General features: G+C 41.7%; 2 protein-coding genes across 2 annotated transcripts in view; one reads left to right on the forward strand and one right to left on the reverse strand.

Moving 5' to 3' along the window:
• Window positions 1-1,058: 1,058 nt before the first annotated feature.
• SLC2A13 (solute carrier family 2 member 13) lies at window positions 1,059-78,526 on the reverse strand. Its single transcript, XM_070755155.1, has 10 exons — window positions 77,871-78,526; window positions 61,843-62,002; window positions 60,430-60,638; window positions 46,770-46,878; window positions 35,515-35,678; window positions 33,568-33,688; window positions 27,769-27,894; window positions 15,561-15,682; window positions 13,957-14,109; window positions 1,059-12,191 (listed from the first exon to the last, which is right to left on the reverse strand). Exons 1-10 carry the CDS (start codon window positions 78,421-78,423, stop codon window positions 11,965-11,967), a joined length of 1,944 nt encoding a protein of 647 aa, XP_070611256.1. The 5' UTR covers window positions 78,424-78,526; the 3' UTR covers window positions 1,059-11,964.
• Window positions 78,527-98,151: 19,625 nt separating this feature from the next.
• LRRK2 (leucine rich repeat kinase 2) overlaps window positions 98,152-144,179 on the forward strand; it is a 102,441-nt gene continuing 56,413 nt past the window's right edge. The window contains exons 1-21 of the mRNA XM_070755149.1: window positions 98,152-98,392; window positions 98,487-98,572; window positions 100,055-100,164; window positions 105,288-105,376; window positions 107,061-107,195; window positions 111,536-111,670; window positions 113,247-113,378; window positions 115,264-115,383; window positions 120,130-120,257; window positions 120,461-120,540; window positions 122,333-122,442; window positions 123,926-124,055; window positions 125,312-125,436; window positions 127,023-127,147; window positions 129,221-129,365; window positions 129,511-129,650; window positions 133,650-133,778; window positions 138,151-138,321; window positions 139,551-139,809; window positions 140,392-140,574; window positions 143,234-143,346. Of these exons, the coding sequence (XP_070611250.1) occupies window positions 98,221-98,392; window positions 98,487-98,572; window positions 100,055-100,164; window positions 105,288-105,376; window positions 107,061-107,195; window positions 111,536-111,670; window positions 113,247-113,378; window positions 115,264-115,383; window positions 120,130-120,257; window positions 120,461-120,540; window positions 122,333-122,442; window positions 123,926-124,055; window positions 125,312-125,436; window positions 127,023-127,147; window positions 129,221-129,365; window positions 129,511-129,650; window positions 133,650-133,778; window positions 138,151-138,321; window positions 139,551-139,809; window positions 140,392-140,574; window positions 143,234-143,346 (2,817 nt within the window). The 5' untranslated portion in view covers window positions 98,152-98,220. The remainder of the gene's footprint in view (window positions 98,393-98,486; window positions 98,573-100,054; window positions 100,165-105,287; window positions 105,377-107,060; window positions 107,196-111,535; window positions 111,671-113,246; window positions 113,379-115,263; window positions 115,384-120,129; window positions 120,258-120,460; window positions 120,541-122,332; window positions 122,443-123,925; window positions 124,056-125,311; window positions 125,437-127,022; window positions 127,148-129,220; window positions 129,366-129,510; window positions 129,651-133,649; window positions 133,779-138,150; window positions 138,322-139,550; window positions 139,810-140,391; window positions 140,575-143,233; window positions 143,347-144,179) is intronic.

A 144,179-nucleotide genomic window follows, 5' to 3' on the forward strand; every position in this document is an offset into this window, starting at 1 on the left:
CTAACGTTCGGGAAATAATGGGAAGATCAAAATCTACGGCAGACGAGGAATGCACAAGATGGGGCAGTTTTAAAAGAAAAAGAAATCCGATCAGATTTGGAATCAAAAATCATTTACGCGGTTGGTCCTGCTTTCCACCTGCAATTTCACCTCAGTTCTTCCAATAGCAGGTCTTTGTAATAGACAAATGTGACGTTAGACTTAACAATGTTCAAAGTTACAATGGCATTGAAAAAAAGGGATTGACGACCATTTTTCACACTTACAATCGTTGCAGCAATTTAACAACTGCAGCAATTCACTTAATGATGGTAAAACATGAGAAAAAAAACTCATTATTTAATCAGTGTCTTGCTTAGCAACATAATTTTTTGGCTTGATCGTGGTCGAAAGTTGAGGACGACCCACAGCCCTCGAGTTACGATCAATCGCTTAACAGCCTTAGGAAGTTATGGCGTGATTTTTCAGATAATGGCAATGCCCGGGCGGGTGTCCGGAGTCTCGTGCTGCAGCCGCTGCAGGTTCTTCGAACTACCAGTGGCTGCCACTATAGGTATGCCAGAACCGGGCCGAATCGGTAGCATTTTACCCAGACCAGTAGTGGGTTCTTATCGGAATGGTAAAGGACACCACACCAGTAGCAAAAATTGAATTGCGCACACAGCTTTGCCTGCGTGCACGTCCCAGCGCGTTTTTGCTCCTGCGCATGAACAGGAAGCAAAATTTTACGAGGGGACTCGCGCAAAAGAGATTTCGGTGAGTTTTTGCTTCTGCGCATGCATGGAAGGGGAAAAAAAGCTGAAATCTCTCAACACATCCCCACACAAGATGTTGCTTCCTGCGCATACGCAAAAGCAAAAACACACTGGCAAAACACTCGAAGCTGATGTGCAGCACAACGGTAGCACGGGTAGGAGCAATCTGCCCCTGCCCCAGACTACTCATATTAATATTTATGAAAGGTATTTACACTTTACAGTTCGTAGACTACAACTTGAACAAGCAGTTCAAAAATCAAACTTGCCCTGACATACAAACACAAACGCCACCAAAGATTCTGTAATCAATGTATCTTTTATTTTGTTCGTTTTACTATTGTCAGACCGTTTTTAAAAGATATTTATCTTTACATACAGAGAGAGAGAGAGAGAGAGAGACCCAATGGTCCCAAAAGCAGTTTGAACATAAAAAACAGTCACTTACATTTTTCCAAATTAAAAAAAAAATACACCACTTTTTAAAATACATTATAGGCTTGGTTGCTGGAAAAACAAAACGGCGTGTGTAAAATGTCGAAAAAGGAAACCCATGGCAACGCAGAAACCTGAAATGGCAAGTAACAAGTTCTTTCGCCATCTTCGTCTCATCGGTCAAGGTTTCTGTCTAAAATTAACATCTATGTGAAAATAGGATTTCATGACGTGATAAAACGGCTTGCAGACACTATAATTTCAGAATGTAAGGAAATGTACTTTTAAGTCAGTGGCTCTCAACCTGTGGAGGGCATATTGTCATATCATGAGGATTTGTGCGGACTTGGAATGTTATGGGTATAATTATTTTTCCTCCACCTTAAGATAAATTCAATTCAATTCAATTTATTATATTTCTATGCCGCCCCTCTCCGAAGACTCGGGGCGGCTCAAAATATATGTAAATAAAAACACAATACCAATATCCAACCATACACATATGCCAAATTTCATTTATGTACTCTAAGGAGTATATTTTATTTTTTATTTTCCCTTTCCTCTCCCACAACTTCATCCCTTCAACATTTAAATTAGTTAACAGATACTGAAATTTAGTTAAACAAAAAACCCAAATATATGCTTCAGTATCTAACATTCCATAAATCCCATATTCTTCATTATTTAGGGAGAGAGAAGAAATTCTCCTCGCTCCAACATTTAAGCTAATTACCTAATGAAAATAGTTTTCCTATATCATTTAAAATAAACTATAAGCTATCTTAGATTTGTGTTACATTAGTATCTAGTGCTGCCACCATTTCTTTTTCCTTCATCATCTGGGTGTCTACCCTCTATTTTCTCATTCTTTTACTTCACTTCAAAAAATATATATTCATGTGCTTTAATTATTTTTAAGTTCCATCGATTCATAAATTCCCCCCAGATTTTGTAATATTCCAAATCTTTAAGTCTTAAAGTAAGTCTATGCATTTCAGCACAATCCATAATCTTGCTTATCAATTCTCTTTCTGTCGGTATCCTATTCAATTTCCAATTTTGTGCATAAACAATTCTAGCCGCCGTTACTATATGGACAATTAAATGAAATGTCACGATTTAAATCTTAAGTCTTTATTATTATTATTATTTATTAGATTTGTATGCCGCCCCTCTCCGAAGACTTGTGGCCCCATGGCCATGTTCCTTGGCCACAAAAGTTATTTAAAGTGGATCATGGTTGAGAATCACTGCTTTAAAAGGATTCCCGTGAGAAAAACCTCTGAAATGTCTTGGTACCTATTCGCCTACACAAAATGAAAACTTGAAAGCGTTGTGCTCACATCTTGAACAGTCATACGCAGCCTTCTAATCTTCCGCTGTGTACGTTACGGGAAATTAACCCTCCCCCCAAAATGTCTATACAGTGGTACCTCGACATACGAGTTTAAGTCGTGCCAGACCCAAGCTCGTATGTCGATCAATTCGCATCTCAAACGAATGCCTTTAGACTTTGCTTTTCGCACCGAGATAACTGGAAACATGGGATTCTTGCGCCATCTAGTGGACGCTCGGCTCATATCCCGAATTTGAGCTCGGGTGTTGAACAGAAATTTTGCTCGTGTCTCGGCTCGTAACTTGGAATACTCGCATGTGGAGCAGCTCGTATCTAGAGGTACTACTGTATACTCATTTTTTTTAATTTTTGGAGGGAAGGAATAAAAAAAGAACGTATGCTCAGCACACCTGCCCAGTTCTTGATAATTCAATATTCAGTACATACAAAAAAAAGGTTCAATATAAACTAGTTTCTTACACAGAGTTTTACTGCCTTTGATAGAAGTCAAGATTAGGAAATATATACTAACAAATTTGGTGGCTAAAATAGTAATATACAGTACTTTTTGAACAATAGCACTTGGTTACAAAAACACCACGGTAAGGATTATTGGCACATTTAAAAAATAAAAATCATTTTGTGGATGTGAAAATAACCGAAACAAATAACTGCCTAATAGAGTCCTAATGTTAAATCTACACCATTTTACAGAAACAAACCGTTTGCCCCAAATGTCACAATTTGTCCATTTTCGACAAGAGTTGCGATTCAAAGCCATTCCCGAAAACCAAGCCACACAAAAACTGTACACAAGGCGGCGAATAGTGTGTTAGGAAATCACATTTTTTAAACGCCAAAATGCGACTTGTTTAAATCCGAAGACCCTTCCGAATCTTCTTATAATCTGTAGCTACATTTAAGCTGTAAAGTTACCCGCAATACCACACTTAAAAAAATAAAACTCATAAAGCACATATGCCTATGGAGAATTACAGGTCATGGTTGTCCGAAAAGTGGGGGTTTTGTTCAAAAGGCAACCGGGCTTTTCGTTTTTCCCTGAAGGCATTTTGCTTCTCATCCCAGAAGCTTCTTCGGTTCTGACTCATTTCTGACTTCAGTCAGAACTTGTCCTGTCTGGGTTCCCCCAGATGCCAACACCAACTAAAAAGAGTAGCCAGACACGCTGGTAAAAAGCAAAGTCCTTTTATATCTTTGAAAACAAACACAGATAACAAAAACTGTTCTTACAAACTGGAATGCTATGAAGCTTCACAGAAGAGTCACGACGGCCAGACAATACAACAGGCTTCTTGCTGGCACACACACCACTGTAGATAATAAAACCCACGCCTCCCCCAAGTTTTCAGCCTTCGAGGCCACAAGCCAGAATCAGAGACGCCAAGGATCGAAGCAAAGTCACAGGACTCCCAAAAGATAACTCTCCACAATACAGGAAGGGCGGGCCTGCCTTTTCAACCTTTCTGAGGAGAACCACACCCAAACCCAGCTGTTGCCTATTAGGGATGGAAATACCTGGCTAATTGTCCCCTTCGTTGTGCTGCCCTTCTCTACCTCATATCTATGATGGCTTGTGCGTTCTCATCCAATGACTCCAGGCTACTCGCTGGGGAGAGCTCCCCCCCGGGGGTCTCAGGCTGCTCCCCCTCCTCCTCGTCCTGACATTCCTCTTCCCCGTCTGCCTGGTCCTCCTCCTCCTCCTGTTCCTCGTCCTCCCCCTCTAAGCATGGAGCCGGCAGAGTTCCAGCCGTTCCCTGAGGAGCCTCAGACTGAATCACAACAGAACTGAAGAAGCTTCTGGGATGAGAAGCGAAATGACTTTAAGAAAAAATGAAAAGTCCAGTTGCCGTTTGAAAAAAACCCACCTTTTTGTGCCTACCTATTTCTGTCCAAAGACACATCCAGAGAAGAGACGAAAGAAAGAAAATAAAAGAAAACTCCACAGATCAAAATGATGATTAAAGTGCTTCTCAGGTCTGTAATCTTCATATCAAAATAAAAACTTCAATACATTCTTTCCGACGTTTTAAAACACTGATTTTATTATCTCTCTCGGTTTCCTGAACATAAGCTTGGGATCAGGCGAGAGTTGCCCTTCCTGACACTACCGGAGCACTGCACATCTCCGGCATGCATGCGCGCAGGTCCGATAGCGAGACTTTGTCTCTGCGCATGCGTAGGAGGCAAAATCTTGTGAGGGGACACGTGTGCGAGAGAGATTTCGGCAATTTTTTTGCTTCCGTGCATGCACAGAAGTAAAATATCACCGAAATCTCTCTCGTGCGCATTCCCGCGTGAGATTTTGCTTCCTGTACATGAGTGGAAGCGAAATCTCCGCACGACCAGCTCAATTTTTGCTATCGCTGCGGCGTCCTGATTCATTCCGGTAGCAACCCGCTACTGCTAGGGGTCTTCCGGTTATAGGCAGACCCTGGAATTTGCTGATCAGCCCGTGGGAATTAACACCACACAGCAAGGGGAAAAAATTAGATTTTCAAAAGAAGGGTGCAATAGAAGGATGATCAGGAACAGTAGTAGCAAATTGGCACTTTTAGCAGCTCCACTGAAAGTCACAGAAGCTGTAAGGGGAGGAGGGAATGATCTAATGGCATCTGCCAAAGTTCATTTACATTCAAATATACCGTGGTTACGATTTGATCTTTAAACTCTCGGCTGCCCAGAATTAAGAACGGAACCTAGTCTATCAGTTTTTTCTTACAAGTCCAACTTAACTTTTGGAAGGAAAGGGTAGAAGATGGAAAAATTAAAGGCTCAGGAGTGACGGATAACCTCTTTTTTTAAGTTTACCCATTAATAATAATGTTAAAATGAAAGTTAAAATGAAAAATTAATGTTCTACAATTGGGTTTTGAAGATGGAAATAGGCCTGTCGGAACTTCAGTGTCTCCACCTTCAAAAGGAACAATAATGAATAATCCGGGCCAAATAAGAAATCAGATTAAATGCATGCTTGCAAGAGGGCAGGAATTGCTTTGGCGTTCTTTGCAAAACAATGTGGATTTTTGCAAAAGTTGGGTGGGATTTTTTCCGGGGGGCGGGGGGGGGGCAAGGTTTCAGGTTTGAATCTTTCCAATCCTAAAACATGGCGGTGGTTGTTTGTTTAATGACCCCCCGTAATCCTTTGCGAGGTAGAATCAGGGCAACTGAATGGATCTGAGTTTTTACTGGCCCGATGCCTGCCCTGTTGCCAATAAGAAGTTTTGTTCAGCAGATATATTCTCATGGTTCCGAGATAGAGAGAGAAATATCTGCCTCTACCTAGGCTCAAACTCACAGCCTCCTGATTGTGAGGCCATCGCACCACTCAATCCTAAATGTGCTAATTGTAATATGAACTAAAATTTCTCCCAGAAGGCAACACTGTCCAACCTTGGCAGCTTTTAAGACTTGTGAACTTCAAGTCCCAGAATATCTCTAACCAACATGGCTTCTGGGATTGAAGTCCACAAGTCTAAAAATTGCTAAGTTTTATAACAAGTCTGGTAAACTTTATTGTTGCTGCCCTACCAAATTAGGCTGAAATCCATCAATTTTAGTAATCATGTCCTGTGATGTTGAACCTTTCCTGCAACCCAACAACAACTGTATACTAACCTGGGATTTAAATCCTAGATGTTCTATGCTATCTCAAACATGAACTGCTTGTTAATCTTTGCTTATTTAAAGTCAGCAAATATCTGGGTCTAAAAATCTCAATTTTTTCTAGTCCAACATCCATTCTCTATGTGGGAGAAATTCTCTCTCTCATGTAGACGTGCTTCTAAAAAAAACCCCTTGCTTAAGAAAATAAGATTTCATCTGACATGGTTATTAAATATATTCAAAAGAGATTATTTTCCCGAGTTTATTGAATGGATTTCCAAATTTAGCACTCTTTGTTTTTAAAATAGCTCAGAACATCTTCGCCATGATCACTGATGTCAGCTATAAGCATTTAACCCAACTGGTTTTAAGGATTTCCAGATATTTTTTTTCTGTAAATTTATTTTTAATCACATTTTACAGTCAGGAAAATACTCAAAAAAATGCACAAAAAGAAAAAAAAAAGCATAATGATTAAAGTATTGAAGCGGAGAAGAGATGATGGATAGAGGATATTTTGCTTTGCTTTTCCTTTATGTTTCATTTTTTGCAGGTAGGTGACATGATTAGAAATTAGGTAGGATAGAAAGAAAATGTTTTTTTAAAAAAAATAAAGGATGACATGATTAAAAGATAATTAAATTAAATAAGAGAAAGGGGGGAATATTAGTGTGCACACTTTATATAATAAAATAAGAGCAATAATAAGAGAAAACGGAATAATTGAATAATGATAAATTTCAACATTATATAAATATGCATTACTATTAGAAATATATACGTTGATTGTAAGTAATAATTATTATGGTACTAATGCTATTAGTTTATTTGTATTAGAATGTATGACACCGAGGTTCACACATTGATATGTTTGTAAAAAATGAAACACACACGCACACACATATATGTGTATGTCTGTAAAATAGTGCATACGGACACTCAAAAAGCTGTTGGAACATTGAAACAAATTGAAGGATTTTGATAGATGGAAGAGTAAAATTCAACTAGCTAACCTGGAGTTGGTTTAACTTCTGTCACGTTCTGGCTATAACAATATCCAGTCTTGAAGAGATAATGGTCAAACATGATGCCTGCAGGTAATTTAAGAACCTGATTCTTCAAGCAGTGGATTGTTTTTGACAGATCAAGACAACCAATAAATAGAAACAGCAACAGAAACATTTAAATATTTTGCCCTCTTCTAGTTCAACACTTGAAGCTATCGTGTCTTTTTAAAACCAGGCTTCTAAATCCAACAGACTTCTAAAAATAATTAAACATTAGAATGTGTTGTGCTTCAGTTTTGTTGTTCATAACATTATTAAAAATAGACATTTTCGTTCGACAAAATTAATTCAATATCCTCTAAGTCTATTTAGATTCTAATTTAGATAGAATCTGAGATCTCTAATGTAGCTTTCTTGAACTTAAAAGTATCGCTTGCAAAATATAAATAAATAAAAGTATTTTACCCTTTATTCATTTGTGTATAAACATAGATTCCAAAAATAAAAGACCCAATTTGTAGAGGGCTTATTTCAAGTATTCATTTAATTCAGCAGCAGTATAAATAAACTCTTTTCAGGAAGGATAGTTCTTAGCGCTGATGACTAAGGCAGGGCTAAACGATAAAGCGACATCCAAAGGAAGACATAAACCAGTAATTCTGGTTAGAATAAGGGGCAATGGGCCTTGTGCTCTTGTAAATGAGTTGAAATACACTTGCTTTCAACTTCTAATGGGGGAAGGATAAGGGAGGGATGAACCAGGTTCAAATCCCAGTAAGGGTATAGATAGCTGATGTGAGCAAAATAGCTTGAAATAGATCTATACTAGCAGAGGACTAACGAAAGCTTAGTAATTTTAGTAGTTTTTAATACTATCACACACACACACACACATATATATATATATATATATATATATATATATATATATATATATATATATACACACACATTCGACTTCTATGCCTCCCAATCCCAATACACACATGCGTATTCGTAGATTTATTTATTTATTAATCAGATTTGTATGCCGCCCCTCTCTGCAGACTCGGGGCGGCTCACAGCAATAATAATACAATGTAAACAAATTTAATATTTAAGTTAAGTTAAAACCCCAATTTAAAAACCAATCATACATACTAGCATACCATGCATAAATTTTATAAGCCTAGGGGGAGAGAAAGTCTCAATTCCCCCATGCCTGACGACAGAGGTGGGTTTTAAGGAGCTTGCAAAAGGCTAGGAGGGTGGGGGCAACTCTGATATCCGGGGGGAGTTGGTTCCAAAGGGTCGGGGCTGCCACAGAGAAGGCTCTTCCCCTGGGTCCCGCTAAATGACATTGTTTAGTTGACGGGACCCGGAGAAGGCCAACTCTGTGGGACCTAACTGGTCGCTGGGATTCGTGTGGCAGAAGGCAGTCTGATGTGCATGTGTCTGGTAACACATTTTTTGCTGATAATGAAAAGGAAGGGAGACTAGTATTTCAAGCTATTTCGCTCTCATCAGCTAGCCATACCCTTACCGGGATTTGAACCTGGGCAGGATGCTTGACTAGAGGTAAAGGCCAGGAAAATTAAAAAACAACCATTAATACTTTTCGACGGACAGAAGCTTCAGCTCAGCCTGGGAAAAAACAGGATGGTTAATCTAAACGGGAACGTAATTTGCGAAGAGCAGCATGCGGCTTTCTGACAATATTTAATAATTTCAATAAATCAAGGAAGCCAGGCACAACTCCCGATGCCCCAAATTAAAGTAAGTGAAGCGGAGGAGAACAATACTGATTTATCCCACCCTAGTTTTACACCCAAATCTTTCGAAGGGGCCGATTTCCACCGATCCGTTTCCCGCGTACTGGATGTCCTATTTCTTTCCCCCCAGTTTAAGGCTTTAGGCAGGGAAACCAGTAAAAGGCATATATTTAAGGGCAGCATTTTGTAACTGGACTCAAGTTAGTTGTAACGCCGGGCTTGCAAATTCCGTGTCGATTCCGTGAAAGGTAAGAGCATGACCGTCGCAAAGGCAGAAACCAGTTTCATCCTAAAAGCAAACCTGGTGTCGTTTAGGTAGGAGGAAGGGGGTTGGCGAGTGGGATTCAAGGGGCATCGGGATGCAAGCCCCGCCCCTTTTCTCACACCCAAAGGAGGCGGAGCTTGGGATTTTGTCCTTTCACTTCATAGCAGCAGATTTATGGGGAGGTTAATTACTTTAAGGCAACAACACTGTCTCTTTATTTGAACTGGAACGGAAAAAGCTTTCTGAAATAATCAAAGTTAGCTTTGACACAAGGAGAGCTGTGAATCGCGTGTCGGCGTGTCAGTGCGCCTTCATTTTTCGTCCAGTAAAAGAAAATCCAAAACGAAAAATGAAGTCCAGCCAATAACTCCTTGGCTGAACTTGCGGAAGGCTCAAAAAAAAAGAATAAAATTGTCTGGCACTTGAAAATAGAATAAGAGAGTCAGAAGGGACTTTGGAGGTCTTCTAGTCTAACCCTCCTGCTCAAGATGGTGACCCTGCGCCAGTGAGGGTGAAACGTTTAGACATCGAGTGACAAAGCTGTGCGTGTATGCCCAAACTGAAAGGTGGCGGGGCGGATTCCCATTACCGCCGCTATTGGTGCACTGCGCCCGCGCAGCTTTGGGTCTCTTGCGTGAACGCATCCCAGCATGTTTTTGCTTCTTGTGTATGCACAGGAAGCAAAATCTCACAAGGCGATGCGCGCCAGAGATATTTCAGTGATTTTTTGCTTCCGCGCATGCGCAGAAGCAAAAAAATCGCCGAAATCTCGCTCACGGGTGTGTCCTCTCGTGAGATTTTGCTTCCTATGCAGGTGCCGTAGCAAAAACGTTCCGGGACATGCACGCAAACAAGCTAAAACTGTGTGTATAGCGCAGCGATAGCTACCGGTGTGTCGTCCTTTACCATACCGGTACTGGTATAGACATGTGTAGCTATGTGCCCACATGTGCAGCAGAAACCCGAAAACCAGCTGGCCGGCAGGAGGGGGGGCATCCCAACACCAGCCACGGGGCAAGAGGTAAGATCTTTTTTATTTCGCCAGCTTCCGTTTCGGCGTTTGCAGGGGGCCCAAAGCTCACGGATGAAACACCACGGAGGGATCTGTGTGCCACCTATGGCCGCGTGCCATATGTTCGCCATCCCGACCCTACCCAATTCCAGATCAACGGCTGTCCAATCTCTTCTTCAAAGTCTCCAGTGATGGAGCACTTACAACTCCTGAAGGCAAACCAGGCCCTACAGCATTTTAAAGAGGCAACTACGGTAAATGAAAAGCAACTGCCCAACTCCTTCTTGCTAAGAACTTAATTATTGTAACAAATCCCTCATTTTATATTTCTCCCCTAGGCATATTCAACCTTCCTCATCGCAGGCCACGAGGGAAATCATGTTTATCATCTACAACCTAGCTAAAATTGAATGGGGTGTCAGGCCCACCGAATCTAGGAACGCAATGTCGTATACGAAGGGGAGGAAAAATGACTGATTTATTCCACGTTAATTCCAGGGATTCTATAAATTGGCTAATTTATACCTATTTACATATTTTTGGAGTATAAGATGTACTTTTTTACCCGCCGAAGAGGGTGAAAATTTGGTCGCGTCTTATACACCGCGTGCCCTCCGATATGGCTTCCCATGCCCCCTGTGGCACGCGCGCTATAGGTTTGCCATCGCGGCTATAGGGTTTCCTACCTGAGCAGGAGGTTGGACTAGAAGACCTCTAAGGTCCCTTCCAACTTTGTTATTCTGTATTTTGTTTAACAAATGCCTTTATATTCTGCGCACACAAAAAATTCACTGCAAGTAAAATCTGAAAACTCAGACGGACGGCAAAGTTGAAACGCAAAAATCTGACGACAAGAATTCCCTTGGGGGGGGGCTCTCCGTGGAAGGGGGCCAATCTCTTCCTTCTCTGTTCCCTCCCTTTGCTTTCGCTCTAAATGGAATCAATTGGGTTAATTCCAAGCCAAATTGTTTGTGTAGAAGTAATTCTGATCGGGTTCTCAACATTGGCTTTTCAGATTTGTAAAAAAAAGAAGTGAATTTCAAGATGAAGCCAAAATTGTCTCCACGGGCCTTGTAAAACCACAGAGCCTTGAAGCGCCACAGACCACAAATCATTTAAAATGTCAATAATCCTAAAATCTCAGCTTTCCTTGTGCAAAGCAATGTCGGGCAGGACAGAATGACTTCTAAAGAGGAGTCTTTCTCTCTGCACACAACTGTCAGTTGTATTTTTAGGAGGAGTATTAACGTTACAATCAGTTTACAATTTCTCCTGATTCGTTCCCCTCTTCTGTTTTTTTTTTTAACTCCTAAAGAAGTGGGGGTTACGTTTCTTCCCAAGTCTCGGGGTTCCAGGTTAAACTGCTTTTATGAAATCGCCTGGTTTCTGACTTCGTTTTTGAGCCTTTTAATTTTTTTCGAGCTGGTCAACTAAGACGCCACCACATCCCTCGACTCTCGTCCTCAAGTTCCCAGGACCTCAGCAAGCGTCCAGAAAACCGTTAAAGAGACTTTCCGAGAGTCACTTCCACTCTGCAAGCTCTTTCCTTCTTGCCAATTCTTCTCGGCGGTGGTGAAGAGGATGCGGGATTTTATTTCTATTTTCCCCCCTCACCCACCCACCGCCAAGGATATGGTTTTAAAAATAGGGAAGTGTTTCCGCAGAGGCAGTAGGAAGGAGAAGCGGGCCAGAAACAGGCCAGCGAGGTCATTCCGAGCATCTCCTTCAGCATCCCCCAACCAAGGCTTTCGAAAAATCGAACCGATCAGTGGCTGAGATTTATTCCACGTCAGAGGCGTCGTTGTCGGAGAGGTGGTAGTTACTCCCCTTCACCCGGATGTACTCGATATACCTCCCGTCTTCCGATTCGGGAATGCCACATGTACATAGCGAAGTCTCAAACAAGCATTCAATTTCCTCTAGTTTTTTGCCTTTGGTTTCTGGGAGGCAGCCGTAGAGAAAAAGGAGTCCCACGAACGCAAAGCCGGCATAAAGGAAGAACGCTCCTGGAGTTAAAAGAAAACAAAACACGTCAACCCACAGAGTTAATGCAGCAATGAGGGTTAGTTATTTTAGTACAGTGGTACCTCGACATACGAGTTTAATTCGTGCCAGAGCCGAGCTTGTATGTCGATCAATTCGCATCTCGAACGAATGCAATTAGATTTTGCTTCTCGCGCCGAGATAACTGGAAACATGGAATTCTTGCGCCACCTAGTGGACGCTCGGCTCGTATCCCGAATTTGAGCTCGGGTGTCGAACAGAAATTTTTCTCGCGTCTTGGCTCGTAACTTGGAATACTCGCATGTAGAGCAGCTCGTATCTAGAGGTACCACTGTATTGGATTGGATTGTTACATGCTGTTTTTATCATTGTTGTTAGCCGTCCCGAATCTACAGAGAGGGGCGGCATACAAATCCAATAAATAAATAAATAAATGAATGCATAAATGAATGAATGAATTAAATAAATAAATAAATAAATAAATAGTCAGCCAATGAATCAGACTTAGTACAAAATAGAACAATATTATTATTTACAGATAGGCAAAAGAATACTAGTTACACAGTCCAATATCGTACACATATAATCGTAATAATAGTTTACAAACCAGGTTATCGCACACAGCAAAGTACACACAGTAAATATATCTCTCTCTAGCAAAGAACTCCCCCAAGAGGAGCATCGTTGGCTCCCTCTTATGGCCAACCAGCAAATTACTCTTAAAGGTACAGTCTTTACTTACATTGTTAACTTCTGTATTGCAACACCCAACATAGTTACATAAAGTATACCAAGAGTTAATATATAGGTTGTGATTGTTATTGTTTTTAAAGAAAGTTTTTAAGACAGTGGGTTTCAAACTTGTGGTCTGTGGATCTCTGGAAGGGGGAGGGCGCTTCACGGAGGAGTCTGCAAAGACTTTAAAAAATGTTAGGATTAGTTATTAAATCCTGTTGGGGTCCACGGCCATGGTGCTTGGCCATAAAAAGGTATTTAGAGGGAATCCGTGGTGAAAAAAATGTTGAGAAACACTGTTCTAAGACTTCTCTTAAGATCCGTATTTCAAAAATACTATGTAGGTCGTTAGGTTCAAAGCATTATATAAAGTCAAGGACACCCATACAAACCTAATATTCATTCATTCATTCATTCATTCATTCATTCATTCATTCATTCAGTCAGTCAGTCAGTCAGTCAGTCAGTCAGTCAGTCAGTCAGTCAGTCAGTCACTTTCTTCACCCATCCATCTCAGTCAATGATTCTGGATTCCTTCCTTCTTTCCTTCTTTCCTTCCTTCCTTCCTCATTCCTCCCTCCTCCCTCCTTCCTCCCTCCCTCCTTCCTTCCTCCCTCCCTCCTTCCTCCCTCCCTCCTCCCTCCCTCATTCCTTCCTCCCTCCCTCCCTCATTCCTCCCTCCCTCCCTCCTTCCTTCCTTCCTCCCTCCCTCATTCCTTCCTCCCTCCCTCCCTCATTCCTTCCTTCCTCCCTCCTCCCTCCCTCCCTCCTTCCCCCTCCCTCCCTCATTCCTTCCTTCCTTCCTCCCTCATTCCTCCCTCCCTCCTCCCTCCCTCATTCCTCCCTCCCTCCCCCTCCCTCTCTCATTCCTTCCTTCCTCCCTCCCCCTCCCTCCTTCCTCCCTCCCTCCCTCATTCCTTCCTCCCTCCCTCCCCCTCCCTCATTCCTTCCTCCCTCCCTCTATACATTAATAATAATAATAACAATAATAATAATAATAACAACAACAATAATAACAATAACAATTCTTACCATAATAGGTCAGATATTCAGCTGTGTGCAGGAATGTCAGTGATACCAGAACGTTGAAAATCCAGTTGATGCCAGAGGAACAGGCATTTCCTGTACTTCTCGCCCAAAGGGGATAAATTTCGGAATTGACCGTCCACGGCATTGGCCCCATTCCTTTTGAAAAAGAACCGGTTAAGTAATTTACCTTTAAGTATTCTTAAATGACTGTGATTGACCAATAACGGAAAGTGAGAAATGGTTAGCATGGGTCTCAAAATGGGTGATCAGTGCGGTCAGGTGGTAGAGAAAGCAAGTAGAATGCTTGGCTGCATAGCTAGGGGTATAACAAGCAGGAAGAGGGAGATTGTGATCCTGCTATATAGAGCGCTGGGGAGACCCCATTTGGAATGCTGTGTTCACTTCTGGAGACCTCAGCTACAAAAAGAGATGGATCAAATTGAACGGGTCCAAAGAGGGGTTACAAGAATGGTGGAAGGTCTTAAGCATAAAACGTATCAGGAAAGACTTCGTGGACTCAATCTATATAGTCTGGAGGACAGAAGGAAAAGGGGGGACATGATCGAAACATTTAAATATGTTAAAGGGTTAAATAAGGTTCAGGAGGGAAGTGTTTTTAATAGGAAAGTGAACCCAAGGACAAGGGGACACAATCTGAAGTTAGTTGGGGGAAAGATCAAAAGCAATGTGAGAAAATATTTTACTGAAAGGCTGGAAAAGGCCTATTTCCCAATTTCTGGTAGGCCCAGCAGGCTCGTGTTTTATTTTATTTATTTTATTTATTTATTAGATTTGTATGCCGCCCCTCTCTGAAGGCTCGGGGTGGCTAACAACAATAAAAAGACAATGTAAACAAATCTAATATTAAAAACAATCTAAAAAACCCCAATTTAAAGAACCAATCATACATACAAGCATACCATGTATAAATTCTATAAGCCTAGGAGGAAGTGAAATTTCAATTCCCCCATGCCTGACGACAGACGTGGGTTTTAAGGAGCTTGCGAAAGGCAAGGAGGGTGGGGGCAACTCTGATATCTGGGGGGAGCTGGTTCCAGAGGGTCGGGGCGCCACAGAGAAGGCTCTTCTCCTGGGTCCTGCCAAACGACATTGCTTAGTCGATGGGACCCGGAGAAGGCCAACTCTGTGGGACCTAACCGGTCGCTGGGATTCGTGTGGCTGCCCTCCCCAGGCTCCAAAGGCTTCCCTGGAGCTGTGGCAAGGTAAAAATGCCCTCTCCCACCCCCTCGGAGGCTCTCTAGAAGCCAAAAACGCCCTCCCAGAGCCTCTGTGTGAGCCAAAAGTCAGCTGGCTGGCACACAGATGCATGTTGGAGCTGAGCAAGGGCAACGGCTCACGTGCCAGCAGATATGGCTCCACGTGCCACCTGTGGCATCCATGCCATAGGTTCGCCATCACTGCCCTATAACATAACAAGGCTAGATGGTTCAAGGAGATGATGGGGGGATCTACACAAAGGCCGGGCAACCACAGCTTCCAGTTTTATTTTCATAGAAGAGTTAAAAAAACGCAGACATCTAAGATTTTTGGCCTGGGTCATTGAGTTTTTTCCCAGTGGAAAGTCAAGTCTGTCCAATTTGGCTTACCTGGTGCGAAGAAAACCAGGTACAATATGAGTCCCAGCAGTGCAGTCCATGAATAGGGCGTTGGACAAAAGTTGTAAGCCCACAACAGGTCTTCAGTTTTGAGTTTGGTTTCATTGGAGCATCTGCAAGTTGGATGGAAGGAAGGAAGGAAGGAGGGGAGGGAGGGAGGTAAATGTAATGCTTATTTGCAAGAATACAAAATTAGAACAGACGTAACCCATGATTAAGCCTACTATAACTCTTGTCCCAGACCCGAACGAATCGGCTGCAGAAGCAGAGGGTGAGGGGAACAGACAGACCGCCCCTCCAGCGAGTGACATCCTCCCTCCGACACTTCTGCACAAGTAAGACCACTTCTGCCCACACCCTTCCTTCGTTCTGTTCCGGACCAGTGCAGAAGTGGGCAAGGAGGAGGGAGGATCTCGCTCGGCAGAGAGGCGCTCTCTCTGCTCACTTCGCCCTATGAGCAACAGCCGATTCATCCGGGCCGAAGCTCAGCGGAGAACGGCGCAGTGCTGTGCTCCCAAAGGCCATGACTTGCTCAGGGCAGCTGCCATTGCCGCTCCAAGAAATGCCTATGACTGAGGCGGTGAGATTTGGCTGCTACACATGCACAGAAGTCGAATCTTGCATGAATGTCCCTCGCGCAGCGAGATTTCGGCACATGACCTTTAAAGCCCTACATGGCATTGGACCAGAGTACCTCCGGAACCGCCTGCTACCGCACAAATCCCAGCGGCCGATAAGGTCCCACAGAGTTGGCCTTCTCCGGGTCCCGTTGACTAAACAATGTCGTCTGGCGGGCCCCAGGGGAAGAGCCTTCTCTGTGGCGGCCCCGGCCCTCTGGAATCAACTCCCCTCAGAGATTAGAATTGCTCCCACCCTCCTTGTCTTCCGTAAACTACTTAAGACCCACCTATACCGCCAGGCATGGGGGATTTGAGGCATCTTTCCCCCAGGCTCCTTATAATTTATGTTTGGTATGTATGTGCTGTTTGATTTTTAATTATGATAGGGTTTTTAGTTATTTTTAATATTAGATTTGTGCCATTGTAATATTGTTTTTATCGTTGTTGTGAGCTTTCAGAGACGGGCGGCATACAAATCTAATAAACAAACAAACAAACAAACAAACAAACAAACATGCACGTCTGGTGGTGATGGTGCTGTACGCACAGCCCCATTTCCGACGGTGGAACGGTGCTGCCTGCTGCCCACCACTGCTACCACACCCACACCTTTTGGCACGCGGACCAAAAAAAGTTCGCCACCACTTTCCTACAGCCATTGTTGTAAACTGCCACCAGTAATAGCGCATTTAAAAAGGCCCAGTTCCTTCCCTGATCAGCCACATTTTCACTTCCAGTTTATAAAGTACGGACAATGGGACCCGCAATTTCGCGGCACAGGAGTGAAATTCAGGATTGCTTTTTAAGAATTACTTCCCCCCCCCCTCCTCACAGGTGCTCTGCGATGAATGCGGTCTGATTATTCCCCGCTCAAGTGTCTTTTGAAGGGAGCAAAACAGAATACTATAATTGGCACAGTGCATTTGGGAAAGTGCCTTCAGCTGCCCCCTCGTTTAACGTTTTCTTGGGAAACGCAGCGGAATCAAAGCCGCTGCTCTTCGGTTGATCGTCTTGCTTTTCCCATTAGGGATCAATGCACCGAACAGCTGACAATCGGAAGTGAAGCAAAGATGCCTCATTAAAACCGACGCGGTGCGCAAAAACGCAATCAAAGCTCAAAACTTGTAAAGATGCCGGGCTGTCACAGAGAAGGGGTGTGTGTGTCAACTTACCGTATTTTTCGGAGTATAAGATGCACCCTTTTCCTCCCTAAAAGAGGCTGAAAATTCAGGTATTATACTCTGAAGATCTTCCCAGCTCTTACAGAATAGAATAGAATAGAATAGAATAGAATAGAATTTTATTGGCCAAGTGTGATTGGACACACAAGGAATTTGTCTTTGGTGCAAATGCTATCAGCGTACATAAGAAGACCTCATGGTCCATCTAGTCTGCCCTTATACTATTTTCTGTATTTTATCTTAGGATGGATATATGTTTATCCCAGGCATGTTTAAATTCAGTTCCTGTGGATTTATCTACCACGTCTGCTGGAAGTTTGTTCCAAGGATCTACTACTCTTTCAGTAAAATAATATTTTCTCATGTTGCTTTTGATCTTTCCCCCAACTAAGGGGACACAATCTGAAGTTAGTTGGGGGAAAGATCAAAAGCAACATGAGAAAATATTATTTTACTGAAAGAGTAGTAGATCCTTGGAACAAACTTCCAGCAGACGTGGTAGATAAATCCACAGGAACTGAATTTAAACATGCCTGGGATAAACATATATCCATCCTAAGATAAAATACAGAAAATACTATAAGGGCAGACTAGATGGACCATGAGGTCTTTTTCTGCCGTCAGACTTCTATGTTTCTATGTTTCTAAAATAAAATATACATTTGTCAAGAATCATGTGGTACGACACTTAATGATTGTCATAGGGGTCAAATAAACAAGAAGCAATATTAATAAAAATCTTAGGATATAAGCAACAAGTTACAGTCATACAGTCAACATGGGAGGAAATGGGTGATAGGAATGATGAGAAAAACTAGTAGAATAGAGGTGCAGATTTAGTAGAAAGTCTGACACTGTTGAGGGAATTATTTGTTTACTAGAGTGATGGCATTCGGGAAAAAACTGTTCTTGTGTCTAGTTGTCTTGGTGTGCAGTGCTCTGTAGCGACGTTTTGAGGGTAGGAGTTGAAACAGTTTGTGTCCAGGATGCGAGGGGGTCAGTAAATATTTTCCCCGCCCTCTTTTTAACTCGTGCAGTCTACAGGTCCTCAATGGAAGGCAGGTTGGCAGCAATTGCTTTTTCTGCAGTTCTGATTGTCCTCTGAAGTCTGTGTCGGTCCTGTTGGGTTGCAGCACCAAACCAGACAGTGATAGAGGTGCAGATGACAGACTCAATGATTCCTCTGTAGGACTGTATCAGCAGATCCTTGGGCAGTTTGAGCTTCCTGAGCTGGCGCAGAAAGAACATTCTTTGTTGTGCTTTTTTGATGATGTTTTTGATGTTAGGTGACCATTTTAGGTCTTGAGATATGATAGAACCTAGAAATTTGAAGGTCTCTACTGTTGATACTGTGTTGTCTAGTATTGTGAGAGGTGGAAGGGTTTCTCCTAAAGTCTACCACCATTTCTACAGTTTTGAGTGTGTTCAGTTCTAGATTGTTCTGGTCACACCACAAGGATAGTTGTTCAACTTCCCGTCTGTATCTTGCAGGTTCTTTCATTGTTAGTGTCTGCAAAGAATGTTTTCCAAACCCTAAGTCTTCACAGTTTTTTTTCATTGCTCTATTTGCTCAGAATGTTTCTTTCCAGCCCTAACCAGGTTTTAACAACGTTCCCAGTTCTTACTGGCTTGCAAGCTCTTTCATTGTTACTCTCTCTGAATAAGGGTTTTTTACAGCCCTAACCGGGGGATAAAATAATGTGCTGAAACTGGGAGTTAAGTCCACAAGTCATAGAAGAGCCAACTTTTCCTACCCCTGGTCTAGACCAAAGCAATCCACCTTAATTTAAAAAAAATACAAAATACATTCCTATCTCTTACTCCTTGTCAAAAAAACCACCCCTGTGTAAGTGAATGAAAGATGGTCTAAAGCAGGGGTCTCCGACCTTGGAGATGGCGAACCCTGGTCTAAGGGATTGCAATTCTTTCCTTCAACCATTTCCCCTAAAGCAGTGCTGCCTACAAAAAGATATTGACAAAATTGAACGGGTCCAAAGACGGGCTACAAGAATGGTGGAAGGTCTTAAGCATAAAACGTATCAGGAAAGACTTCATGAACTCAATCTGTATAGTCTGGAGGACAGAAGGAAAAGGAGGGACATGATCGAAACATTTAAATATATTAAAGGGTTAAATAAGGTCCAGGAGGGAAGTGTTTTTAATAGGAAAGTGAACACAAGAACAAGGGGACACAATCTAAAGTTAGTTGGGGGAAAGATCAAAAGCAATGTGAGAAAATATTATTTTACTGAAAGAGTAGTAGATCCTTGGAACAAACTTCCAGCAGACGTGGTAGATAAATCCATAGTAACTGAATTTAAACACGCCTGGGATAAACATAAGATAAAATACAGAAAATAGTATAAGGGCAGACTAGATGGACCATGAGGTCTTTTTCTGCCGTTAGACTTCTATGTTTCTATGTTTCTATTCTCTGTTACGTCCTCTCCCAGGAAGAAGGAAACATTTCACGTGCCCCCAACTCTCCGATCTGGGTCCCAATGCAATTTTAGTATTAATATTTATCATTTTACTTATGGAAAACTATTGGCTGGGAAAGGCTGCTCTATAGGGAGTAAGTCACACTGAACTCAATGGAGCCTGTTTTCGGTTAAGCAGGCGTAGGCTACCATGGTTAGGACCCTCTTTTGACACGGGGCTAGCCCATTTTAATCAAGCCGATGTTTTGGGGTCAGCAGCCTGGCCCATAAGCACTTTGGCATGCGCAGCGAATGGTGTGGAAGGAGGCTCTAGGGTGCCACTCGAAGCTTTCCCCCAGCTGCAGAGGATGCTCCCTCTTATCCGGCGGCAGGTTCGCCACACCGTTCGTGGCTACCACGGCGCCCGCCGAGAATAACATAGAAACATAGAAGTCTGACGGCAGAAAAAGACCTCCTGGTCCATCTAGTCTGCCCTTATACTATTTTCTGCATTTTATCTTAGGATGGATCTATGTTTATCCCAGGCATGTTTAAATTCAGTGACTGTGGATTTATCAACCACGTCTGCTGGAAGTTTGTTCCAAGGATCTACGACTCTTTCAGTCAAATAATATTTTCTCATGTTGCTTTGGATCTTTCCCCCAACTAACTTCAGATTGTGTCCCCTTGTTCTTGTGTTCACTTTCCTATTCAGAACACTTCCCTCCTGGACCTTATTTAATCCTTTAACAAGAACCCACGCAGCCGCCCTGCCCCGCTTGCTACTTTGTCCTCCAGGCTCAGAGCAGCGTGCAACTGGGAAATCGCTCCCCATCTGGGGAAATCAATCAAGGGGGACCACGTATGTTCCCCGGGATCAAACGGGCCTCCCCTGGCATCGTTCCCCCCCCCCACTATTTGAGAAGCATTGCCCTAAGGGATGCCCCCCTTTCAATCGACCCTACAGCAAGATGCTTTTAACAGGGAGAAGAAGGAAAACAACACGTCGAGCGATGTTCTCTAACTTTAAACCGGTGCCTCGATCCTTCTCGGTTTTTAATTGCTGTGCTGATCTTGCTTCCGAGATCAATTCCCAGCTTCCTGTCTCCCAGGATCGAAAAGTCAAAATAGCAGGGAGTTGTTTTCCAAACTTGTCACATTTAATTAGCGTCTCCCGCTAACGTCACCCCCAGAGCTGCTGCAATCTCTCCCGAAGAGGTTCAGAGATTCAAGGTTTGTTCAGAGCTGACAGAAAACTGACAGGTCAGAATTTAGCAATTTCCCTCCCCAACCTATATTTAAAAACAACAACAACAACAACAAAAACCAACAACCCCAAACTCTGGAGATATATCAATGAGATGCTGTTTCAATTTTAAATCAGGGCATTTGTTGAAAAACCTGACCCAAATCTCCCTCTCTCGAATAATTATTAATTTGGAATAACGAATTATAAATCTTTCGACGGGAGCAGGTATTAAGTTTGCAGAAAATAGGAAGCCGGCAGACACACCAGAGGTGGGATTCTGCCGCTTCGGACCAGTTCTATAGAACCAGTAGCGGGAATTTCCGTCCACCCGATGGCCGACTGGCCACGCCTCTGAATGGACCCTCTTGGTGCCGCCATTTTGTTTTTTGCTTCTGCAAAGGTGCAGCAGTTGTTTTTTGCTTCTGTGCAACATCATCTACTGTATTATTATTATTATTATTATTATTATTATTATTATTATTATTATTATTGGATTTATATGCCATCCCTCTCCAAAGACTAATAATAATAATTATTATTATTATTGTTGTTGTTGTTGTTAGCATAGTGATCTCGTTTGCTGTGTTGTATTGATGATGATAATAAACATCCATCCATCCTAGGATAAAATACAGGAAATAGTATAAGGGCAGACTAGATGGACCAGGAGGTCTTTTTCTGCCGTCAATCTTCTATGTTTCTAAGATGAGGACCGCCTGTATCAATGCAGCCCAGAGGACGGCATCGTTGAACGAACAGAAATTCAGCAAGGAATAAAAATCTCTGGCTCGCGCACAATTTATGACACTGAAAGAAACTTGCTAAGGCAGCTGGGGTGGGATTGCGGCCCCGAGAGTGTCGTTTTCATTAGCTTTGCTTTAACCGATGTGATAAACACGATAAAAAGCAGGACTTTTTCGCCTTTCAGAACGTTTATCTCAAATTGATCTGACAGCCCAGCGGAAAGTGTTGATAGACACACACACACACCCAAAATAAAAATAACATCCTAGATAACTGGCAAAAAACTCTGGGGAAGAAACTAGAAATTGACCGTGGCAATCGCTGATCAAGAAAATTTGTATAAAATGTTCTTGCTCTGTCTTAGTCCCGAACCAGATGCGCACAAGAAATAACAAATAAAAGGATTTAATATGTACGAGTCTCCCAGAAAGTAATGCACCACATTTTTTCTTCAACAATTATGTATTGAACACAATGAAACTTACACACAAGAAAGAATGGTGTTTCTTCTACACTCCCTGTTTTTCCAAGTAATCTCCATCCCGTTCTAGGGCCTTCCTACAGGGCATGTAGGCCCTGTAAGCCACTCCCACCCGGTCACATGGCCAGCAAGCCATTCCTACCTGGTCACATGACCATCAAGCCATGCGCCCACAGTGTGGCAGTAAATTTTTTTGCAGCCCTTCACTGCCTGAAAATAGACCTCAGGAGGGCCACGTGGGTTGGTCCTTTGCTTTTTCCAGGGCGGCCCCGAGGGCCAGATTTAAGCATCCCGAGGGCCGCAATCAGCCCTTGGCCCTCGAGTTTGACACCCCTGCACTAAATGAACTGGTGTGACTCGTGTTTGCCTTTATTCGTTGGGCAACAGCCATTTTGTGTGTGTGTGTGTGTGTGTGTCGCAACAAACCGTTTTTTTTAGCCTCAAAGCTCCTTGCTACATTAGCTTTTAAGGAAACGGCTCTTTGCTATAAAGAAAATTATAGTGCAGCCCAACGGTTTATTATTAAGGAAGCGAAGGGGGGGGGCTTGTTGAGCTGGTGGTAAATTGCCAGGGATTTTAATGAAACGGAGAGTGGCTTTTCACATTCATGAGCAGAACAAGCGTTTGGAAAAGATTATTACTATTCTCTTTTTAAAGGTCATAGTTTGCCTGGACATAGCCACGCAACGCTTTTCGGAATATTCATTTGAGGTTCGGTGATGCGAGTCGAGAGAGGAAATTTAATCTCAGGTCAATAACGTGGAGAACGCAGGGAGTTCTCAACTTGGAAACATTCATTCAGCAACCGTTCAAAATGACAACAGTTACGAAGTTACTCCAAACTTTTTCCCCACTTTTTCAAGGTATAGTGTTTTCCTAATTCTATCTTTACCTCTTATCAATCTGTACTCGGTATTTTACCCCCTCCTTTTTTAAATTGTTTCTTCCAGTACCCACCGTATTTTTTGGAGTATAAGATGCACCTTTCTCCCCCCCAAAAGACGCTGATAATTTGGCTGCATCTTATACTCTGAATGTAGCTCTTTTTCCGGCCCTAACTAGCTGCTAACGATCTTCCCAGCTCTTACCTTGCAGGCTCTTTCATTGTTTCTCTCTGCGAAGAATGTTTTCCAAGCCCTAAGTCTTTGCAGAGTTTTTTTCATAGCTCTAACTTGCTCCAAAATAAGTTTTTTTCCAGCCCTAACCAGGTGCTAACAATGTTCCCAGCTCTTACGGCTTGCAAGCTCTTTCATTGTTACTCTCTGCGAAGAATGTTTTCCAAGCCCCAAGTTTTTGCAGGGTTTTTTTCATTGCTCTACTTGCTCCAAAATAAGTTTCTTTCCAGCCCTAACCAGGTGCTAACAATGTTCCCAGCTCTTACGGCTGGCAAGCTCTTTCATTGTTACACACTGCAAAGAATGTTTTCCAAGCCCTAAGTCTTTCCAGGGTTTTTTTCATTGCTCTAACTTGCTCTGAATAAGTTTTTTTTCCAGCCTAACCAGGTGCTAACAATATTCACAGCTCTTACCAGCTTGCAAGTTCTTTCATTGTTACTGCCTGCAAAGAATGTTTTCCAAGCCCTAAGTCTTTCCAGGGTTTCTTCCACTTACTCCAAATGTTTCTTTTCAGGTAAAATTGATGTTCCCAGCTCTCGCTGGCTTGCAAGCTCTTTCATTGTTACTCTCTCAGAATAAAGTAGATAAAATAATGTGCTGGCTAAGGATGCTAGCCAGACCTGGTAAGCAGATTCTTTTCCCTATTTTCCTCCCCAAAAACTAAGGTGTGTCTTATACTACAATGTGTCTTAAAAATATGGTATATTTTTCCCCTGATCTCTTTTTGTCATTGCAAAAACCAATGTAATCATCATAGGTTTCATTATTATCATCAATTTGTCATTTCACAATGTGTTTCTTTTTAATCCACGTATATTCATCAGTCTGATTTCTCTTTTCCAATCTTTTCTTCCTTGTCTTTTTGTTCATTGATTTCATCTTTATTGTCATTATTATTCTCTAATTCATCATTATCATCGTTATCCTCTATTTCTTTTTCCTTTTCTTTACCTACTCCAAATCCCCCAAAACCTTTCAAATCATCTTAGATGCCTTTTATAAATTCCCCCCAGAACAACGGAGCAGGGGGTTCTACTCTGTGGTATTCCTTGTCCCCAAGTCGTCCGGAGGAGTCAGACTGATCTTAAACCTTCGGCAACTGAACCGCTACATCAAGTACCGAAGGTTCAAGATGCACTCGCTCAGGTCTATCCTCGCTTCTGTTCGGCACAGGGATGTATTGACTTCCATCGACCTCAAGGAGGCTTATCTCCATATCCCCATATGTCCATCACACAGACAGTTTCTACGATTCAGTCTGGGGGACAATCACTTTCAATACCGGGCAATGCCCTTCGGACTTTCTTCGGCGCCGAGAACGTTCACGAAGTTGTTGGACGTCCTCACGGCCTGTCTAAGAGACAACGATCGGTACGCCTGATGGCGTATCTCGACGACATCGTCATTCTGGCAAGGACAACGGAGCAGGCGTACAGAGATCTCCGCCTGACCATCCGGACGCTCCAGGCTCACGGGTTCACAGTAAATTGGGAAAAGAGCCATCTAACACCTACGACACGTCTGGCCCATCTTGGGACTACCATAGACTCAACCCTGGGGATGGTTTTTCTGTCCCAAGAGAGACAATCTTCCATCAGGAAACTAATACGAGACCTGGACAAACAACGATGTCCTCGCCTTTCTTTCTTGTCGAAAGTCTTAGGAACTCTGGTGCCACAAATTCTTCATAATCACTTATCTCCATACCCTCAGTAACAAAATTTACTATTTTTTCAACAAGTCCAACTGCTAACAATTGTTGTTTCACAGTCTTCTTTTAAAAGAGGTGCTGTCTGTTACGGCGCTTAGAATGTTCAAACCCCAAATCCCTCTAATCTTTCAATATTGAAGTTCAAGTATACCCAAGCTGCCTTTTAGTACAATAACAAGTTAGTCACAATTCTGTTATTTTGCAAATATAAAAGTTATTTTTCTTATTCAAGGACGGCAGCTGTCAAGAAATCGATTAAAATATTCCACGTTGTAATAGGTCCTCCGACCAATAGATGGCACTCAGTGCCTGCCAAATCTATTTCCCTCTTCCAGTATTCGTCCGTATTTTAAACCAATTCTATCCAAATAATATTCTTATTCCAATTTCTTTGCCAGGCTTTTAAACTATCACAACAAATTTAATAAAGTCCCCAAAAGTTGAGCGATTTCCATTCCACTTTTTTCAAAAAAAAATCTCTATGGTTCCCAGTTGGCTAGATAGCCACTTTCCAGATTTCCTGTTCTTCTTTGTTGTTGTGAGCCGCCCCGAGTCTTTGGAGACGGGCGGCATACAAATCTAATAAATTGAATTGAATTGAATTTTGTTCCCCTTTAAGTTTTCTCAAACAGTCTGTTTTGGCTTCTTTTGGCAAACAAACACCAGCTTCTCTTTTTTCTATCTTCTCCAGTACATAATATTCTATTCTATTCTAGTCTATGGAGTCTCCTCCTAGCGTGGCATCCTTTTTCATCTACCTGTGCTAACCGAAAGCCCTATCAATTGTGAAGCCGACAAGTGACAGGGAGCTGCAGCAGAGAGATAAAAGAGCCGCATGCAGCTCCCGAGCTGTGGGTTGCTGACCCCTGACCTAGATGATTGAAAATTTCCATAGACATTTTCTTTGATATGTTTTTTTTAAAATTTATCTTAAAATTGTATCCAGCCCAGAAAAGGAAAATTATTATTATTATTTATTGGATTTGTATGTCGCCCCTCTCCGTAGACTCAATTAATTTATTAATTTGTATTCAATGTTATTGTCATATTGTTCTATGCTTGAGCTTTAGTTTCTATGCTTGAGCTTTAGTTTCTTCCTTGGGTGCAAAGAATTCTACCATTAACCATTACAGAACAAAATTTCTACCTCCAGAATTTGAAAAATGCTTTTAGATTCCACAATGAATTATTCACCATCTTCTGACCCAACAATAAAACTCTCGGTTGTCTCATGGAAAAAAGGAAATACCATCCTTAACCCCTGAAAAAAAATCTCTTCGCATGGCTGGACCAATGACAAGTTTTCAGTGCGAATTCTATTATACCCTCTCTTTTTTGTAAAAAAAAATGAGAATTTCAATTGCTTGCACTATAGTTCCTTGGCAGGGTGAAGGCCCTTGTTTCTCCTTCCCAATCAGCTGAAAATGTTATGGACTTTTAATAGCACTATGTGAAAAAAAGAAAAGGGGAAAAAGAACCGATCGCAAATTGCAAGGCTTTCTATAACATATAATCAAAATTATCCTGCATTCAGTAAACGCTTCCTGTGCATCTAATTAAAACTCCTGCACTGCAACATCAAAGACATTCTACTACTTCTTCTTCGGTGTGGCTGTAACAATGACTGACTGAGGAAAAATTCACCCGAAAGGTTATCTGCACCTTTATAACTGTCTGGTTCGGTTCTGCAACCCAACAAGACTTCAGAGGAGAATCAGAACTGCAGAAAAAACAATTGCTGCCAACCTGCCTTTCATTGAGGACCTGTAGACTGCACGAGTCAAAAAGAGGGCGGGGAAAATATTGACTGACCCCTCGCACCCTGGACATAATCCATGGCACCGGACCAAAGTATCTACGAGACCGCCTTCTGCTGCACAAATCCCAGCGACCGGTTAGGTCCCACAGAGTTGGTCTCCTCCAGGTCCCGTCAACTAAACAATGTCGTTTTGCGGGACCCAGGGGAAGAGCCTTCTCAGTGGTGGCCCCGGCCCTCTGGAACCAACTCCCCCCCGGAGATTAGAATTGCCCCCACCCTCCTTGCCTTTCGTAAACTCCTTAAAACCCACTTCTGCCGTCAAGCGTGGGGGAACTGAAACATCTCCCCTTGCCTATGTAGTTTTTTGTGTATGATATGACTGTATGTATGTTTTTATATATTGGGGTTTCTTGTTTTTTAGACTTTTAAATGTATTATTGTTATTTTAGATTCTAACTATTAGATTTATCATTATATATTGTTTTTATCATTGCTGTGAGCCGCCCCGAGTCTACGGAGAGGTGCGGCATACAAATCTAATAAATAATAATAATAATAATAATAATAATAATAATAATAATAATAAACTGTTTTCAACTCCTACCCTCAAAATGTCCCTACAGAGCACTGCACACCAAGACAACTAGACACAAGGATAGTTTTTTCCACTCTACTAAACAAATAATTCCCTCAACACTGTCAAACTTTTTACTAAGTCTGCACTTCTATTTCTACTAGTTTTTTCTCATCATTCCTATCACCCATCTCCTCCCACTTACGACTGTATGACTCTTGCAGCTCTCAGCCAATTTGCAAAGCAATATATTTTGTGTTTCGTAAATCGTTGGTGTGTGTGTTTGCTATTTCCTTGCTACTCAACCAGCACCCGTCAGGCAGAACCACAAAAAAAATAACTTACCTGCCCCAAGCGGCTTCCATTGTCGATTTCTCGCTCACCGGAGCGCAAGACGATTCGACAACACTTGACTTGTTCAGTTTGTAGCAAAATCCACACATTGGATCCAGCATGCAGCCGTTACAATTGCTGAAACGAAGAACGAAAAGTCATCAGAAATCACTCATGCCCTCATCACCTCGAGGCTCGACTACTGTAACGCTCTCTACATGGGGCTACCTTTGAAGAGTGTTCGGAAACTTCAGATTGTGCAGAATGCAGCTGCGAGAGCAATCATGGGCTTCCCCAAATATGCCCATGTAACACCAACACTCCGCAGTCTGCATTGGTTGCCGATCAGTTTCCGGTCACAATTCAAAGTGTTGGTTATGACCTATAAAGCCCTTCATGGCATTGGACCAGAATATCTCCGGGACCACCTTCTGCCGCACGAATCCCAGTGACCAGTTAGGTCCCACAGAGTTGGCCTTCTCCGGGTCCCATCGACTAAACAATGTCGTCTGGCGGGACCCAGGGGAAGAGCCTTCTCTGTGCTGGCTCCGACCCTCTGGAACCAGCTCCCCCCAGAGATCAGGATTGCCCCCACCCTCCTTGCCTTTCGTAAACTTCTTAAAACCCACCTCTGCCGTCAGGCATGGGGGAATTGAAACATCTCCCCCTTGCCCATGTAGTTTTTGTGTACCGTATATACTCGAGTATAAGCCGAGTTTTTTAGCCCCAAAAATGGGCTGAAAAACACAGCCTCGGCTTATATTCGGGTCATTGACAAAGTCACCACACGAGGGCGCCATTGCTTGAGCCAGAGCGAGGAGGCACCAGCTTTTGTCCCCTCTGGCACGCCGTAGTTCCTCTCCCTAACTCAAGCAAAGAAGGCAGCCATTTGCAATGGTGAGTCGGATTAAAAAGGCCCCCTGCTGTCAGATTCTCCTCCCCCTCCTTTGAAAGGATTTAAACTGTTTAAAAAATGGTATTTTGTGGTAGTTGCTGTCCTTGCTTGGATAGGATCTAATAATGTGTTATGAGGCACAGCTAGACAGGAATTCTTTTTCTATCTGTCTATCTTTCTATCTATCTATTTTTCTATCTATCTATTTTTCTATCTATCTATCTATCTATCTATCTATCTGTATCTATTTCTTTCTTTCTATCTATCTATCTATCTATCTATCTATCTATTTTTCTATCTGTCTGTCTATCTTTATATCTATCTTTCTATCTATCTATCATCTATCTATCTATCTGTATCTATTTCTATGTATCTATTTTTCTATCTAACTATTTTTCTTTCTATCTATCTATCTATCTATCTATCTATCTATATCTATTTCTATCTATCTATCTATCTATCTATCTATCTATCTATTTTTCTATCTGTCTGTCTGTCTGTCTATCTATCTTTCTATCTATATCTATCTATCTATCTATTTTTCTATCTGTCTGTCTGTCTATCTATCTTTCTATCTGTTGTGGTTCAGTCTGGGACCCCTCCGGGAATGGCTGACCTTCTGTCGGTTTCCAGCTCAGAGGGAGAGGCTGAGGAACAGGAGGTGCAGACTGACGAGGAAGAGGAATCCCAGGCTGAAGAAGAAGGACAGCCAGAGTCCCACCAGGGGGAGCTCTCCCCAGCAAGCAGCCTGGATTCCTTAGGGGAAAATGCTCAAGACATCATAGATATGCGACAAAGGAGAGCTAATCAGAGACGGACTCAATTGGCTAAGTATTTCCAGCATTAGAGGTCACAGCTGGGTTTGGGTGTGGTGCTCTTGGGAAAGGATAAAAGGCGGACCCACCCTTCCTGGCTTGTGGAGTTTTATCTTGGAGATTCGTGAGACCTGTCTGTGAACTTTGGTGGCTTACAATCCTGGTTTGTGCCTTGGACTATTGAAACCTTGGGGGGGGGGTGCCAGCAAGAAGCTTGTGGTATTGACTGGACATCAGGACCCTGCTGTAACGTATTATAGCCTGTCTGTTGTGAAGACAGGTTTTCCTTTGTGCTTATTTTTTCCAGCTATAAAATACTTTTGGCTTTTACCAGAGTGTCTGGCTGTTGTTTCAGTTGGTGTTGAGGTCTGGGAAAACCCAGACAGAACACTATCTATATCTATCTATTTCTATCTATCTATCTATCTATTTTTCTGTCTGTCTGTCTATCTATCTTTCTATCTATATCTATCTATCTATCTATCTATCTATTTCTATCTATCTATCTATCTATTTTTCTGTCTGTCTGTCTATCTTTCTATCTATATCTATCTATCTATCTATCTATCTATCTATCTATCTATCTATCTATCTATCTATCTATTTGGTTTTCTATGCTGATAACCTCACAGCAGCTAATGCTGAAGCTCTTCTTTGGATACACTTATTTGTTTGTTTGTTTGTTTGTTTATTTATTTAATTGGATTTGTATGCAATCCCTCTCCAAGGACTCAGGGTGGCTCACAGCATATATAAAAACAGAACAATAATGTAAATCCAATTAATGATGAGAAGGAATCCAGTTTTGAAGGATTTTAACTCTTAGGTTTTAGCTTTGTTCCTGATCGAGCTACTTTTTTTACTTTTTAATTTATTGTTAATATTGTTAATTTGTTTACCCTCTTTTAAATTTACAGAGCTAGTTTACCGGTTTTCTTTAAAATAAATATTCTAAAACATGTCTCAATTAATGTAATTTTATTGTTTTCCATTTTTATAAGTTACCAGTAGCCACTGCATTTTCTAACCTCGGCTTATACTCGGGTCAATACGTTTTCCCAGTTTTTGTGGCAAAAATTGGTGCCTCGGCTTATACTCGGGTCGGCTTATACTCGAGTATATACGGTATGTTGTTTTTTATATATTGGGGTTTCTTTTTTTGGACTTTTTAATCTAAAAGTGTAACCTAGATTTTTAAATATTAGATTTGTTACTATGTACTGTTCTTCACCATTGTTGTGAGCTGCCCCGAGTCTGCGGAGAGGGGCGGCATATAAATCCAACAAATCTAATCTAATCTAATCAAACGGCCTTTATAAAGAGAGGTGTTAGTGAAAGAAGAGTGGAGGGTTACCGGGTTTCTCAACCATGATGGCGAGCCGATGGCACACAAGGCAAGCTGAGCTACATTTGTTGGCACAGGAGCCATTGTCGTATATCAGCTCCAACGCGCATGTGTGCACTGGCTACCATTCAGTCAGAGCTGAAGAAACTTCTTGGATAAGAAGCAAAATGTCTTCAAAATAAAAAAAACCCAGGAAGTAAGTGGTACCTCTACCCGAGAACGCCTCTACTTATGAACTTTTCTAGATAAGAACTGGGTGTTCCAAATTTTTTTTGCCTCTTCTCAACAACCATTTTCCCCTTACAACACCGTAACCGGAAAAGGCAGGGAGAAGCCTCTGTGGGGCCTCTCTAGGAATCTCCTGGGAGGAAACAGGGCCGGAAAAGGAAGGGAGAAGCCTCTGTGGGGCCTCTCTAGGAATCTCCTGGGAAGAAACAGGGCCAGAAAAGGTGGGGAGAAGCCTCTGTGGGGCCTCTCTAGGAATCTCCTGGGAGGAAACAGGGCCAGAAAAGGCAGGGAAAAGACTCTGTGGGGCCTCTCTAGGAATCTCCTGGGAAGAAACAGGGCCAGAAAAGGCAGGGAGAAGCCTCCGTGGGGCCTCTCTAGGAATCTCCTGGGAGGAAACAGGGCCGGAAAAGGCAGGGAAAAGACTCTGTGGGGCCTCTCTAGGAATCTCCTGTGAGAAAACCGGGCCAGAAAAGGTGGAGAGAAGCCTCCATGGAGCCTCTCTAGGAATCTCCTGGGAGGAAACAGGGCTGAAAAGGGCAGGAAGAAGCCTCTGTGGGGCCTCTCTAGGAATCTCCTGGGAGGAAACAGGGCCGGGAAAGGCAGGGAAAAGACTCTGTGGGGCCTCTAGGAATCTCCTGGGAGGAAACAGGGCCTCCACCCTCCCTGTGGTTTCCCCAATTGCACGGATTATTTGCTTTTACATTGATTCCTATGCGGAAAATGGCTTCTTCTTACAAACCTTTCTACTTAAGAACCTGGTTCTTCCTGCCTTTTCCGGCCCTGTTTCCTCCCACGTGATTCCTAGAGAGGCTCCACGGAGGCTTCTCCCCACCTTTTCCAGCCCTGTTTCCTCCCAGGTGATTCCTAGAGAGGCCCCACAGAGGTTTCTCCCTGCCTTTTCTGGTTACAGTTTCGGAGGCTTGGGTTTGTAAGTGGAAAATGGTTCTTAAGAAGAGGCAAAAAAATCTGGTTATCTAGAAAAATTCGTAAGTAGAGGCGTTCTTAGGTAGAGGTACCACTGTATTTACTCTTAAAACATCAGCCGCGCAAACTCTCTTTTGCGTTGAAAACTGGCCTGCTACCCTTCGGTGTTTTTAAATTAAATTAAAATAGAGATAATAAAAGAGAAATGTGCTAAAAGGTAGGTTAAGTGCAACCACCCCCAAAACAGCTTTTACTGCTTAGCTAATTTCAGGATGCATTACCAAGTTATCCTTGGGCTCTACGGCACGACCTTGCAATCAAATTCTAATTGCATGTTGATTAGAGCCAAGGGAAAGTAGCTTGAGCAGGCATTTTAAGGTTTCTTTTAGAAACATAGAAGACGGACGGCAGAAAAAGACCTCATGGTCCATCTAGTCTGCCCTTATACTATTTCCTGTATTTTATCTTACAATGGATATATGTTTATCCCAGGCATGTTTAAATTCAGTTACTGTGGATTTACCAATCACGTCTGCTGGAAGTTTGTTCCAAGGATCTACTACTCTTTCAGTGAAATAATATTTTCTCACGTTGCTTTTGATCTTTTCCCCAACTAACCTCATATTGTGCCCCCTTGTTCTTGTGTTCACTTTCCTATTAAAAACACTTCCCTCCTGGACCTTATTTAACCCTTTAACATATTTAAATGTTTCGATCATGTCCCCACTTTTCCTTCTGTCCTCCAGACTTTGAACAGCTCTGGATCAAATCCTTCTTTTTTCTTTAAGCATAACCTTTTCATTTTAAAATATGTTTTTAGAACTCAGAATAACAGAGCTGGAAGGGACCTTGGAGGTCTTCTAGCCCAACCCTCTGCTTGGGCAGGAAACCCTACACCACCTTTAGACAAATGGTTATCCAACATCTTCTTAAAAATGTCCAGTGATGGAATATCCACAACTTCTGGAGGCAAGCTGTTCCACTGATTAATTGTTCTCACTGTCAGGAAATTTCTCCTTCGTTCTAAGTTGCTTCTCTCCTTGGTTAGTTTCCACCCGTTGCTTCTTGTTCTACCCTCAGGTGCTTTGGAGAATAGCTTGACTCCCGCTTCTTTGTGGCAACCCCTCAAATACTGGAACACTACTATCCCATCATCCCTAATTCTTTTTTTCCCTCTAGATTGGCCAAATCCAATTCTTGCAAACTCCGGTGCGTCTTATACTCCAAAAAATACAGTATATATATATATATAAAAAGTTCTATTAAATGCCTTGTAACCACTGAATATGCAATTTTGAATATTAGGTTAAACGAGGTCTTTATTTTACAGTCCTGTGTTGTGATCACCTTCATTGTGGAAAAGATAATTAAGGTAGTCTTTTTTCCTAATATTTGAATAGTGCCTATTAAAATATTCAAAGCGATATCAAGACTGCTCCTGGATTCATCACTTCCCGAAAACAATGACTCCTTCGGGAGCTGTGCACCCAAAATGCTTGACTCATTGCAAATTCTTAACAAATACGGACATTCATTATACCGTATTTCATTTCAGAACCGCTGTAGAAACTTCAAGGATTAACGAGCAAATCGAAACGACTTACCTGTATTTTGTGCAGGTGGAGTTTTGGCCCGACTGGCTTTCGGGGTTAAGAGTAACCTGTGGTGAAGCTTGAGCTGACAGCAAAAACCCCAAAGCTAAAACAACCAGGGCCACAGTAGTGCCTATTAAAAAAATTAATCAAATAATAATCAATTAGCTTCAGTCCGGGATACTGTACAAAATTCACACAGGACTAGAAGCCCCATCCCCTGGTGACAAACCCAAAGTCACTCAACTTTCATGGCTAAGGAGGAACTAAAACTCCCCGACTCCTGGTGATTAGTCCAAGGTGACCTAGCTGGCTTGGTATAGACCAGTGTTTTTCAACCAGTGTGCCGCGGGAAATGGTCAGGTGTGCCGCGAAGCTCAGCAAGAGAGAGAGAGAGAGAAAAAGAGAAAGAAGGCAAGAGAGAGAGAGAAAGAAAGAGAAAGAAAGCAAGAGAGAGAAAGAAAAAGAAACCAAGAGAGAGAAAGAAAGAGAAAGAAAGCAAGAGAGAGAGAAAGAGAGAAAGAGAAAGAAAGCAAGAGAGAGAGAGAGAAAGAAAGCAAGGGAGAGAAAGAAAGAGAAAGAAAGCAAGAGAGAGAAAGAAAAAGAAACCAAGAGAGAGAAAGAAAGAGAAAGAAAGCAAGAGAGAGAAAGAAAAAGAAAGCAAGAGAGAGAGAGAGAGAGAAAGAAAAAGAAAGCAAGAGAGAGAAAGAAAGCAAGGGAGAGAACGAAAGAGAAAGAAAGCAAGAGAGAGAAAGAAAAAGAAAGCAAGAGAGAGAGAAAGAAAGCAAGAGAGAGAAAGAAAGAAAGAGAAAGAAAGCAAGAGAGAGAGAGAAAGAGAAAGAGAAAGAAAGCGAGAGGGAAAGAAAGAGAAAGAAAGCAAGAGAGAGAGAGAAAGAGAGGCAGGGAAGGAGGGAGAGATAGAAAGAGAGTAAAAAAGAGAGGAAGGAAGGGAGAAAGAGGGATGGAGAGAGAGAGGAAGGAAGGAAGAGAGAGAAAGAGGGAGAGAAATAGAGCGAAAGGGAGGAAGAGAGAGAGAGAGAATTTTTTTTGTCCAAACTTTTTTTAGCCCCCCCCAGTCCCCACCGCCGCTCAAGGTGCCCCATTATTTTGTATATGTAAAAAATGTGCCGCAGTTCAAAAAAGGTTGAAAATCACTGGTCTAGACCTCCCCGTCTCCTAGTGACTAGACCAAAGTCACTTAGCCAACTTTCATGGCTAAGGAAGGACTAGAACGCCCCCCGTCTCCTGGTGATTGGCCCAAAGTCACCCAGCCACTTTTCATGGCTTCCCATCTCTTAATTTCTAACCTGCTGCGTAAACCACAAGACCAAATCTCTGTGGTCTCTTGGTTTTGCGTGGTCTCTGTGGTGGCTCCGGCCCTATGGAACCAACTGCACCCCTACCAGTCTTCCGGAAAGCCGTTGAGACCTGGCTTTTCCAGCAGGCCTGGAATCAGATTGACAGTAATGTATGTATGGTTCTTTTTATGATATTATTGTTTTATGATATTATTGATTTTATTGTTGTGTTTTGATCGCATTTCACTATTGTTGTATTTATGTCTCTAGTTAGCCACTCTGTCTGTTTTGGAATGAGCGGCATATAAATTGAGCTGCTCCAAGTCTTCGGAGAGAGGCGGCATACAAGATTAGATAGATAGATAGATAGATAGATAGATAGATAGATAGATAGATAGATAGATAGATAGATGATAGATAGATAGATGATAGATAGATGATAGATAGATAGATAGATAGGTGATAGATAAATAAATAAATAATAATTATTATTATATTATTATTATTATTATTATTATTATTATTATTAATACCATGAATGAATGAATGAATGAATGAATGAATGAATGAATGAATGAATGAATGAATGAATGAATGAATGAATCTCTACGGTCAATTTTTTTAAATGCGCTTCCGTTTCTTCCTGTCTATTCTTACATACCTGCTAAACTTCCCAGGGTAAGTTTGCGCCGGCCGACTTTTTCTACAAGCCAGACTCCCACCAGGGTGAAAATGAAATTAGTGAACGCGGTCAGGGCAGCAAGCCAGATGGCCAGACGGTCATCTCGGACACCCGACATCTGAATGATAGTTGCGCTGTAGTACCTGAAAGGCAAATAAACCTTATATGTGAAGTACATTCGCCGATTCAGACAACGGCAAAGAGACAGATCGGTCTTTGTCGTGGATCGCAATCGATAAAATTGTTATTTTCGATGACGCTAATATTACGCTCTACCCATCAAGATACAGTGGTACCTCTACCTACAAACACCTCTACTTAGGAACTTTTTGAGATAAGAATCGGGTGTTCAAGATTTTTTTGCCTCTTCTCAAGAAACATTTTCCACTTACAAACCTGAACCTCTGAAACTGTAACCGGAAAGGCAGGGAAAAGCCTCCGTGGAGCCTCTCTAGGAATATCCTGGGAGGAAACCGGGCTGGAAAAGGCAGAGAGAAGCTTCTGTGGGGCCTCTCTAGGAATCTCCTGGGAGGAAACAGGGTTTCCAACCTCCCTGTGGTTTTCCCAATCGCACGCATTATTTGCTTTTGCATTGATTCCTAAGGGAAAAATTGCTTCTTCTTACAAACGTTTCTACTTAAGAACCTGGTCACGGAATTAATTAAGTTCGTAAGTAGAGGGACCACTGTATAATAAATTTGATGCTTAGACGATTCTGGCATTCGAGGAAATTGATGTTTCTCTCTCGACATGTGTTCCATTTATTATTTCAAGCAATTAGTGAGCATACCATTGAAAATAGATCATCAGAGAGATATGAGGAAAATAAGCATATTGCAGCCACGCAAAATGTGATTTCTTGCCTTCCCTGGACTTAAAGGCATTTTTGAAACTGGCATCTGTATTCTGCATTATGGCAAAATCAAATTAATTGGTCTGCAATAGTAATAAATAAATAAAACGAGTTCTTGCTTAGGTGCAATAACCACAGAATAGGGGTTTTATTTGTTTGTTTGTTTCAAATTTATGGCTCTCTATCCATCCTTCTATTATCTATCTATCTATCTATCTATCTATCTATCTATCTATCTATCTATCTATCTATCTACCTACCTACCTACCTATCCATCCATCCTTCTCTCCATCCATGCTTCCAACTACCTTTCTATCCATCCATCCATCTCTTATCTCTTTTCAATCCATCCATCCTCTATCCATCCGTCCATCTCTCTCTCTATCCATCCATCATTCCATCCATCCATCTATCTTTCTATCCAACAATCCATCATTTCTCAATCCATTCATCATCTCTCTATCCATCCATTTATCCATTCATCCATCTATCTTTCTCTAGATCCATCCATCATATCTCTATCTATCCACCCATTTATCCATTCATTCATCAATCTTTCTCTCGATCTGTCCATCCATCCAATCTATCTTTCTATCCATCTGCCAATAAGTCTCACCATCCTAAACCACCCATGATAGTTTTCCTGAGCTCCTGAATATATAACCCATCCATTTTTTACATTTGCTAAATGTACTCTTCTGTCACAAGACTCCCTATGCTGGTTTAGGCTTACTATTGTAGCTGGGGGATTGTCGTTCACAGAATTAGTATTTCTAGTCGATTACATAGCTTGAGTCCTCAAACAGGGGCGACATACAAGTCCAATAAATTATTATTATTATTATTATTATTATTATTATTATTATTATTATTATTATTATTATTATGTCAGTACAACACAGCAAACGAGATCACTATGCTGGATTTCGTATTTCATCACCAGTCGGGCGCTTCCCAAGCACCTAGGACTGCGTGATGTAGTGGTGAATTATGTTTGCCCATCCCAGTAAAGCGGCCTTTTGCAATTGACAGATGGAGATTTTGTCAATTCCGATGGTTTTCAAATGTCCGCTGAGATCCTTTGGCACTGCGCCCAGTGTGCCAAGTACCACTGGGGCCACTTTCACTGGCTTATGCCAGAGTCATTGCAGCTCAATTTTTAGATCTTCATATTTCACTAATTTCTCCACAATCAGGATGTCTGGTGTGTTATGTTTCAGAATTCGGTCAGTCTGAAGTCGGAAGTCCCACAGTAGTTTTGCTTGCTCATTTTCGACCACTTTTTCGGGCTTATGATCCCACCAGTTCTTTGCCACTGGGAAATGGTAGTTCCGGCACAAGTTCCAGTGGATATTATTATTATTATTATTATTATTATTATTATTATTATTATTATTATTATTATTATTATTATTATTGATGGTAGCTATCTAATTGCTCAGCACAGTCCAACATGAAACCAGCTTTCAGCCAAAATGTAAAACTCCAGTAAATGTTTCTATATATGGAAACACAGTCACTACCTTTAATTGTCTCCAGTTCTGTCCAACCTAATAATATGTTTGGAGTTATTATTAGCCAATATCGGTCCTTGAACGGTCAATTTGTCTGCTAAAGATGTTTTCTCTTTTGAGATGTAAAGCTAAAAATAACAGAAATTACGAATCTCTGATGACAATTCAAATGCTTTCTGCTGTTTACCTACCACGTTGATTGGATGGTATGTCTTCATAATGGACTAAACTAAAGGAAATGTTTAAAAATAGAGACTGAAAATGGGAAGCAGCATCCACAATGACATCAACTAAGGGATGAAGACAATGCTCTTGGCATTTGAGGAGTGATCCAGTGTGGGGAGAAAAAAACAACCTCTTGAGTTTAGAAATATCTCAAGTTGGGGTGTCCAACTTCCAGAATTCCTCAGCCAGGAGAGCTAGATAGAGATGTAGATAAATGAAAAATAATGTATGGATGGAGAACGGATAAATAGATAGCACAGATGGGTAGAGTAGATAGATAATATAAATGATAAGATAATGATAAGATACATAAATAATGGATGCATGGCTGGACAGACAGATAGCACTGATAGTAGATAACAAATACAAATGGTCAATGGATGGATGGATGGAGGACAGATAGATAGCATAGGTGGATAGAGAAGTCAGATAATAAAGATAAATGATAATAAATGCATAAATAATGGACAGAAGGTTGGACAGATAGATAAAATTGATAGCATAGATAGATAATAAGTATAAATGATAAATAATGGATGGACGGAGGACAGATAAATAGATAGCATAGATGGGTAGATGGATAATATAGATAAATGATAATAATAAATGATAGATACATAAATAATGGATGCATGGCTGGACAGATAGCACTGATAGTAGATAACAAATACAGATGGGTAATGGCTGGATGGCTAGATAGAGGACAGATAAATAGCATAGATGGGTAGAGAAGATAGATAATATAGATAAATGATAAGATAATAAATGATAGATACATAAATAATGGACAGAAGGTTGGGCAGATAGATAAAATTGATAGTATAGATAGATAATAAATATAAATGGTAAATGGATGGATGGAGGACAGATAGACAGCGTAGATGGGTAGAGAAAATAGATAACACAAATAATAGATAATGATACATAAATAATGGATGGATGTTGGACAGATAATGTTGATAGCAGAGATGTTAGATAACAAATATAAAGGTTAGTTAATAAAGGTTAGAAAATAAATGTTAGATAAATGATGGATGGATGAACAGATGGACGGATGGACAGATGATGGATTTCATGGATAAAGGCAAGAGTTGCCTAAGAACCTATGGCACTGTTGCCGAAACGGAAGCATGCGTGCGTGCTGGATACCAGAAAAACAGTCACCCGGTGCGCATGTGCGCACTGGGCAAATGATCTTCCAGTTTGCGGTGCAATCATGTGCACCGGCCACCTGATCTTCCAGTTTCTGGCATGATTGCGTGCGCAAAGACCAGGTAGCCAGTGTGCATGTGTTTGCTGGAAACAGAAAGAGCAGCTGGCCAGAGCACATGTGCACACTGGCTACCTGGTCTTTGGTTTCTGGCAAACATGTGCACAGGAAGACCAGGCCGCCAGTACATATGCCTGCGCCGGAAACCAAAACAGCAGCCACTCTGTGCGCATGCAAAGTTTCGTGTGCCCAGAGAGATGGCTCTGCGTGCCACTTCTGGAACATGTGCCATAAGGTTTGTCATCACGGACGCATGGCTATGTAATGTGAATGAATATATACAGGAAAAGTAAGAAAACAACAAAAGAAAAAATGCAATGTAGATCGATAGATCGATAGATAGACAGACAGACACACACATACATACATACATACATACTGTACATACATAGATGATTGATACATACATAGATAGGTAGGTAGGTAGATAGATAGAGATACATACATACATACATAGGTAGGTAGATACATACATACATACACACATGATAGATACATACATACATACATACATATAAACACAGATGAGATAGATAGATAGATAGGTAGGTAGGTAGGTAGGTAGGTAGGTAGATAGATAGATAGATAGATAGATAGATAGATAGATAGATAGACATACGTAGGTAGGTAGGTAGATACATACATACATACACATGATAGATACATGCATACATATAAACATAGATGATAGCGATAGGTAGATAGATAGATAGATAGATAGATAGATAGATAGATAGATAGATAGATAGATAGATAGATAGATAGATAGATAGATATGGTAGGTAGGTAGGTAGGTAGAAACATATATACATGCATACATACATAGATGACTGACAGACAGATAGATACATGCATGCATACATACATGATACAGATGGATGGATGGATGGTTGGATGGATGAGAGAAAGAGAGAGAGAGAGAGAGATCTACACACACTTACACAAAGAACTATGCAAAATTTAATGTTCTCCTGGTTCATAGATAAAGAGAACAAGAAAACCATGGCTTTATGTGAGTCTGAGAAAAGAAACCAATGACATGATTATTATTAATGATTATTAACAGCCAGGATTGAAATACCATTGGATTTATCCCCAACACATGGGGGAAAACAGCTCAAATGAAAGTAGGAAATGAGACCGAACCCAGGAGGGGGAAACGATTGAGGGACTGAATAAACACTCGGAAGCACCTCAGAGACACATTTTCACAGAGCTTCTTCCTTTGATTAAAGCTTAACCAACCTGCCGATAAGATTTATAACCCAAAAATACAATTTCTTATGTTGGTGGTTTCAGTTCACTCGGTTCTTCCTTGCTTTTTCAAAAAATAAAGCATGGTATTTTCCCCCCAAGTTCTTCCGCGAAGATTTAAAACATCAAAATAAAATAAAAAACATTAAAGAGATTGAGGCGTATATTCCAAAACATTTTCCCAACAACCAGATGAAACGTGCAAGAACTATGTAAAATCTCCCACTGCTTTCAGGAAAAGAGTGCAACAGCAATAATTTTTTAATAAAATACAGTGATACCTCGTCTTACGAACTTAATTCGTTCCGGGATGAGGTTTGTAAGGTGAAAAGTTTGTAAGACAAAACAATGTTTCCCATAGGAATCAATGGAAAAGCGATTAATGCGTGCAAGCCCAAAACTCACCCCCTTTTGCCAGCCCGTTTTTTGCGCTGCTGGGGATTCCCCTGAGGCTCCCCTCTGTGGGAAACCCCACCTCCAGACTTCCGTCTTTTTGTGATGTTGCAGGGGAATCCTAGCAGGGGAATCCCAGCAGCACAAAAACGGGCGCTTCGCTGGCAACGGAAGTCCGGAGGTGGGGTTTCCCATGGAGGGGAGCCTCAGGGGATTCCCAGCAGCGCAAAAACGGGCGCTTCACTGGCAACGGAAGTCCGGAGGCGGGGTTTCCCATGGAGGGGAGCCTCAGGGGAATCCTAGCAGCGCAAAAACGGGTGCTTCGCTGGCAACGGAAGTCCGGAGGTGGGGTTTCCCATGGAGGGGAGCCTCAGGGGAATCTCAGCAGCGCAAAAATGGGTGCTTCTCTGGCAACAGAAGTCCGGAAGCAGGGCATCCCTGTGGCAGCAGCTTGGGTTTGTAAGGTGAAAATACTTTGGAAGAAGAGGCAAAAAAATCTTAAACCCCGGGATTGTATCTCGAAAAGTTTGTATAACGAGGGGTTTGTAAGACGAGGTATCACGGTACTAGAAATTCGTGATCTGAACAATATATCATTACGATATCCTTAGGCTCTATATTGGAAAGCACAACAACCTCTTACCTCCTACTGTAATTTTCTTGTTTTATAGATGGGAAGATTACAAGCACAGAGATTCGATGAGCTATTTCCCCTTTGAATAAGCAACGTTATGAGAAACACAGAAAAAGAATGAGAAGTAGGGAGGCAAAAGAAATTGAAAACAGGAAAGAGAAGGAAACTTAAAGTCCTACTGGACAACCATTTAAATACCGTATTTTTTGGAATATAGCAGGTACCTTTTTCCTCCCTAAAAGAGGCTGATAGTTAGGGTGCGTCTTATACTCTGAATGTAGCCTTTTTTCCTAGCTCTAACTAGCTGCTAACGATCTTCCCAGCTCTTCTTACCTTGCAGGCTCTTTCATTGTTTCTCTCTGCAAAGAATGTTTTCCAAGCCCTAAGTCTTTGCAAGGTTTTTTTCCATTACTATAACTTGCTCTGAGTAATTTTTTTCAAGCTCTAAACAGGTGCTAACGATGTTCCCAGCTCTTACGGCTTGCAAGCTCTTTCATTGTTACTCTCTGCAAAGAATAATGTTTCCCAAGCCCTAAGTCTTTGCAGGGGTTTTTTCATTGCTCTAACTTGTTCTGAATGTTTCTTTCCAGGTGCTCTTACTGGCTTTCAAGCTCTTTCATTGTTACTCTCTGCAAAGAAACATAGAAACATAGAAGACTGACGGCAGAAAAAGACCTCATGATCCATCTAGTCTGCCCTTATACTATTTTCTGTATTTTATCTTAGGATGGATATATGTTTATCCCAGGCATGTTTAAATTCAGTTACTGTGGATTTATCTACCACGTCTGCTGGAAGTTTGTTCCAAGGATCCACTACTCTTTCAGTCAAATAATATTTTCTCACATTGCTTTTGATCTTTCCCCCAACTAACTTCAGATTGTGTCCCCTTGTTCTTGTGTTCACTTTCCTATTAAAATCACTTCCCTCTTGGACCTTATTTAACCCTTTAACATATTTAAATGCTTCGATCATGTCCCCCCTTTCCCTTCTGTCCTCCAGACTATACAGATTGAGTTCATTCAATATTTCCTGATATATTTTATGCTTAAGGACCTTCCACCATTTTTGTAGCCCATCTTTGGACCCGTTCAATTTTGTCAATATCTTTTTGTAGGTGAGGTCTCCAGAACTGAACATAGTACTCCAAATGTGGTCTCACCAGCGCTCTATATAGCGGGATCACAATCTCCCTCTTCCTGCTTGTTATACCTCTAGCTATGCAGCCAAGCATCCTAGTTGCTTTCCCTACCGCCTGACTGCACTGTTCACCCATTTTCAGACTGTCAGAAATCACTACCCCTAGAATGTTTTCCCAAGCCCTAAGTCTTTGCAGGGTTTTTTTCATTGCTCTAACTTGCTCTGAATGTTTCTTTCCAGGTGCTAATGAGGTTCCCAGCTCTTACTGGCTTGCAAGCTCTTTCATTGTTACTCTCTCAGGAAAATAAAAATTAAGCCCTTAAGCAGGGGATAAAATAATGTGCTGAAGCTGACCAGACTAAGGACGCTAGCCAGATGAATACCTGGTAAACAGATTATTTTCCCTATTTTCCTCCCCCAAAAGTAAAGTGTGTCTTATATTCGGGTGCGTCTTATACTCCGAAAAATACGGTATGTGCCAGCAGTGTGCAGCAGCTGCCAAAAAAGCTATTAGCATCTATGGCTAATCACCTACAGTGCAGCTTAGAAAGGAAGAACAGGTGACTGATCGTTTTCGAAAGCCAATCTCTTCTGCAAATCCTTCATTTTCAGTAATTCCAAGGTGGTTCACATTTATAATTTTGCATGATTTTCCTCTACTGCAATATCCGTTTAATGAACGTTAAAAATCGCGGAAGGTTTAGACTGACAGATTGCTCCTGGCAATCAAGATATATTGTGCTGGTTTTTCTCCTTCAACAATTTCAATTTTCGGGAAAGAAATAACTGGAAGCAGCAACCGGGGGGGGGGGGGGGGGATGTTTCCCACCATCATCAAACCCAGTGAACCTAGGATTTATTGGGCTTGTATAATATATATTTAGTAATATATATTCCACATTTGGAATACTGTCTTCAGTTCTGGAGACCTCACCTACAAAAAGATATTGACAAAATTGAACGGGTCCAAAGACGGGCTACAAGAATGGTGGAAGGTCTTAAGCATAAAACGTATCAGGAAAGACTTCACGAACTCCATCTGTGTAGTCTGGAGGACAGAAGGGAAAGGGGGGACATCTTCTTCAGTCTCCTCACTGTCCGATTCTGCTACGAACTGCACAGGCTGCTGGCGGACCATAAAACCATCATAAGTACTGTATTTTTCGGAGTATAAGATGCACCTTAGTTTTGGGGGGCAGGAAAATAGGGAAAAGATCTGCTTACCATAATATTCATCTGGCTAAAATCCTTAGTCTGGTCAGCTTCACCACATTATTTTATCCCCTGGCTAGCGCTTTACAAAAACCTTATTCAGAGAGAGTAACAATGAAAGAGCTTGCAAGCCAGTAAGAGCTGGGCAAATCATTAGCACCTGGTTAGGGCTGGAAAGAAACATTCGGAGCAAGTAGAGCAATGAAACAAAACCTGCAAAGACTTAGGGCTTGGAAAACATTCTTTGCAGAGAGTAGCAATGAAAGAGCTTGCAAGCGGGTAAGAGCTGGGAACATTGTTAGCACCTGGTTAGGGCTGGAAAGAAATATTCGGAGCAAGTAGAGCAATGAAAAAACCTACAAAGATTTAGGGCTTGGAAAACATTATTTGCAGAGAGTAACAATGAAATAGCTTGCAAGCAGGTAAGAGCTGGGAACATTGTTAGCACCTGTTAGGGCTGGAAAGAAAACATTCGGAGCAAGTAGAGCAATGAAAAAAAACTACAAAGACTTAGGGCTTGGAAAACATTCTTCGCAGAGAGTAACAATGAAAGAGCTTGCAAGCAGGTAAGAGCTGGGGAACAATTGTTAGCACCTGGTTAGGGCTGGAAAGAAACATTCGGAGCAAGTAGAGCAATGAAAAAATAACTGCAAAGACTTAGGGCTTGGAAAACATTCTTTGCAGAGAGTAACAATGAAAGAGCTTGCAAGGTAAGAGCTGGGAAGATCATTAGCACCTAGTTAGGGCTGGGGGAAAAAGCTTCAAAAAAGCTACATTCAGAGTATAAGATGCACCTGAATTTTCAGCCTTTAGGGAAGAAAAATGTGCATCATATACTCTGAAAAACACGGCATGTGCCAATTACCAAACCTTCTGAATTTTGATCACATGACTGTAGAGACGCATTATATCAGTGACAGCTTTGAAAAGAGACACATACGGGAGCCATTTATATTTTAAAGCTCTTTCATAATTCAGCTTCTCCTTTGCTGACTGTCAGGAAATCACAGTCCTCAGTCCTGTTTGATTTCATGCGGTTGTCTTGGCAATAACTAATGCTACCAATCCAATATTACAGTTTTCTTTGCCCAATTTCAAACCTATTAATAGGGGAACAACAACTACGTGGGGGAGAGAAACCACTTCATTCTCGTACACGGTTTTGGAACTGATCAAAATGGGTGAGCAGTGTGGTCGGGCGGTAGGAAAAGCAAGTAGGATGCTTGGCTGCATAGCTAGAGGTATAACAAGCAGGAAGAGGGAGATTGTGATCCCCTTATATAGAGCGCTAGTGAGACCACATTTGGAATAGTCTTCGGAGAGGGGCGGCATACAAATCTAATTAATAATAATAATAATAATAATAATAATAATAATAATAATAATAATACTGTGTTCAGTTCTGGAGACCTCACCTACAAAAAGATATTGACAAAATTGAATGGGTCCAAAGACGGGCTACAAGAATGGTGGAAGGTCTTAAGCATAAAACTTATCAGGAAAGACTTCATGAGCTCAATCTGTATAGTCTGGAGGACAGAAGGGAAAGAGGGGACGTGATCAAAACATTTAACTATCTTAAAGGGTTAAATAACTATCTTAAAGGGTTAAATCAGCAGTGAAGTGTTTTTAATAGGAAAGTGATCACAGGAACCAGGGGGCCACAATCTGAAGTTAGTTGGGGGAAAGATCAAAAGCAACGTGAGAAAATATTATTTCACTGAAAGAGTAGTACTGTAGATCCTTGGAACAAACTTCCAGCAGACGTGGTTGGTAAATCCACAGTCACTGAATTTAAACATGCCTGGGATAAACATATATCCATTGTAAGATGAAATACAGGAAGTAGTATAAGGGCAGACTAAATGGACCAGGAGGTCTTTTTCTGCCGTCAGTCTTCTATGTTTCTATGATCGAATCGGATAAGGCGGGGAGCATAGTTTCTGTTTTGGGAAAGTTCAGTTGCAACATTGTCAGAGAAATTTTTTTTAAAAATAATTTTTCCTGCAGAACATAATACAAGCCTTGTGTTGTTAGAGTTGTTCAGTCTATCACGGCAAAGGCCGCCGGGTCCCACGTTTGGTGGATTGCTTTATTTTTGAGGATGTGAAAACAGCTTTTACGGGTGAGGAGACTGACCTATCTGGATAACCAAACTTTATCCATCCAAGCGCAACAAGAATCAATCTTTAAAAAAACAACAACTAGGCAGCTTTAAATGGAAAGAACTATCTGAGATTGGTGTTGGGTCACCTTGTGGCTCTTTGCAGGGAAGGGCTCCTCGTCGCTGTTCTGGTTCCAGGCTAATTCAGATAATAATTGGAATAAACGATTGCCAGATGCATTATATTTGTAAAAACACAGCAGCTTCCATCAATACATCTGCTCTGACGCAGTACTATTTCCCCTTGTTTCCTTCTTACGTAATTAAGCATATTATCTCAGTAGTAACATCAATACATTCCACAAGTCATTCTAAAATTTATGGGCTAATTAGCGCTAGCAAAATTTCCCTGATAATTCCGTGATATTTCCCGAACCGCCGATTTCCCTGATAATTCCCTGATTTCCCTGTTTTCCAGGTTTGCTGGACACCCTGACACACACATATACACAAACATTATATTGAAAGGTTACTTTAGTACGTTGCATTGTTAACCCGTTTTAACTATATTTTCTGTCTCTTAAAACTGAAAATAAAGGGCGGAAATTCTCTTTAAAAAGTTGAATGATACATACATGACTGTGTTAATACCTGCCAGCTGTTGGAACATCTGCAAGCCACAACCCACAATCAGCTGTCTTCGGGTCGGAGGATAGGTCAACATTCGGTAGATCACCGGTCCACCTTCAAAAGGAACAAGATAATTTTTTTTTCATTCATTTAGAGTTTCCACCTACCACTTTTCAAATCTTCTTAATATACAGGGAGCCCCCGACTTACCTAGTGACCCCCAAACACAACAAATCCTCTGAAGTTAACTCGAGGTTGGTAAAATGAGGGCCAAATTGTTGGGAACAATAAGTTGACTCTATAAACAGCTTATAATGCAATGTAATGTAATATAATACACAATAAATATAATATAATATAAATATAATACAATACAATGCATAAGGGCAGACAATGTATAAGGGCAGACTAGATGGATCACGAGGTCTTCTTCTGCCGTCAGTCTTCTATGTTTCTATAATTTATAGACTAGAATTAAATAGAATAGAAAAATAGAATAGAATAATTATATTAACATGACAAAACAAAACAAAAATAAAAAATAAAATGGAGGTAGGGGGGAGGAAAAACCCTGAAGTCATGTGAGCAAGCTTTTTCGAGGAAAGGGGTGCTTTAATGTTTTGCTCAAATCAATGTATTTTTTGTTGTTGTTGTTGCAAATGACTATTAATACAATGGTACCCCTACTTAAGAACTTAATTCGTTCCGTGACCAGGTTCTTAAGTAGAAAAGTTTGTAAGTAGAAGCAAGTTTTCCCATAGGAATCAATGTAAAAGCAAATAATGCGTGCAAACCCATTAGGAAAGAAACAAAACCTCGGAATTTGGATGGGAGGAGGAGGAGGAGGAAGAAGAGGAGGAGGACAGTCGCTGCCGAAGGAAGAAGGTGAGGTGAGGGGAATCAAATCCAAAACTTTAAGGCTTAAAAAAAGGGGGGGACTCTGATGAAGCGGCGAGGAGGAGCACGCGCCTCCCATACACCCGGCACGAGGCTGCCTCCAATACACTGCACCAGAGAGAAACCCAGGCAGGCGAGAAGGGGGAACCTCACACTCCTTTGACCGAAAGGCGGCTGCTGCTGCTGCTACCTGCTTCCCCTTCCTTCCTATGCTGACAGGCTCCCCTCTCCTCTCGCTCGCTTTGTAGCCAGTGGTGACTCCGCGGTTTGGCTGAAGCCGAGTTGATCCGGCCAGGTTGAAGTGCCCCCTTTTGCCTTTCCGTGCCCAGACGTTCCAGGAGGCAAACTCATGCCAGGTGTAAAATTGAACGGGTCCAAAGACGGGCTACAAGAATGGTGGAAGGTCTTAAGCATAAAATGTATCAGGAAAGACTTAATGAACTCAATCTGTATAGTCTGGAGGACAGAAGGAAAAGAGGGGACATGATCGAAACATTTAAATATGTGAGAGGGTTAAATAAGGTCCAGGAGGGAAGTGTTTTTAATAGGAAAGTGAACACAAGAACAAGGGGACACAATCTGAAGTTAGTTGGGGGAAAGATCAAAAGCAACGTGAGAAAATATTATGTTACTGAAAGAGTAGTAGATCCTTGGAACAAACTTCCAGCAGACGTGGTAGATAAATCCACAGTCACTTAATTTAAACATGCCTGGGATAAACATATATCCATCCTGATAAAATACAGAAAATAGTATAAGGGCAGACTAGATGGACCATGAGGTCTTTTTCTGCCGTCAGACTTCTATGTTTCTATGTGTATGGGAGGCAGTGTGAGGGAGTCACCACAGCGAAGTGGTTTATTCCCTCTCCAAGCGCCGAGAGAAAGGATAATGTTCCTTTTGCACCACCAAAAGGCTCCTCTGGCAGCCCAGAAAAGCCCAAGATGGCCGGGATTAAAGGAATGGCAGGAAACTGGTGGGGCCTTCGTGCCGCTCTCAACTTTCCTGGGAAATTTTTCCAGGCTCTGGTTCTTAAGTAGAAAATGGTTTTAAGAAGAGGCAAAAAAATCTTGAACACCCGGTTCTTATCCAGAAAAGTTCTTAAGTCGAGGCGTTCATAGACTACCACTGTAGTTTTTTAGTACTTTTAAATAAATTTTAAACATTCTGGAGATTTGTGATGGCTACTGCCTCGTCGTTTATATGCATACATACGGACGGATGGACAGACAGATGGAAGTTTGGAATTAACTTTGTGTATGATATCCTAAAGGACCTAGGGGGCACACTCTCTTTAAATTAAAAGGAGAGCGGTTTTGTCTTCCGAAATGTTCATACTGTTGAAACCTGTGTTTGTTTTGAAATGCAACACCTCCAATATTGACTTTCAAAATGAAAGTGTTCCAAAGAGGACAACAAAAACCTTTGGTGTTATTATTACTCAGCGGCCGTAGAGCCTTTATAACTTCCAACCTCGTTGATTCTTCTGTTTGCCCGAGAAAACCTCACGGCATTTCGCTCCAAGGCAAGCTTAAATTGGCCACAACAACTCTCGGTAGCGAGAGGGGGAAGGGGGGGGGGATACCTCTTTATTTTTTTAAAAACTTTCCTTGGCAAAATTCCAGGAAATCTTCCATTTAGCACAGTGGTTCTCAACCTGTTGCTAATTTTTTTATTATTATTATTATTATATTTGTATGCCGCCCCTCTCCGTAGACTCAGGGCGGCTCACAACAATAACAAGAACAATGTAAGAACAAATCTAATAATTTAGAAAACGCTAAAAAAACCCATTATTAAAAACAAACATACCATGTATAAACTGTATAGGTCCGGTGGAGATGTGTCAGTTCCCCCATGCCTGACAGCAGAGATGGATCTTAAGAACTTTACGAAAGGCAAGGAGGGTGGGGGCAGTTCTAATCTCCGGGGGGAGCTGGTTCCAGAGGGTCGGGGCCGCCACAGAGAAGGCTCTTCTCCTGGGTCCCGCCAAATGACATTGTTTAGTCGACGGGACCCGGAGAAGGCCAACTCTGTGGGACCTAACCGGTCGCTGGGATTCGCGCGGCAGAAGGCGGTCCCAGAGGTATTCTGGTCCGATGCCATGAAGGGCTTTATAGGTCATAACCAACACTTTGAATTGTGACCGGAAATTGATCGGCAACCAATGCAGACTGCGGAGTGTTGGTGTAACATGGGCATACCTAGGGAAGTGCACTTTTTAAAGTGCACTCCACTCCCCTAGTCCTTCTTTTCATTAAACTAGACATACTCAATTCCAGCAACCATTCTTCATATGTTTTAGCCTCCTGTCCCCTAAGAAAAATATCATTTTGTGCTACGGGTTTAATGATTCATGCTATTTCCCATTTTCTTCTCCGTTCCGTTAAAATATAGCGGGTTTTCTTTTCCACGATTGGCTGTGCCGATGTTCTAAATGCGCTGTAATTCTGTCAAGTACCGTCAAGTGTGGAATTAAATTTTGTAAATATAATAACTAAATTATCCCACGGTGCTTCTGGTATCAGTGACGTGGCTGCAAACCAGAGTATGAATGTCGTTTTTTGTGGGAAACAGATATGGGAGAAGAGTTTATCAGGCTTGGAGGGGTTTTTTTTTGTCATTATTCAATTACAAAAATAATTACCAAAGCTCATTAGAGAGAGAGAACCAAGCTAGAAGCGAGGAGAAATGTTCTGACAGCGAGAACAATTGAGCGATGGCATAAGCTTGCCTCTTGAGGTTGTAAGATGCTCCATCAGTGTAGGTTTTCAAAAATAGATTGGACAGCCAATTGACCTGGATTGGTTTCAAAATGACTTGCTTTGAACAGGGGGTTAGACTAAAAGACCTCCGGGGTCCCATCAAATTTTATCATTCTAATGCGTTCCAACAACCTAATAGGCTGTTTAATCACTTGTACTATCCTCCTCTTCATTGATTCAGAAATACCGTATTTTTCGGAGTATAGGACACAACTTTTTCCTCCCTAAAAGAGGTTGAGAATTTGGGTGCATCTTATACAGTAGTACCTCTACCTAAGAATGCCTCTACTTACATAGAAACATAGAAACATAGAAGACTGACGGCAGAAAAAGACCTCTTGGTCCATCTAGTCTGCCCTTTTACTATTTCCTGTATTTTATCTTAGGATGGATATATGTTTATCCCAGGCATGTTTAAATTCAGTTACTGTGGATTTCCCAACCACGTCTGCTGGAAGTTTGTTCCAAGGATCTACTACTCTTTCAGTAAAATAATATTTTCTCATGTTGCCTTTGATCTTTCCCCCAACTAACTTCAGATTGTGTCCCCTTGTTCTTGTGTTCACTTTCCTGTTAAAAACACTTCCCTCCTGAACCCTATTTAACCCTTTAACATATTTAAATGTTTCGATCATGTCCCCCCTTTTCCTTCTGTCTTCCAGACTATACAGATTGAGTTCATTCAGTCTTTCCTGATACGTTTTATGCTTAAGACCTTCCACCATTCTTGTAGCCCGTCTTTGGACCCGTTCAATTTTGTCAATATCTTTTTGTAGGTGAGGTCTCCAGAACTGAACACAGTATTCCAAATGTGGTCTCACCAGCGCTCTATATAAGGGGATCACAATCTCCCTCTTCCTGCTTGTTATACCCCTAGCTATGCAGCCAAGCATCTTACAAACTTCTCTAGATAAGAACCGGGTGTTCAAGACTTTTTTTGTCTCTTCTCAAAAACCATTTTCTACTTACAAACCCGAGCCTCCGAAACTGTAACCGGAAAAGACAGGGAGAAGCCTCCATGGGGCCTCTCTAGGAATCTCCTGGGAGGAAACAGGGCTGGAAAAGGCGGGGAGAAGCTTCCGTGGGGGTCTCTCTAGGAATCTCCTGGGAGGAAACAGGGCCAGAAAAGGCGGGGAGAAGCCTTTGTGGGGCCTAAACAGGGCCTCCCTGTGGTTTCCCCAATCACAGGCATTATTTGCTTTTACATTGATTCCTATGGGAAACATTGCTTTTTCTTACAAACTTTTCTACTTAAGAATCTGGTCACGGAACGAATTAAGTTCGTAGGTAGAGGTACCACTGTACTCTGAATATAGGGTTTTTTTCCAACCCTAACCAGGTGCTAACGATCTTCCCAGGTCTTACTTTGCAGTCTCTTTCATTGTTGATCTCTGCAAAGAACGTTTTCCAAGCCCTAAGTCTTTGCAGAGTTTTTTTTCACTGCTCTAACTTGCTCCAAATGTTTCTTTCTAGCCCTAACCAGGTACTAATAATTTTCCCAGCTCTTATTAACTTGCAAGGTCTTTCATTGTTACTCTAACAATTAGACTCCGACGGTCTCTCTCAGACAACTTCGACTTTGGACCAGACCTGTGCTTGGCTGAGGATGTTTCCCTTTCTCTTTCAAAAGCAGTGATGACTTTTGAAACATGACCTCTTGAAGCGCCAAACATTCAGGCACTTTCTGTTACACTAGCGCCTGCCATTCGAGCACCAACAATTGGGCCTCTTTGAAAGTCTGAGAGCTCTGCCATTTCTAGAAAGTTATAACCAATTTCCTCAAATTTCTGTTTTTAAAAAAAGGTAGTTTAAAAAAACATATCAAATAACAGAATTTTTTTTAAAAAGCATTAAAACATGTCAAGTTTTGATTGATTTGAACATGTTCAGACATTATGATGCCAAAAAGTCAAGTGTTTCCATTTTGTTGTCCACCCCCTGTATGTTATTCTGTTACTTTCTCAGCGCTGTTTTATTTTAAGTGATAAGCAAAGGAGACATGATCATTAACTAAGAGGGAGGGAATCTTGATGTCTCATTAGCGGAGCAAATATTGCGGCTTTCAGAGTTGATTAATTCATTAGAGGACTTAAGCCCAACCCAACTGAACAGATGTTATTGTAAAGACGGTATCTTTTCCATTTTATTTTTTTAAAAAACCCAGCCTATTAAAGCACCCAGTTGGTTACCTATTTTGTTGTTGTCGTTCTTTATGAATTAGAATGCGGGTTGCGTTGTTAGGAGGCATAAAACCGGGAAACGTTTTAAGTCCTTAAACAACCTCGGTTTTTTTTTAAACTTTACAATTATCGTGGACTATGTGATTATTAAGTTCATCGCTTACTTTTTTTTTAAAAAAAATTAAAAATCAAACTCCCCGATGCCCTGGCGCGCAGATTGCCATTCTTGTTGCTAAGATACGTTGGAAAGGGATTTTGTGAGGGAAAAAACGTGGACCGTGATGAGCTCGGGAGCAAATTTTTTTTCTGTTGCTGACAGGAGCCTCCACTTTACCTCACAGCTAAAAGCAAACCCTGTCAAAAATTCAAAAAAAAAAAACCCTCCAACAACCAATTTTTGGGAGAATTATTAAATGGATTTATTCATATACGTCCAGCTGTATTCCTATCACTGTTTATTTTATTAATTATTACACATTTAACAGTGATAAGAATACAGCTAGACATACATGAATAAATAAGAACATGTTCTTATGTTCTTATTTATTCATATATTTCCAGCTGTATTCCTATCACTGTTTATTTTATTAATTATTACACATTTAACAGTGATAAGAATACAGCTAGACATACATGAATAAATAAGAACATGTTCTTATGTTCTTATTTATTCATATATTTCCAGCTGTATTCTTATCACTGTTTATTTTATTAATTATTACACATTTAACAGTGATAGGAATACAGCTAGACATACATGAATAAATAAGAACATGTTCTTATGTTCTTATTTATTCATATACATCCAGCTGTATTCCTATCACTTTTTATTTTATTAATTATTACACATCTAACAGTGATAGGAATACAGCTGGATGTATATGAATAAATAAGAACATGTTCTTATGTTCTTATTTATTCATATACGTCCAGCTGTATTCTTATCGCTGTTAAATGTTTAATAATTCTGTTAAATGTGTACCTGAAAAAAACATAAAACCAAAAACTCTTGGCCACAGCTACAAATCAGAGTAACAGAGTTAGAAGGGATCTTTCAGGTCTTCTAGTCCAACCCCTCTCCCTCAAGCCTGTACCATTTCAGACAAAATGGTTGTCCAATCCCCCCTTTAAAATCCTCCAGCGTTTGGAGCACTCTCAACTTCTGGTAATTACCATATTTTTCAGAGTATAAGATGCACCTTAGTTTTGGGGAAGGAAAATACCGTGTTTCCCCGATTGTAAGACGTATCGGGGGTTTCAGGGGGGTCGGCTAATATAAGCCGTACCCCGAAAGTAAGACATATGTCTTACTTTCGGGGAAACATGGGGTTGCCGCCTCCCTCTCGTAGCTGCGCGCCGCCTCCTGCCCACGTCCCCCTCTCCATACGTCGCCGCATCTGCAGGAACGGGTGGAGGGGCGCCATGAAGGGCGGCGCTTGAAAGCCACCACGGCACCGTTGTTGTCCTCACGGCGCAAAGCCACACAGTCCCGGATCGCTTGCTTCCCCGGCCAGCAAGCCGGCTGCCTGGGAAAGTGGTGCGCGTTAAAACGCGCGTTTTTCAAATGCGCTGCTTTCCTAGGCAGCCGGTTTGCTGGCCGGGGAAGCAAGCGATCCGGGCTGTGTGGCTTTGCGCCGTGAGGGCAACAATGCCGCCGTGGTGGCTTTCAAGCGCTGCCCTTCGTGGCGCCCCTCCACCCGTTCCTGCAGAAAGCCTGGGAAAGCGGCCAGCAAGCCGGCTGCCTGGGAAAGCGGCGCGCTTTTAAAACGGGACTGTGGTGATGGTGTTGGGGGGGTGCGAGATAAGTGAGGGAGCCTCGAAACCGCTTGTCGCCTTCGCTTCCACGGGGCTTTTGAGGGAAATAACAGTCCCTCCTGGGGGAGAAGCAGGGGACAGGCTCTCAGAGCCCTTGAAAGGACCCCCCCCTTTCCACCCCTTGTCGCCCGAGACGAAGTCGGGGCGCTTCCTTCCCATTGGCGCTCTCTTCAGATCCTCCTCCCCTCGCTCTGGGTGAGCAGCGCGGCGTGGTGGCGGTGATCGAGGAGGAGGAAGAGGAGGAGAACGAGGGTGAATATAAGACATACCCCGAAAGTAAGACGTAGTGGGGCTTTTGGGGATAAAAAGAAAGTAAGACACTGTCTTACTTTTGGGGAAACACGGTAGGGAGAAAAAATAATCTGCCTACCAGTTATTCATCTGGTTAGTCTTAGTTTGCTGGTTTTGAGCGTGTGTGCTTGCTTTTTATCCCCTAGTTGGGGATAAAAAACAGTTTCTAAAACACTTCAGTTTACGAAAGACAAGGAGGATGGGGGCAGTTCTAATCTCCAGGGGGATTGATTCCAGAGGGCCGGGGCCACCACAGAGAAGGCTCTTCCCCTGGGGCCCGCCAAATGACATTGTTTCGTCGGACGGGACCCAGAGAAGGCCAACTCTGTGGGACCTTATCGGTCGCTGGGATTTGTGCGGTAGCATACCAGTCATAAGTGTAAAAAATGGCCATAAGTAAATTTGTTGTAGTGTGTAACTTGGAACGGTCCACTACACAAACAGTCATGAATCAAGGATCAACTGTATTAGATCAGGCAGCCTGCAGCTTTCAAAACTTAAAGTTTTAAAAAGCAATTCAGGGATATGAAAGCCACCTTTCCTTTCTTTAGCAGGTAGTTAGGAAACAGGGAAGGCAGGAGAGGGAGGGAGGGAGGAGAGGAAAGGAGGAGGAGGAGAACACGGGACAAAGGGATTGTCAGAAGAAACAAATCTATTTTGGAGCTGTGAAAAATTGCTCCCGTCTCAAGAAAGGACTTGAAACAAAAAGCTTGAAAAAACAAAACAAAAGAGAGCCCTGCTTTGACCCAACCGCGAAACACACACTGGCTTTGTGCCAAATTTCACACAAAACACAAGGACACTTAAAAGCAACACTGTTCCAAACGCTTTGTAAGCCGCGAGCCCTGAAGTTGCCTCATTATTTTATACGTTTTGGTTGGATCGGTTTTTAAAAATATGTATACAGTATTTTTTGGAAAAAACAACAAACCGACAAGACAGAGTGGTTGTGGGTTCTGCCTCTCAAGGACACCTCCACCTGTCAATCCATTACTCTGGGAGAGGAAATTTTGACCCTCTCAGAGAGGGTCAACAACTTGGGTGTTGGGGTGGGGAAGTAAGACTATTCATTTACAGTATGATTGGGTTGTGTGATTATTTTTTAATTACTGGATTTGTTATATATTGTTTACTATTATTGTGAGCCGCCCCGAGTCTTCGGAGAGGAGCGGCATACAAATCTAATAAATAATAATAATAATGTTCTGTCGGGCTCTCTGGTAGACTCCTCCCAAAAATCCACAGGTACAAATTTCAGACACACACACGTTTGAAAATTCAAAACAATGTTCTTCATAATGAAAATTCACTTAAACTAAGCCCTCTTTTGGTATAGCAAAGAGCACTGGTCTCCAAACAAACTGGTAATTTGTACAAGTCCCTTATCAGTTCTGAGATACTTAGCTTGCAGCTGTGAGGCAATTCACAGTCCTTCTTCTTTCACAAAGTGAAACACACTTTGCTCTGGTTTAGTTTCAAAGTGGGGGAAAATCAGCACACAAAGGTCGAAGTCAGCAAGGCAGGCACGAAACACAACGATCAGATAATCCTCCACAATGGCCAAACCCACAGGCTGCTCTTTATAGCAGCCTCACTAATGACCACAGCCCCACCCAACCACAGGTGGCCTCATTTTCTTTGATAATAATCTCTCAGTTATTGCTGCCTATGCATCGCTCTCCGCATGCGTGGCTGTATCATTAACTCTTGTTCTGAATCCAAGGAGGAGAGAGATAACTGATCTCCTTCTGAGCTGTCTGCCACACTCTCCTCCTCCCTGTCACTCATGTCTTCTTGGTCAGAGGAGCCTTCATCAGCAGATTCCACCGGGAGCAAAACAGGCCTGCAGCATGTGGATGTCTCCCCCACATCCACAGTCCTTGGGGCAGGAGCTGGGCCAGAGCTAACCACAACAAATAATAATAATAATAATAATAATAATAATAATTATTATTATTATTATTATTATTATTATTAATCATTATCATTATTTCAGATAAGTAGCTATCCAGTCTCTTATTAAAATCTCCAGTAATGCATCCACAACTTTGGAAGGCAAGTTGACTAATTATTCTCCCTGTCAGGAAATTTATCTGGAACATAATTATCTGTGTTAAAATTTGCCAGCATTATTATTGCCATATTTTAGCTCATTACCGAAATTTCTTTTTCTAACAAAAGTTCAAAATGTCTGCTTAATGGTACATTACAAATTAAGGTTTTGGGTTTTTTTAAAAAACCTTTGAAGCAGATATATGCCTGGAGGCACAAAGAAATTGTCATTTTTACTATATTAATTAGCTGCCCTCTTTCTAAGACTACTTAGATATCAATATTTTCTTAGTTCTTTTCCTTTTGCATGTGTTACAAATGTTAAGGCCAGTGGGGAAAACAGAATCCCGTTGTCATAGCAACGGAAGATAACTACAAGGAAGCCATAGCACCTTTGAAGCAAAATGTGAATAAATCTATTTTACCCAGGAGTCTGCAAGGAAGGATGTATTATTACTGCCAATTGAGTTTGTTTTGCTAGCACATCAAAGTACTTTTGTAGCAATTATTTGCTCCAGGAAAGGAAGGAAGGAAGGAAGGAAGGAAGGAAGGAAGGAAGGAAGGAAGGAAGGAAGGAAGGAAGGAACCAATCAATCAATCAATCGTTCAATCGTTCAATCTATCTATCTATCTATCTATCTATCTATCTATCTATCTATCTATCTATCTATCTATCTATCTATCCATCCATCCATCCATCCATCCACCCAACCCTACCCTATCCTACCCTTATCTATCTATCGATCTATCTATCTATCATCTATCTATCATCTATCCACCCACCCACCCAACCCACCGCCATTACAGTCTCACCACCATTACAGTCCCCACTACAGTGTGTAGACTGTAGTTCCTCTGGTGGCCGGAAGCTGCAATAGCGGGAGTATACTGTTGTACCATATAAGTGCCGTCGTTTGTGTGGGTGGGTGCCATACTGACAGGTACCGTACCGTAATCAGTGTACTGTACGGTACACTTTCTTTGGGGCTGTCAGCTTTTCTGCCTGTGAATTTGTCTTATTTGAGAAATATAAGGCACCCCCCCAAAAATAAGACGTAGCTCAACGTTTGGAGCAAAAATTAATATAAGGCAGTGTCTTATTTTCGGGGAAACACGGTAGCTACTTCTTTGTAGGTTTTCCAAGGTGAATTGCAAAGCGGCAAACGCTATCACACAGATTTATGTCGCTGGTAATTTTATGCTCGCGGGCAGACATAAATTGCTAGCAAAAGTACACAGAGCTTGAGCGTTTTGAATTCCTAAAGACTACCCTGTTGCTACTCCGACATTATTTCTCATCTCTGTACTGTCAACCCTGCAGCTGTTGTAAGATTTATGTACTCCTTAAGCTGCCTTACATACCTAGAGTAACAGAGGAAAAAACTCTGCAAGCAAGAACAATGATTACTGAGGAAAAATGAACATGGATGCTAAACACTGAGGTAAAATTTGTATGAATATGGACGTACAGTGAATCCTAATTTTAAATAAGTGACATGGCTGCCTGACTGGCTGAATCCAAACTATTTAAGTCTTTGTAGCCTTTTTGAGGATTTATGAAAGATGCACAATGTTAGAAACTTTCGCTAGACCAGTCCTTGAATACAGCTCATCTGCCTGGAACCCGCACCACATTTCGGACATAAACACTCTAGAAAATGTCCTGAGGTAATTTACTAGAAGAGCCCTCCGCTCCTCCACTCGCATCGGAATACCCTACGCAACTAGATTTACAATCCTAGGTTTAGAAACCTTAGAAATACATCGCCTTAGACACACCCTAAGCACAGCTCATAAAATCACCTGCTACAACGTCCTTCCTGTCAACGACTACTTCAGCTTCAACCACCAAAACACACGAGCACACAACAGATACAAACTGAAAGTAAACCGCTCTAAACTCGACTGCAGGAAATATGACTTTAGTAACCAAGTAGTTGATGCTTGGAACTCACTACCAGACTCTGTAGTATCATCACCAAACCCACAAAACTTTCCTCTCAGACTCTCCACTGTTGACCTCTCCCAATTCCTAAGAGGTCAGTAAGGGGCGTGCATAAGTGCACCAGCGTGCCTTCCGTCCCCTGTCCTAATGTTTCTCTCCTATTAGTGTTCTAGTTTCAGGCTAATTCAGATAATAATTGGAATAAATGACTGCTAGACGCCTTATTTTGTAAAATACAGCAAAGCTTTTAATTTTCCTTCACTCCTCATTAAACAGCTGCTATTGCGCAGTGCAATTCATTCTCATTTCCCTGTTAAGCGGTTAGGCAGATTATCTCAGCAGTAACTTCAATGCATTCCACAAGTCATTCTAAAATTTATGGGCTTATCAGTGCTAGCGAAGAGCCATAAAACAGTTATGGAGTGTAACTGGAAAGAATCCATCTTGGTGGGACAAGATTGACGCCATCAGCTTCTCTTCCGTTCACTCCCGGATGTGAGGTAATTCATTAATTAATTCCTCACTCTCTGAGACTCTAAAATCTCCTCCCTCTGACTTCTTCTAATCGTCTCTGGTGGCGTCTGAAGTGGGGATTGACCCATCTTCAATCCTGCCCCCATTTGATTCATCTGAACTCATGCGTATGTCACGATCTTCGTCTCCTTCACTAACATTTCCCTCTGTCTCTAAATCAGGTAAACTGACAAGTTCTAAAACCCTCTCCCCCTCCGAATCCGAGCATTCCCCAGGCTGAAAGGGAGTATACGCAACAACTAGTATCGTGTATATAAATATTACATCTTTGTATACCACCAATACGTACATGACAAAATGAACGAACAAACAAATAAATAAAATAGTTCACATTTCTAAATGACAGCTGGGCATTTGCATTCTTTAGCTTTGGAAGAGGGCTGGAAGAGGCAATCTATGTCCAAATTGAGCAGCCTTCTCTCAACAGATAAACCTCCAAGTGTCCTCAACTGACTCTCTAAAAAGGATGCTGTCTGCACGGAGTATAATGTCGTTTGGCGGGGCCCAGGGGAAAAGCCTTCTCTGTGGTGGCCCCGGCCCTCTGGAAACAACTCCCCCCAGAGATTAGAATTGCCCCCACCCTCCTTGCCTTTCGTAAGCTCCTTAAAACCCACCTCTGCCGTCAGGCATGGGGGAACTGAGATATTCTTTCCCCCTAGGCCTTTACAATTTATGCATGCTATGTTTGTTTGTAGGGATGTTTGGTTTTACAATAAGAGTTTTTTAGTTGTTTTAGTATTGGATTTATATGATGTTTTTTATTACTGTTTTTAGCTGCCCCGAGTCTACGGAGAGGGGCGGCATTCAAATCAAATCAAATCAAATCAAATCAAATCATAGATAGATAGATAGACAGACAGACAGACAGACAGACAGACAGACAAACAAATCCATTCCCCAGCATCCAGTCAGAACTGAAGAAGCTTCTTGGATGAGAAGTGACACGTCCCCAAAAGAAAAACCAGAAAATCCAGTTGCCTCTCAGGGGGAAAAAAAAGTTCCTTTGGGAAACCGTGACTGAGAATCTCCACAGACATTTAAGAAAACAACCGTTTTTGTGAGGTAAATTAAGCAGGCGCAACTCCGATTAAAAACACGCATCAAAGCCACTGATTAAAATGCTGTTGGTACAAGTCATGGCCTGTGATTAATTGTATGGAAAAAGGACAATACAAATTCAACCCACCTGCCCCAACTTCCTTTTCTTCCTCGTCAATGTTATTCTTGATGCTGTCGTATTCGTCGTCGATCGTTTGATTTCCCCGCATCCGTGAGAGAACTCGTCGAGCTTTTTGAGTCTGTCCTTTCTGAATAAGCCAGCGGGGGCTTTCGGGAAGAAAAAGGAAACCGACGAATTGTATGACAGCTGGAATGGCTGACAGACCCAGCATGTACCTACAGAGAGAGAAATAAAATTACAGATGTTTAATACGGATAGAAACATAGAAACATAGAAGACTGACGGCAGAAAAAGACCTCATGGTCCATCTAGTCTGCTTTTATACTATTTCCTGTATTTTATCTTACAATGGATATATGTTTATCCCAGGCATGTTTAAATTCAGTTACTGTGGATTTACCGACCACGTCTGCTGGAAGTTTGTTCCAAGGATCTACTACTCTTTCAGTAAAATAATATTTTCTCATATTGCTTTTGATCTTTCCCCCAACTAACTTCAGATTGTGTCCCCTTGTTCTTGTGTTCACTTTCCTATTAAAAACACTTCCCTCCTGAACCTTATTTAACCCTTTGACATATTTAAATGTTTCGATCATGTCCCCCCTTTCCCTTCTGTCCTCCAGACTATACGGATTGAGCTCATTAAGTCTTTCCTGATACGTTTTATGCTTAAGACCTTCCACCATTCTTGTAGCCCGTCTTTGGACCCATTCAATTTTGTAACATCGTCTCCCTAGAACACGGGTGTCAAACTCAAGGCCCAATGTGGTTGGATCTGGCCCAATGGGCCTTCCTGGTCTATTCAATGTGAAAATGTTCTGACCCAGGTTTCACAAAATCATGAAGCAGACTCCTTGTCCCAACAAAACCCCTTTTTATTTGGTTAATGTGAATTCCTAGCATTCAGTCGGCAACGGCGAACAGTCTTTCAAGGGTGAATTGCAACCACAGGCCTTATTTTTGTTTTTTGAAATGGTTTTTATTGTGGGTGGGGCTGTGGTCATTAGTGAGGCTGCTATAAAGAGCAGCCTGTAGGTTTGGCCATTGTGGAGGATTATCTGATCGTTGTGTTTCGTGACTGCTTTACTGACTTTGACTTTTTGTGTGCTGATTTTTCCCCGCTTTGAAACTAAACCAGAGCAAAGTGTGTTTCGCTTTGTGAAAGAAGAAGGACTGTGAATTGCCTCACAGCTGCAAGCTAAGTATCACAGAACTGATAAGGGACTTGTACAAATTACCAGTTTGTTTGGAGACGAGTGCTCTTGGCTATCCCAAAAGAGGGCTTAGGTTAAGGGAATTTTCATTATAAAGAACATTGTTTTGAATTTTCAAATGTGTGTGTGTGTCTGAAATTTGTACCTGTGAATTTTTTGGGAGGATTCTACCAGAGAGCCCAACAGAATAAAAATCCATACCAACCTCCATCCGCCCTTGGGAAGGTAGCTGAAGGCTCCGTCGACAACACTGGCAAAGAACTGCCCACCTGTGATGAAAAGTGTGTTTATGGTCACCAAACGGCCTCTGAGATGAGGTGGCGCCACTTCTGCAATGTACACAGGGACCGTCATCGAAGCAATGCCTACAAAGAGATCAAACGTCATCGTTAAAACGATCGTCAATTCTTGAATCTATCCAAGTTACAACGAAACTTGAAATTCCAAAGTTTAAAATCACGGGCGCACAAAGTTCTCCTAAGAAACTTGTCCTGATCAACTCTGATTTCAATGGATAACATTAAAAAAATGTGTGTGACTGACACCTGTCCAGGCATAATTGGAGATGATGATGCTTGGACTCGGAGAGGGACGGCATATAAATGAATGAATGAATGAATGAATGAATGAATGAACAAACAAACAAACAAATAATAAATATAATAATAATAATAATAATTAGTAGTAGTAGTAGTAGTAGTTAGGCTATATTAAGTACACAGGATGCATCTCTCACCAGAATATATAGATAATCGTGTTATAATATTCACAACAGAGCCAGTTTGGTCTAATGGTTAAGGCACCAAGCTAGAAAGCTGGAGACTGGTGAGTTCAAGTCCTCCCTTAGCTATCAAAGTCAGCTGGGTGGCTCTGAGCCAATCAGCAGGAGACGGAGCATTCTAATCCCGCCTTGCGCATAAAAACCAGCTGGATGATTCTGAGCCAATCACCAGGAGATGGAATATTCCAATCCCATTTCTGGCATGAAAGCCAGTTGGAGGACTCTGAGCCAATCACCAGGAGACAGATAATTCTACTCCCGCCTTAGGCATGAAAGCCAGTTGGAGGACTCTGAGCCAATCAGCAGGAGACAGATAATTCTATTCCCGCCTTAGGCATGAAAGCCAGTTGGGTGTCTCTGAGCCAATCACCAGAAGACAGATAATTCTACTCCCGCCTTAGGCATGAAAGCCAGTTGGATGACTCTGAGCCAATCACCAGGAGACAGATAATTCTACTCCCGCCTTAGGCATGAAAGCCAGTTGGAGGACTCTGAGCCAATCATCAGGAAACAGAGAGTTCTACACCCGCCTTAGGCATGAAAGACAGCTGGGTGACTCTGGACCAGGGGTAGGCAAAGTTGGCTCTTCTATGAGGTATGGACTTCAACTCCCAGAATTCCTGAGTCAAACATGTTAGCTCAGGAATTCTGGGAGTTGAAGTCCCCACGTCATAGAAGAACCAACTTTGCCAACCCCTGCCTCAGCCCAACCCACCTCACAGGGTCATTGTAGTAAAATCAGAGGGAGGAAGGAGCATTTAGTATTTTAGTCTCCTTCATAATAAAGGCAGGACATTGTGCCCAGTTGCTAGACGTTTTTATCTTTGTTTTGCTTTTTACATTTTTGTTTTATTGTATGCTAGAGACACCTGAAAGAAGTGGAGCTGTATAAAACTAAGTAAACAAATAAAATTGAATTAGAACAAGTGATATTTTCATGAGACTTTAACCATTCAGGCCTGTCAGATTTAATGCTATTAAAATCAAATTTTACCTCAAGTAAGATGTCCGTAAAATGAAAATAAACACTAGTAGTAATGAAGGACCTCAGAACTCTTAACTTAATTTAATTAATTTGACTTCTATGCCGGCAAATCCCAAATCTTAGATATAAACAAACAGTTTCCAGGTTAAACTGAAATTAACAATAGACTTTTTTTTTTAAAAAAAGTAGATTTCCCTATCTGTTCTTATTTTTACCGCTAGGCTGCCAAACAATAAAATATTGTATTGGTATAAATCTATATATGTATAGTTTACTGCACTTGGTAAGTCACATATGTGAAAATAAACTTTTTATATATATATATATATATATATTTTTATTGGTTTATTTACTAAATTAACAACAAACAAAAAATAATTAAAAGAAGACGTGCCCATCACCAATAAAAACCCCACCACCATTTAGGGGGTAAAATTATTTACAATAAGTTTCAATTTCTTCCTTAGCTCCGGTTTACATTTCTTTACATACAAAAAGTGATTGGAATTTCTTTTTCACATTGTCGTCATTAATTCTACTTAAGATATAATTCTTCACCTTATTCCATCGTGCCATCAGCTTCTCCAATTTATTTTCATCAGTTATTTAATCTTATTTCCATAATTTCGAAGTGGATGTGGTCCACCATGTACCAGTACCTGTTCTGTCTGAGTCACTCCGGAAGCCAATACCAACCCAAAAAGAGAATCCAGACACACCGATAAAAGGCAAAGGCAGTTTATGAAATTCAAGAAAAACACAGGTAACAGAAAATGTCCTTACAAACAGGAAAACGCTGTATCTTCAAATATATCCACGAAGACAAACGTCCATGGCAGCAATACAGGATTCTTGCTGCCAAGATGAGGCTGTAGATAGCAGACCTACACCTCCCACGGGTATTCCAAACTGCTGGGCCACAAGCCAGGAACAGAGACGCCGAGAACAAAGCAGGACACCGTAACTCCAACTGATAACACTCCACATGGCTTCAAGGGCTTGCCTGCCTTTTAAACCCTGCTAAGGAGGACCACACCCAAGCCCAGCTGTTCCTAATTCAGTGCTGATAATACTTCTTTAATTGCTCCTTTCTCTCATCTGAACATCTGTCGCATGTCAATGAGGGCTTGAGCTTCATCACCTAATGACTCCAAGCTACTGGCTGGGGAGAGCGCCCCTCCCCCGGGCTCTCATGCTGTACTCCTTCATCCCATTCCTGACTTTCCTCTCCCCCGTCCGACTGTTCAGCCCCCTCCTCTTCGCTGTCATCCTCCTCCGGGCATGGAGCCAGCAGACACAGCCGGTCCCTGAGCAGCCTCAGGCTGAACCACGACAGTACCAATTCTGGATTGTCCATTTATTGCTATCCTTCCACCCTAATGCCACTACTGCTTGAGCACTTTCCAAAGCTGCTGTTTTGATTTCTTTAAATTCTCGTAATTCCCCATATTTAACTAGTATTGCTAATTCTTTTGTAATTATCCAATTAATGTTTAGCATATTATTTATTTCATTCTGTACTTCCTTCCAAAATTTTTGAACTTCAACACATTCCCAGAGCATGTGCATAAAAATTCCTTTTATTTGGCAACCATGCCATGTGAAAAATAAACTTTAATCCTTAGAAAATCAGTGCTTGTTCCCATCATTGGAAAAGATCTAAGAATTGGTATTTCAAAACAACAGTGCTTATAGTTAATTTGCAATTTTAATGACTATGGTGAGAAAAAAAAACCCAGTTTTATTATCTGCCCTAGCAGCAACCTTTGGACACACACACACACAACTACACAAAAGTACACGCATCTAAACATATATGTGTTCAGGAGGGCAGTAGACAGGCTCTTCGTTGCCATGGCAACCAATCCTTTCCAAGACCGGTAATGCAACTTTACAATTTAGTCCATCAATGACACATGTCACTTCATACGCGGCTGCCAAACGGATTTGCTTTGGCAGAGTATATTTATATTCCACGACGTCATGAACCGGAGAGATTGAAAGACAATAAACTAAACATATCTTATGGGGGAACATCTTCTTTTTTCTTTCTTAAACTTTTCTATCTTTCTCCTGCTCCTTGAAACTTTGCGCATAAAATACATTTTTTGGGGAGGTTTAGTAGGCTGAGAAGAATCTATTACTTGAAAAGGAATGAATTATAACAAACATTTTCTGGCTCTTTTTCAGTCAAAGCAAAAAACAAACAAACCCTCCACCTTGTATTGTTAAAATTATTTTCATATATCTCTAATTGCATTGCAGAGTCCTTGGAGAGAGGTGGCATACAAATCTAATTAATAATAATAATAATATTATTATTATTATTATTATTATTATTATTTTCAAACATGGTTTGAAAATTACCAGTTATTAAGATGCCAGAAAGTATTCCGACATTCAGATTTGTACAATTCTCTGAAAGCTTTGAAATACAGTGTTCCCTCGATTTTCGTGGGGGATGCGTTCCGAGACCGCCCGCGAAAGTTGAATTTCCGCAAAGTAGAGATGCGAAAGTAAATACACTATTTTAGGCTCTGAACAGTATCCCAAGCCTTCCCTTAACACTTTAAACCCCTAAATTACAATTTTCCATTCCTCCAGCAACCATTCAGATTATTACTCGCCATGTTTATTTATTAAAGTTTATTTAAAAAAATATTTATTAAAGGCAGACGGAAGTTTGGCAATGACATATGATGTCATCGGGCGGGAAAAACCATGCTATAGGGGAAAAACCCGCAAAGTATTTTTTAATTAATATTTTTGAAAAACCGTGGTATAGACTTTTCGCGAAGTTCGAACCAGCGAATATCGAGGGAACACTGTATTACATTTCTATGAGCATATTCAACTGGGTGGGGCAGTGGCCTAGAGCAGTGGTTCTCAACTTGGGGGTCGGGACCCCTTTGGGGGTCAAACGGCCGCTTCACAGGGGTCACCTAAGACCAGGGGAAGAGACAAATTTCCCATGGCGTTAGGAACTAAAGTTTCTATTCTGGCGCCTTGGAACGTATTTTTACAATCCGACCGTTTACAGTGGGGGCGTCCCTCTGACCTTCCTGCCAATCAGCTTCGAGCTCTAAATTGGCGCTGGAACTATATTAAGGGGTCGTGGCATTAGAAAGGTTGAGAACCACCATTAGAAGGAATCACCATCTACACATCTTATTGCAACTGTTAATGGCTTGCAACCTTCCTGGTTCTTTCTATGCACTGATCATTTGATTTCTTTAAAAAAATAAATATTTATTTATTTTTAAATTTCTGCATAAGGCCAGCCCTATCATCTGCTAGTGAGGAGGGAAAACTGCAGAGCGCTAGTAATTTGTGGGAAGATACTGTATTTTTTGGAATATAAGATGCATCAGAGTATAAGTCTTCGGAGAGGGGTGGCATACAAATCTAATAAATTGAATTGAATTGAATTGAATAAGACGCACCTTACTTTGGGGGGAGGAAGATAGGGAAAATAATCTGCTTATCAGATATTCATCTGGCTAACATCCTTAATCTGGTCAGCTTCAGCACATTATTTTATCCCCTGGTTGGGGTTTTTAAAAAAAACTTATTTGGAGAGAGTAACAATGAAAGAGCTTGCAAGCCAGTAAGAGCTGGGAACATCACTAACACCTAGTTAGGGCTGGAAAGAAACTTACTCAGAGCAAGTTAGACTAAAGAAAAAAAACCCTGCAAAGATTTAGGGCTTGGAAAAAATTCTTCGCAGAGAGAAACAATGAAAGAGCCTGCAAGGTAAGAGCTGGGAAGGTTGTTAGCAGCTAGTTGGGGCTGGAAAAAAAAGCTACATTCAAAGTATAAGATGCACCCAAACTATCAGCCTCCTTTGGGGAGGAAAAAGGGGCATTTTATTGTTGTGGTTGGCTCTGCCCCAGCTCCTGCCCCATGGAATGTGGAGGTGGATGTAGGGGAAACATCCACATGCCACAGGCCAGTTTTGCTCCCGATAGAATCTCCCGACGAAGGCTCCTCTGACGAAGGAAGCGTGAGTGACAGGGAAGAGGGGAGTTTGGCAGACAGCCCAGGAGGAGATCAATCATCCTTATCATCCCTGGATTCTGAACAAGAACTTATGACAGATCCACGCATGTGTAGAGTGATGCAAAGGAGAGAACAACTGAAGGATTATTACAGGAGATAAGTGAGGCCACCTGTGGTTGGGTGGGGCTGCTGTAATTAGTGCTACAGATAAAAGAGCAGCGTGCTGGTTTAGCCTCGTGGCAGTTTATCTGATTCATAGTTTCTTGCTGTTCAAGATTGTGTGTGGACTTTCTGGACTTTAGAATTGGACTCAATTTCCCAGTTATTGGGTGAGAAATTGGATTGCATTTAACCTGTGCCTTGTGTGTACCAGAAAATCCCTTTGACATTTAAAAAGGGGAGCTGTTTCTGTTTTTCTGTTGATAAAGACTTTTGGTTTTCCTTTTATGTGTGGTGTGTGTCTTTCTGGACTAATTACCCTGTAATTGCGGGCAGTTGGGACACGCCGGCAGAACACTTATACTCCAAAAAATACCATAATTAAGGCAACTCAGATATCTTTTCCATCCCGTACAGATTGAGTTGTAAGGCTTAAGGTGTATTCAGAAATGAGACTATGTTAAAAATGTACCGCAAAAATTAGTTAGGCTACCTGGAGTGAGTTAGCAAGTGAGCAATTCATTTGTGCAGGGGCGAAACATAGAAACATAGAAGACTGACGGCAGAAAAAGACCTCATGGTCCATCTAGTCTGCCCTTATACTATTTCCTGTATTTTATCTTAGGATGGATATGTGTTTATCCCAGGCATGTTTAAATTCAGTTACTGTGGATTTATCTACCACGTCTGCTGTAGGTTTGTTCCAAGGATCTACTACTCTTTCAGTAAAATAATATTTTCTCATGTTGCCTTTGATCGAAAGAAGCGAAAGATTCTTTTTGGATCTGGCTGCAGTACAGCGGAGTTATAAACTAAAATCCGGTAGCAGGAGATTACTTTAAGGTCCCTACAATAGATCGGTAGATTATGGAGTACTGCATACAACTTGCTCCAAAGGATTCTCTCTTATCTACCGCCGGATGTCGGTCCATTCAGAATCTGGTGTGTAAAATGGACATCAATTTATGCACACCTCCAATCCGAAGTGGTTTGTCTTTGGTCTGGCAAGGCCTGATAACGTTTTATTTACGAGTGAAATGTTCCTTTTCTTTCTTTCTGCCTCTTTTTTTAATCTACTATATAGAGGAGTCAACTTAATGAATTTAATTGGAGGGCTATTCTGCTAAGCAATAACCTTTATACACTTGTTTTATTATGCAGTACTGTATATCAACCTCTCTTTGGGGATAAAAGGGCTATTTCTAAATACAATTAAGCATCATTATTACAGAAGACATAAATTCAACACTACCAACCATCTCTACCCATATTACGTCAGTTTCATAAATTTGACTATATGGCAGTTCTATTTTTTTTTTCTACAGCATTTAATTCTCTATTAGTAAAGTAAAATTTGAAATAAATCTTAACCAGGACATTAGGTAAAAAAAACAAAGAACTATTAAGATTGTTGACATGCTTTCTCTCCCACACATATGTGTTATTTTTTCTTATTGCTTTTTAGTGTTATTTTAATTTATAGCTTTAAATTATTTAATTTATCTAGCTATATTAATTGGATTTTAAAGATATGTATATTGCATATTGTTTCGATATGTTGTGAGTCCTAGGAGAGGGGCGGCATACAAATCCAAATAATAATAATAATAATAATAATAATAATAATAATAATAATAATAATAATACTTGAAACAGTACAATTCATCTGTATATTTATTTATGATGCTTCAACTGTTACCTAAGCTCCTTAGCGCCCTCTGACGGATGACAATAAATATGATTATTTAATACTGAACTTTTAAAAAGATTAATTAGTACATTTTTTTCTACTGGCAAAAAAATAAAAATACAAAAGGAAATTCCAGTTTCAGAATCCCAAAGATTAAAAAACACAATGTTTTATACTGCTCCAAAAAATAAAGGGAACATTTAAACAACTCAATATAACTCCAAGTAAATCAAACTTCGGTGAAATCAAACCATCCACTTAGGAAGCAACACTGATTGACATTCAAATTCACATGCTATTGTGCATATTCAACTTTGTACAAAACAAAATATTCAATGAGAATATTTCATTCATTCAGATTTAGGATGTGTTGTTTGAGTGTTCCCTTTATTTTTTTTGAGCAGTGTATATTATTTCTGTACTTATATTCTAAAGTCCCACTGAATGATAACATTAATCACCTTTGGGTATCAGGATCCTAGGCAATTCCCATTCACAGAACAGACTATTAATACAGTTAGTCCTCAACATACGATGGAAAACTGAGTCCAACTTATGACTTTTCTCACCACATTTGTTAAGTGACCCGCTGCAGATCTTAAGTTAGTAACATGTAACGACTAAACAATGTCGTCTGGCGGGACCCAGGGGAAGAGCCTTCTCTGTGGCGGCCCTGACCCTCTGGAACCAGCTCCCCGCAGAGATTAGGATTGCCACCATCCTCCTTGCCTTTCGTAAACTCCTTAAAACCCACCTCTGCCTCACTAGCCTCACTAATGACCACAGCCCCACCCAACCACAGGTGGCCTCATTTCCTTTGATAATAATCTCTCAGTTGTTGCTGCCTATGCATCGCTCTCCGCATGCGTGACTGTATCATTAACTCTTGTTCTGAATCCAAGGAGGAGCTAGATAATTGATCTCCTTCTGAGCTGTCTGCCCCACTCTCCTCCTCACTGTCACTCATGTCTTCTTGGTCAGAGGAGCCTTCATCAGCAGATTCCACCGGGGGCAAAACAGGCCTGCAGCATGTGGATGTCTCCCCCACATCCACAGTCCTTGGGGCAGGAGCTGGGCCAGAGCTAACCACAACAGAAAGATAACTGTCATCCTCAGGTATTTCCAGAGGGGTAAAGCTCAAGGTTTTTATTCACTTCTTCGTTCCTTAACGTTGTTCACATTGAGTGAATGGTACATCTTCAGAACCAATACCAGCAACGGCTTGGTTGGTTCTATCTCTCCCATTCTAAACAATACAGTGATACCTTGTTTTACGAACTTAATTGGTTCCGGGACGAGGTTCGTAAGGTGAAAAGTTTGTAAGACGAAACAATAGGAATCAAAGGGAAAGCGATTAATGCGTGCAAACCCAAAACTCACCCCTTTTGCCAGCTGAAGAGCCCGTTTTTGCGCTGCTGGGATTCCCCTAAGGCTCCCCTCCATGGGAAACCCCACCTCCGGACTTCCGCGTTTTTACGATGCTGCGGTTTCGCTGAGGCTCCCCTTGCTGGGAAACCCGACCTCCGGACTTCCGTTGCCAGCAAAGCACCCATCCCAGCAGCGCAAAAATGGGCGCTTCACTGGCAACGGAAGCCTGAAGGTGGGGTTTCCCAGCGAGGGGAGCCTTCGGCTGGCAACGGAAGTCCGGAGGCAGGGCATCCCAGCGGACTTCCGTTGCCAGCAAAGCGCCCATAAGTCTGGAGGAGGGGTTTCCCACGGAGGGGAGCCTCAGGGGAATCCCAGCAGCGCAAAAATGGGCGCTTCACTGGCAACGGAAGCCCGGAGGTGGGGTTTCCCAGCAAGGGGAGCCTTTGGCTGGCAACGGAAGTCCGGAGGCGGGGCATCCCAGCGGCGGCGGCTTGGGTTTGTAAGGTGAAAATAGTTCTGAAGAAGAGGCAAAAAAAATCTTAAACCCCGGGTTCGTATCTCGAAAGTTTCGTATGACGAGGGGTTCATAAGATGAGATATCACTGTAGTTGAAAAATTATATCTTCCCTTTTGCATGACTATTGTTGATACCGTTAGCTCTACCAAAAGATTAAGGTGAGATTTCTTCCAAATTAATTCCTTGCTACCTGGCTTAATCCGAGTGCAAAGCTTTGGTTTCCAAAACTCAGGATTCTCCGATTTTTGTTTTTAAGGTTCCTGTGACTCATTTGTACAAACATGTAAATTTGTCTCCTACTACGTCAAGCAAGGTGAAAAACTTGACAAAATACAGCTGAATCCAAATCCTTACATAACGTTGCCTTTGTAGCTTGTAGGAAACCAGCTAATTTCCAAGGCAGGCACGTCATTTTAATTCAGCATTATATATTGATTTTTTTTTTACAATAGTTCGCTTCCCTCTTAGTTTCCTGCCTTGGATAGTCTGTCTGTCTGTCTCTCTCTCTGCATTGACTGTTTCCCCTGTAGCCATCCATCAGATTCTCCATTTTAAAGTATTTTGACATTGCAATTAACTACTAGACGAGTCATGTTGGACTGGTGACTGTGTCGTTTTCCCCAAAGATCAATAACCGACCAAAATATGAGGTTCTCGTTTTTTCTTTCTCTCTCTCTCTCTTCTCAAACAAAGTCATTATGAAGACTTCTTTCCTCCTTCTGTTCATTCTGCCTCTCTAATCCGTTTGGATCCGCATTTCAATTTCTCCGAATTTGGCGTGTGCCAACCCCATTATCTTGTCACGTCCGTGTTAAACCTTATTTAATAAATGCTATTTTCTTCATTCCCGTCTCATTTCTTCTAGGGTTCTTAGAAATCATAGCATGCCGATGTACAACGGTGCGCAGAGTTTTGAATTTTTACCAAAGAGGTAGGCCTCAAATTACATAGGTACGTTTAATGGCCGTTTGACGTCACATTAGAGAAACATCTTTCAGCTGTGGCGAGGGGGGGGCGTTTGCCCAGGTTCGCATGGTGCACCAGTTGCGGCCCTATCTGGACCGGGACTCACTGCTCACAGTCACTCATGCCCTCATCACCTCGAGGTTCGACTACTGTAATGCTCTCTACATGGGGCTACCTTTGAAAAGTGTTCGGAAACTTCAGATCGTGCAGAATGCAGCTGCGAGAGCAATCATGGGCTTCCCTAGGTATGCCCATGTTACACCAACACTCCGCAGTCTGCATTGGTTGCCAATCAATTTCCGGTCACAATTCAAAGTATTGGTCATGACCTATAAAGCCCTTCATGGCACCGGACCAGAATATCTCCGGGACCGCCTTCTGCCGCACGAATCCCAGCGACCAGTTAGGTCCCACAGAGTTGGCCTTCTCTGGGTCCCGTCGACTAAGCAATGTCGTTTGGTGGGACCCAGGAGAAGAGCCTTCTCTGTGGTGGCCCCGACCCTCTGGAACCAGCTCCCCCCAGATATCAGAGTTGCCCCCACCCTCCTTGCCTTTCGCAAGCTCCTTAAAACCCACCTCTGTTGTCTGTTCTCTTCCCCCTAGGCTTATAGAATTTATACATGGTATGCTTGTATGTATGAGTGGTTTTTTAAATTGGGGTTTTTTAGATTGTTTTTAACATTAGATTTGTTTACATTGTCTTTTTATATTGTTGTTAGCCGCCCCGAGTCTTCGGAGAGGGGCGGCATACAAATCTAATAAATAATAATAATAATAATAATAATAATAATAATAATAATAATGGCGCTGAAAAAACCCTACTTATGACCATTTTTCACACGTATAAGCGTTGTTAACCACCCCATGGTCACAAAATCAAAATTCAGACATTTGGCAAACTGATTCATACTTATGACAGTTGCGGTGTGATCCCCTTTTACGACCTTCTGAAAAGCAAACTCAGATTCACTTAACAAGTGGTGATTTGTTTAACCACTGCAGCAAGAAAGGTCGTACCGTGGGGCCACACGTAATATGTATCTTACTTAACAACCTAAATTTTGGGCCCAATGGTGGTGGTTAAGTCAAGGACTACCCATACTGTAAATATAGATTCAGCTTGTTCATTGTGGAGCTACTTCAATAAAGATTAATTGATGATGCTTCGCTTCCACCATGACTAATTTATCCCACGGGTTTCAGGTACAGTGGTACCTCTACCTACAAACGCCTCTACTTAAGAACTTTTCTAGATAAGAACCGGATGTTCAAGATTTTTTTGCCTCTTCTCAAGAACCATTTTCCACTTGCAAACCCGAGCCTCCGAAACTGTAACCGGAAAAGGCAGGGAGAAGCCTCCGTGGGGCCTCTCTAGGAATCTCCTGGGAGGAAACAGGGCCGGAAAAGGTGGGGAGAAGCCTCTGTGGGGCCTCTCTAGGAATCTCCTGGGAGGAAACAGGGCCAGAAAAGGCAGGGAGAAGCCTCCGTGGGGCCTCTCTAGGAATCTCCTGGGAGGAAACAGGGCCAGAAAAGGCGGGGAGAAGCCTCTGTGGGGCCTCTCTAGGAATCTCCTGGGAGGAAACAGGGCCGGAAAAGGTGGGGAGAAGCCTCTGTGGGGCCTCTCTAGGAATCTCCCAGGAGGAAACAGTGGGGCCATAAATCAAGGAATAACTGTGCAGAATAACAACGAATGAATATATGTGAGGTTTCTACTCTACAGAGTATGCCTACCAACTCAGCTTTCAACTAATTGCAGACAGATGCTACAATCCTAATTTTGAGAGATCAAATCTAAGTTATTCTTAGAGCAAAGAAATTGCAATTTTTTAAAAAAATTAACAAGGTGCCTGTGATCCACTAAATTAGAGCTTGTCAACTTTTCTGGCTTGTCCATGATTCATTTCAGCCCTATGCCGGCTTAATGATTGTTTCTAAGACATAAATATCCAGAGAGAATATTCACTGGGTTAAAATGTCTTGAAATGGTTTAATAAAGATGTATCTTCGTCCACCTTTAATAAATATTTTTTTAATAAACTTAATAAATAAACATGGTGAGTAATGATCTAAATGGTTGCTAAGGGAATAGGAAATTGTAATTTAGGGGTTTAAAGTGTTAAGGGAAGGCTTGTGATACTGTTCATAGCCAAAAATAGTGTATTTACTTCTGCATCTCTACTTCGCGGAAATTCGACTTTCGCGGGCGATCTCGGAACGCATCCCCCGCGAAAATCAAGGGAACACTGTACATGGTACTGATACATATGGATCACCAGACCGTTGGGAATACTGCAACGAACGGTCATAAGTGTAAAAAACGGTCACAACTTGCTTTTTTCAGGGTCGTTCTAACTTCAGTCCCTAAGCAAAGGCGTGTAAGTGGAGAACTCTTGCCTGTACTCATTCCTTTTGCTTCCAAAAGATTTTGAATATAGAGGCGACAATTATTTGAATACTTTTTAATCCTTTTTTTCTTTAATTTTTTTATTGTGGTTGTTAAAACAAATACAAAAGCTAAAAAGAACAATAACAAAACACCCGGGCATCTGTAGATTTTACATTTCTGTACCATCGGCATGAAAAAATTTCAATGCACAAACGTCCGTCCATCAGGTTACTAATGCATCACAGTAATAGTCAAACATTTAAATTTCTGATTGACAGCTCGTTCCGAGCAGAACAAACGGGAGCCTTCGTTAATAATGGACCGTCACTCACAAAATGGCAGTTAAGAAGTTCTCTCAAAGTTTCCCATCTCCCATCCTCCCCCTTCTTAATAGAAACGACTGGACTGACAGGAGATAAATCAAACCCAAAATCAAATCAGTGCGATTGGAAAGACGGGTCTAGTCCCGCGCAGTCTATAGAGGAGCCAACTGAATTACTAATGAAATTCTCTTTGTCGGAAGCAGACGAAAAGGAATATATTAAAGAGAGAGAGAGAGAGAGACAGGTGACAAACACAACAGAAAAACACATAGAAATATAGAAACATAGAAGACTGATGGCAGAAAAAGACCTCATGGTTCATCTAGTCTGTCCTTATACTATTTTTTGTGTTTTATCTTAGGATGGATATATGTTTATCCCAGGCATGTTTAAGTTACTGTGGATTTATCTACCACATCTGCTGGAAGTTTGTTCCAAGGATCTACTACTCTTTCAGTGAAATAATATTTTCTCACATTGCTTTTGATCTTTCCCCCAACTAACTTCAGATTGTGTCCCCTTGTTCTTGTGTTCCTTTTCCTATTAAAAACACTTCCCTCCTGGACCTTATTTAACCCTTTAACATATCTAAATGTTTCAATCATGTCCCCCCTTTTCCTTCTGTCCTCCAGACTATACAGATTGAGTTCATGAAGTCTTTCCTGATACGTTTTATGCTGAAGACCTTCCACCATTCTTGTAGCCCGTCTTTGGACCCGTTCAATTTTGTCAATATCTTTTTGTAGGTGAGGTCTCCAGAACTGAACACAGTATTATTCCAAATGTGGTCTCACCAGCGCTCTATATAAGGGGATCACAATCTCCATCTTCCTTCTTGTTATACCTCTAGCTATGCAGCCAAGCATCCTACTTGCTTTTCCTACTGCCCGACCACACATAGACAAAGAAGCATCCGTAACAGAAGGACCAACGAGAAGCAGTCGTAACAATTCATTTCCCTGAAAATAAGCCCTCCCCGAAAATATTTAAATGCATGCGCAAACGGTCCCCGCCAGACCATCCCAGTAGGAAAAATGGAGATGCGTGTTCCGGCTCGGGATTTGGCTTCTGCGCATGCGAGATTTCGCCGATTTTGGGGTATAATTTTTTTCTTTATTTTTCTTCCAACATACAATAAAACAGCACGAGCAATAAAAAACAGAGAATCAATGCTTGAAATAATAATTAATGATATTTCTTTGATGCGTTAAACATTCAGAGGAAAAAAACCCGCTAATAATACTTTCAATATGTACTTTTTATCCTCTTCTTTGCTCATTAAAATCAATGAAAAAAAGAAAACATCTGGGAGGAAAAACTCAACCATGTTCAGATCCCTGAACATGGAATCCACCAAAGATTTACTGGTCGTCCTCTTGCTCCTCCCTACAAACTCCCTCCTTCCTATAGCACTGATGGTGTTACCTAGCTGGGTTATGAAACATCTGCAAGAGGAAACCCCCCCCCCCAGCTTGGAAAAGCACCAAGCACCCACCAAGCTGGCAGAGGGTGGGTATCATAACCACCACCACCCCTTCCAGAATTGATCTGGAAGGGACCTTAGAGATCTTTTAGCCCAACCCCTTGCACAAGCAGAAGACATCACACTATTTCAGACAAGTAGCTGCCCCGTTTTATCTTCAAAACCCCCAGCGATGGAGCAGCTGCAACTTCTGGAGGCAAGCAGTTCCTCTGGTTAATTGATAAAAAATTCCAAATTTTCCCAATTACTCCGTCGTTAAGAAACTGCTTATTGCTTCATTAAGAATTGTTAATTGCTTCCAACTGTTAGTTGGCTTATTGCTAGCAATTGTTAACTGTTTAATTAACCGATTGTTAACCATTATTAGCCAGTTCGTTAACCATTATTAAGTGGTTTGTTATTTACTATTAAATAATAGAAATAATACCATTAACTGGTTCATTAACCACTATTAGCAGGTTCATTAGCCATTATTAATTGGTCCATTATTTACCATTAAATAATAGAAATAACAACATTTAAGGACCCAGATTGTTTGGGACAATATGCTGATTCTGTAAACCGCTTAGAGAGGGCTGTAAAAGCACTATGAAGCGGTATATAAGTCTAAATGCTATGGCTATTAACCCCTTCATTAACCATTAGTAACTGATTCATTAGTCATTAACTGATTCATTATTGACCATTAAATAGAAATATCATTAACTGGTTCATTAATCATTATTAGCTGGTTCATTATTTATCATTAAATAGAAATAATACCATTAACTGGTTCATTAATCATTATTAGCTGGTTCATTATTTACCATTAAATAGAAATAATATCATTAACCTGTTCATTAACCATTATTAATTGGTTCATTGTTTACCATTAAATAGAAATAATACATTAACCAGTTCATTAGCAATTATTTGCTTGTTCATTAAGCATTAACTGGTTCATTAAGCATTATTAACCCGTTCATTATTTACCATTAAATTGTAGAAATAACATCATTAATTGCTTGATTAACCATTAGTAACTGATTCATTAGCCATTACTAACTGGTCCATTATTTAACATTAAATCATAGAAATAATACCATCAACCGGTTCATTAGCCATTATTAACTGGTCCATTATTTAACATTAAATCATAGAAACAATACCATTAATCGGTTCATGAACCATTACTAACTGATTCACTAGCCATTATTAACTGATTCATCAGCTATTAATTAACTGGTCCATTATTGACTATTAAATAATAGAAATAATACCATCAACCGGTTCATTAGCCATTATTAACTGGTTCATTATTTACCATGAAATAACAGAAATGATACTATTAACCGGTCCACTAACGGATTCATTAACCATCATTTATTTATTTATTGGATTTGTATGCCGCCCCTCTCCATTAGGCTTTTCCATTATTTAATCCAGTGTTTCCCAACCTTGGCCACTTGAAGACATCTGGACTTCAACTCCCAGAATTCCCCAGCCAGCGAATGCTGGCTGGGGAATTCTGGGAATTGAAGTCCAAATACCTTCAAAGTGGCCAAGGTTGGGAAGCACTGATTTTTAATCTACCTACCGATGCCGATCCCGACCACCAGGCGGCCCCCGAGCAGCGTCTCCTTGTCGGGCGCGGCGGCCAGGACGACGGCGCCGGCGGTGAAGACCAGGCTGGCCAGGAGGATGCAGGCTCGCCGTCCCCACCAGCCGTTCAGCAGCCCGCCCAGCAGCGCGGCCAGGGCGGCGGCGGCCACGGTGCCGGAGACGAGCAGCTCCTGCCAGACGGTGTCCAAGCGCAGCTCCTTCTTGAGCAGCAGCAGAGCCCCGGACACCACGCCCGTGTCGTAGCCGAAGAGGAAGCCGCCCAGCGCCGAGAAAGCCGAAGCCACGTACACGAAAGGCGCCGGCTCATCCTGCTGGAACTGGCGCCGGGCCGCCCGCTCCAGATCGTCCGAGCGGCCGCCGACGGTGGAAGAAGCCAGGCTGGAACAAGACTCGGCGGCCGCGATCAGGCTCCGCTCGCCCAAGGCGGGCGCCGAGGGCGGCGGAGGCGGCGGCTGCCGGCGCCGCTTCTCCCCCATCAGGTTGCTGAGGCTCCGCAGCGTATATTCGACGTTGGCCTTGCGGGACATCTCCTGCCTTCGCCGCAGCAGCTACCTTTCATGCTCCGGACTGAAGCGGAGCGGCAGCATCACGGCGTCCGCTCACCTCCGAGGGCGCCGCCCTCTCACGCCCGGAGGGGTGGAGCGGAGGAGGAAATAAAAAGGCGGCGCGGGAGGCGATTGGTTGGGCTGGTTAGGGGCGGAGCGGAAGGAGGGGCCAAGAGGGCGGGGTTTTGGTCTCCTCCTTCTCCTCCACCTCCTCCCTCTCACAAAAAGGCGGCGCGGGAGGCGAGTGGTCGGGCTGGTTAGAGGCGGGGCTTTGGTCTCCTCCTCTACCTCCTCCCTCTCACTAAAAGGCACCGCGGGAGGCGATTGCTCGGGCCGCTTGGGGGCGTGGCCGGGGGAGGAGCCAAGCAGGTGGGGCTTTGGTCTCTTCCCCCTCCTCCCCCTCCTCCGAGTTTGGGGGGGGGAAATATAACATCGGTCTCGCAATTGTGTCGATTGTTTTTTTTCTTTCTCCGCGCGCGGCTGTGGTTGTCGTTGTGGTGGTTCCGTCCTTTCGGAGATGGTGGAGACAGGCGGCGAATGAATCGTAAACGGGCGAGGGTCGCATAAGAAGAGTGAAATAGTAATAAGGAAAAGGCGACTTATTTTCGTCTCTCTATGGAAACAGCAGTGAGCATGCGCCCTGAGCGGCTGTGAAGCCGGTGGGCGGGCCTCCCCAGTGCCAGTCTTGCCCTTTTCCGTCTACAAAGCTGTTTTGGGTGGGATGGTTTTAAAGGTGGGAATGGAAATTGATGGGCAAAGGCCATCAAAGGCGTGGGGGTTGTAAGTTTATGCACTATTTATTTATTGAATAATAATTTATTATTATTATTATTCAATACTCTGTTGTATCGTGAATAATAAAATTATTATTATTATTAACAATACAACACAGCAAACAAGATCACTATGCTGGATTTCATATTTCATCACTAGTCGGGTGCTTTCCATGCAACTAGCACTGTGTTTATGTAAGCGGGGAATTATTATTATTATTATTATTATTATTAACAATACAACAAACAAGATCACTATGCTGGATTTCATATTTCATCACTAGTCGGGTGCTTTCCACGCACCTAGCACTGTGTTTATGTAAGCAGCTTATTATTATTATTATTATTAACAATACAACACAGCAAACAAGATCACTCTGCTGGATTTCATATTTCATCACCAGTCAAGTGCTTTCCATGTACCTAGGACTGCATTATGTAAGCGGTGAATTATTATTATTATTATTATTATCATCATCATCATCATCATCATCATTATTATTAGAGTTGGAAGGGACATTGCAGTTTAGTTTTTTTAGTTTTTTTAATTGTCCTTCTTTTTCTCGTACTTTAGTATGATCCTTAATTACTTTTAAAACAGGAAATAATTAAATAGTCTGTTTTTACCCATAAACGCTTTAAATCATTTTAATCATTCTCTAGAACTGAACTTTGATAGCAATTCAAGAAAATTGAGCTACTTGCCTAATCCGTTATCATACTGAACCTTGTGGGTCCGATGCAAAACCTTAAAATGTGACTGTGCTCCTCAACCAATAATGCTGTCTGTCATTTGTCCTTTTTTTGTGGCTGTTCAAATAATGTGACTTAATCAACTGAAAAAAGAATCCAAGCACCTATTTGAAAACTTTTATCTTGGTCGGTAAACCGTTCCCACCCAGTTGCATGACCTTTAAGCCATCCTGTCACATGATTGGCAAGCCACTCCCACCTGATCACATGGAAGGCAAGCCACTCCTACCCGTTCAAATGACCATCAAGCCACACCCACAAAACAAGCCACAACCACAGTGTGGCAGTAAAAATTTTGGCAGCCCATCACTTGTTTGTACATGGGGGGAGAAGCAAACCGACCGCGAGGTAAGTTAGAATCCACCCCTGGCTGTTGCATAAACATAGAAACATAGAAGAAGAAAAAGACCTCCTGGTCCATCTAGTCTGCCCTTATATTCTCCTGTATTTTATCTTAGTATGGATCTATGTTTATCCCAGGCATGTTTCAATTCAATTAACGTGGATTTACCAACCACATCTGCTAGAAGTTTGTTCCAAGGATCTACTGCTCTTTCAGTAAAATAATATTTTCTTACATTGCTTCTGATCTTTCCCCCAACTCACCTGTGATTGTGCCCCCTTGTTCTTGTGTTCACTTTCCTATTAAAAACACTTCTCTCCTGAACCTTATTTAACCCTTTAACTTATTTAAATGTTTCGATCATGTCCCCCCTTTTCCTTCTGTCCTCCAGACTATTCACATGGAGTTTATTTTTATTTTTTATTCATTTATTTATTTTTGTCCAATACACAATGAGGGTTTAGTGGGTATATAAAAGCTAGAAACATTTGATACACACACACACCGGCATATATATATATATATATATATATATACAGTTTTTTTTCTGAACGCCATCACTCTATTAAACAAATAATTCCCTCAACACTGTCAGACTTTCTACTAAATCTGCACTTCTATTCTACTAGTTTTTCTCATCATTCCTATCACCCATTTCCTCCCATGTTGACTGTATGACTGTAACTTGTTGCTTATATCCTAAGATTTTTATTAATATTGTTTCTTCATTGCTTATTTGACCCCTATGACAATCATTAAGTGTCGTACCACATGATTCTTGACAAATGTATATTTTATTTTATGTATGCTGAGAGCATATGCACCAAGACAAATTCCTTGTGTGTCCAATCACACTTGGCCAATAAAATTCTATTCTATTCTATTCTATTCTATACACATAGTAAAATACATGATGAAGGTTATAGAGGAGATACTCATAGCAAAATATATCTATGAAAGAATAGAAAAGAAGATATAGTAATAGAACATATCAATGAAAGAATAGAAGAACAGATATAGGAATAGAAGAAAGGTATAGGAGATATAGGAGAGCAATAGGACAGGGGACGGAAGGCACTCTAGTGCACTTGTACTCGCCCCTTACTGTTCATGAAGTCTTTCCTGATATGTTTTTATGCTTAAGACCTTCCACCCTTTTTGTAGCCCATCTTTGGACCCCTTCAATTTTATCAATATATTTTTGTAGGTGAGTTCTCCAGAACTGAACACAGTATTCCAAATGGGGTCTCACCAGCGCTCTATACAGCGGGATCTATATAGTGCAGTGTGTCCCAACCTTGGCAACTTGAAGACATCTGGACTTCAACTCCCAGAATTCTCCAGCCAGTGAATGCTGGCTGGGGAATTCTGGGAGTTGAAGTCCAGATATCTTCAAGTTGTCAAGGTTGGGAAACACTGATATAGTGGTTAACTGGTGGGTAACAGATCGACGTGTTAAATCCCCGATAGCCTCCCCTTGTTTCTGTTCCAACATTATCCGTGCCTTTTCCTAAAAGCAGAATTATTCAGCAGGATTTAAAACGTGCAAATCCTATGAAGATAACGCTGGTAATATTTATTCGCGCCCAGCAGGCCTACGAAGATTAACGATTGTTATTGGATTGTAAAGGTATTGTGCTTGCAACTGTAAAATTATAATGTAGAAATAAAAGAGGGGAGGAGGATTTTTTTGGGTGGTGGGCTCAAAACTTTTTTTCTTTTTTTGCAAATATGTGGGGAAAAAATAATAGGATGCATTTCAGAGACCGGGAATATGGTAATAATCAAATAAATCTGCATAATAAAAGGACACTTTGGAAAAGAAAGCCTTAGCACATTTTTTTTCCCACGAGAAGAAAAGGAACTTTCTTTCATTTTTCTCCTGTTTTATAAAAACCTAACAGTGCTTCTGTTTGGAGGAATTGTTCTGGTCCTGCAGAGGGAAATCAAATATCTAAAAGGACCCCATAGCCAGAGTTATGAAAGTACTACTAATGTAGTCATGACTGGCTGAAGCGTAGACATCAGAGAGTTATTGTTAATGGCGAGTATTCTGAGCAGAGTCAGGTTACAAGCGGTGTGCCACAAGGGTCTGTTCTGGGTCCTATTCTTTTTAATATGTTTGTGAGTGACATAGGGGAAGGTTTGGTAGGGAAGGTTTGCCTATTTGCCGATGACTCTAAAGTGTGCAATAGGGTTGATATTCCTGGAGGCGTCTGTAATATGGTAAATGATTTAGCTTTACTAGATAAATGGTCAAAGCAATGGAAACTGCAGTTTAATGTTTCCAAATGTAAAATAATGCACTTGGGGAAAAGGAATCCTCAATCTGAGTATTGTATTGGCAGTTCTGTGTTAGCAAATACTTCAGAAGAAAAGGATTTAGGGGTAGTGATCTCTGACAGTCTCAAAATGGGTGAACAGTGCAGTCAGGTGGTAGGGAAAGCAAGTAGGATGCTTGGCTGCATAGCTAGAGGTATAACAAGCAGGAAGAGGGAGATTATGATCCCGCTATATAGAATGCTGGTGAGACCACATTTGGAATACTGTGTTCAGTTCTGCAGACCTCACCTACAAAAAGATATTGACAAAATTGAACGGGTCCAAAGACGGGCTACAAGAATGGTGGAAGGTCTTAAGCATAAAACGTATCAAGAAAGACTCAATGAACTCAATCTGTATAGTCTGGAGGACAGAAGGAAAAGGGGGGACATGATCGAAACATTTAAATATATTAAAGGGTTAAATAAGGTCCAGGAGGGAAGTGTTTTTAATAGGAAAGTGAACATAAGAACAAGGGGACACAATCTGAAGTTAGTTGGGGGAAAGATCAAAAGCAACATGAGAAAATACAGTATTATTTTACTGAAAGAGTAGTAGATCCTTGGAACAAACTTCCAGCAGACGTGGTAGATAAATCCACAGTAACTGAATTTAAACATGCCTGGGATAAACATATATCCATCCTAAGATAAAATACAGAAAATAGTATAAGGGCAAACTAGATGGACCAGGAGGTCTTTTTCTGCCGTCAGACTTCTATGTTTCTATGTTAGTTGCCTCCTCTTGTGAGTTTTAATGTAAAAAAAAAAATCCATTAAGAGCTTCCCAGCTGGGACATTCTCTCAAAAGAAGCCCCTGTGATCCTTTCATAGGACTGTAGAGTTGGAAGAGGCTGCTCACTTAAATCGGAATTAAAATGTCACATTTTGAGGTCAGTTGAGGGAAAGATCAGAAGCAACATGAGAAAATATTATTTTACTGAAAGAATCGTAGATGCTTGGAACAAACTTCCAGCAGACGTGGTTGGTAAATCCACAGTCACTGAATTTAAACATGCCTGGGATAAACATATATCCATCCTAAGATAAAATACAGGAAGTAGTATAAGGGCAGACTAGATGGACCAGGAGGTCTTTTTCTGCAGTTAGTCTTCTTTGTTTCTATGTTTCTACATACAAATGTCCCTCTGCTCTTGGCTTTGAACAGATGCCATGAAAAGGAAACTCCCAATTGTGGAAGGGAAGGATAGAGGAAGGGGGTAAGGAAAAGAAGGGAAGAGGAAGGGAAAGAAGGAAGGAAGGGAAGAAGGGGAGGACAGGGGAGGAGAAGGAAAGAAGGAAGAAGGGAAAGAAAGCAAGGGAGGGGAGAAGAATGGAAAGGAGGAGGGAGGGGAGGAGGTGGGAGGGGAGGAAAGGAAAAGGAGGGGAGAGGAAGGGAAAGAAGGTGGAAGGAAGTTGTTGTGGTTGGCTTTGGCCCAGCTCCTACCCCAGGGAATGTGGAGGTGGATGCAGGGGAAACTTCAACGTGTCATAGGCCTGTTTTATTGCCAACAGAGTCAGGTAGTGCAGTTTCCTCGGACGAAGAAGAAGGTGGGAGTGACTCAGCAGAGGGGGGCTTGGCACACAGCCCAGGAAGCCAATCTCCATTATCTTCGGTCGATTCGGATGCGGAAGTCTTGGACCCACGCAGGCGCAGAGTTATGCGTAGAAGAGACCAATTGAGGACATATTACAGGAGATAAGAGAGGCCACCTGTGTTTGGGTGGGGCTCCAGTAATTAGTGCTGCTGATATAAATAGCAGTGTGTGGGTTTGACTGTTGTGGAAGATTATCTGATCGTTGTGCTTCAGGACTGCCTTGCTGTTTCCGGACTTTGTTTGTTGGTTTTTCACGACTTTGAAACCAAAGCAGAGCAAAGTGTGTGTGTGTTTCACTTTGTGGAAGAAGGAGGGCTGTGACGCTTCTTCACAGCTGCAAACTAAGTACTTAAGGACTGATTAAGGGACTTGTACAGACTTCCAGGTTGTTTTGGGACGAGTGCTCTTCGCAATACAAAAAGAGTGCTTAGTTTATTTTGACTTTTGGGATAAAGAACATTGTTTTGAATTTTCAAACGTGTGTGTGTCTGAAATTTGTACCCTTGAATTTCCAGAAGGCTCCTACCAGAGAGCCCGCCAGAACAGAAGTGAAAGAAGGAGAGGGAAGGGAGAGGGGAGAAGAAGGGAGAGAAGGAGGCAAGGGAGGGGAGAAAAAGAAGGAAAGGAGAGAGTGGAGAAGAAGGGAAGGAAGGAGGAAGGGCAGGAGAGGGGGAGGGAGGGGAAGAAGGAAAAGGGGGAGGGGAGAGAAAGAAGGAGAGGGAAGGGAGAAGAAGGGGAAGAAGGAGGAAGGGGTAGGGGAGATGAGGGGAGAGGAAAGAAAGGAAAGAATCCTTCCAAAGATTGCTTGGCTTTTTACAGACACGCAGGGGAACGTGGGCATTTCGAGGAAAGCAAACTAGAGAAGGCTCGAGGAACAAAATAAGAATTCAAATTTCCTGGGAAAATTTTCCAGGCTCGGGTTCTTAAGTAGGAAACGGTTCTTAAGTGTTCTGCCAGGCTCTCTGGTAGGAGCCTCCCGAAAATTCAAGGGTACAAATTTCAGACACATACACGTTTGAAAATTCAAAACAATGTTCTTTATCCCAAAAGTCAAAATAAACTAAGCACTCTTTTTGTATGGCAAAGAGCACTCGTCCCAAAACAACCGGGTAGTCTGTACAGGTTCCCTTAAGCAGTCATTAAGTACTTAGCTAGTAGCTGTGAAGAAACTTCACACCCCTTCTTCTTCCAGCGAAGTGAGACACACACACACACACACACGTTGCTCTGCTTTGTTTTCAAAGGCGTGAAAAAGCAACAAAGCCCAGAGAACACAGGATTCCTGATGAACTGTGATCAGATATTCTTCCACAACGGCCAAACCCACATGCTGCTATTTATAGCAGCAGCCCTTTCTGCTGTCTTTCCTTTCACTTATCATATATATTTTCTTTCTTTCATATATCCTCTCCATTAAGTTCACTTTATCCTTATATATATTACTACATGTCTATTTTTCTTCCTATGTATTTATTGGACAAATGAATAAATAAATAAATTACTGGAGCCCCACCCAAACACAGGTGGCCTCCCTTATTTCCTGTAATATGTTCTTACTTGGTCTCTTCTACGTATAATTCTGCGCTTGCATGGGTCCAAGACGTCTTCATCCGAATCAATGGAAGATAAGGGAGATTGACTGCCTGGGCTGTGTGCCAAGCCCTCCTCTGCCGAGTCACTCCCACCTTCTTCGTCCGAGGAAACTAAACTCCAAACTGATTCTGTCGGCAATAACACAGGCCTGTGACATGTTGAATTTTCCCCTGCATCCACCTCCCCCTGGGGCAGGAGCTGGGGCAGAGCCAACCACAACATTAAGAAGAGGCAAAACAAATCTTGAACACCCGGTTCTTATCTAGAAAAGTTCTTAAGTAGAGGCATTCTTAGGTAGAGGTACCACTGTAATAAACAAACGAACAAAGTAACTAACTTCAGAGAGTTTGTCGTGTTTGGGGAGCTGGGTCAGAACGGACGGTCATAAGTCACTTTTCTCCGTGCCGTTGTAACTTTGAACGTACATAGTGACTCCCCTCCACTTTCCAAGTGGTAGGAAAGAAGATTGTGGTGAAAGAAATATAAAGAAATGGGAAACTATTATTTTCCCGGAGACCAGCTGTACTGTTCCCTCCGACTGTGATGCAGAGACGTTTTGTATTTCCTGAGAACAACAATGCACCAGAGAATAGACGTAGGTTATGTCTCTACGACAGCGGAGTACGGCTTCGGCTAGGAAATGCGTCGACCAAACCTGTGTCAGCTTGACCTTTTATATTTTTGTGTTCCAAACAAACTCCCTCCAGAAAAGCAAAGAAGCTTTTCTGCGGCGGGGAAGAACCTACCATATTTTTTCTTGACCTCTATGAGATGAAAAACAACCATAGTTTGTGAAGTTGAGACTCTGGCGGCACAAGAATGGAGGAAAAAGCAAAACTAAGATGATTAAGAGCCTGGAGATTGTTGTGGTTAGCTCTGGCCCAGCTCCTGCCCCACGGAATGTGCAGGTGGATATGGGGGAGACATCCACATGCTGCAGGCCTGTTTTGCTCCCGATGGAATCTGCCGATGAAGCCTCCTCTGACCAAGGAAGCATGAGTGACAGGGAAGAGGGGAGTTTGACAGACAGCTCAGGAGGAGATCAATCATCTGTATCATCCCATTGTTTAGTCGGGCCCCAGGGGAAGAGCCTTCTCTGTGGCGGCCCCGGCCCTCTGGAATCAACTTCCCCCGGAGATTAGAACTCCCCCCACCCTCCTTGTCTTTCATAAATTACTCAAGACCCACCTGTATCGCCAGGCATGGGGGAACTGAGACACCTCCCCCAGGCTTTTATATTTTATGTTTGGTATGTATGTGTTGTTTGGTTTTAAATGATGGGGTTTTATATGTTTTTTTCCCTTTTAATATTAGATTTGTTCCACTGTAACATTGTTTTTATTATTGTTGTGAGCCGCCCCAAGTCTTCGGACAGGGGCGGCATATAAATCTAATAAATTATTATTATTATTATTATTATTATTATTATTATTATTATTATTATTATTATGTCAGTACAACACAGCAAACGAGATCACTATGCTGGATTTCGTATTTCATCCCCAGTCGGGCGCTTCCCAAGCACCTAGGACTGCGTGATGTAGCAGCAAATTATGTTTGCCGATCCCAGTAAAGTGGCCTTTTGCAATTGACAGATGGAGATTTTGTCAATTCCGATGGTTTTCAAATGTCCGCTGAGATCCTTTGGCCCTGCGCCCAGCGTGCCAAGTACCACTGGGGCCACTTTCACTGGCTTATGCCAGAGTTGTTGCAGCTCGATTTTTAGATCTTCGTATTTCACTAATTTCTCTAGCTGCTTCTCTTCAATTCTGCTGTCCCCTGGGATTGCGATGTTGATGATCCATACTTTCTTTTTCTCCACGATCACAATGTCTGGTGTGTTATGCTTCAGAATTCGGTCAGTCGGAAGTCGGAAGTCCCACAGTAGTTTTGCTTGCTCATTTTCGACCACTTTTTCGGGCTTATGATCCCACCAGTTCTTTGCCACTGGTAAACGGTAGTTCCGGCACAAGTTCCAGTGGATCATCTGTGCCACAGCATCGTGTCTATGCTTGTAGTCAGTCTGTGCGATCTTTTTGCAGCAGCTGAGTATGTGATTGATTGTTTCATCTGTTTCTTTACAGAATCTGTGCTTTGGATCGTCTGTTGATTTTTCAATTCTGGCTTTGAAAGCATTTGTTCTAATGGCCTGTTCTTGTGCCGCCAGTATTAGTCCTTCTGTCTCCTTTTTGAGTGTTCCACTTGTAAGCCATGACCAGGTCTTTTCTTTATCCACTTTGCCTTCAATCTTCTCCAAGAACTGTCCATGCAATGCTTATTATTATTATTATTATTATTATTATTATTATTATTATTATTATTTGATTATTAAGTTTGTATTTGAAGTTCTGATTCTTTTTGCCGATGTATAGGACAGAGCATTTGCTGGTTGAGACTTGGAGTTGCCATGTGTTTATTTTTATTTATTTATTTATTCATTTGTCCAATACACAAATACATAGGAAGAAAAATAGACATGTGGTAATATATATGAGGGTAAAAGTGAACTTAGAGGAGAGGATATACGAAAGGAAGAGAATATATATGATAGGTGAAAGAAAGGAAAGACAATTGGACAGGGGACGAAAGGCACACCAGTGCACTTATTTACGCCCCTTACTGGCCTCTTAGGAACCTGGAGGGGTCAATCGTGGAGAGTCTAAGGGAGAAATGTTGGGGGTTAGGGGTTGACACAATTGAGTCCTATTTTATTGGAAAATAAAGCCCTATTCTTTCTGAAAGCCGAAAGAGCTGTCTGGCTCAAAACATGAAAAGGACTTTTGATTAAGCCTATGTCCACAACATCCCCACTATAGTAGATTAAAGAGTTTATTTCCTCTTAAGTAAGGATGGTTTGCTTCGCTGCTGACTTGGCTGCAAAGCCCTCCTTTGTTCCACTCCATAATTCAAAGAAATTGCGTGAGTTTGCCCATCAAGCTAGCAGTCAGCAGCTGCGTGACAGTAGACTTCAATAATCACAGCTTGTCCCCCCCCCCCCAAAACCAAGCTGAATTATGCTTTCAGTGAATCATAAAAGAAATACGGAATTAACAGAAGGGAAACAAATGTTCCCACTGTGTGTTTTTGATGAAATCCATGCAACGTGGCCTTGTTAACATTTCGGATGCTCATTTGAAGTTTCTTCCCTGAATACAGACAAACTCAAAGCCCATCTTGACAGCAGAAAATAAGAAAGTATCTCATTCCCTTCCTTTCTTTTTCATCCCTTCCTTCTTTCTTTTTCCCTTTCTTTCATTTTCTTTCTTTTTCCTTCCTTCTTTCTTTCTTTCATTTTCTTTCTTTTTCCTTCTTTCCTTCATTTTCTTTCCTTCTTTCTTTTCTTCTTTCCTTCCTCTTTCTTCTCTCTTTCCCTTCCTTTCTCTTTCATGCCTTCCTTCTTTCGTTTTTTCTTTCTCTCTTTTTTCTTTCTCTTTCCTTCCTTTCTCTTTCCTTCTTTCTTCCTTTCATTTTCTTTCTTGTTTTCTTTCTTTCTTTCTCTTTCCTTTCTTTCTCTCCTACCTTTCTCTTTCTTCTCTCTTTCCCTTCCTTTCTCTTTCCTTCCTTCCTTCTTTCTTTTGTTTTTTCTTTCTTTCTCTTTTTTCTATTTCTTTCTTTCTCTTTCTTTCCTTCTTTCTTTCATTTTCTGTCTTTCTTTATCTTTCTTTCTTTCCTTCCTTCCTTCCTTTTTGCTTTCTTTCTTTCTTTCTTTCTCACTCTCTACCACTCCTCCATTTCCTTTTTTTCTTCCCTCCCTCCCTCCTCTTCCTTCCTTCCTTCCTCTTTTCTTTTTTCTTCTTCTTTACTCCTTTCTGCTTCTTTTTCTCCTTCTCTTTCTTTCTTTCCTTTGCTATGCTATGTTTCTTGCTTTCTTTTTCTTCTCTCTCTCCCTTCCTTTCTCTTTCATTATTTCCTTCTTTCTCTCTCCCATCCACCTTCTCCCTTTCTTTTCCTTTCCTTCCTTCTTTCCTTCCTTCCTTCCATCTCACTCTCTGCCCCACCTCCCTTTCTTTCTTTTTCTTTCTTCCCTCCCTCCTCCTCTTCCTTCCTTCCTTTCTCTTCCTTCTCTCTTTTTTTATTCCTTTCTGCTGCTTGACAGCTTGACAGCAGCAAGTAAGAGAATGCCGTATCAAAAATTACAATCTCTGAAACTGACTACGACGGGTTTTAACTTGCAAAATATCAGACATCTTTTCTTTTTTCTTTTGCAAAGTGTCATCTTTTAATAACTCGAATGTGAATAATTATCCGATGGCGTTTGTCTGTAAAGATGCAACAGTGAGCATTTTTTGCCTGCAGCATGTAATTTGTTTTTTTTTTTAAAGTAGGGATTAACAACATCCAGGCTGTATAAAAGCTGTGGAATAAATTACAGCAAGAAGATAACACCAGGTGTCAAAACATAACAAGCAAGAACCAGCACTGATTTTAGGGATATGCATGGGATGGGGGAAAAAATATTTCAAATCTGGGGGAAAAAATACTTTCTTCAAAGTTCTGCTCAACAGAATTGGAACCCAGAACATACTCTGGTTTCTGGGTTGTAATAATAATAATAATAATAATAATAATAATAATAATAATAATAATATAAAATAAAAACTGAATGGTGGCAACACTATCAAGGCTATAAATACTTGGGCCATGCCTCTCATTAGATACACAGCTGGCATAGTGAACTGGACTCAAGCAGAGCTGGACAACCTGGACAGGAAAACCAGAAAATTAATGACGATCCATCATGCACTACACCCCCGCAGTGACGTTGACAGGCTGTATTTACCAAGGAAAATAGGCGGCAGAGGACTTTCGCAAGTGAAGCAGACAGTAGAAGAAGAGAAGCATGTATTAGCTGACAACGTGAAGGGGAGCAAAGAGTCAGCGTTGATGGAGGTCAACAATAGGAAGCTTCTCAAGGTGAAGCAAACTAAGGACCAGTACAGAAAAAATGTAACTCAATGTCGTATGGACAGTTGGCGGAAGAAAGCATTGCATGGCCAGTTCTTGGAGAAGATTGAAGGCAAAGTGGATAAAGAAAAGACCTGGTCATGGCTTATAAGTGGAACACTCAAAAAGGAGACAGAAGGACTAATACTGGCGGCACAAGAACAGGCCATTAGAACAAATGCTGTCAAAGCCAGAATTGAAAAATCAACAGACGATCCAAAGTGCAGACTCTGTAAAGAAACAGATGAAACAATCGATCACATACTCAGCTGCTGCAAAAAGATCGCACAGACTGACTACAAGCATAGACATGATGCTGTGGCACAGATGATCCACTGGAACTTGTGCCAGAAATACCATTTACCAGTGACAAACAACTGGTGGGATCATAAGCCTGAAAAAGTGGTCGAAAATGAACAAGCAAAACTACTGTGGGACTTCCGACTTCAGACTGACCGAATTCTGAAGCATAACACACCAGACATTGTGATCATGGAGAAAAAGAAAGCATGGATCATCGACATCGCAATCCCAGGGGACAGCAGAATTGAGGAGAAGCATCTAGAGAAATTGGTGAAATACGAAGATCTAAAAATCGAGCTGCAACGACTCTGGCATAAGCCAGTGAAAGTGATCCCAGTGGTACTTGGCACGCTGGGCGCAGTACCAAAGGATCTCAGCGAACATTTGAAAACTCTCGGAATTGACAAAATCTCCATCTGTCAATTGCAAAAGGCCGCTTTACTGGGATCGGCAAACATAATTCGCCGCTACATCACGCAGTCCTAGGTGCTTGGGAAGCGCCCGACTGGTGATGAAATACAAAATCCAGCATAGTGATCTCATTTGCTGTGTTGTACTGAAATAATAATAATAATAATAATAATAATAATAACAACAACAACAACAACAACAATAATAATAATGGTAACAACAACAATAAAAACGGTTCCAAAGACTGGCTACAAGAATGGTGGAAGGTCTTAAGCATACAACGTATCAGGAAAGACTTAATGAACTCAATCTGTATAGTCTGGAGGACAGAAGGAAAAAGGGGGACATGATCGAAAATTTCAATATGTGAAAGGGTTAAATGAGGTCCAGGAGGGAAGTGTTTTTAATAGGAAGGTGAACACAAGAACAAGGGGGCACATTGAGGAAAGTCGAGGAAAGATCATATCATAAGTAACGTGAGAAAATATTATTTGACTGAAAGAATAGCAGATGCTTGGAACAAATTTCCAGCAGACGTGGTTGGTAAATCCACAGTCACTGAATTGAAACATGCCTGGGATAAACATAGATCCATCCTAAGATAAAATACAGGAAATACGGTAGTATAAGGACAGACTAGATGGACCATGAGGTCTTTTTCTGCTGTCAATCTTCTATGTTTCTATGTTTCTAAAACAGATCTTACACGTTGAGTAAGACAAAATTACTGTGCCTTGCCTTTAGTGATACAATATAGTTTATGGAGATTGCCATAAATAAAATAATAGCCAGTGGTAAGCTGTAAACATCTGTATCATCAGCTTCCAAAATTATAGCCTATCTGTCAGGATTCCAAATAGCATCTAAAATTAAATCAGAGTCCAAGTTAAACTATTCCTCAAAGTCCCAATTTATTTACCTGATCCTACGCAGCTTCTGCTCAGGCAATCTCACACTACTCACAACAGCCTACAAAATTTTTGCCAGACCCATCCTAGACTACTGCTCATCTGTCTGGAACCCATACCACATCTCAGACATCAACACCCTTGAAAACGTCCAAAGATATTTCACCAGAAGAGCCCTTCACTCCTCCACTCGAAACAGAATATCCTACGAAAATAGACTAACAATCCTGGCCTAGAAAGCCTAGAACTACGGCGCCTAAAACACGATTTGAGTATTGCCCACAAGATCATATGCTGCAACGTCCTACCGGTCAATGACTACTTTAGCTTCAACCGCAACAACACAAGAGCACGCAACAGATTCAAGCTTAATATGAACTGCTCCAAACTTGACTGTAAAAAATATGATTTCAACAATCGAGTTATCGAAGTGTGGAACTCATTGCCGGACTCAATTGTGTCAACCCCTAACCCCCAACATTTCTCCCTTAGACTCTCCACGATTGACCTCTCCAGGTTCCTAAGAGGCCAGTAAGGGGCGTACATAAGTGCACTGGTGTGCCTTTCGTCCCCTGTCCAATTGTCTTTCCTTTCTCTCACTTATCATATATATATTCTTTCTTTCATATATCCTCTCCTCTAAGTTCACTTTACCCTTATATATATATTACCACATGTCTATTTTTCTTCCTATGTATTTGTGTATTGGACAAATGAATAAATAAAAATAAATAAATTATTAGAGCCTTGCTGATACATCGGAGTGAAACAGGACTCTGAAGTCCTCCGGGTTTCAACCACCTAGTTGAAAGTTCCAGTCCTTGCCCCCCACCCCCATAAATCCATCACCTTGGCCAATTTCCACGCTGACACAGTCCACCCATCTCCTTCCGTGAAGGTGCAGAGGTGCGGAGACAAAGGATGACCTTGGCTTTCCAAAAAGAATTTGTTACCGCTATATACTAACAGTAATGGGTTGCAGCCGGTACGGCTGAAATCAGGGTTCCGGTAGAGGAAATTTATTTATTTGTTTATTTATTCATTGGATTTGTATGCCGCCCCTCTCCGAAGACTCGGGGCGGCTAACAGCAATAACAAGACAGCATACAGTAATAATCCAATACTAAGAACAATTAAAAACTCATTATTATAAAAACCAAACATACATACAGACATACCATGCATAAAATTTTAAAGGCCTAGGGGGAAAGTGTATCTCAGTTCCCCCATGCCTGGCGGCAGAGGTGGGTTTTAAGCAGCTTACGAAAGGAAAGGAGGGTGGGGGCAATTCTAATCTCTGGGGGGAGTTGGTTCCAGAGGGCCAGGGCCACCACAGACAAGGCTCTTCCCCTGGGTCCTGCCAAACGGCATTGCTTAGTTGACGGGACCCGGAGAACTGGTCGCTGGGATTTGTGCGGCAGAAGGCGGTCCCGGAGATAATCTGGTCCGGTCAAACAAACACGCAGATTAAACTGGATGCAGCCCAGATATGTAATAACTGATGGAAACAACATCATCTAAGTTTCTAGGTAGTCCTTCTTATGTGTGAAAATAAATATTTGGATGGTTTGTTCTATGAACAATCTAATTATGAACACTTGGTTACTTCTTCCATGCGTAATACTTTTTCACAGATGGGTCCGGGAATACAATTGATTTTTTAAAGTAACAGTTCATAATAACTTCTTGTTTCAGAAGTAGCTATCTTGTGTAGTGGGATGGTTGTATTGTAACACAGTCTGTGTTGCTACACCGTTGTTATTCTCTCCCCAACATCCATTAATGTCTGTGAAGTGCAAAGCATAAATAGAATAATAATAGGCTATAAATAATAATAGAACTAAAGTGGCCTTTTTTACGACGTTCCCTGGTTATCACAAGGTTAAAAGTACATTTAAACTAGATTAATATAAGTAGATTCGTCCACGAAAACCCCCTCCATTTTTGCAGATCAAAATACATACAGTATTACATAAGAAAATTCTCAATAACTGTTTACCAAGAAACTAACAGATTTGGATTTGATTTTTTTTCAGTTGTTTAAGACAAAATAAACCACCGATAGAATTCGACAGACGCAGTGTTTTTAAAAATGTTACTTTGGCAGATGAAGGCGGCCATAAAAATTCCCAGTTCTGGTAAGGATAAATACATCTGTTATGAAACTTTTACGAAACCGATATAGAGCAATGCTCACAGCAAATAGACTTCCAAAACTTCATTTTCCTTAATGCTTCATTTTCCTTAGTGTTGGTAATGACCTTTAAAGCCCTACATGGCATTGGGCCAGAATACATCCGGAACCGCCTTCTACCGCAAGAATCCCAGTGGCTGATAAGGTCCCACAGAGTTGGCCTTCTCCGGGTCCCAGGTCCCGTCGACCAAACAATGTCGTTTGGCGGGCCCCATGGGAAGAGCCTTCTCTGTGGCGGCCCCGGCCCTCTGGAATCAACTCCCCCCAGAGATTAGAACGACCCCCACCCTCCTTGTCTTTTGCAAATTACTCAAGACCCACCTTTGTCGCCAGGCATGGGGGAGTTAGGATATTCCTTCCCCTAGGCCATAACAAGTTATGTATGGTATGTTTGTGTGTATGTTTGGTTTTATTATAAGGGTTTTTAGTTGTTTTATTAAATTGGATTGTTATATGTTGTTTTTTATCATTGTTATTAGCCGCCCCGAGTCTGCGGAGAGGGGCGGCATACAAATCCAATAAATAATAAATAAATAAATAAATAAAAATGGGACTTTCTTCCCCTTTGTATTATTATTGTTGTTGTTGTTGTGATGATGATGATGATGCAATTGATTTTTTGGATGGAGATAGATAGATGGATAATAGTACATATCTTTGTAAGTACAGTGGTACCTCTACTTATGAACTTAATTTGTTTCGTGACCAGGTTCTTAAGTAGAAAAGTTTGTAAGAAGAAGCAATTTTTCCCATAGGAATATCAATATTTTGACACACTGTTTTCTTGGGCATGAAATCCAACAAGGTGATTGCGTTTTGCTTCCCCTTCGTTTTACAAACCGACATCGAGGCGCCTTGCGTTGTGCGGCTTTTCGTTCGCCACGTAGGAGGCCCGCTCAAAATAAAAATTCTTCTTGGAGCCAGTCAATCCCCCGACCTTACCATCCCAAAGTAGCGTTCGGATGCGATTTTCTGGGCCTGAAACTAATAAAAGCACAGCCCTAATGCGGTGACCCAGCCATATTAATCATGGAAGGGATAATTGGGCTGTATTTATAACAAAAATGACATCTGGCATTTCTGTCCTAGAGGATATGACAGACGCCGTGTCTCTTCCATTTGCAAATCCTGCTCAAATAATTTAATTTGTTAATATGTCACTCATAAATTATACACAGCAGCAGGAGGCAAGATCGGTTCGCCTCGCTGCCGAAATAATTATTTGGCTGGTTTTGCTTAAAGAGATCAAATTCTTCCTGAGGTAAAAATGTCTGAAAGTTACCAAAAGTATCTATACGTTGTCGTTTTCCACAAGGTTCTTCTCTGGGTTGGAGGGAATTACAGCTATTCTTTGACTCACAATGGTTCATTTAGTGACCATTCAAAGTTATAACGGCACTGAAAAAAATGACTTACAACCGTTCTTCACACTTATAACCAGGAGGGGGTTCCACTTACCGACTGCTACCGGTATGCTCTCTGGGATTGTCATGGGCGCATGTGCGTCTGGGGCGCATGCGCCTGTTGGCCTATGAGTTGGCTTCTGCACATGGATGTCCCCGTGTGAGATTTCGCTCCTGTGCATGGGCAGCAAGTGAAATTTTGCGTGAAGATTCTGGCAATTTTTTTGCTCGTGCGCATGCACGGACAATGTTGTTTGGCGGGCCCCAGGGGAAAAGCCTTCTCTGTGGTGGCCCCGGCCCTCTGGAACCAACTCCCCCTGGAGATTAGAACTGCCCCCCACCCTCCCTGTCTTTCATAAACTACTCAAGACTCATAAAAATAAAAATAAATAAACAAACAATAAATAAATCTGTTCAAGGAAGACGTCTCTCTCATTTATGATTGTATTTATTGATGTATTCAGGAATTTGATTCAGCAAGAATGTCGTGATCATGTTTATGAAATCTAATAAAGCAAATGTATTTTAATAATTTTAAGAACTGAGGGGAGGGAGGGGGAGGGTTAAGGGTGAATAGTATGAAAATTAAACAAATAATAAAATTTTAAAAATAATAATTAAAAAAAACAAATGTATTTTAAAATTTTAACTGTTTTGAACCACTAGGAGGCATAGCCTTCTAGATTATTTCCAGCTCTTATAATTTCAGCGAGCTGTAGAAACGATGCTTGCGTAATAAGATGCCTCGTTCAAGATTCATCTGTAACGTTTATTGAGTAATATTTTAAGTGCACTCAGTCATGGGATTAGGGAACCAGAAAGCAGGTTTCATAAGTGGTAGAATATTTTGTTTATTTTGGTGGGTGGGAAAAGTCATGAAAGCCTTCTGTTCTCCAGTCCTGAGAGGCTATTCTAACCATGAACCTGCAAACGAATTAAATGACACATAAATACAGTGTGCAGAAAACTGAACAGCTATTCAAGAGCCAAACAATCCTCTTTTTTTTGGTAAAAGTTTTTCATTTTGTCTCCAGTTTCCATATATACATCAATGCGATGAAATTTATGAATGGGATATAAGCTGATATATTGATAATGATAATAAGGGTTAAATAAGTTCCGTATTAGTAGATATATTAATTTTGATAATTTTGCTAAATATTTGCTAAATGCATATAAGTAAAAGTCATGAAATATACAGAACGGGAGCTGATCTTAATATGATCTTAGCTATTTATCATCATCATCATCCATATGTATCTATGTATCTATGCATCTATGTATCTATGCATGTATGTATCTATCTATCTTTATCTATCTATCTTTCTATCTTTCTATCTATCTATCTATCTATCATCTATCAATCATCTATCTATCTATCTATCTTTAATCTATCTATCTATCTATCTATCATCTATCTTTCTATCTATCTTTCTATTTATCTATCTTTCTATCTATCTTTCTATCTATCTATCAATCATCTATCTTTATCTATCTATCTATCTATGTATCTTTCTCTATCTATCTATCTATCTATCTATCTATCAATCATCTATCTATCTATCTTTCTCTATCTATCTATCTATCTATCTATCTATCTATCTATCTATCTATCTATCTATCTATCTATTTATCTATCTATCTCTATCTATCTCTATCTCTATCTCTCTATCTCTCTATCTCTCTATCTATCTATAGTATCTATGTATGTATGTATCTATCTATCTTTATCTATCTATCTATCTCTATCTATTTCTATCTATCTATCTATCTTTATCTATCTATCTATCTATCATCTGTCTGTCTGTCTGTCTGTCTATCTCTAGAAAGGGAGAGGGCGGGAGAGCACAAGCGAGAAATAAGGGATGAATGAAAGAGAAAGGAAGGGAAAGAGAGAAGAAAGAAAGAGGAAGGAAGGAAGGAAAGAAAGAAAGAATAGAAAGAAAAGAAAAGAAAAAAGAAAAGAAACTTTCCCGGGACTCTTCTCCGCGTCCTTCCCCGCTCGCTCCGGGCCGCCCCGCTCGGGCGCCTCCCCTGCTAGGACAGCGGAACCGTCGGGCGTCCCAGCGGCTTCTCCCCTCCCCTCCTTCCCCCTTCCCTCCCTCCCGGCGGGGAGGGGAGGAAGCGCGGCCCGCCATCTAAGGGCTCCTTCCTCCGCCCGGCCTGCCCCGCATCCCAAGCGGCGGGGCCGGCGGAGCGAGCAGGCCGGGCCCCCTTCGGTTTCGGGGCCTCGGCATGGCGAGCAGCGGCGGCGGGCAGGGCCCGTCGGGGGAGCCGGAGGAGGAGCGGCGGGCGGGGGCGCTGCGGAAGCTGGTGGCCCGGCTACGGAACGTGCAGGAGGGGAAGCAGCTGGGGAGCCTGGTGCAGACGCTGCAGGACCTGCTGGCCTTGGCCGCCCTGCCCGGCGGTGAGTGGGGCCGGTGCCCCGCGGCTGAGGGAGGGAGACGGGCCGCGCCGGGCCTCCTCCTCCCCTCACCCGCCTCTCTCTCTCCTCGCCTCAGGCGCCGCGCTCTTCCGCGACGGGAGCATCTACGTGCCGCTGCTGCTGGTGCTGGTCTCTTACCTGAGGGTGGGGCAGGTGCAGCAGGTAAGGCGGCTTCTCCACACACACCCATACCCACACCCTCTTGGAGCTCTCTTCTAGTGCAGCCGGGGTTGGGCTAGAGGACCTCCAAGGCCCCTTCCGGCTCTGGTTAATCTCCTTCTTCTGACTACCTTCTCTTTCTCCTTCTTCTCCCTTTTCTTCTCTTTCTCCTTCTCTTTCTCCTCCTTCTCTTTCTCCTCCTCCTCCTTCTCCTCCTCCTTCTCCTCTTTTTTCTCCTCCTCCTCCTCTTTCTCCTATTCCTTCTCTTTCTCCTCTCTTTCTCCTCTCTTTCTCCTCCTTTTCATTCTCCTCCTCCTCCTCCTCTTCTTTCTCCTCCTCCCTCTTTCTCCTCTTTCTCATTCTTCTCCTTCTTTCTCCTTCTCCTCCTTCTCCTATTCCTTCTCTTTCTCCTCCTCTTTCTCCTCCTCCTCCTTCTCTTTCTCCTCTTTTTTCCTGCTTTTTCATTCTCCTCCTTCTTCTTTTCTTTCTCCTCCTCCTCCTCTTTCTCCTCTTTCTCATTCTTCTCCTTCTCTTTCTCCTTCTCCTCTTTCTCCTATTCCTTCTCTTTCTCCTCCTCCTTCTCTTCTCCTCCTCTTTCTCCTCCTTTTTCATTCTCCTCCTCCTTCTTTTCTTTCTCCTTCTCCTCCTTTCTCCTCCTCTTTCTCATTCTTCTCCTTCTCTTTCTCCTTCTCCTCTTTCTCCTATTCCTTCTCTTTCTCTTTCTCCTTCCACTTCTCTTTCTCCTCCTTTTTCATTCTCCTCCTCCTTCTCCTCCTCCTTCTCTTTCTCCTCCTTTTCTTTCTCCTTTTTCACCTTGTAAATCTCTTCTTCCTCTGGACTGGAATGGAATAGGGTCTATGCACAATACTGGAAAAATAAAGCAACTCCACCAGAAAACATAATTATAGATAAAATTTATAGATGCGCAGAAATGGACAGGATGATAATGGAGATTAAGGGATTAAATAACTCAGAAGATTATGAAATTTGGCTTAAATGGTAAAGTTGGATCGTGATACAATGTGAAAGGCCATAAGAAAAGTAAGAACTGTGTAAATATAAAATATAATGTATATTACCAAAGAGACACAATGAAAATGACAAATAGACAAAGAAAATGGGTATAGATCTGTATTAAATTATTGTGATATTTTAAAAGTGAAAATAATATATTTTTAAAAAATAATAAAAAAAAGGAAACAATATTAATATAAATCGTAAGGATATAAGCAACAAATTACAGTCATATGGTCATAACTTAGAGGAGATGAGTGATAGGAACAATGAGAAGATTAATACTAGTTCAGACTTAGTAAATAGTTTGACAGTGTTGAGGGAATTATTTGTTTAGCAGAATGATGGCGTTTGGGGAAAAAACTGTTCTTGTGTCTAACTTGTGTTAAGTGTCTTACTTGTGTAAGTGGGAAGTAAAGGATATTTTGGTGTACTGTATCTTTAAAAATCAATGTATTTTCTGCTTTTTAGGTGGGCTGGACGCTCCTTTGCAAACTTATTAAAATATGCCCAGAAACTCTGCATCATTTAAGAGCTCCTCAAGAAGTAGGAAAAGACTGGGAGGTTCTCAGTGTCCATCAGTAAGTATCTGGTCTGCTGCGTGTAGTACACAAGCTCCAGCACAGCTTGTGAGTGCAGATATACAGTGGTACCTCTACCTACAAACGCCTCTGCTTATGAACTTTTCCAAATAAGAACCCTGAGTGTTCAAGATTTTTTGCCTCTTCTCAAGTTCCACTTACAAACCTGAGCCTCTGAAACTGTAACTGGAAAAGGCGAGGAGAAGCCTCCATGGGGCCTCTCTAGGAATCTCCTGGGAGGAAACAGGGCCAGAAAAGGGAGGGAGAAGCCTCCGTGGGGCCTCTCTAGGAATCTCCTGGGAGGAAAGATGGCTGGAAAAGGCAGGGAGAAGCCAGTTTACATAAAAGAAAATAAACTACCAATACATACTTGACAAAAATAAATAAATAAAAATAAATAAATTAGTCAAGAATCGCAAGGAACAACTCTTAATGATTGTCATAGGGTACAAATAAGCAATGAGGAAACAATATCAATAAAAATCTTAAGGATACAAGCAACAAAGTCATACCACCTATTTCCTCCCACTTATGACTATAAGTGAGAGGAAATAGGTGATAGGAACGATGAGAAAAAAACTAGTAGTGATAGCAGTGCAGACTTAGTAAATAGTTTGACCGTGTTGAAGGAATTATTTGTTTAGCAGAGTGACGGCATCTGGGGGGGGGGGAAATTGTGCCTAATTGTCTTGGTGTGCAGCATTATATAGCGATGTTTTGAGGATAGGAGTTGAAACAAAATAGAAAAGAAAGTTTCTGAGTGCTGAGAAAAATGTCAATGCTATTTTTGTTCAGAGGCAAAAGAGAAGTGGAATTGTTTAACATTCAGAAGTTGGAGTAAAAGCTGAGGTCAGCTTCCCTTTCTCCAAAGAGCTGTTGATGTGAAGGAATTACAACAGGGTTTTGGGGTTTTTTGGTTCATTTTTCATTTTATTTTTTGTAATCTCAGTCTGCCTGTGGCCTGCCTGAGATGTGGGAGAAAGCCAAATTAAATCAGCCAGCAAGTGAGACTTAGAATAATTCTTATTTCTCTGCAGAAGGAGCATAGTGAGCTCTATTCAAACCTTGGGTGCCTCTTCGAAGAAAGAAAATAAACTGTTTCATTATGTTGCCTAAAGTCAGCAAACATTCAAGAGAGCATCAACCGTGTTGGGTCTTTTTACTTAGGTTTAGGATTTTAGTTTTCTCTGGAGATAGATAGATAGATAGATAGGCAGATAGATAGATAGATAGATAGATAATAGATAGATGAGATAGATAATAGATAGATAGATAGATAGATGATAGATGATAGATGATAGATAATAGATAGATAGATAGATAGATAGATAGATAGATAGATAGATAGATATGGTAGGTAGGTAGGTAGATAGATAGATAGATAGATAGACAGACAGACAGATAGATAGATGAGAGAGAGAGAGAGAGAGAGATGAGAGAGAGAGAGAGAGAGGATGGATAGATAGATAGATAGATAGATAGATAGATATGGTAGGTAGATAGATAGATATGGTAGGTAGATAGATAGAGGATAGATGATAAATAGGATGGATGAATGGGGAGATAGGTAGATGATAGATAGACAGATAGATGGATGGATGGATAGATGGATGGACATAAGAACATAAGAAGAGCTATGCTGAATCAGGCCAAAGCCCATCAGGTCCAGCATTCTGTGTCCCACAGTGGCCCACCAATTGTACATGGGGATCTTGAGCAGAAAGATCCTCAACCCCCAACAAATGGTACTCAAGGGAATCCTGCCTGCCTCAACCAACGCAGAGGCTGCAATTGGACAACTGTTTCAATAACCACCGATACACTTGTCATCCATGAATCTGTCTAATCCTGCTTTGAAGCTATGCAGGCCAACAGCTGTCACAACCTCTTCTGGAAGTGAATTCTATCAACCAAGGACCCTCTGGGTGAAGAAATATTTCCCTTGATTTGTCCTCACTTTCTTGCCTATGAGCTTTAGGGAGGGCCCCCTTGTCCTAGTATTGTGTGATAGACAAAATATTTTTTCTCTATCCACCTTTTCTATCCCATGCATGATTTTATACACTTCGAATCAAGTCACCCCTTAAACACCGTCTTTCAAGGCTGAAGAGACCAAGGTGTTGCAACCTGGTTCCATAAGGGAGGGGCTCCATTTCCTTGATCATATTTATTGCCCATTTTTAAACCAGGCAGACAAACAGACAGACAGATTTGTCTGTTTGTCTGCCTTGGGGAAAAGGAATCCTCAATCTGAGTATTGCATTGGCAGTTCTGTGTTAGCAAAAACTTCAGAAGAGAAGAATTTAGGGGTAGTGATTTCTCACAGTCCCAAAATGGGTGAGCAGTGTGGTCGGGCAGTAGGAAAAGCAAGTAGGAATTTTGGCTGCATAGCTAGAGGTATAACAAGCAGGAAGAGGGAGATTGTGATCCCCTTATATAGAGCGCTGGTGAGACCCCATTTGGAATACTGTGTTCAGTTCTGGAGACCTGACCTACAAAAAGATATTGACAAAATTGAACGGGTCCAAAGACGGGCTACAAGAATGGTGGAAGGTCTTAAGCATAAAACGTATCAGGAAAGACTTCATGAACTCCATCTGTAGAGTTTGGAGGACAGAAGGAAAAGGGAGGACATGATCGAAACATTTAAATATATTAAAGGGTTAAATAAGGTCCAGGAGGGAAGTATTTTTAATAGGAAAGTGAACACAAGAACAAGGGGGCACAATCTGAGGTTTGTTGGGGGAAAGATCAAAGGCAACATGAGAAAATATTATTTGACTGAAATAGTAGTAGATGCTTGGAACAAACTTCCAGCAGACGTGGTTGATAAATCCACAGTCACTGAATTTAAACATGCCTGGGATAAGCATATATCCATTGTAAGATAAAATACAGGAAATAGTATAAGGGCAGACTAGATGGACCAGGAGGTCTTTTTCTGCTGTCAGTCTTCTATGTTTCTACGTTTCTATTTGTTCTTACTTAATTTAGCATTGGGATTATCATTGGGACCACATCTCTTAAGGGTGGCAATCCTAGCAGGCCTTATGAACTTTTAAAGTTCAAACAAGGAAGTGGGCAAACAAGGAAGTGGGCGGTTGAACACTGGAGTAACTCGGGGCTGTGTTCCTGGAAGACGAGAGTGCAGGCTGAGTTAGGGTTACCGTCCATGTTAAATGTTAAATTTAATTGAACGCTTCCCCTCCTTTTTCAATATTTTATTTCACCCTCTTTCTTATCGTTGCTGGGGTTGAGCGTAGGTTTTCGTTGGGTTTCCTTTTGCTTGTTTGTCATCTATGACAACATGAGAAAATATTATTTCACTGAAAGAGTAGTAGATCCTTGGAACAAACTTCCAGCAGACGTAGATAAATCCACAGTAACTGAATTTAAACATGCCTGGGATAAACATATATCCACCCTAAGATAAAATACAGAAAATAGTATAAGGGCAGACTAGATGGATCATGAGGTCTTGTTCTGCTGTCAGACTTCTATGTTTCTATGTTTCTAAGACTGACGGCAGAAAAAGACCTCATGATCCATCTAGTCTGCCCTTATACTATTTTCTGTATTTTATCTTAGGATGGATATATGTTTATCCCAGGCATGTTTAAATTCAGTTACTGTGGATTTACCAACCACGTCTGCTGGAAGTTTGTTCCAAGGATCTACTACTCTTTCAGTAAAATAATATTTTCTCATGTTGCTTTTGATCTTTCCCCCAACTAACTTCAGATTGTGTCCCCTTGTTCTTGTGTTCACTTTCCTATTAAAAACACTTCCCCCCTGGAACTTATTTAACCCTTGAACATATTTAAATGTTTCGATCATGTCCCCCCTTTTCCTTCTGTCCTCCAGACTATACAGATGGAGTTCATTAAGTCTTTCCTGATACGTTTTATGCTTAAGACCTTCCACCATTTTTGTAGCCCGTCTTTGGACCCGTTCAATTTTGTCAATATCTTTTTGTAGGTGAGGATGGACATTTGCTTTGGGGTTTTTTAAAAACTATTCATCCGGTATCGAGAGATCCCGGAATTGTTCACAATTAGTTTCAGTTTCACTATTATGAATAATTTGGCATCATTCACACGGCTTGGTGTGCTGACAAGTTTATTCCCAAACCCAAGACAATTTGTGACCCAAGCCCAAGAGAGGGTCCAAACACAATTCTTGGGCTGGTTCCCATTTTTGTTTCCTCTATGTGGAACATTTAAGTTTAGCCATTTAGAAAGGAATAATTTGGGGTTTCAACTCAAGCCGAGGTTGCACGAGACTAAATAAAAATATGAGATCCCGACAGCTGTGAGGAAGGAAGCAATATTTACTATATACTTATATTTTCAGATGCCTTGTTTTTTTAAAATCAAAGTATTTTGGTAACTGACAATTGGTTTAATGGCTATCTTGCTACGTGGTATCTAAATTGCATTTGTTGGAAACAGAAAAATTTGGGTTAAATATGTGTTATGTCTGTCTGTCTGTCTGTCTGTCTGTCTGTCTCTCTCTCTGTCTCTCACACACAAACACCTAAGCCAAAACCAACAAATCACATTATAGTTTAGCATGATATGTAAATCCAACCTATGCGCTATTAAAAAAACCCCAAAATAATAGTCAGTGACTGTGAAATAGAAATTTCAATTGCTTGTTTATAGGCGGGAACATTATGTTTATCTGAATCTATAAATTTGTCTGTTCATTTTATTATGTTTGTGGCTAACGTGTTTTGGATTGCAATTAAGATTTTTCTCTTCTTCTTCTTCTACTTCTATTTCTACTTCTACTTCTTCTACTACTACTACTACTACTTCTTCTTCTTCTACTTCTACATCTTCTACTTCTTCTTCTACTTCTTCTACTTCTTCTACGTCTTCTTCTTCTACTTCTACTTCTTCTACTTCTACTACTACTACTTCTTCTTCTTCTTCTTCTTCTACGTCTTCTACTTCTTCTTCTTCTACTACTTCTTCTTCTTCTTCTACTTCTTCTTCTTCTACTTCTTCTTTTTCTTCTCCTCCTTCTTCCTCCTCCTTCTCCCCCCCTCCTCCTCCTCCTTCTTCCTCCTCCTCTTCCTTTTCTCCTCCTCCTCCTCTTCCTCCTTCTTCTTCCTTTAGGCAAATTCTTAAGATGCTTAAAACCCACAGTAGTGATGTTCACCTTTCAATGGTTGGCTTGAAAGCGTTAAATCTGCTTCTTTCTTCAGGTAGGTTATTTTTTCTTAAAATGTATCGGCACGTGATATCATGTTAGTTGGTCCAAGACTTTGATTATTCTCAGCGTGGTTGTTGTTCTTTGAATCCTTGCAACATGAAATGATGGGGGGGGGGGGAGATTATTCTTGTTCATTTGCATATTTGACGGGTTGATTAACTCTTAGAGACCACCTAGGTAGACCTCTGTGGGGTCCTTGGTATTCTCTGACTTGGTGGTTTTCTTGCAGATGTTTTATTGCCAAGCCAGGTAATATCATTGTTCCTGTAATCTCTTTGTCACCTACTGATAGACTTGTGTGTAGTGGAATGGGTGGAACAGAACAGAATGAATGGAATGGAATGGAAAAGAGAGAAAGAAAAGGAAAGGAAAGGAGAAGGAGAAAAGGAGAAGGAGAATGAAAGAAGGAAAGGGAAAGGAAAGGAAAGAAGAAGGAAGGGAAAGGAGAAGGAGAAGGAAAGAAGGAAAGGAAAGAAGAAGGAAAGGAAAGGAGAAGGAAAATGAAAGAAGGAAAGGAAAAGAAAGGAAAGAAGAAGGAAAGGAGAAGGAGAAGGAAAGGAAAGGAAAGGAAAAAAGAAGGAAGGGAAGGAGAAGGAAAGAAGGAAAGGAAAGGAGAAGGAAAATGAAAGAAGGAAAGGAAAAGAAAGGAAAGAAGAAGGAAATGAAATGAAAGGAGAAGGAAAGAAGGAAAGGAAAGGAAAGAAGAAGGAAAGGAGAAGGAGAATGAAAGGAGGAAAGGAGGAGGAGAGGAAAGGAAAGGAAAGAAGAAGGAAAGGAGAAGGGAAGGAGAAGGAAAGAAGGAAAGGAAAGAAGAAGGAAAGGGAAGGAGAAGGAATGAAGGAAAGGAAAGGAAAAGGAAAGAAGGAAAGGAAAAGAAAGGAAAGAAGAAGGAAATTTAATGAAAGGAGAAGGAGAAGGAAAGAAGGAAAGGAAAGGAAAGAAGAAGGAAAGGAGAAGGAGAAGGAAAGGAGGAAAGGAGGAGGAAAGGAAATGAAAGGAAAGGAAAGGAGAAGGGAAGGAGAAGGAAAGAAGGAAAGGAAAGAAGGAAAGGAAAGAAGAAGGAAAGGAAAGGAGAAGGAAAGAAGGAAAGGAGGAGGAAAGGAAATGAAAGGAAAGGAAAGAAGAAGGAAAGGAGAAGGAGAATGAAAGAAGGAAAGGAAAGGAAAAGAGGAACAGAATAGAAACTATGGAATGGAATAGAAAATAGAATAGAAACTGGAGTGGAGTGGAGTAGAGTACAATACAATGCTTACAACTATCTCATTTAGCAGTGAAAATATTGGGCTCACTAGTTGTTATAAGTGAATTACTCCATGTACTTCTCGGGGAATAAGAACTTTTTCCTCCAGAGAGACTTATTTCTGAGTCCCTGTCTATGGACTTGTATTGACAGTTAGTTGGGGGAAAGATCAAAAGCAACGTGAGAAAATATTATTTCACTGAAAGAGTAGTAGATCCTTGGAACAAACTTCCAGCAGACATGGTTGGTAAATCCACAGTCACTGAATTTAAACATGCCTGGGATAAACATAGATCCATTGTAAGATAAAATACAGGAAATAGTATAAGGGCAGACTAGATGGACCAGGAGGTCTTTTTCTGCCGTGAGTCTTCTGTGTTTCTATGACAAAAACAAAATGACAGGAATACTTGTGGAACCTTCTTGTATCGTTTAGATGAAATCACACTCCTTCTCTTAGAAGAAGGGACGGATATATTTCTATTGGTATTCGATGCCATGGATACCTTTCCCGACAACGAAAAAATCCAGAGATACGGATGCAAAGCTTTGCACAAGCTTTTAGAAAAAGGTAAGCCACATCTGTATACATTTTACTGTGCACCCCATAAAGATGTTGACAAATCTTTCTATAAATAATTTAAGAATTAAATAAATAGTTCTCTCCAGCGATGCCCTGCCAAAATGTTTACTGCCACACTGTGGGCGTGGCTTGTTTTGTGGGTGTGGCTTGATGGTCATGTGACCGGGTAGGAGTGGCTTGACAATCATGTGACTGGGGAGTGTCTTAAAGGTCACGTGACTGGGTGGGAGTGGCTCACTGACCAAGATAAGTTTTCAAATAATAATAATAATAATATAAATGATTGGCTGGTCACCTCCTTTGAGAAGCCTCCAATATAAAACCTTGGTTAGAAATAAAACCTTAGTTAGAATAATAATGATAATGATAATGATCATTATAATGATCATTATAATGATCATTATAATGATCATTATCATTATCATTATCATCATTATCATCATCATTATCATCATTATCATCATTATCATCATTATCATCATTATCATCATTATCATCATTATCATCATTATCATCATTATCATCATTATCATCATTATCATTATCATCATTATCATCATTATCATCATTATCATCATTATTATTATTATTAATTAGATTTGTATGCCACCCCTCTCCGAGGACTCGGGGCGGCTAATAGGTACTGGACACTTTTTCAGTGGATCAAATCACATTATTTGAATAGCCACCAAAAGGACAAATGATAGACAACATTATTGGTTGAGGAGCGCAGGAACATTTTAAAGTTTTTTTCCTACAAAATCCAGTACGACAACAGATTAGGCAAGTAACTCAATTTTCTTGAATTGCTATAAAACTTCAGTTCTAGATAATGATGAAAACAATTAAAGCATTTATGGGTAAAAACATACTGTTTATTTCCTATTTAAAAGTAATTAAGGATCATCAGTGTTCCCTCTAATTTTTTTTTTGGGGGGGGGAGAAAGTATAGTGTCTGAGCGGCAGTCCCTTTGGGACTGGGCGGCACAGAAATAATAAATAAATAAATAAATTAAATAAATAAATAAACAAATAAACAAATAAACTAATTAACTAACTAACTAACTAACTAACTAACTAACTAACTAACTAGCCGCCCCGAGTCTTCGGAGAGGGGCGGCATACAAATCTAAGTAATAAATAAATAAAATAAATAAATAACTAACTAACAAATAAAAAGCCCACCCTGTTTTGCCTCAGAGAATTTCAAAATAAAATACTGTACTGTGTGTCTATAACAGTGAGCTCATAATAGGGCAACTCTATCAATATCAAAATGCCACTTAAATAGTTGAGCTAGTTTCAAACTAGATTTTGATTTTCTTTCTCTCTTCCTTACTCCCATTCTTTTTCTTCCTCTTTTCCTTCCTCTCTTTTTTCTATCTGTTTCTCTCTCTTCCTCTCTTCCTCTCTCTCTCCTTCCCTCTCACTCTTTCCCTCTCGGCTTCTGGGCAGGTTTGGAAAACTCTGAGTTGATGACGATTTTTAAGTGAGCGATTGCTCACTGCTCAGCTTAGAGGGAACTATGAGGATCATACTAAGGTACTAGAGAAGGAAGGACAATTAAAAAACCTATTAAGTATTCAATTAATAGTGCATAAACTTACTACCCCCCCCCACGACCCTCCCCCCATGTGGTTACTGGTTGCCCTCTAAGTATATTTGCAAGGCCACCAAAAGATCTGAGAGGGAATGGTGTTTCGAGAGATTCTCAAAACAGCCGTGTTAAAATGTTTTTGTGGTTTAAAGAAATGGCCTAGACCAGTGTTATTCCCAACCTTGGCAACTTGAAGATATTTGGACTTCAACTCCCAGAATTCCACAGCCAGCGAATGCTGGCTGGGGAATTCTGGGAGTTGAAGTCCAGATATCTTCAAGTTGCCAAGGTTGGGAAACACTGGCCTAGACTACACAATTAATCAGGCAAATAAGGTTGTGCTTTGGATCAAGAAGATTTTATTTTATTTATTTTTTATTTATTTATTTTGTCCAATACACAATACATATTGAAGAGAATAGACGTGAAGTATTATATATAAAGAAAAGGATAGAAGAAAAGATATAAAAATAGAGGAGAAGATAAATGAAAGGAAGAAAAGATATATGATAAGGAGAGACAATTGGACAGGGGACGGAAGGCACACCAGTGCACTTATGCACGCCCCTTAATGACCTCTTAGGAACCTGGAGAGGTCAATTGTGGATAGTCTAAGGGAGAAATGTTTGGGGTTAGGGGTGGACACTACTGAGTCCGGTAATGAGTTCCACGCTTCAACAACTCGATTGCTAAAGTCATATTTTTTACAGTCAAGTTTGGAACGGTTAATATTAAGCTTGAATCTGTTGCGTGCTCTTGTGTTGTTGCGGTTGAAGCTGAAGTAGTCATTGACAGGCAGGACGTTGCAGCATATGATCTTGTGGGCAATACTTGGTGTTCTTCAACTCTTTCAGCTTTTGTTGGTTTAAAAGCATTTTATAAATCAGGACAACTATCCGAAGAGCAGGTCCTACGACACTAGGAACGTTCTGTCTTTCAATAAAGAAGGAAAAAAAATATCCACTCTGTGGCATTTAAGGAGCATGAACTATTCATAAGTGTCTGGCAGGTTTAGCCATGAAGTCACTTTCATCTACTACTACAGTTTCTTGGAGCAGCTTATCAAAAGTTTTCAAATTTATACTTTCATGCAGCTCTGAGTTTGTCCAGTTGTCTCAACAGTGGCTGAGAAAGAAGCAGAGCGTGGAGAAATTTTTTATTCGATCTCACAGGGTTGGGTTTTTTTTTTTTTGAGTTTCTTTATTGAAGAAAGAATATAAAATATTAGCCGCCCGAGTCTTCGGAGAAAGGCAGCGTACAAATCTAAATGATAATAATAATAATAATAATAATAATAATAATAATAATAATAATAATAATGAAAGCAAGTAGGATGCTTGGCTGCATAGATAGAGGTATAACAAGCAGGAAGAGGGAGATTATGATCCCACTATATAGAGTGCTGGTGAGACCATATTTGGAGTGCTGTGTTCAGTTCTGGAGACCTCACCTACAAAAAGATATTGACAAAATTGAACGGGTCCAAAGACGGGCTACAAGAATGGTGGAAGGTCTTAAGCATAAAACGTATCAGGAAAGATTTAATGAACTCAACCTGTATAGTCTGGAGGACAGAAGGAAAAGGGGGGACATGATCGAAACATTTAAATATGTTAAAGGGTTAAATAAGGTCCAGGAGGGAAGTGTTTTTAATAGGAAAGTGAACACAAGAACAAGGGGACACAATCTGAAGTTAGTTGGGGGAAAGATCAAAAGCAACATGAGAAAATATTATTTTACTGAAAGAGTAGTAGATCCTTGGAACAAACTTCCAGCAGACGTGGTAGATAAATCCACAGTAACTGAATTTAAACATGCCTGGGATAAACATAGATCCATCCTAAGATAAAATACAGAAAATAGTATAAGGGCAGACTAGATGCACCATGAGGTCTTTTTCTGCCGTCAGACTTCTATGTTTCTATAATAATAATGATGATGATGATGATGATGATGATAATAATAATAATAATTCAGACTGACCTAATTCTGAAGCATAACACACCAGACATTGTGAGCGTGGAGAGAAAGAAAGTATGGATCATCGACATCGCAATCCCAGGAGACAGCAGAATTGAGGAGAAGCAGCTAGAGAAATTAGTGAAATACGAAGATCTAAAAATCGAGCTGCAACGACTCTGGCATAAGCCAGTGAAAGTGGTCCCAGTGGTACTTGGCACGCTGGGCGCAGAGCCAAAGGATCTCAGCGGACATTTGAAAACCACCGGAATTGACAAAATCTCCATCTGTCAATTGCAAAAGGCCGCTTGACTGGGATTGGCAAACATAATTTGCCGCTACATCACACAGTCCTAGGTGCTTGGGAAGCGCCCGACTGGTGATGAAATACGAAATCCAGCATAGTGATCTCGTTTGCTGTGTTGTACTGACATAGTACAACACAGCAAATGAGAGTCTTCGGAGAGGGCCGGCATACAAATCAAATCAAATCAAATCAAATCAAATCAAATCAAATCAAATCAAATCAAATAAATAAATAAATAATAATAATAATAATAATAATAATAATAATAATAAATGGCAGAGACTTTGGTTTTTACTCCTTGTACCTTCTGAGTTTTGAATGTGTTATTAATTCTGTTATCGAAGCAAAGGTCTCCGTTCATACAAAAAGTAGTATAAGGGCAGACTAGATGGATCATGAGGTCTTTTTCTGTCGTCAGTCTTCTATGTTTCTAGGTTTCATGCCTTTGTCTTGTTTGTAATGCAGTTCCCGAGGAGCAGCTGGTTGAATTTGTCGAAGACAACGATCACTTGATCCTACTAAAAGTGTTTAAAAAGTTCCCCGAGAAGGAAAATGTCCTCTGTTTTGCCCTTCGATCGTTGTATGTTTTAGCTGGACCACGTAAGTCGGGTTATCTTGTGAAAAAATACTGCTGGGTGAATGAATACATGAGTCAGTAACGGGGGCAGGTTGCTATTACCACTGCTACTAATGCACTGTGCATGCAGCTTCGGTTTTCTTGTGTGTATGCGTACATTTCTTTCTTTCTTTCTTTCTTTCTTCTATCTATCATCATATATCCCTCTCTATCTATCTCTCTGTCTGTCTGTCTATCCATATCCCTCCATCCCTCCATCCCTATTTCTCTCTCTCTCTCTCTCCATCCATCCATCCATCCATCAATCTATCTCTGTCTATCTATCTATCTATCTATCTATCCATCCATCCATCCATCTATCCATCCCTGTCTGTCTTTCTGTCTTTCTTTCTTTCTTCCTTCCTTCCTTCCTTTGTTCCTTCCTTCCTTCCTTCCTTTCTGTCTGCCTATCTATATCTATCTATCTATCTATCTATCTATCTATCTATCTATCTATCTATCTATCTATCTATCTATCTATCTAACTTCATCATCATCATCATCATCATAACAGAGTTGGAAGGGACCTTGGAGGTCTTCTAGTCCATCTCCTGTTTAGGCAGGAGACTCTACACTGCTTCGGACAAATGGCTATCCAACATCTTCTTAAAAACATCTAGGTTGGAGTATTCACAACTTCTGGAGGCAAGCTGTCCCACTGGTTAATTGTTCTAACTATCAGGAAATTTCTCCTTAGTTCTAAGCTACTTCTACCCTTATTTAGATACTACCCATTGCTTCTTTTGTCCTGCCCTCAGCTGCTTTGGAGAATAGCTTGACTCCTTCTTCTTTGTGACAGCCCCTGAGATACTGGAACACTGCTATCATGTTTCCCCTGGTCCTTCTTTTCATTAAATTAGACATACCTACCCAGTTCCTGCAACTATTCTTTATATGTTTTAGTCTCCAGTCCCCTAATCATCTTTGTTGCTCTTCTCTGCACTCTTTCTAGAGTCTCAACATCTTTTTTTATATCATGGTGACCAAAACTGGCTGGAATATTCCACGTGTGATCTTATTAAGGCTTTACAAAGTAGTATTAACACTTCATATGGTTTTGATTCTGTCCCTCTGTTAATGAAGCCTGGGATTGTATTGACTTTTTTTAGCAGTTGCCACATACTGCTGGCTCATATTTAAGTGATTGCCTATTAGCCATTATGGCATTATGTTAACTATTTCTAATTGTTTATTTTGGTTGAGTGGTTCAGGGTGGGGATTTGTAGTGGGTGGGACATTTATTCTATTTTTTATTCTATTTTTAAATTTACCTATTCTGATTTTATGTAGGGTGGGACTGGTCTCTGGGTGTCACACGACTTTCGTTGCCAATGACAATTCGTTGTTTTTGACAATGACAATAAATTTATTATTATTATTATTATTATTATTATTATTATTATTTATTTTATTAATTAATGCATCTTGTCGGTAAAAGGCAGCATCGTTTTGCAAATAGTTCAAGGATTTTGAACGATAATTTTAAAAACGTTGGCCTGCACAAACGGGATACATGGTTTTTTTTCTTCTTACTCAATTTCCTTTCTATGCTGTTTTTAGTCAGCAATGCAGAAGTTCTCATGTCTGGAAATGTGCGGTGTTACAATATCATAGTGGAGATGATGAAAGCCTTCCCCGCTTCTGAACCGATTCAGGAAACCAGCTGCTGCCTGCTGCACAAACTTACCCTGGGTGAGTCCTGAATAAAAATGACCCTGCCTCCTTTGGTTTGCCAGGAACAGGAATAATGCAAAAAGAGCCATAGGGGAAACTCTGTACACATAATAAAACTTCTTTCTGAACCATTAGGTATCTATCTTTATCTATCCACCCACTGCGTATCTATCTGCCTATCTGTCTGCCTACCTGCCTATCTACCTCATCCATCTCTGTCTCTGTTTCTCTCTCTCTCTCTTCCTCTGTCTCTCTGTGTCTCTTTCTCTCTCCAACCTACCTACTTACCTGTCCATTCATCCATACCTGTATACCCATATATGTCTGTCTGTGTCTGTCTATCTACCTACCTACCTACCCACCCACCCATATCTATCTATCTGTCTGTCTGTCCGTCTGTCATCTATCTATCTGTCTGTCTGTCTGTCTGTCATCTATCGATCCATCCTACCTACCTATCCATCCCTCCATCTATCCATATCTATTATCTACTTATCTACTTACTTACTACCTACCAATCATTATACATCTGTCCATCCATTCATCCCCTCTATGTCACTCTGTCTATCTATCCTATCTATCTATCTATCTATCTATCTATCTATCTATCTATCTATCTATCTATCTATCTATCTATCTATCTATCTATCTACCTATCTACCTATCTACCTATCTATCTATCTATCTATCTATCATCTATCTATCATCTATCTATCTATAATGTATCAATCCAACCTATCTACCTACCTACCCTTCCATCCCTGTCTGTCTGTCTGTCTGTCTGTCTGTCTGTCTGTCTGTCTGTCTGTCTGTCTGTCTGTCTGTCTGTCTGTCTATCTATCTATCTATCTATCTATCTATCTATCTATCTATCTATCTATCTATCTATCTATCTATGTCTATCCAGCCAACCTACCTCACTTATCTACTCATCCATGCATCTACTCTCCCATCTATCAAACCATACCTCTCAATCATCTACCTATCTACTTACATCTGTCTGTCTGTCTCTGCCTGTCTGTCTCTCTATCTGTCGGTCTGTCTGCCTGCCTGCCTGCCTGCCTGCCTGCCTGCCTGCCTGCCTGCCTGCCTGCCTGCCTGCCTGCCTGCCTGCCTGCCTGCCTGCCTGCCTGCCTGCCTATCTATCTATCTATCTATCTATCTATCTATCTATCTATCTATCTATCTATCTATGTCTATCCAACCAACCTACCTACCTCACTTATCTACTCATCCATGCATCTACTTTCCCATCCATCAAACCATACTTCTCAATCATCTACCTATCTATTTACCTACCTATCTATCATCTGTCTGTCTAACCTTTGACAGCTCCTGGGATTCTTCTACTTCTTCAAATAGATTATCCATAACAGAAAGCAGGATCAAATGCAATGAAAGTATTTTTTCTCCCCAAGATTTCAGATTTGACTCATTTTAAAGCTGCCAACTTGTATATTTTTTCGTACTTGGAGAAAATAACAGTGTCCTTGTTTTATGAAAAAAACATGGAGGGGAAGTGGGGCATGAAATTTCATCTACCACAAAACTTAAAAAAAACCCCCACCACCCTCCTTGCATTTCCAAAATCGTGCTAGGTTTTAGCATGGGGCAAACAATCTCTATTCCTATTCAGTCATTCAGCAGATATGAAAAGAGAAAAACCGCCGAAATCTCACACACTTGCTTGGTGCTTTCTCCAAGTTTATTTATTTTTCCCTTTCCCTTGGGTGCCATTCTTAATTATTGCAAATTATATCGCCTCATTCCTCACCCAAATACACTTTGAAAATCATTTTCAGCTGGGGGGATTAAAATTTTTTTTTCTGTGACAATTCTGTGTCAGATAACTTTCTGGTGTACACCCAGGTTCCAATTATTATTGTTTTTTAATCTCCCACAGAAAACTTCTTCAATATCCTCGTGTTGAATTCTGTACACGAAGTGGTCGTGGCCGCAGTAGAAACGTACCCTGAAAATGAGAAGCTGCAAGCAGCAGGCCTTAGTTGCTTGGCTATGCTCAGTAAGTAAGGGCAACAAGAATGATCAAAGAAATGGAGCCCCTCCCTTATGAAACCAGGTTGCAACGCCTTGGTCTCTTCAGCCTTGAAAGACGGCGTTTAAGGGTTGACTTGATCGAAGTGTATAAAATCATGCATGGGATAGAAAAGGTGGATAGAGAAAAATTCTTTTCTCTATCACACAATACAAGGATGATCCTATTTGGATCGGGACTCACTGCTCACAGTCACTCATGCCCTCATCACCTCGAGGCTTGACTACTGTAACGCTCTCTACATGGGGCTACCTTTGAAAAGTGTTCAGAAACTTCAGATCGTGCAGAATGCAGCTGCGAGAGCAATCATGGGCTTCTCTAAGTATGCCCACATTACTCCAACACTCTGCAGTCTGTATTGGTTGCCGATCAATTTCCGGTCACAATTCAAAGTGTTGGTTATGACCTATAAAGCCCTTCATGGCATCGGACCAGAATATCTCCGGGACCGCCTTCTGCCACACAAATCCCAGCGACCGATTAGGTCCCACAGAGTTGGCCTTCTCCGCGTCCCATCGACTAAACAATGTCGTTTGGCGAGGCCCAGGGGAAGAGCCTTCTCTGTGGCGGCCCCAACCCTCTGGAACCAGCTCCCCCCTGAGATTAGAACTGCCCCCACCCTCCTGGCCTTTCGTAAGCTCCTTAAAACCCACCTCTGCCGTCAGGCATGGGGGAACTGAGATAACTTCCCCAGGCCTATACTGTTTAGGTATGATATGTTGTGTGTATGTTTTCTTAAATTATGGGTTTTTAGTTTTAATTATTAGATTTGTATTGTACATTATTTTTTTCTATTACTGTTGTTAGCCGCCCCGAGTCTACGGAGAGGGGCGGCATACAAATTTAATAAATAAATGAATGAATGAATGAATGAATGAATGAATGAATGAATGAGGGGGCCCTCCCTAAAGCTCATAGGTAAGAAAGCGAGGACAAATAAAGGGAAATATTTCTTCACCCAGAGGGTACTTGATTGATGGAATTCACTTCCAGAAGAGGCCGTGACAGCTGTCAGTCTTGATAGCTTCAAGGCAGGATTAGACAGATTCATGGATGCCAAGTGTATCGATGGTTATTGAAACGGATGTCCATGTGCCGCTTCTATGTTGGTTGAGGCAGGTAGGGTTCCCTTTGGTCCCATTTGTTGGGGGTCAAGGGAAAGGGAGGGTCTTGCCTTCTCTTTCTGCTCAAGATCCCCATTGACAATATATGGGTCACTGTGGGACACAGAATGCTGGACTCAAAGGGCTTTGGCCTGATTCAGCAGGGCTCTTCTTAGGTTCTTAGGTAGAGAAGTGAAAGAAAATTGAATACCCTAAATGAACCCCAGGAGAAAAAAAATCTTCAGGCCTTTTTTTTTTTAACAAACCCACAAATAAATCTAGACTAAAAAAGAAACCTTTAAACTTCCTCTTTCTGCAACCCGCCAAATATTGGCTTGTAACTTTTTCAGTTCCCATCAGGCTAGGAAATCTTAAAATTGCATTTCTAAAACATCCAGTTGACTTATGAAATAGAATAACAGAGTTGGAAGGGACCTTGGAGGTCTTCTAGTCCAACCCCCTGCTTAGGCAGGAAACCCTGCACCACTTCAGACGAATAGTTTATTTATTTATTTATTATTTATTAATTAGATTTGTATGCCGCCCCTCTCCGTAGACTCGGGGTGGCTAACAACAGTAAAAAGACAATATGAACAAATCTGATATTAAAAGTAATGTAAAAAACCCCAATTTAAGAAACCAATCATACATACAGACATACCATGCATAAATTTTATAAGCCTAGGGGGAAGGGAATATCTCAATTCCCCCATGCCTGACGACAGAGGTGGGTTTTAAGGAGCTTACGAAAGGCAAGGAGGGTGGGGGCAACTCTGATATCTAGGGGGAGTTGGTTCCAGAGGATCGGGGCTGACACAGAGAAGGCTCTTCCCCTGGAAGAGCCTTCTTAAAACCTTCCAGTGTTGGAGCATTCACAACCTCTAGAGGCAAATTGTTCCATGGATTAATTGTTCTAACGGTCAGAAAATTTCGCCTTAGTTCTAAGTTGCTTCTCTATGTGATTAGTTTCCACCCATTGCTTTTTGTCCTGCCCTCTGGTGCTTTGGAGAATAGTTTGACTCCTTCTTCTTTGGGGCAACCCCTGAGATACTGGAACACTGCTATCATGTCTCCCCTGGTCCTTCTTTTCATTAAACTAGACATACCCAGTTCCTGCAGCCATTCTTCAAGATCTCTCTCACAGTTATTGCTGTTCAGAATTGAGAATTTATATTGCCACCGGTGGTGGAATCCAATTTTTCACTACCGGTTCTGTGGGCGTGGCTTGGTGGGTGTGGTGTGGCTAGCTAGGCGTGTGGCAGGGGAAGGATACTGCAAAATCCTCATTCCCTCCCCACTCCTGGGGCTATCCAGAGGTGGTATTTACAATTTGCCGGTTCTCTGAACTACTCAAAATTTCCACTACTGGTTCTCTGATCTTCTCAAAATTTCTGCTACCAATTCTCTGAACTACTCAAAATGTCTACTACTGGTTCTCTGAACTACTCAAAATTTCCGCTACCGGTTCTCTGAACTACTCAAAATTTCCACTACTTGTTCTCTGAACTACTCAAAATTTCCACTACTGGTTCTCTGAACTACTCAAAACCTCTGCTACCAGTTCTCTAAACTACCCAAAATTTCCACTACTGGTTCTCTGAACTATTCAAAATTTCTGCTACCGGTTCTCTGAACTACTCAAAATTTCCACTACAGGTTCTTTGAACTACTCAAAATTTCCACTACAGGTTCTTTGAACTACTCAAAATTTCCACTACTGGTTCTCTGAACTATTCAAAATTTCTGCTACCGGTTCTCTGAACTAATCAAAATTTCCACTACAGGTTCTCTGAACTACTCAAAATTTCCACTACAGGTTCTCTGAACTACTCAAAAATTCTGCTCCTGGTTCTCCAGAACCAGCTGTATTTCACCCCTGATTGCCACTCATTTTTTTAAAAAAATCACCATTACATACTGGTAGTCCTCGACGTATGACACAATTGATCCCAACATTTTGGTTCTCAAGAGAGACCTTTTGTTAAGTGAGTTTTGCCCCATTGTAAAGCCTTTCTCGCCACCGTTATTAAGTAAATCCCTGCAGTTATAACTCAGAAGTACAGCCGTTAAGCAAATCGGGCTTCCCCATTGATTTTGATTGTCAAAAGGTCGCCAGTGGGGCTCACGTGATCCCACACTTATGACGATCACACCGTCATAAGTGTGAGTTGGTTGCCAAGCATTTGAATTTTGATGAAGAAGCTGCAACGATCTTCAGTGTGAAAACTTTTTTCCAGTGCCGTTGGTCACTAAATGAACCGTTGTAAGTTGAGGGCTACGAATCCCAGCGACTGGTTAGGTTCCACAGAGTCCGCCTTCTCCAGGTCCCATCGACTAAACAATGTCGTCTGGCAGGACCCAGGGGAAGAGCCTTCTCTGTGGCGGCCCCGACCCTCTGGAACCAGCTCCCCCCGGAGATCAGAATTGCCCCCACCCTCCTTGCCTTTCGTAAGCTCCTTAAAACCCACCTCTGTCGTCAGGCATGGGGGAATTGAGATATTCCTTTCCCCCCAGGCCTATATAAGTTATGCATGGTATGTTTGTGTGTATGTTTTGCTTTTTAATAAGGGGTTTTTAGTGACTTTAAATTATTAGATTTCTTATTCATTGTTTTTATTATTGCTGTGAGCCGCCCCGAGTCTGCGGAGAGGGGCAGCATACAAATCTAAATAATAATAATAATAATAATAATAATAATAATAATAATAATAATACCTATATTTCTTTAAGGTCGTGATAATGATCATTGTATTGAATCGGAATCTCTGTTATATGTAGCTTGGATGGTCCGGAATTTGTTTTTCATTCTGATTGAAAGTAAAACAAAGTTGACAGGCTTGAATGCCGGAGCTTAAATTAATAGCGTTGTAACCAAGGCATGAAATGTAATTTAGTGCTGCCGTTTAATTATGTAACGTCTTGTTGCCCTAAGGGAATTTTTTTTTACTTTCAGAAAAATCAATTTAGAATTTTAAGAGTAACCAGTCAAACTGTTAAAATGCTTTTTTTTTTGGTGGGGAAGTTTCTTTGTGTGTTTGTGTGTGTGTGGTTTTTTTCACTGTATCTTGGTTCAAAAACAAATAGAGTTGTTTGTGAATGAAGTTGGTTGTGTGTTTACTTTGCTTGTCTTGTGCTGCCACAATTAAACGAGATGGTTGTGTTTTCAAAGTTTAATAAACAGACCAATGAACAGAAATATAAAATAGGTGCTAAATAGGATCTTGACTTATGAATGATTAATAAAAATGTATAATTGTGTATATTATTAATATATTCTATGGCATGTGCATTAATTGATATGTGACAATTGTGGAGAAAGAAATTTAAAAAAATATGACCAATACTCAAGTAATACGTTTATATTGCTCACATTAAAATTAACAAACACTTTCTATCTACATCTAGTCTCTCACCATAAATTAGAATAATTACATAATTTTCTTAATTTGTTCAAAAACACTTGACGAAAAGCATTATTAAATTTGTTGATTTCCAATTTTTAGACCAACATTTCCACCAATAAAAGTTTGATGGAGTGTAAAAAACAAAGAGACAGGGAGAGAGACGGTTGTGTTTTCAAAGTTGAATAAATAATCCTTTTTCTCCCAAGCGGAAACCATCTTTTTAAACAGAGATTTGGAAGAAAAAAAGGAAGAGGAGGAGGACGAAGAAGAATTATATTGGCTGGAGGCCTGTTATAAAGCCTTAAAATTTCACAGAAGAAGTAGAGATGTACAGGTAAAAAACATTGGACCAGAGCGTTAAATATGACTTAAATTTAAAGCTTCGAAAAAAGCTGCATTCAGAGTATTAGACGCCCATGAATTTTCAGCCTCTTTTCGGGAGAAAAGGATTGCGTCTTATACTCCGAAAAATATGGTAGTTATGCTGTGAAATGAAAAATGCTGGCCAAACAATTACTTTTTATTCTCTATCTTTAGGAAGCTGCTTGCTGGGCTTTGAACAACCTACTGATGTATCAACCTGCTCTTAATGAGAAGATTGGGGATGAAGAAGAAAAGTTAGTGGCTTGAGTGTAATCTTTTGCAATATCTTTGTCCACTGCAAAATTGTTTTTGTTTGCTAGGGGTGAAATCCAACAGGTTTTGACAGGTTCTGGAGAACCGGTAGCGGAAATTTTGAATAATAATAATAATAATAATAATAATAATAATAATTTATTAGATTTGTATGCTGCCCCTCTCCGAAGACTCGGGGCGGCTCACAACAATAATAAAAACAATATTACAGTGATCCCCCGATCATTGCGGGGGTTCCGTTCCAGGACCCCCCGCAACGAGCGGGTTTTCGCGAAGTAGCGCTCCTAAAGCGGGGAAGTTCGCCAGGAGTCAGCGGAGAAGCGGCGCGCCTGTTTTTAAACGATCGGAGCCGGCCTGGGGGGGCTTTCCAGCAACCCCCGAGCCCCCAACCCGGGCTCGGGGGTTGCTGGAAAGCCCCCTCAGGCCGCCTCCGATCTTTTAAAACAGGCGCGCGGCTTCTCCGCTGACTCCTGGCGAACTTCCCGGGCGAAGGGCGAAGGGCGGGCGAGCGGCGAACGGCGGGCGAACGGCGGGTGGCCGGGCGAAGGGCGGGCGAACGGCGGGTGGCTGGGCGAACGGCGGGCGAGCGGGTGCTGGGGGGGCTTCGCCCTCCCGCCAGCAAGAGGGGGAAGACCCAGGGAAGCCGCCCAGCAGCTGATCTGCCAGGTGCCATCTACGCATGCGTGCCCATAGAAAAAAGGGCACGCATGCGCAGATGGTGTTTTGACTTCCGGGTTGAAAAATCGCAAATTAGCCTGTTCGCAATGGTCGGGAACGCAATAACTGGGGGATCACTGTATAGCGAAACAAATCTAATATTAAAAAAGAAGCATATCATATTTGAAAACCAAACAACACATATATACCAAACATAAAATATAAAGAGCCTGGAGGAAAGGTGTCTCAACTCCCCCATGCCTGGTGGTATAGATGGGTCTTGAGTAGTTTATGAAAGACCACAAGGGTGGGGGCAGTTCTAATCTCCGGGGGGGAATACAGTGTTTTTCGGGGTATAACACACACCTTAGTTTTTGGGGAGGAAAATAGGGAAAATAATCTGCTTACTAGGTATTTCTCAGGCTAGTGTCCTTAGCCAGCACATTATTTTATCCCCTGGTTAGGGCTTTAAAAAAACTTTATTCGGAGAGAGTAATAATGAAAGAGCTTGCAAGCCGGTAAGAGCTGGGAACATCATTAGCAGCTGGAAAGAAACATTTGGAGCAAGTAGAGCAATGGAAAAATCCCTGCAAAGACTTAGGGCTTGGAAAACATTATTTGCAGAGAGTAACAATGAAAGAGCTTGCAAGCCAGTAAGAGCTGGGAACATTGTTAGCACCTGGTTAGGACTGGAAAGAAAGATTTGGAGCAAGTAGAGTTAAAAAAACCCTACAAAGACAGAGTTTGGAAAACATTATTTGCAGAGAGCAACAATGAAAAAGCTGGCAAGCCAGTAAGAGCAGGGAACATCATTAGCACCTGGTTAGGGCTGGAAAGAAACTTAGAGCAAGTAGAGCAATGAAAAAAACCCTGCAAAGACTTAGAGCTTGGAAAACATTCTTCGCAAAGAGAAACAATGAAAGAGCCTGCAAGATAAGAGCTGGGAAGATCGTTAGCAGCTAGTTAGGGCTGGGGGAAGAAAAGCTACATTCAGAGTATAAGACAAACCCAAATGATCAGCCTCCTTTAGGGAGGAAAACGGTGTATCTTATACTCAGAAAAATACAGCCACTCAGAGAATTTCCTGTGCAATAACCGTGATTTTGCTCGTCTTAGGTACCCAGCGCACAGAGAAATGATGCTAGCCATGTTGATGTATTATTCTACTTCCAAAGAAGTGTTCCAGGCTGCCGCCAATGCCTTAGCTACTCTCGTGAAGCAAAACGGTAAATTTAAAAAAAATTGAATAATGCCTCAATGGGGAAGGATGGAATTGCAAAACCAGCTTTTTAATTTATTATTATTATTTATTAGATTTATATGCCGCCCCTCTCTGAAGACTCGGGGCGGCTCACAACAATAAAAACAATATTATAACAAAACAAATCTAATATTAAAAGAAGCATATAAAACCCTATCATATATTTAAAAACCAAGCAGCACATTCATACCAAACATGAAACAAAATATAAAGAAGCCTGGGGGGGGGAAAGTGTCTCAACTCCCCCATGCCTGGCGGTATAAGTGAGTCTTGAGTAATTTACGAAAGACGAGGGTGGGGGCATTTCTAATCTCCGTTAATACGTTGAGGTCAGTTGTAGGGTTGCCTGTGTGCTCAGGGTCGTCTCAACGACCCTCTTAAAAGGATGAAAATGACCAGCTGTCTGCAAGGAGTATAAATCCTTCCATTCCCCCACCATTTAGTCAGAACTGAAGAAGCTTCTTGGATGAGAAGCGAAACATCTTCAAAACAAAAGAACCCCCCCCCCCCAAGAAATTCTAGTTGCCTCCTGAAAAAAGCACTTTTGGGACAAATGTGACCAGAATGACTGAGAATCTCTACAGACTTTTAACTGCAGTGGTACCTCTACTTACGAACTTGATTCGTTCCTTGACCAGGTTCTTAAGTAGAAAGGTTAGTAAGAAGAAACAATTTTTCCCACAGGAATCAATGTAAAAGCAAATAATGCGTGCAATTGGGGAAACCATAGGGAGGGTGGAGGCCCTGTTTCCTCCCAGGAAATTCCTATAGAGGCCCTGCGGAGGCTTCCTCCTGCCTTTTCTGGCCCTGTTTCCTTCCAGGAGATTCCTGGAGGCCCCACAGAGGCTTCTCCCGGCCTTTTCCAGCCCTGTTTCCTCCCAGGAGATTGCTAGAGAGGACCCACGGCTTCGCCCCGCCTTTTCCGGCCCTTTTTCCTTCCAGAACATTCTTAGGCCCCATGGAGGCTTCTCCCGCCCTTTTCCGGCCCTGTTTCCTCCCAGGAGATTCCTAGGGAGGCCCCACGGAGACTTCTCCCTGCCTTTTCTGGTTACAGTTTCGGAGGCTCGGGTTTGTAAGTGGAAAATGGTTCTTGAGAAGAGGCAAAAAAATCTTGAACACCCGGTTCTTATCTTGAAAAGTTCGTAAGTAGAGGCGTTCTTAGGTAGAGGTACCACTGTATACCGCTTCATAGTGCTTTTACAGTCCTCTCTAAGCAGTTTACATAGGCATTTTACATTGTTTCCTATGGAAAACAATGTTTCGTCTTACGAACTTTTCGTCTTACGAACCTCCCCCTGGAACCAATTAGGTTCATAAGACGAGGTATGACTGGATATCTGAAGTTTCACATTCGTACCATTACTGTAGGCTGAGAAAAAAAATGTGGTGCATTACTTTCTCGGCAACCCTCGTATATAATTTATTTTATTTTATTTTTCTTACTCTAGCAAATGCCAGACAAATTCTCTTGGCCAAGGGCATACATATGAATGTGCTGGAGATCATGCGGAAACGGTCAGATTCTCCCGAAATTGCAGAAAGCGCTTGCCGATTGCTGAACCACGCTTTCGAAGGAAGGTAACGAAACCTAAACTCTGAACAACTCTGTTAGTGTGTCTTGGAGCAGCTAGGCTCAACTTAATCACAGTGTTCCCTTGATTTTCGCGGGGGATGCGTTCCGAGACCGCTCGCGAAAGTCGAATTTCCGTGAAGTAGAGATGCGGAAATAAATACAGTGGTACCTCATCATACGAACTTCATTGGTTCCAGGAGGAGGTTCGTAAGGTGAAAAGTTCGTAAGATGAAACAATGTTTCCCATAGGAATCAATGTAAAAGCAAATAATGCGTGCAAATCCTTCAGGAAAATCCCAAACTTTAGAAGGGAGGCGAACAGAGGGCAGGGAGGAGCAGCTAAAGGGGGCGGGTGGAAGAAGCAAGGCTAGGCTGAAGGGTGAGTGGGAAGGAAGAAAGGCAAGGGGGGCGCCCCTCCCTTTTCTTTCTTCAAAAGACACCCTTTCAGTGCCTGTGCAAGCATGCAAAATCTTTACTCCTCCAAGCTGCCCCTCCCTTTTCTTTCTCCAAAAGACACCGTTTCAGTGCCTTTGCAAGCATGCAAAATCTTTACTCCTCCAAGCAACCCCTCCCTTTTCTTTCTTCAAAAAAGGGGGGGGAAAGAAACCCCTTCATTCCAGCAGCAGCTGCTTGGGTTCGTAAGGTGAAAATAGTTCGGAAGAAGAGGCAAAAAAATCTTAAACACCGGGTTCGTATCTTGAAAAGTTTGTTAGAAGAGGCGTTCGTAAGATGAGGTACCACTGTATACTATTTTTGGCTATGGACAGTATCACAACCCATCCCTTAACACTTTAAACCCCTAAATTACCATTTCCCATTCCCTTAGCAACCATTTACTCACCATTATTACTGGTAACTCACCATTGAATAAGACACTTAGTGATCCTGATATTTATAAACATAATTATTTATTAACAATAATTATTTTTTTTGTTATTTATTTGCAAAAATTATGAGTTTGGTGATGACGTATGATGTCATCGGGCAGAAAAAACCGTGGTATAGGCTATTCGCGAAGTTTGAACCCGCGAAAATCGAGGGAACACTGTACTGTCATTACATATTCATAACATTATCAACTTTATCAACATTATCAACATTATCAACTTAAACTACATTATTTATTTAGTAATTAACATATAGTATTCGGATATCAGTCTAATCAATGCGAATTTTTTTTAGTCAAAAAAGTGTATTTAAAAGAATATTCCCAACTTATCCAACTTTGGTATTTTTGCCTTGCCGTGATTTATTTTTCCAGTTTCCTACAGTCGGATATCATGATCGCTGCTGCATCTGGGTGTATAAAGACTATGAAGAAGCATAAAAGCTTGGCATCCGTGCAGTTAGAAGCACTCAAAGTAATTTTACGTTGCATGGTTCCAGGTAAGACACCTTATAGAAGGTAGTAGCATAAACTAACCCAAATGAGGTACTACGAATAAAGAGTCTTGTTTATATCCTCTTTCTTTCTTTCTTTCTTTCTTTCATTCTTTCTTTCATTCTTTCTTTCTTTCTTTCCTTCATCCCTTCCTCCTTCCTTCCTTCCTTCCTTCCTTCCTTCCTTCCTTCATCCCTTCCTTCCTCTCCTTACAGAAGATAGGAGCATAAACTAACCCAAATGAGGTACTATGAATAAAGGGTCTGGTTTATATCCTCTTTCTTTCTTTCTTTCTTTCTTTCTTTCTTTCTTTCTTTCTTTCTTTCTTTCTTTCTTTCTTTCTTTCTTTCTTTCATTCTTTCTTTCTTTCCTTCATCCCTTCCTCCTTCCTTCCTTCTTTCCTCTCTCTCTTTTACCCTTCTCTATCCCTTCCCTGTCTTTCTTCCCTCCTTCCTTCCTTTTTCTTTCTTTCTTTCTTTCTTTCATTCTTTCTTTCTTTCTTTCCTTCATCCCTTCCTCCTTCCTTCCTTCCTTCTTTCCTCTCTCTCTTTTACCCTTCTCTATCCCTTCCCTGTCTTTCTTCCCTCCTTCCTTCCTTTTTCTTTCTTTCTTTCTTTCTTTCTTTCTGTCTTTCTTTCTTTCTCTCTCTCTTCCTTTCTCTTTCTTTCTCTCTTTCTTTCCTTCCTTCCTTCTTTCTTTCTTTCTTTCTTTCTGTCTTTGTTTCTCTCTCTCTCTTCCTTTCTCTTTCTTTCTCTCTTTCTTTCTTTCCTTCCTTCCTTCCTCTCTCCCTCTCCCTTCCTTCTTCCTTCCTTCCTCCCTCCTTCTTTCCTCTCTCTCTTTTACCCTTCTCTACCCCTCCTCTGTCTTCCTTCCTTCCTTTTTCTTTCTTTCTTTCTTTCTTTCTTTCTTTCTCTCTCTCTTCCTTTCTCTTTCTTTCTCTCTTTCTTTCTTTCCTTCCTTCCTTCTTTCTTTCTTTCCTTCCTTCCTCTCTCCCTCTCCCTTCCTTCTTCCTTCCTTCCTTCCTTCCTTCCTCCTTCCTTCTTTTCTCTCTCTTTTACCGTTCTCTACCCCTCCCCTGTCTTCCTTCCTTTTTCTTTCTTTCCTTCCTTCCTTCCTTCTTTCTTTCTTTCTTTCTTTCTTTCTTTCTTTCTTTCTGTCTGTCTTTCTCTCTCTCTTTCTCTTCCTTTCTCTTTCTATGTTTCTATGTTTCTTTCTGTTTTAGTCCATATTTACCGTAACTCTTCTTGTTACCGAATCACTGAATGGTTTTCTTTTAAACCTATTAGAGTTGAAGTGTCATGGTTCAATTTGTTTTTCTATACTTATTTCCTAAAACTATTTGTCAGCACAAAATGATTGGCCGGTCACCTCCTTTGAGATGTCTCCAACATAAAACCTTGGTTAGAAATAAAACCTTGGTTAGAAATCTGTTGAAAAGCATTAAATAATTAAAAATTAACTCCAAAGATTTTTACTGTGTTCATATTGCATGAGATTTTGAACTATGAAACAATAAGTGTTGGCAGGCATGTATCTTTGATGCATTTCAAATACAATAATTGCTTTTACAAATGGTTCATCTGTGTTGCAGGAGGGCTGAAAACTTCTGAACAGGTTGGTTCAGAAGACACCAAGCAGCAAAACAGGCTAACCCTGATGAAAAGTCAGTTTTTGTTAGAAGGAGGTCCTTCCCTTGTCCTTGGTGCTCTGAACACGGTAAGTGTTCGGTTTTGTTACATCTATTTTGTCATAGTGGGCATATATTTAATAGGTAACTTTTTTCAATACTACAAGCTGATTATAACGGGTAAATAACAGGGTGTCCAGCAAACCTGGAAACAGGGAAAGCAGGGAATTATCAGGGGAATCGGCAGTTCGGGAAATATCAGGGAATTATCAGAAAAAAACCCAGAATAAATCTGTTCTGTCGGGCTCTCTGGTAGACTCCTCCCAAAAATTCACAGGTACAAATTTCAGACACACACACATTTGAAAATTCAAAACAATGTTCTTTATAGTGAAAATTCCCTTAACCTAAGCCCTTTTTTGGTATAGCCAAGAGCACTCGTCTCCAACCAAACTGGTAATTTGTACAAGTCCCTTATCAGTTCTGTGATACTTAGCTTGCAGCTGCGAGGCAATTCACAGTCCTTCTTCTTTCACAAAGTGAAACACACTTTGCTCTGGTTTAGTTTCAAAGCGGGGGGAAATCAGCACACAAAAGGTCAAAGGCAGTAAAGCAGTCACGAAACACAACGATCAGATAATCCTCCACAATGGCCAAACCCACAGGCTGCTATTTCTAGGAGCCTCACTAATGACCACAGCCCCACCCAACCACAGGTGGCCTCATTTTCTTTGATAATAATCTCTCAGTTGTTGCTGTCTGTGCATCGCTCTCCGCATGCGTGGCTGTATCATTAACTCTTGTTCTGAATCCAAGGAGGAGCTAGAGAATTGATCTCCTTCTGAGCTGTCTGCCCCACTCTCCTCCTCCCTGTCACTCATGTCTTCTTGGTCAGAGGAGCCTTCATCAGCAGATTCCACCGGGGGCAAAACAGGCCTGCAGCATGTGGATGTCTCCCCCACATCCACAGTCCTTGGGGCAGGAGCTGGGCCAGAGCTAACCACAACAAAATCAGGGGAAAAAACCCAAACTATATTAAAATGTTAAAAATCAAGGGAAAATCATGCAAAAAAACAACAACCCCAGATTGCACTGCCTGGAGGAGTCAAGCAAAAATGAGCATAACTGTAGCAACAACTTGCTTCCTCAGCTACCGATATTTCTCCATGGCTTAGCCATTTGGTATGATGTAATCTACGACAATGTATTTCTACACTGTTACTAGCTTTTTGCAAATAGACAAAACGTATCAGGAAAGACTTCATGAACTCAGTCTGTATAGTCTGGAGGACAGAAGGAAAAGGAGGGACATGATCGAAACATTTAAATATGTCAAAGGCTTAAATAAGGTTCAGGAGGGAAGTGTTTTTTTAATAGGAAAGTGAACACAAGAACAAGGGGACACAATCTGAAGTTAGTTGGGGGAAAGATCAAAAGCAACATGAGAAAATATTATTTTACTGAAAGAGTAGTAGATCCTTGGAACAAACTTCCAGCAGACGTGGTAGATAAATCCACAGTAACTGAATTTAAACATGCCTGGGATAAACATATATCCATCCTAAGATAAAATACAGGAAATAGTATAAGGCCAGACTAGATGGACCATGAGGTCTTTTTCTGCCGTCAGTCTTTTATGTTTCTATCATTACTTTCTAATGTTTGTATAAATTACTATAAATAACAAATAAATAAAATAAAATAAATAAAGTAGTGTTTTGAGTATTTTACTGGCTGGATACCCTCCTGTTGCTGAGGCAGAGTTTTGTTCAACTTAATAATAAGTGTGAAAAACAGTTGGAGTTGCGACTTTGAATGGACACTAAATGCATTGTCACAAATCAAGGATTGTCTGCCTTTGTATCGAGGCTCAATAAAAAGCCTCGGTGGTGCAGTGTTTAGAGTGTGCAGTGCTGCAAGTTACTTCTGCCGATCACCGGCTGCCAGCAGTTCGGCAGTTCGAATCTCACCAGGTTCAAGGTTGACTCAGCTTCCCATCCTTCCGAGGTCGATAAAATGAGGACCCAGATTGTTGGGTCTATACTGTAAACCGCTTAGAATGGGCTGTAAAGCACCGTGAAGAGGTACATAAGTCTAAATTTTAATGCTAAATTGAAGATTTATGTAAACATGAATATAACCGTCTGTTTTTTGGCTTTCAGTTTATTGGAAATCCCGGCATTCAACGATGTGGGCTTCAAATACTGTCCACTATAAGAGACCGTCCGACTTTATTACAAATGTTATCTAACCTAGGAATGGCAGATACCCTGCTCCACACCCTACAGATGTATCCAGATGATCAAGGCAAGCAGAAACTCTTTTTATTTTGTGTTGTGGTCCAGCTCCTGCCCCAAGGAATGTGGAGGTGGAGATGGCGGAAACATCCACAGGCCACAGGCCAGTTCTGCTATTTCCGTTGTCATATTCCCAACTTTCTTTCCTTTCCTAGAAATACAGCGCTTAGGTTTAAACTTTCTGGGATCTTTGATATCGGAAAAGATCTTACGCACGGCTACTTTCTACGCCTTGGCCTCCCCTTTGGTTTCGACGTTACGACGCTTTAAGGACGTTGACGAGATTCAGGCTCAGGTATGTACAAATGCAAGACTTACTCGGGCAGTGTTGTGGTTCCGTCTGAGGCCCCTCAGGGAACGGCTGATCTTCTGTCGGTTTCCAGCTCAGAGGGGGAGGATGAGGAACAGGAGGGGCAGGCAGACGAGGAGGAGGAATCCCAGGCTGGGGAGGAGGGAGGACAGCCAGAGTCCCCCCAGAGGGAGCTCTCCCCAGCAAGCAGCCTGGATTCCTTAGAGGAAAATGCACAAGCCATAATTGATCTGCGACAGAGAAGAGCTACACAGCGAAGGGACCAATTGGCTAGGTACTTTCAGCACTAAAGAGGCAACAGCTGGGTTTGGGTGTGGTGCTCTCTGGAAAGGCTAAAAGGCAGACCCACCCTTCCTGGCTTGTGGAGTATTATCTTTGGGAGTCCTGGGACCTGGCTGTGAACTTTGGCGTCTTGGAATCCTGGTTTGTGCCTTTGACTACTGAAACCTTGGGGTGGGTGTGCCAGCAAGAAGCTTGCTGTATTGTCTGGACATCAAGACTCTGCTGTAAAGTCTTATAGCCTGTCTGTTGGGAAGAACAGGTTTTCCTCTGTGTTTATTTTTTCCAGCTATAAAGTACTTTTGCTTTTACCAGAGTGTCTGGCTGTTTTTTCCAGTTGGTGTTGAGGTCTGGGGGAACCCAGACAGAACAGGCAGGAAGATTCTTGGGGGGAAACTGACGTTCAAATATTTGATGTTTTTCCCCCCTCTTTGTGTTAAATTAAGAGCAACAAAGATGATTAGGGGACTGGAGACATATGAAGAACGGTTGCAGGAATTGTGTATGTCTAGTTTAATGAAAAGAAGGACCAGGGGAGACACGATAGCAGTCTTCCAATCTTTCAGGGGTTGCCACAAGGAAGAAGAAGGAGTCAAGCTATTCTTGAAAGCACCTGAGGGCAGGATAAGGAGCAATGGGTGGAAACTAAACAAGGAAAGAAGCAACCTAGAACTAAGGAGAGATTTCCAGACAGTCAGAACAATTAATCATTGCCTCCAGATGTTGTGGGTGCTTCATCACTGGAGGTTTTGAACAGGGGTGGATTGCTCTTAGCTTCTGCTACTGGTGTTCTGTGTACACAACATGAGTGTATGATTTTGCTACTGCACATGCACAGAAAGTAAAAATGTGCCGAAATCTTGCAAGAGATATTTTTGGTGATATTTTGCTTCTTCAACTTCCCTTCCCTTTATTCTTTCCTCTCCTCCCCTCTCCCCTCCTCTGTCTCCTCTGTCTCCTCTCCTCCTCTCCTCTCCTCTACTCTTCTACTCTATTCTATTCTTCTCTACTCTACTCTACTCTTCTCTACTCTTCTCTACTCTACTCTACTCTACTCTACTCTTCTCTACTCTTCTCTACTCTACTACTCTACTCTACTCTACTCTTCTCTACTCTTCTCTACACTACTCTTCTCTACTCTTCTCAACTCTACTCTACTCTTCTCTACTCTTCTCTACTCTACTACTCTACTCTTCTCTACTCTACTCTTCTCTTCTCTACTCTTCTACTCTTCTCTTCTCTACTCTTCTACTCTACTCTACTCTACTCTTCTCTACTCTTCTCTACTCTTCTCAACTCTACTCTACTCTTCTCAACTCTTCTCTACTCTTCTCTTCTCTACTCTACTCTACTACTCTACTCTTCTCTACTCTTCTCTACTCTTCTCAACTCTACTCTACTCTTCTCAACTCTTCTCTACTCTACTCTACTACTCTTCTCTACTCTTCTCTACTCTACTCTTCTCTTCTCTACTCTTCTACTCTTCTCTTCTCTACTCTTCTACTATCCTCTCCTCTCCTCTATTCTATTCTTTATTCATTCCTTCCATATTCTCTTCTCTTCTCCCATTCTCTCCTCTCTCCTAACTCTTTTCTCTTCTCTTCTTCCATCCTCTCCTCTCCTCTCTCTTTTCTCTTCTCTTCTTCCATTCTCTCCTCTCCTCTCCTCTCTCTTTTCTCTTCCCTTCCCTTCCCTTCCATGAAGGCCTTCCATTTTCGGCACACTGGTGCACGCCCATCAACATGAGATTTGATTTCTGCACATGCGCAGCAAGTGAAATCTTGTGCGAGTAAGCGCGAATGAGATTTTGGCAAGCATGGAAGCAATAAAATCACCAAAAATCATAGAAATTTGGCCCACATGAGCATCTTCACATGAGATTTCGCTTTCGGCACATGCACAGCAGCCAAATCCCGCACAGGGTCGGGCATGCACTCGTCAGGGCGTGCAGCTGCGCACACATCCTGAAAATCGGTACCAGAACGTAACACCATACCGTTCTGTTAGCAGGGCATCACTTCTTCCATTCCATTCTGATCCAATTAATGCATAGCTAATAATCCTCAATTTAAGTCCGTGGTAGAATGTGCCCACATTGGAACCAGCTGAGAAATGTTTGAACCTCAAACTCTCCATTCCAGATTTAGGAATGATTTATTTTATTTTATTTTATTTTATTTATTTTATTTAAGTTTAGTTTAGTTTAGTTTAGTTTAGTTAGTTAGTTAGTTAGTTAGTTAGTTAGTTAGTTAGTTAGTCCAATACATAATACACATTGAAGAGAAAGATATGTAATAATACAGTGATCCCTCGATTATCGCGAGGGTTCCGTTCCAAGACCCCTCGCGATAATCGATTTTTCGCGATATAGCGGTGCGGAAGTAAAAACACCATCTGCGCATGCGCGCCTTTTCACCATGGCCGCGCATGCGCAGATGGTGGAGGCAGGGAGCGACAAGAGTGCGGAAGCCGACAGATTGCTTTGAATGCCGGCTGCCCCCGCCCCCCCAGCACCCGCCGTTCGCCGCTCGCTCGCCGCTCGCCCGTTCACCCGCCCGCCCGGCCGCCGTTTGTCGCTTGCCTGTCCGCCGTTTGCCGCTATCACCGCCTTCCCCACCCAGAGTCGAAGTCCCGGGGATGGCAAGGAGGGAGGAAGCGACGCGGGTTAAGCCCTCCACGGCCTCTTTAACACTTGGGCAGAAGTCACACTCCTCCTCCGGGTGATGGAAAAGACGCATGTACTCGGGAGCCCGGGAGCCCCGCTCGAAATGGAGGAAAGCAGGCGGTTCCCGGGGAGAGAAAGCAGACACTGGGCTTAGAGGTGCCCGTCCCAGCGGAGCAGATGGAAACGCTCCGCCTGCGTATCGCCATCCCCGAAGATACGCAAGCTCTCCCCCACCACACAAACACACACCCCGCCCTGCCAAACTCTCCCTCCTGCCGCCCCTTGCCAGCCGAGCGCCTCTTCGGCTCCGGTTACTTTCCCCGTGGGGCGGGACAACCCCGCCACCGGGCAAGTGGTTCCTGTTCAGCGCCATGTTCCTGGCCAATGGCAGCGCCTCCAGCCTCCTCGCCGCTCGCCCGCTCGCCGCTACCGCCCCTCTCACTGCCGAGTCCTCCTGCAGCAGCGCTGGCGGCCCCCGTTCCCCGTAAGCGCCCGCCTGCCGCTTGCCCGCCCGCCCGCCCGCTCACTGCTACCGCCCCTCTCACCGCCGAGTCCAGCGCTGGCGGCCATCGTCCCCTGTAGGCACCCGCCCGCCCGCCGCCCCCCCCGAAAGAGATGAGAGAGGGAGGAAGAGAGTGTGAGAGAGGAAGAAAGAGAGAGAGAAGAGTGGAAGGAAGAGAGAGAGAAATGATAGAAAAAAAGAGACAGAGAAGTGACTCTTGGTGATGACGTATGACGTCATCGGGTGAGAAAAACCGTGGTACAGTATAGCAAAAAAACCGGGGAGTATTTCTTAATTATTATTTTTTGAAAAATCGCGATATAGCGTTTCGTGAAAATCGAGATCGCAAAAATCGAGGGATCACAGTATAACTAAAGAGACGAATAGAAGAAAAGATATAAAAGTATAGGTGAACATATTTGAAAGGAAGAAAAGATAAATGAGATAAGGAGAGACAATTGGACAGGGGACAGAAGGTCCATTTGATCCATTTGAGCCGATGACAACATTTCCATTTATTACATAAATTTCATTGCAGGGCTTCCAAACGATCGCAACCATCCTCGACTCCTCCCCTTGGTTTGCTAACCTGCTGATCCAGGAAGCGTTCGAGACCTGCCTCTTCTACCAGCTCTCCGTGTGCTTTAATGAACAGAGGGATCAGCAGGTAATTGGCGTGCGAGGTGGTCCTCGGATTACGACGGTTCATTTAGTGACCCTTCGGAGCGACAACGTGACCGCAAAAAAAAAAAAAAAAGGCGACTTGTGTGAATATATTTTCCCACCCTTTTGACCGTTGCAGCCTTTGCTCGTATGGTCGCACGGTCAAAATTTATAAGCTTGGCCACTGACTCACATTTACAACGGTTTGCGGTATCTAGAGGCCGACCTTCTGTTCGAGCAAAGTCAGTGGGGAAGTCGGATTCATTTTAACAACCACGTTACTGTTCTGTCGGGCTCTCTGGTAGACTCCTCCCAAAAATTCAGAGGTACAAATTTCAGACACACGCATGTTTGAAAATTCAAAACAATGTTCTTTATAGTGAAAATTCACTTAAACGAAGCCCTCTTTTGGTATAGCAAAGAGCCCTCGTCTCCAAAGAAACTGGCAATTTGTACAAGTCCCTTATCAGTCCTGTGATACTTAGCTTGCAGCTGCGAGGCAATTCACAGTCCTTCTTCTTTCACAAAGCGAAACACACTTTGCTCTGGTTTAGTTTCAAAGCGGGGAAAAATCAGCACACAAAAGGTCAAAGTCAGCAAAGCAGTCACGAAACACAATGAACAGATAATCCTCCACAATGGCCAAATAGCAGCCTCGCTAATGACCACAGCCCCACCCAACCACAGGTGGCCTCATTTTCTTTGATAATAATCTCTCAGTTGTTGCTGCCTATGCATCGCTCTCTGCATGCGTGGCTGTATCATTAACTCTTGTTCCGAATCCAAGGAGGAGCTAGAGAATTGATCTCCTTCTGAGCTGTCTGCCACACTCTCCTCCTCCCTGTCACTCATGTCTTCTTGGTCAGAGGAGCCTTCATCAGATTCCATCGGGGGCAAAACAGGCCTGCAGCATGTGGATGACTCCCCCACATCCACAGTCCTTGGGGCAGGAACTGGGCCAGAGCTAACCACAACATTTACTAATTTAACAACTGTACTTACCGTATTTTTCGGAGCATCAGACCTTTTTCCTCCCGAAAAGAAGCTGAAAATCTAGGTGCATCTTATACTCCGAATGCAGCTTTTTTCAAAGCTTTTTTCCCCAGCCCTAACTAGATGCTAACTATTTTCCCAGCTCTTACCTTGCAGGTTCTTTCATTGCTACTGTCTGCGAAGAATGTTTTCCAAGGCCTAAGTCTTTGCAGAGCTTTTCTTATTACGCTAACTTGCTCCAAGTAAGTTTCTTTCCAGCCCTAACCAGGTGCTAACGATGTTCCCAGCTCTTACTGCTTGCAAGCTCTTTCATTGTTACTTTCTGTGAATAATGTTTCACAAGCCCTAAGTCTTTGCAGGTTATTTTCCATTGCTCCAACTTGCTCCAAATGTTTTTTTCCAGCCCTAACCAGGTGCTAATATTGTTCCCAGCTCTTACTGCTTGCAAGGTTTTTCATTGTTATTCTCTGCAAATAATGTTTTCCAGGCCCTAAGCTTTTGCAGTTTTTTTCATTGCTCTACTTGCTCAGAATTTTTCTTTCTAACGCTAAGTTCTAACAATGTTCCCAGTTCTTACTGGCTTGCAAGCTCTTTCATTGTTACTCTCTCCAAATAAAGTTTTTTTAAAGCGCGAGAGTACTTACCGTATTTTTCGGAGTATAAAACACACTATCCCCCTCCCCTAAAAGAGAGTGAAAATCTCTTTGCGTCTTATACACCGAATGTAGCTCTGCCTAGCCTCTCAAACGGAGTTTTCAGAGGCTGAAGCAGCCTCTTAAAACGGAGCTTGAAAAGGCTGAAAAAACAACCTCTCAAATGGAGATTTGCAAGGCTGAAAAAAGCAACCTCTCAAACGGAGATTTGCAAGGCTGAAAAAAACAACCTCTCAAATGGAGCTTTGCATGGCTGAAAAAAACAACCTCTCAAATGGAGATTTGCAAAGCTTAAAAAACAACCTCTCAAATGGAGATTTGCAAGGCTGAAAAAAGCAACCTCTCAAACGGAGATTTGCAAAGCTTAAAAAACAACCTCTCAAATGGAGCTTTGCAAGGCTGAAAAAAACAACCTCTCAAATGGAGCTTTGCATGGCTGAAAAAAACAACCTCTCAAATGGAGATTTGCAAAGCTTAAAAAACAACCTCTCAAATGGAGCTTTGCATGGCTGAAAAAAACAACCTCTCAAATGGAGCTTTGCAAAGCTTAAAAAACAACCTCTCAAATGGAGATTTGCAAGGCTGAAAAAAGCAACCTCTCAAATGGAGCTTTGCATGGCTGAAAAAAACAACCTCTCAAATGGAGATTTGCAAGGCTGAAAAAAACAACCTCTCAAATGGAGCTTTGCAAGGCTGAAAAAAACAACCTCTCAAATGGAGCTTTGCAAGGCTGAAAAAAACAACCTCTCAAATGGAGCTTTGCAAGGCTGAAAAAAACAACCTCTCAAATGGAGCTTTGCAAGGCTGAAAAAAACAACCTCTCAAATGGAGATTTGCAAGGCTGAAAAAAGCAACCTCTCAAACGGAGATTTGCAAGGCTGAAAAAACAACCTCTCAAATGGAGCTTTGCAAGGCTGAAAAAAACAACCTCTCAAATGGAGCTTTGCAAGGCTGAAAAAAACAACCTCTCAAACGGAGATTTGCAAGGCTGAAAAAAGCAACCTCTCAAACGGAGATTTGCAAGGCTGAAAAAAACAACCTCTCAAATGGAGCTTTGCATGGCTGAAAAAAACAACCTCTCAAATGGAGATTTGCAAAGCTTAAAAAACAACCTCTCAAATGGAGATTTGCAAGGCTGAAAAAAGCAACCTCTCAAACGGAGATTTGCAAAGCTTAAAAAACAACCTCTCAAATGGAGCTTTGCAAGGCTGAAAAAAACAACCTCTCAAATGGAGCTTTGCATGGCTGAAAAAAACAACCTCTCAAATGGAGATTTGCAAAGCTTAAAAAATAACCTCTCAAATGGAGCTTTGCATGGCTGAAAAAAACAACCTCTCAAATGGAGCTTTGCAAAGCTTAAAAAACAACCTCTCAAATGGAGATTTGCAAGGCTGAAAAAAGCAACCTCTCAAATGGAGCTTTGCATGGCTGAAAAAAACAACCTCTCAAATGGAGATTTGCAAGGCTGAAAAAAACAACCTCTCAAATGGAGCTTTGCAAGGCTGAAAAAAACAACCTCTCAAATGGAGCTTTGCAAGGCTGAAAAAAGCAACCTCTCAAATGGAGATTTGCAAAGCTTAAAAAACAACCTCTCAAATGGAGATTTGCAAGGCTGAAAAAAACAACCTCTCAAATGGAGATTTGCAAGGCTGAAAAAAGCAACCTCTCAAACGGAGATTTGCAAGGCTGAAAAAACAACCTCTCAAATGGAGCTTTGCAAGGCTGAAAAAAACAACCTCTCAAATGGAGCTTTGCAAGGCTGAAAAAAACAACCTCTCAAATGGAGATTTGCAAGGCTGAAAAAAACAACCTCTCAAACGGAGATTTGCAAGGCTGAAAAAAGCAACCTCTCAAACGGAGATTTGCAAGGCTGAAAAAAACAACCTCTCAAACGGAGATTTGCAAGGCTGAAAAAAGCAACCTCTCAAATGGAGCTTTGCAAGGCTGAAAAAAACAACCTCTCAAATGGAGCTTTGCAAGGCTGAAAAAAACAACCTCTCAAATGGAGATTTGCAAGGCTGAAAAAAACAACCTCTCAAATGGAGATTTGCAAGGCTGAAAAAAACAACCTCTCAAACGGAGATTTGCAAGGCTGAAAAAAACAACCTCTCAAATGGAGATTTGCAAGGCTGAAAAAAACAACCTCTCAAACGGAGATTTGCAAGGCTGAAAAAAGCAACCTCTCAAACGGAGCTTTGCAAGGCTGAAAAAAACAACCTCTCAAATGGAGATTTGCAAGGCTGAAAAAAACAACCTCTCAAATGGAGATTTGCAAGGCTGAAAAAAGCAACCTCTCAAACGGAGATTTGCAAGGCTGAAAAAAGCAACCTCAAACGAAGCTTTGCAAGGCTGAAAAAACAACCTCTCAAATGGAGCTTTGCAAGGCTGAAAAAAACAACCTCTCAAATGGAGATTTGCAAGGCTGAAAAAACAACCTCTCAAATGGAGCTTTGCAAGGCTGAAAAAAAACAAAGCTTTGCAAAGCTAAAAAACAATTTCTCAAATGGAGCTTTGCAAGGCTAATATACCTGTTCCGGGCTGTTTGCTAAGGACGCTAATCAGATAGATGCTATTAGGCAGAATCCTCCCCCCTCATTTTCCTCCCCCAAAACTAAGGTGCATCGTATACTCCGGTGCGTCTTTCAGTCCGAAAAATACGGCATGTTCTTTTCTTGAACCAAAGTGGCTGACCTGCGCCCAAGTTCCAATCCTCTTTTGTTCCCGTTCCAGTTTCAAAGTCTTTGCTGTAAGTGCTTTGCCAAAATAACGGAACACGAGGACTTGAGAAACCTGATGCTGGAGAAGGCCTGCCAGGAAGGCAACAGCGCTATGGCCGAATGTCTGCTGCTCCTGGGCGCCGACGTGAATGCAAGCACGAAGGAGAGGTCCTTGATTTACGAAGTACGTAAGTTAAAACCGCGGGCAGACGGGCTCAGGTGGGAAAAATTGCATGGCTCTTAACGCATTGGTGCGAAACGCTTTCTTCCTCTCCTTAAAAATGGTGTGCGCTGAAATTGGATGAAAAAGGTTAACACGAGACGTTTGGACAAATAGAACCGAAGTGTTTATTCTCTCGGGGTAGACCAAAAACGATTTGCAGAGCAGGGTACTCTTCACAAAGAAGAGAGACAGAAGCTAAAGAGCGGGTTAATATACTATTACAAGACCTCCCAATCCTACGCTAGCTAATCATCCAAGATCTGGCTGGAGGATGGGGGAATGGAAGGGTTTATAATTCCTGGCAGGCAGTTGGTCATTTGCGTCCGTTTTTAAAGAGTCTTTGAGGCCACATGGAGGTTTTACCTGGTTCATTAGAGATTTAAAAACCAGCTTTGGGGCAATTGTGGCCTCAATGCCTGGAATTTTCCCCTTCCTTTCCTCTTTCCCTTCCCCTCTTCCTCGTCTTCCTCCTCCCCTCCCCCTCCTCTTTCTCTTCCCTTTCCCCTTCCATTTTCCTTTTCTTCCTCCTTTCTTTCTCCTCTCTTCTTCCTCCCTTCCTCCTCCTCTTCTCCTTCTCTTCCTCCTCTCCTTCCCCTTCCCTTTCTCCTCCCCTTCTCCTTTTCCTCCTCCTTTCTTCTCCCACTTCCTCTTTCCCTTCCCTTTCTTCTTCTCTATCTCCTCCTCTTCCCCTTCCCTTTCTCCTTCCCCTTCTCCTTTTCCTCCCCCTCTCCTCCTCCTCTCTTCTCCTCCTCCCTTCCTCTTCCCCTTCCCTTTCTCCTTATTCTCCTCTTCCTCCCTTTTCTTTCTCTTTCTCCTTCACCTCCTCCTCTCCTCTTTCTCCTCTTCCCCTCTTCCCTTCCTCTTCCCCTTCGCTTTCTCTTTCCCCTTCTCCTTTTCCTCCCCCTCTCCTCCTCCTCTCTTCTCCTCCTCCCTTCCTCTTCCCCTTCCCTTTCTCCTTATTCTCCTCTTCCTCCCTTTTCTTTCTCTTTCTCTTTCTCCTTCACCTCCTCCTCTCCTCTTTCTTCTCCTCCTCTCCTTCCCCATTTCCCTTCCTCTTCCCCTTCCCTTTCTCCTTCTCTTCTCTTTCTCCTCCTGCTCCTCCCCTTCCCCTCTTCCCTTCCTCTTCCACTTCTCTTTCTCATTCTCCTCCTCCTTCTTCCCCCTCCCCATTCCCCCCCTATTCCTGCTAGGTTTGCAAGAAAGGAAGCAGCCCACAAGTGGTGGAACTCCTGCTCAACAGTGGCGCCCGGGAACAAGACGTCCGGAGCGCCTTAACCGTCAGCATCAAGAAAGGGAACAGTGAGGTCATCAGCTTGCTGCTAAGAAAGCTGTGCCTGGATGTGAACAACCGCAGCATTTGCCTGGGAGGGTTCGGCCTCGGGAGAATTGAACCTTCTTGGCTGACCCCCTTGTTCCCAAGCCGGCTCGCGTCTTCCCGGAAGCAAACCAGTACGTGTATGTAGAAGGGATGCAAGGGATGTAGAAGGGTGGGCCTGAGCGTTTGTCACCGGTGTAGAGCTGAACCTAGTCCTTTATTGTGGTCTGCCTCTCATACAGGGAGTCCTCGACTTACAACGGTTCATTTAGTGACTGTCCAAAGTTACAATGGCACAGGGTTCGTTCTTTCTTTTTCTTTCTTTTTTCTTTCTTTATTTCCTTCCTTCCTCTCTCTCTCTTTCTCCCTTCTCTACCCCCTCCCCCTGTTTCTCTTCCTTCCTTTCCTTCCTTCCTTCCTTTCTATCTTCCTTCCTTTCTTCCTACCCCTCTCTCTATCCCTTCTCTACACCTCTCTGTCTCTCTGTCTCTCTGTCTCTTTCTTTCTTTCTATCTTTCTTTCTTTCTATCTATCTTTCTTCCTTCCTTCCTCTCTCTCTCTCTCTCTTTCTTTCTCCCTATATATTTATTTCACTACTGGGGCACAGGAGCCAGATGGGCCAGATACGGCCTGCGGGCCATGAGTTTCATACCCCTGTAGTATGTAATCTGTCCAATATTTGTGAAATAGTATTACTTTTATTTCTTGCACCTAAGATCCAAGTTCTCCGCTGGCCATAATGGTCCTTCGATATCAGAGGACGAGCAGTTACGAAGATCAGTCACGATCGGACATAAGTAGCCAGAATGACGAAATGCAGAAGTTGGATGAATGGACGTTCTTACCGGACCCTTTAGTGGACAATGTTTTCTCACTGACTGATGATGTAGATAGTGAAGGTACGTGCACTTAATGAAATGAACTGATCTATCCCTCTACTGATACCGTATTTTTTTTGGAGTATAATATGCGCCAGAGTATAAAACACACCTTAGTTTTGGGGGAAGAAAATGGGGGGAAAATTATCTGCCTACCTGATAGTAAAGCACAGAAGATCTCATTAGCACCTCGTTAGGGCTGAAAAAAAGCTTAGTAAAAGCTACATTCGAAGTATGGGACCAGAGTACTTACAGCACACCACCAACCAAAATGACACAAAATGACACTCTAACACAGTACATATTATACATATAGTTAATAATATAGTTTGTGATGCATGTATATCACTCTCTGTGGGGGCCTCTTATAAAAAGAAAAAGGTCAAATATCTATATACACCAGTGTTTTTCAACCAGTGTGCCGTGGCACACTAGTGTGCCGTGAGACATGGTCAGGTGTGCCGCGAAGCTCAGAGAGAGAAAGAAAGCAAGAGAGAGAGAAAGAAAGAGAAAGAAAGCAAGCAAGAGAGAGAAAGAGCGAGCGAGAGAGAAAGAGAACAAGAGAAAGAAAGCAAGAGAGAGAGAGGGAAGGAGAGAGAGAAAGACATAGAGGGAGGTAGGGAGAGAGAGAGAAAGAGAGCAAAAAAGAGAGGAAGGAAGGAAGAGAAAGAAAGGGATGGAGAGAGAGAAAGAAAGAGGAAGGGAGAGAAAGAAGGAGAGAGAAATATAGCGAAAGGGAGGAAGAGAGAGAGAGAGAGAATTTTTTGTCCAAACTTTTTTTAGCCCCCACCCCGTTCAATGTGCCCCAGGGTTTTGTAAATGTAAAAAATGTGCCGCGGCTCAAAAAAGGTTGAAAATCACTGATATACACCACCAGGATCGACATATCCAGCTGAGGTTGAGGCTTCATCTAGTGGTGGCAACATTTACCTCCAGTCCCGACCAGGATTAGAAATCGGGACTATGGGGAGGAGTAGCAGCTTTAACTACTCGCCACGGCCACACAATGGCAAGTGCGCGGCAGCCCGAGCAGGGACCTTCCTGGGTGTGGATTTGAGGCGGCCTGCTATTGGTTCATCACTAGTGGTCGGTATGAATCCTAGAAGGTGATTGGTCAGTGAGCATTCCCTGTGCCTCCACTCTTCCTGTCGCTGATAGCTGGAGGGATTGTGAGGGGAATGTTTATGTTCGGATGGAGGCGGCTGGCGGCAGGCGAGATAAATGGCCTCTGCGGGCCGTATCCGGCACGGGGGCTGTAGTTTGGGGAACCATGTTTAATTTCCCCACGGCATACCTGACCATGTCTCACGGCACACTAGTGTGTCGTGGCACACTGGTTGAAAAACACTGACTTACAGGACCGCCTTCTGCCTCACGAATCCCAGTGAGGTCCCACAGAGTCGGCCTTCTCTGGGTCCCATCAACTAGACAATGTCACTTGGCAGGGCCAAGGGGAAGAGCCTTCTCTGTGGGGGGCCCGGCCCTCTGGAATCAACTCCCCCCAGAGATTCACACTGCCCCTACCCTCCTTGCCTTTTGTAAGAATTTGAAAATGTATTTATGCCTCCAGGCTTGGGGTCACTAGACCCCAGCCTCTGGCCAATGAATGTGTAGGATGTTTGTAGTACATATCTGAATGTTTGATTTTTTTAAAATGTTTAGCTTTTTAAAATATTTTAAACTAATTATTTATGTTAATTGGAGTTAGATAAGTTTTATATGCTGTTTTATTGAAATGTTGTGAGCCGCCACGAGCCCATGGAGATGGGTGGCATATAAGTCCAATAAGTAAATAAATACATAAGAAAGAAAAGGAAGGGAGGGAGGAAGCAAAGAAGGAAAGAAAGAAAGAAAGAAGGAAGAAGGAAGAAAGAAAGAAAGAAAGAAAGAAAGAAAGAAAGAAAGACGCATTCAAATGTTCAGGCTCATTTAGGGGAGAAAAAGGTGCGTCTTATATTCTGAAAAATATGGTATATAAAAAGAACAAATTTCATTATGTGTATGAACATGAGAAGGATGTGTGTATATCACAAAGGTGTGAGGGACTCTAAAGTTTTCTACAGCACATTTTAAAATCAATAAATAATAATTAAATATTTTATCTCTGCCTCCATTCCCCTAGTTATAATGTGCCTTGTTGTTGTTGTTGTTGTTATTATTATTATTATTATTTTAATTTATATGCCTCTCCAAAGACTTGGGGCAGCTCACAACATATAAAGAACAGTATACATCGAGATAATAATTAAAGATAAAATTAAGAATTACATTTAAAAAGGAAACATGTGTACATCCCATTCAACAAATTTACTATACAGTATATTCATTGGCCAGGGGATAGAATCTAATGACCCCAAGCTTGGCGGCATAAGTGAGTCTTTAAACTCTTACGGAAAGCGGGGAGAGTGTGGGCAACCTGAATCCCTGGAGGGAGTTGATTCTCCTAGGTCCGGCCAAGTGACATTGTCTAGTTGACGGGACCTGGAGAAGGCCGACTCTGTGGGACCTAACCGGTCACAGGGATTCATGCGGCATATCATAGCCTAATCTGCTTTAGTCTGCATAACTCATGGATGACAGAACATATTATTGTTTGCGTGTATTTAGGGGTTCCCCCCCCCCGCTTCCCTGTGTTTTGTACATATTATTTTAATCAATTGTTGTTGTTTTTTTACCTCAGGGAGTGAAAGCTCATTTATGGTGAGGCAGAAATCGTACTCTGTGGCAGCGGCCGACGGTCAAAAACCTCTGGGAAGTAACACTCCTCCGCTACAAAGGCATTCCAAATCTGTGGTGAGACCAATAGTGCAAAGGGGTTCCAGTTGTAGAAGTAGGCCTGACTCAACGACGGCCATTTTGGCCTCCGTTCAAAGTTATACGGTGGCTCTATGACCCCAGTGACTTCAGGGCACTGTGACTGTCATCAGAGGGAGGATTCCCATTCCCGCCACTATCGGTGCGCTGCATGCGCAGCTTTGCTTCTCCTGCACATGCCCCCGTGTGTCCCAGCATCTTTTTTGCTTCTGCGTATTTATTTATTTATTTGTTTATTTATTATTATTTATTTATTTATTTTTATTATTTATTTATTTTATTTATTTGATTTTTATGCCGCCCTTCTCCTTAGACTCAGGGTGGCTTACAACTTTCTTTCTTTCTTTCTTTCTTTCTTTCTTTCTTTCTTTCCTTCTTCCTTCCTTCCTTCCTTCCTTCTTTCCCTTCCTTCCTTCCTTCTTTCCCTTCCTTCCTTCTTTCCCTTCCTTCCTTCCTTCTTTCCCTTCCTTCCTTCCTTCTTTCCCTTCCCTTCCTTCCTTCTTTCCCTTCCTTCCTTCTTTCCTTCCTTCCTTCCCTTCCTTCCTTCCTTCTTTCCCTTCCTTCCTTCCTTCCCTTCCTTCTTTCCCTTCCTTCCTTCCTTCCCTTCCTTCTTTCCCTTCCTTCCTTCCTTCTTTCCATCCTTCCCTTCCTTCCTTCCTTTTTTCCTCCCTCCCTCCCTTCTTTCTTTCTTTGATTTTTGTTACGTCGCCCGGCTTACAACATGTTAGCAATAGCACTTTTTAACAGAGCCAGCCTATTTCCCCCACAATCCGGCTCCTCATTTTACCCACCTCGGAAGGATGGAAGACTGA

This window comes from Erythrolamprus reginae, chromosome 6 (assembly GCF_031021105.1).
Source record: "Erythrolamprus reginae isolate rEryReg1 chromosome 6, rEryReg1.hap1, whole genome shotgun sequence".
Classification (NCBI taxonomy): Eukaryota; Metazoa; Chordata; class Lepidosauria; order Squamata; family Dipsadidae; genus Erythrolamprus; species Erythrolamprus reginae.

Coding starts and splice junctions, on each gene's coding strand:
- SLC2A13 (XM_070755155.1), bottom strand. CDS start 78,423: ATGTCCCGCAAGGCCAACGTCGAATATACGCTGCGGAGCCTCAGCAAC. Junction 60,639..61,842: donor CTTCCCAAGGGCGGATGGAG/GTTGGTATGGAT, acceptor CTCTCTCTGTAG/GTACATGCTGGGTCTGTCAG. Junction 27,895..33,567: donor TCCACCTGCACAAAATACAG/GTAAGTCGTTTC, acceptor TCTTCGTTTCAG/CAATTGTAACGGCTGCATGC.